The 133,010-nt window shown below is 45.0% G+C and overlaps 5 protein-coding genes across 7 annotated transcripts; 1 reads left to right on the top strand and 4 right to left on the bottom strand.

Moving 5' to 3' along the window:
• Positions 1-9,253: 9,253 nt before the first annotated feature.
• LOC129711529 (putative beta-lactamase-like 1) lies at positions 9,254-18,791 on the bottom strand. Its single transcript, XM_055659194.1, has 6 exons — positions 18,433-18,791; positions 17,300-17,403; positions 16,162-16,319; positions 13,502-13,740; positions 11,954-12,059; positions 9,254-10,540 (listed from the first exon to the last, which is right to left on the bottom strand). Exons 1-6 carry the CDS (start codon positions 18,635-18,637, stop codon positions 9,565-9,567), a joined length of 1,788 nt encoding a protein of 595 aa, XP_055515169.1. The 5' UTR covers positions 18,638-18,791; the 3' UTR covers positions 9,254-9,564.
• A 6,104-nt stretch (positions 18,792-24,895) lies between these two features.
• ube2j2 (ubiquitin-conjugating enzyme E2, J2 (UBC6 homolog, yeast)) lies at positions 24,896-49,389 on the bottom strand. Its single transcript, XM_055659190.1, has 7 exons — positions 49,177-49,389; positions 36,774-36,904; positions 34,108-34,148; positions 33,685-33,787; positions 29,661-29,799; positions 29,394-29,474; positions 24,896-26,892 (listed from the first exon to the last, which is right to left on the bottom strand). The coding sequence occupies exons 2-7, from the start codon at positions 36,902-36,904 to the stop codon at positions 26,614-26,616; spliced, it is 774 nt and encodes a 257-aa protein (XP_055515165.1). The 5' UTR covers positions 49,177-49,389; the 3' UTR covers positions 24,896-26,613.
• A 2,711-nt stretch (positions 49,390-52,100) lies between these two features.
• Positions 52,101-57,926, bottom strand: mrpl20 (mitochondrial ribosomal protein L20). Its single transcript, XM_055659192.1, has 4 exons — positions 57,713-57,926; positions 56,273-56,383; positions 55,500-55,577; positions 52,101-53,832 (listed from the first exon to the last, which is right to left on the bottom strand). Exons 1-4 carry the CDS (start codon positions 57,797-57,799, stop codon positions 53,659-53,661), a joined length of 450 nt encoding a protein of 149 aa, XP_055515167.1. The 5' UTR covers positions 57,800-57,926; the 3' UTR covers positions 52,101-53,658.
• Positions 57,927-58,730: 804 nt separating this feature from the next.
• On the bottom strand, positions 58,731-66,798 carry LOC129711525 (ankyrin repeat domain-containing protein 65-like). 3 transcript variants are annotated; one of them, XM_055659188.1, is made up of 5 exons: positions 66,268-66,798; positions 63,901-63,939; positions 62,141-62,356; positions 60,525-61,074; positions 58,731-59,354 (listed from the first exon to the last, which is right to left on the bottom strand). In XM_055659188.1, the coding sequence occupies exons 3-5, from the start codon at positions 62,317-62,319 to the stop codon at positions 58,947-58,949; spliced, it is 1,137 nt and encodes a 378-aa protein (XP_055515163.1). In that variant the 5' UTR covers positions 62,320-62,356; positions 63,901-63,939; positions 66,268-66,798; the 3' UTR covers positions 58,731-58,946. The 3 variants fall into 3 exon arrangements, with proteins under 3 accessions (XP_055515163.1, XP_055515162.1, XP_055515164.1); XM_055659187.1 differs by lacking the exon at positions 66,268-66,798 and adding an exon at positions 64,672-66,063; XM_055659189.1 differs by lacking the exon at positions 66,268-66,798 and adding an exon at positions 64,672-66,063 and having other exon boundaries at positions 62,141-62,342.
• A 15,447-nt stretch (positions 66,799-82,245) lies between these two features.
• On the top strand, positions 82,246-115,152 carry LOC129711527 (transmembrane protein 88). Its single transcript, XM_055659191.1, has 2 exons — positions 82,246-82,938; positions 112,678-115,152. Exons 1-2 carry the CDS (start codon positions 82,663-82,665, stop codon positions 112,948-112,950), a joined length of 549 nt encoding a protein of 182 aa, XP_055515166.1. The 5' UTR covers positions 82,246-82,662; the 3' UTR covers positions 112,951-115,152.
• Positions 115,153-133,010: the final 17,858 nt, after the last annotated feature.

The raw sequence follows: 133,010 nt of genomic DNA, 5'->3' as shown, positions 1-133,010 counted from the left end.
TTATTTTTACGCAAATTATGGTCATTAAACCGACTTTGAGATTAGATTTTTTTCCCTCGTCCGCCGGCTGCAGAATATAAAATAGCTAATATGTTTAAAAATGTACCTTGCATTTAAATTAATCCCAGTTAAATATGTTGCACAAAATGTAACAAAATCCTTCATAAAAATTGTCAACGTTTTAACAAATGTTTCACAATGTAACACGCAGCGTTACAAATAGCTCCACACATTTAGAACTATGAAGATTTTAAAATAATTTGGCTATTAAAATGGATTGATTTTAAGTTTTGATTATTAAAAATATTTAGTTATTAACATGAATCGGTTTTATATTTTGGTTATTAAAACGTTATTTTGTTATCAAAATTACTTTAAAAAATTCTGGTTATCACATTATTTGGTTGTTAACGTTTTAAAATTTTTTGTTATTAACAATTATTTTGCTGTGAACATTAATAGGTTTTAGATGTTGGTTATTACAAAGTAAATTGGTTTAAAAAAAACGTTATTACCGAAGTAATTTGGTTTTAAATTTAATTTATTTTGTAACATTATTTAGTTATTAAAAATATCAGGTTGTGTAAAATCATTTGGATTTAAAAAAATATTTGGTGAGATTAATTAAAATTTAATTTATTTTGTAACATTATTTAGTTATTAAAAATATCAGGTTGTGTAAAATCATTTGGATTTTAAAATTATTTGGTGAGATTTATTAGCAGTTGGATTGAGGCAGCAGGGAGCCTGGACAAGGTGGGGCCGAAATGTCACATGGACTGAGCTCTGGCAGGCATCAAGTTCCTGGTCCAGGCAGTGTATGATGTCCTGCCCAGCCCATCGAACCTCTTCATCTGGGGCAAAGCGGAATCTCCAGATTGCCCGCAATGCTCAGGCAAGGGGACGTTGGAACACATCCTGAGCTGTTGCCCAAAGGCTCTTGGGCAGGGCCGGTACACATGGCATCACGACCAGGTTCTCAAACCCATTGCAGAAGCCATCAGCATGGGAATCAGCCGCTGCAGACAAGAACGCCCCACCACCCAGATGATCACCTTCGTGAAGGTCGGAGTGCAGCTGCCAAGAACTGCAGCAGCTAGGAATCCGTCAGGAATCCTGGCGACTGCGCAGGACTGGCAGCTTTCCGTAGACCTGGTGAAACAGCTGAAGTTCCCACAGCACATTGCCACGACCACCCTGAGGCCAGATATTCTCCTGGTCTCAGAGGCGACCAAAAACATCGTCTTGTTGGAACTGACAGTGCCGTGGGAGGACCGTCTGGAGGAGGCCCACGAGAGGAAGATGGCCAAGTATGAAGAGCTGGTCATAGACTGCTGCAAGCAGGGCTGGAAGGCAAGGTGTATGCCCATTGAGGTTGGCTGCAGAGGTTTTGCAGGGCAATCGCTCTACAAAGCCTTGAATGCACTGGGCATCAACGGAGTGGCGAGGAGAAGGGCCATCAAGAACACCACAGAGGCAGCGGAGAAGACATCAAGATGGCTCTGGATCAGGAGAGGAGGTCCATGGGGAGGAGCAAATGCCACCTGAACACAAGTCGTGGTCTGATCAACCACGGCTGGGTCGCCTGGGTGAGGGTGTCTGATGTTGAAAGACCCGAAACACCCAATGACCCTAGGTTACATCACTGATGGTGTGTTCAGGAACATCTATCGATGTATTTGTATCAATTAAAATTTAATTTTTTTTTTTTTTAACATTATTTAGTTATTAAAAATATCAGGTTATGTAAAATCATTTGGATTTTAAAATTATTTGGTGAGATTTATTAAAATTATTTAAAAACCACAACTTGCTCTCGGTCATTTCTGCCTTGGTTCTACAGAGATTCATTCAGGTTCTTCACGGTGTTTGATAAACGTGGAACCTATTTAAAAGGCATCGATTTCATACTTAAAAGGCATTCTTTCATATTGCATTTTAATATAATCAAAATATGAAAAGCATGAGTTGGAACCTTTTATGAAAGGCCAAGTGCAGTGGAAGCTGAAGTATTTATAATATTGTGAAGTGTTGCAAAAACTGACACCGTGAAAGGGGAATTCAGCAAGCAACAGGAACTAGTCCCTTAACACACATGTGGAATTCCAGCCTAGTGTTGGCTACAGGAAATTGGGAGCAGCGGCAATGAGAACCCACGCGCGTGTGTGTGTGTGTGCGTGTGAGTGTGTGTGTGAAGCCACATGTGTCTGCTGCACGAAACCAGCTCTGTAGGGAATGCAAACTCAATTAGTGCTTGAAGCAAGCAAGTGTCATTGGCGAATTTAAAGATAGCGGAGTCAGGGGGATATGGGGAGAAGGCAGGAATTGTGGATGTTTTTAGAAGGAACTGCAGATGCTGGAACATCGAAGGTAGACAAAAGATGCTGGAGAAACTCAGCGGGTGCAGCAGCATCTCTGGAGCGAAGGAAATAGGCAACGTTTCGGGCCGAAACCCTTCTGGAGTTTCGGCCCGAAACGTTGCCTATTTCTTATAGTGGAGATTGTTCAACTCTTTGCATGGAGCGAAGGAAACGTTGCCTATTTCCTTCGCTCCATAGATGCTGCTGCACCCGCTGAGTTTCTCCAGCATTTTTGTCTACCTACTGATTGTGGATGATCAGCTGTGATCAACATTGAATGGCGGCACAGGCTCGAAGGGCCGGATGGCCTGCTCCTGCACCCATTGTCTATAAACCGGAGCTGTGACCTGGAGAAAACCCACCAGGTCACAGGGAGAACGTGCAAGCTCCACACAGACAGCACCCAAGGTCAGGATTGAACCGGGGACCGGGGTCTCTGGCGCGTGTGTGATCGCAGCTGTGCTTCCGTGTTAGTTTAAATGCATTAACTTGCAGCACCACTAACAGCAGGCTGGTAACGCAGGAACCCAGAACCTTTCCAAAATCAGTAGAGTTTAAACGGAACGCCTTTAAATTCTCGAGTGTCTTTGATTAGAATGGCCCTTCTCCCACTATCCCCGGGCAGGAAAAGATGAAATAAATTTGCAAGAATTATACTTTACAGAAGAGTCTGTTTTTATACACACCTAACGGCGTCCGTTTCAACAAAGCATAAATCAACACTCTTGAGTTTCACTGCCTGTAAAACCCAGCCATGAATTCTAGTGAGATTCGTAAAACGTCTTGTAAAAAATCTTTGATGATAGTTGGGGGAGGTGGTGGGGGCAGAATAAATATTTCCAAGTTCCTTCTCATGAAATAATTTTGCCACATTTCTAATTTCAGTTGAGTTTTTTTGTCACGTGTACCGAGGTACAGTGAAAAGCCGACCAAGATACTACATCTAAACTAGTCCCATTTGCCCCTAGCTCTCTCAACGATACCCGTACACATATCTTTTATATGCTGTTATATCATATCACCTGCATCAACTACCTCCTCAGGCAACACGTTCCATGTGCACCAATCTCTGGAGGAAACATTTGCCCCCCAGGTTCCTATTAAATCTCCCCCCCCCCCCCCCCCCTCCTTCTGGGTGGCACGGTGGCACAGTAGTAGAGTTGCTGCTTTACATCGCCAGAGAACCGAGTTCAATCCTGACTACGGGTGCTGTCTATACGGAGTTCGAACGTTTTCCCCAGAGAATGTATACTCTGGAATTTAGAAGGATGAGAGGGGTTCTTATTGAAACATATAAGATTATTAAGGGTTTGGACACGCTAGAGGCAGGAAACATGTACCCGATGTTGGGGGAGTCCAGAACCAGGGGCCACAGTTTAAGAATTTAAGTAGGCCCGTTTAAGTAGGCCATTTAGAACGGAGACGAGGAAACACAGAGAGTGGAGAGTCTGTGGAATTCACTGCCTCAGGGGGCGGTGGTGGCAGGTTCTCTGGATACTTTCAAGAGAGAGCTAGATAGGGCTCTTGAAGATAGCGGAGTCAGGGGATATGGGGAGAAGGCACTGATTGTGGATGATCGGCCATGATCACCCAACTCTGACCCCCACCCCTCCCCCTATCACTCGCCCTTTTCACTTCTCCGCCCATCTGTACATCAAACCCTCCTCACCCATGTATAGGAAGGAACTGCAGATGCTGGTTCACAACAAAGATAAACACAAAATGCTGGAGTAACTCAGCAGGACATTGCAGCATCTCTGGAGAGAAGGAATGGGTGATGTTTCAGGTGATCTGAAGAAAGGTCTTGACCCAAAACATCACCTATTTCTCCTCACCTGTATCCACCTATCACTTGCCCAGCTTTACCCGGCCCCCACCTTTCCATTCAGGCTTTTCTCCCCCCCCCCCCCCCCCCCCCCCCCATCCATTCCCACCACAGATGCTGCCCGACCCGCTGAGTTCCTCCCACACCTTGTGTTTTCCTAAGTGTGTTTATATAAAGGCGCGAGTCTAAGAATGATCCCACTGATTTAATGCCTGGTTTAATGAGGGTTTTATTAAAATAACACTCGCTTGTTTTCCCACCCAAGATGATGAGCTGGGGAACTATGTTGCCACCCAAGCATGTAGAGTCTATCCTAACATAATTAATGCATTTTTTTTTTTGCTGAAAAGTATTTAAATGCCAGGAATGATTGAGTGCAGGTTATTTTTTAAGAATATCCTGGATCGAGGGTTTAAAGAAGAGATTAAAATGAATCCAGCACAGATTGCTAATACTTTGTTACATAAGTACAATGGCAATCTGAAGGACATCTCTAATCTTAACATTTGATTTCCATTGCATAAGATGCTAAACATAGAACTAGTGTGTGCGATGTACATTCAATTGTGCACTTGCACACTCACTTGTACGTACATTCAATGTTGTTTGTGGAAAAGCACAAAGTGCTGGAAGAACCCAGTGGGTCAGGCAGCATCTGTGGAGGGAAAGGACAGGACAGGTGATGTTTCAGGTTGGGACCCTTCTTCAGAGATTGTAGGGGGGAGTTGGAAAAGATGGGGGTGGGGGGGAGGAGGATAAAACCTGGCAAGTGATAGATAAAGGAGGGGGGGGGGTGGGGTGCAAGAGGGAACTGCATGTGCTGGTTTAAACCGAAGATAGACACAAAATGCTGGAGTAACTCAGCGGGACGGGCAGCATCTGAAGAGGGGTCTCGGCCCGAAACGTCACCCATTCCCTCTCTCCAGAGACGCTGCCTGTCCCGCTGAGTTACTCTGGCATTTTGTGTCCCTCATTTGTGTAGCATACCCAAGATATGCAGAGAGTCACAGAGGGCTCCATTTTACACGCTAAGTTGCATTGTGTGTGGCACAAACTAAAGGTGGAGAGGAGACAAAAGAGATCAGGAGGGAGGAGGTGAGATGTGAGGCTGAAGGGAGGGATATCGGTGGAATGAGATGGAGAGGGAGGAGAGAGAGGGGAGATAATAGGGAATAGGGGGTTGGAGATGAGTGTAGGGAGGAGGGGAAGGGAGCAGGGTGAGTGGGTTGGGTTAGAATTGATGGGAGGGATGTGTGGGGCATGTTGGGGTTGGTTGGGGCCATGACTTGAAACTGGAGAGTTCAGTGTTCACCCTGTGCAGTTTAAACGGGTATCCTATACACTTGGTTTAATTCACAATAGACAATAGACAATAGGTGCAATAGTAGGCTATTCGGCCCTTCGAGCCAGCACTGCCATTCAATATGATCATGGCTGATCATCCCCAATCAGTACCCCGTTCCTGCCTTCTCCCCATATCCCCTGACTCCGCTATTTTTAAGAGCCATATCTAGCTCTCTCTTGAAAGCATCCAGAGAGCCGGCCTCCACTGCCGTCTGAGGCAGAGAATTCCACAGACTCACCACTCTCTGTGACAAAAAGTGTTTCCTCGTCTCCGTTCTAAATGGCTTAATCCTTTATTCTTAAACTGTGTGGCCCCTGGTTCTGGACTCCCCCAACACCAGGAACATGTTTCCTGCCTCTAGCGTGTCCAAGCCCTTAACAATTTTATATGTTTCAATGAGATCCCCTTCTCATCCTTCTAAACGCCAGAGTGTACAAGCCCAGCTGCTCCATTCTCTCAGCATACGACAGTCCCGCCATCCCGGGAATTAACCTTGTAAACCTACGCTGCACTCCCTCAATAGCAAGACTCCCACATCTCGAAGACGTTGCAGGCTTTAGGTCGATTGGCCCTGTGTAAATTGTCTCTGAAGTGCAGGGAGTGGGATAACATGGAACCAGTGTGGACGGGTGATCGATCGATGGTCAACACAGACCCTGTTGGGCTGAAGGGCCTGTTTCCCAGCTGGATCTTTCAATCCATTCTAAAGCTGGAGGGCTTGTGTTCTGGGGTCAGGCGTGGAGAAGGTGTGAGGGGCGGGGGGGGAGGGGGGGGGCTGGGGGGGGGGGGGGAGAAAGAGGAGGGTGTTGGGCTGAGGAGGTGATACCCGGTGTAGAGGGGCCGCCGACAACCAAGGGTGATCCAACTCACGGTGAGGGAGATATGAGTGCTTTTTGTAACTTTTGTGCCGGCACTTTTGTGCGATTTGTATGCAGATACATAGAGTTTCACAGCATCTGGAAGATAGGACGCAAAAAGCTGGAGTAACTCAGCGGGACAGGCAGCATCTCTGCAGAGAAGGCACAGTCTGAGTTTGAGTATTGGGTCTCGACCCAAAACATCTCTCCAGAGATGCTACCTGTCCCGCTGAGTTAATCCAGCATTTTGTGCCTATCTTGGGTTTAAACCAGCATCTGCAGTTCCTTCCTTACACATTTTGCTGCACTAGGTGCGTGGCAGTAAAATATCACCACCATCATCATCAAAGATAAAGATTGAATTAAACACAGACAGACACCAGCAAATATATCTATTTTCGATATTCTAGTACAGACACAAGGTAGAATGGGGAATTTTTAAACAAACACTGCCATCTACTGGCTAAAGAACATATAGGTGTACAGGCCACACACTCCATCATGCAGATCTCTAAATTACTACATTCAGATCCAGATTCAACTTTAATTGTCATTGTCAGTGTACAGTGCAGAGACAACGAAATGCAGTTAGCATCTCCCTGGAAGAACGACATAGAATATGATTACATGGTTGGTAAGAGGGAAATGTCACCCATTCCTTCTCTCCAGAGATGCTGCCTGTCCCGCTGAGTTACTCCAGCTTTTTGCATCTATCTTCTATACAAATGAATTTATTCGTTTCTGTTTAACCAGATCTTGAAATTCAAGAAAATATGGGGAAAACCATGACAGGATAGACACAAGGAATTGCAGGTGCTCGTTTACAACAACAAGAAAAATAAATAAAGTGCTGGAGTAACTCAGTGGGTCGGGCAACATCTCTGGAGGTCGTAGATAGTTAGTGTTCACGGGCAGGACTGTTCTTCAGACTCTTTGGAGTAACATAGAAACATAGAAAATAGGTGCAGGAGGAGGCCATTTGGCCCTTCGAGCCAGCACCGCCATTCATTGTGATCATGGCTGATCGTCCCCAATCAGTACCCCGTGCCAGCCTTCTCCCCATATCCCTTGATTCCAATAGCCCCTAGAGCTCTATCTAACTCTCTCTTAAATCCATTCGGTGATTTGGCCTCCACTGCCCTCTGTGGCAGGGAATTCCAAAAAATTCACAACTCACTGCGTGAAAACGTTTTTTCTCACCTCAGTCTTAAATGGCCTCCCCTTTATTCTAAGACTGCGGCCCCTGGTTCTGGTTCAAGCCCAGCCGCTCCATTCTCTCAGCATACGACAGTCCCGCCATCCCGGGAATTAAACCTACGCTGCACTCCCTCACTAGCAAGAGGTCTCAGTGTACTACTGCGATACACTTGTATTGTATCTGAGACGCTGGCCCAAGATGGATCTGAGTGCTGATGTATAAGCGATATGTAGCAATATTTGTAATAAACCATAAACAAAAATGAATTTGACTTTACACCACAGTACATGTGACATTACAGTAGAGTTTCAAAGTACATGCAGCTCCCAGGACATTCCGAGCAGCTAAACAAGGGGATCCTCCGGTGTGGAGCCATGTCAGGGTGCTAATGGAGATTCTGGATCAAATCGAAGGTAGACAAAAATGCCGGGGAAACTCAGCGGGTGGGGCAGCTTCTATGGAGCGAAGGAATGGGTGACGTTTCAGGTCGAGACTCTTGAAGGAATGGGTGACGTTTCAGGTCGAGACTCTTGAAGGAATGTGCGACGTTTTGGGTCGAGACCCTTCGGGTCTCGACCCGAAACGTCACCCATTCCTTCGCTCCATAGATGCTGCCTCACCCGCTGAGTTCCTCCAGCATTTTTGTCCACCTTTGACATTCCCATCACGTCTGCTTCTGAACAAGGATTCAATGGTCTATAGTTAAAACATACGGTTAAAGTAAGGTGTACACGGCAGTTTATATCAAGTGTTTTAGTTCACAAATGTTTGAAATTATATCACAAAGTCACACATTTAAACCGATGGAAAAACATGTTCTATTTCCCCCGATTGTGTTCGGTTGAGTTTATGGTCATGTGTGCCGAGGTTGCAACGAAAAGCATTTTAGACACAAAAAGCTGGAGTAACTCAGCGGGACAGGCAGAAAAATGGATGGGTGACGTTTTGGGTCGAGGCCCTTCTTCAGACTGAGGGTCGGGGAGGGGGGGGGGGGGAATTAGAGATATTGAAGGTTAAGGTGTGAAAATGACAGATCGAAAAAAGAAGGTGCTGAACAAGGAAATGTAGAATGGAACTCTTTGAATCACTTCCCTCTGGAAGACGACTCCGGATTGTCAAAGCTGCCACAGCCAGACATAAAAACAGTTTTTATCCACGAGTAGTTGCTCTACTCAACAGCCAAAATTCTGTAGCCTCCCTTTGATCTGGTATTTTGTTAGTTCGCATGCTTGATCAATGGTGTTTTATCATTAATGTTTTATTATTATTATTAATGCTTAGTGTTTTCTGAGTCATTCGTAACTGTCACTGTATGTCATGTTGTTACTTGTGGGCGGAGCATCAAGGCAAATTCCTTGTATGTGAATACTTGGCCAATTAACTTACTTACTTACTTACTTATTGGCTGAGGGGAAGGTGACAACGAGGCATACAAACAGTAAAATTAATCAGTGAAACTAGTCGGAGGACTAGGCATCTGCAGTCCCTCCCGACACGTTGGAATAACAATGAATACGTTTATCGGCCAACTATTCACATACAAGGAATTTACCTTGGTGCTCCACTCGCAAGTGACATGACATACAGCGACAATTAAGAACGTCACATAAAACATTAAACATTAATAATAAAACATTATCGATTAAACATGAGAATTAAATAAAATACCAGAGCAATGATAATGAAAAAGACTGATACTGTAGAAAAGGAATGGATGATGTTTCAGGAAGGGAAGACTCTTCTGAAGAAGGGTCTCGACCTGAAAAGTTACCTATTCCTTATTTCCCCCAGAGATAAGTTTTTCTGACCCGCTGAGTTACCCCAACTTGTTGTGTCTATCTCCAGTTAAAACCAGTGTCTGCAGTTCCTTCCCACACAAGTTTGACACTGTGTCTCGAGTTGGCGGCTGTTCATTCTGTAAATAAGGTGACTATACTTTTCCCAAAGTGCCTGTTGTTCTACAACTGTGCTGAAATCTCTCAGAACCTCGGCCTGCGGCTGATTCGGAGGATATTGTACGTGTTCAGACCCGGAGCGTCGAATCCAGTGGACAGGCCTTCACTGTCGAAGGGGAAAAAGTTAAACAGTTGCCCATCTTGAGCTTCCAGTGACACAGAGGCAGCGTTGAACTTCAGGACACAGGGGTATTCTTTCTCAAATACAATCTGAAAGACCCTCTCCTGTAGATAGCACAGCTTGATAGTCCTATACATCTCGGGTATCAGAGTCTCGATGTGCGGGCCAAACTGTTGCATGACCAACACTCCACTCTTTTCTTTCGTTATTTGGTAGAAGGTCAAGTTGGAGAAGGTGTAGTAACCGAGGTAGGGCAGGGAGGATGGGGGTGGATGTAGTAACCTGTGGCCCTGTCGGAAGGCAGACTCCATGGCTGGGATGAGGTGATTGTAAACGGCTGTGGTCAGGTCCACCTCCCGGGGGCGAGACCCCGCCATTAAGACGACAAAGCCCACCTTGAGGTGAGGGACGAGGGAGAAGGTGGCTGAGTAGCCGTCCAGGTCACCGTCCTTCTTCATCACGTCGTAGCCCATCTGCTCCGTGATCTCCCACGGGGTCCCCGTCTTGCTGGCGAAGTAATCCTCGGAGCAGCGGAGCAGCGGGGTCAGCATCACCTTCAGGGTCTCGGGCTGCAGGATGTCCTTGTTGCGGGCGGCCCCCAGCAGCACCATGCACAGCTTGGCCAGGTCGGCGGCGGTGGAGTACATCTGGCCCGAGGGCCGGTACCAGCCCAGGTCGTAGAGTTGAGCCGGTTTACCGCTGCTGTAGACGCCGACCGACAGCCGGGCACGCACCGATGCGGTGAACTCAAACCCCGTCTGCTCCATGCCTATCTTGGCCAAGATATTCTCCGTCACCCACTGCTGGAAGTCTAACCCGGCCACAGTGTTGGCCAGTACATGGGCCAGCAGGGAGAAGGCCAGATTACTGTAATGGCATCTAAAGGATACAGAGCTGAATCAATAGACAATAGACAATAGGTGCAGGAGTAGGCCATTCGGCCCTTCCAGCCAGCACCAATTTGTAATTGTAATTGTAATTGTAAATCTTTATTGTCATTTCCTGAGTATTCGCATACTCAGAGGAAACAAAAAAAAGTTTCTCAACCAGTGTCCATTCAGTTTTCGTTACAAAATAAATAGCAATTAAAATTAAAAATACATGTCATGAACAATTTAACCCTCAAGCATTGACAAGCATTACACCACCTCTTTGCCTCATAAGTGATAGAAGCAGAATTAGTCCATTTGGCCCATTGAGTCTACTATAGGCAATAGGCGCAGGAGTAGAGGCCATTCGGCCCTCCCAGCCAGCACCATCATTCAATGTGATCATGGCTGATCATGCCCAATCAGTACCCCGTTCCTGCCTTCTCCCCATATCCCCTGACTCCGCTATCTTTAAGAGCCCTATCTAGCTCTCTCTTGAAAGCATCCAGAGAACCGGCCTCCACCGCCCTGTGAGGCAGAGAATTCCACAGACTCACCACTCTCTGTGAGAAAAAGTGTTTCCTCGTCTCTGCTCTAAATGGCTTACTCCTTATTCTTAAACTGTGTGGCCCCTGGTTCTGGATTCCCCCAACATCGGGAACATGTTTCCTGCCTCTAGCGTGTCCAAGCCCTTAACAATCTTATACGTTTCAATGAGATCCCCTCTCATCCTTCTAAACTCCAGGGTGTACAAGCCCAGCTGCTCCATTCTCTCGGCATACGACAGTCCCGCCATCCTGGGAATTAGCCTTGTACCCTGTAACCATGTACTCTGCCAGCCAATCATGGCTGATCTATCTTTCCCAATCAATCCCATTCTCCTGCCTTCCCCCCATCGCCCTGATACTTTAGAACCAGCCCCCTCAGGCCCACCCACCAACGACCCCCCTATACTAACACACACTAGGGGCAATATAGAATATTGCAGAAACCAATTAACCTACAAACCTGCACGTCCTTTGGATGTGGGAAGAAACCGCAGCGTCTGGAGAAAACCCACATGGTCTCAGGGAGGACGTGCAAACTCTGTACAGACAGCGCCCGTAGTCAGGATCGAACCCGCTTCGCTGGCGCTGTGAGGCAGCAACTCGACTGCTGTAGTTTCTCCAGATGCTTTGATTTCCGCCCACAACCTAAAGACCTACAGGCTTGTGGGTCAATTGGCTTTGGTAAAATTTTAGACTGTCCCTAGTGTGTAGGTTAGTGCTAGTGAGCGTACGGGCACAGACTTGGTGGGCCAAAGGGCCTGTTTACGCACTGTATCTCCAAAGTCTAAAGTTTAGTCTCTCCATATTGTCATAAATCCTCCCCCCCCCCCCCCCCCCCCCCCGATTCCACCACTCACCTTGAGTGCCGAGCTCACCTTGTGCCGGGGTCTGCAATGAGTAAATCATCCTGGAGGAGTTTCAGGGCCATGTCCGTGCTTCCGTCCCACAGCAGACTTGTCGACCGCAGTCGTCTGGGTAAACCTACGGATCAGTTCAAACAACTCTTCAATAGTCTCTGCCACTTGCAACAGTCAGACACAGGTTGGGAACAAGAAGAAGGGTTTCGGCCCGAAACGTTGCCTATTTCCTTCGCTCCATAGATGCTGCTGCACCCGCTGAGTTTCTCCAGCTTTTTTGTGTAACCACAGATTGGGAACACCTCAACACCTCAAAGATTACTCGGGTAGGGTGATAGTGGAGGCGTGTGGTGCCATTGCCAGCATTGAACTTTTCTTCACCTTCCATCACATAGACTCCTCCACATTCCTCACTGTGGTGGATGTTGATGTTAAAATGTGTTTTGTGTGTTCTGTTGCTTTTGAATTGTACGGCTGACTTGGCAAATTAAATTCCTCCTGTGTTACAAAACATACTTGGCTAATAAAGTATTATTGTGATTGTGACTGCTTGCCTGGGGCATTGAATAAGTCAGGAAGTCAAGATGCAGCTCTGTAGGACTATAGGTCAGGCTGCATTTGGAGTCCTGCTTGCAGTTGTGGTCCAACCCATTTCAGGGAGGTTGTGGAGACTGTGGACAGGTTGCAGAGGAGGTTTACCAGAACACTTCCATGGAGAGACCGATGAAGACAAGTATACAATGCCACTTTCAGGGGGCTATGGAGTTGGAACGTTATGCAATGCAGCTTTTGTTCTGGGCAATGACAAATTAACATTCTAAAATTATTGTGTAGGAAGGAACTGCAGTTGCTGGTTTACACTGAAGATATTCGCAAAATGCTGTAAAAAAATATTACCAGGACAATATTTATTTAATGCATGGAGTAATACAGTGTGGAAACAGGCCCTTCGGCCCAACTCACCCACACCAGCCAACAATGTCCCATCTACCCTAGTCCCACTTGCCTGCGCTTGGTCCATAACCCGCCAAACCAGTCCTATCCATGTACCTGTCCAACTGTTTCTTAAACGATGGGATAGTCCCAGCCTCAACTACCTCCTCTGGCAGCTTGTTCCATACACCCACCACCCTTTATGTGAAAAGTTACCCCTCGGATTCCTATTAAATCTTTTCCCCTTCACCTTGAACCTATGTCCTCTGGTCCTCGATTCCCCTACTCTGGGTAAAAGACTCTGTGCATCTACCCGATCTATTCCTCTCATCATTTTGTATAACTCTATAAGATCTCCCCTCAACCTTTATGCTCTGTGGAATAGAGACCCAGCCTACTCAACCTCACACACTCTAGTCCTGCCAACATCCTCATAAATCTTTTCTGAACCCTTTCAAGCTCGACAATATCTTTCCTATAACATGGTGCCCAGAACTGAATACAATATTCTGAATGCAGTCTCACCAACGTCTTATACAACTGCAACATGACCTCCCAACTTCTATACTCAATACTCTGACTGATGAAGGGCAAAGTGCCAAAGTGTTTTGTTTGGATCGGTTTCTGTCTCACCTGATAGTTGACTCGCCATTCTTTTCAATGTCACGGACGCTGTTTTGGTAGCAGCCCCCCTTCTCTCTAGAAACACCAGCCCTTCTGCTTCGGATTTCTGTTCCGAGCTGCCCAGTGGGTTTTTAACAGTGAAGTTTTCCAAGTATTTTGTGAGTGGGTCGTCCAAAGATGCAACTTTCCCTTGCTCCCATAGTTTATACAGCATGATCGTCGGGAATATCTTGGAAATGCTTGCAATCCTGAAAAAAAAAAAAAATTAGATTAGGATTACCACAAAACTCAGTTTGGTGGGCTAAGGGGCTGTCCCACTTGGGTGACCTAATCCGCCAGTTCTGGCGAGTTTGCCCTCGACTCGTACTCGCAGCATGGTCCACACGAGGTGGTAGGAGGTCTTCATCACTCTCCTTCATGCTCGAGAGTGGTCTTCGTGTACTCGAGGCCTCACTTAGGTCGCAGAGTTTTTTTTCAATATGTTAAAAAATGCCCGCGAGTAAAAAAAGGTCAGCAAGGAAAAAACTGATACTTTTTTTACTCGTAGGTTTAGTCGTAGTAGGTCGCCATGTTAGTCGTAGGTAATCGAGGGTAGTCATAGATAGTCGTCATCATAGTCGAAGGGAGGTCGAAGGAGGTCGTCTCCACTCTCCACTATTCGGTGTCCAATTTACCCGAAGTTAGTCGTAGCTAGTTGAAGCTAGTCTTCAACATAGTCGAAGGAGGTCTTCAACATGTCATTTTTTCCAAACTCTTCTAAACTTGCCAATTAGGTCGCCCAAGTGGGACAGCCCCTTAAAGGTTAGGGTTAGAATTTAAAATTTGCCAGTGCAAAACAATTATTCTATTTGGAATCCGGGAAGAGTCGATGCGGGAATGTAGAGCAAAACACAGAGTGTTGGAGTAACTCAGTGGGTCCGTGTCTGTGGAGGGAATACAGACAATTATTTGGGTTGTGTTCCTTCTACAGAAATGATCCTATTCACACATTTTCTGTATGTGCAGGTCCTATGAATGTTTAGCCTGTTTCCACACCGTGTCCATAAACTAAATTCCATTACTGTAATTTCACTCTCTATAATCTGTGAGCGATGTCACATGAAAACCTTTCATTTTTCTACCCCTGCCACGTTTTGTGCTCGCACTGCGCCCGTGACCTCATTCCCTCTCGACAGTTTGGGGTGGCCCGGCGCTGGAGACCCGGGTTCAATCCTGACTACGGGTGCCGTCTGCATGGAGTTTGCACGTTCTCCCCGTGACCTGCGTGGGTTTTCGCTGGAAGCTCCGGTTTCCTCCAACACTCCAAAGACGTGCAGATTTGTCGGTCAATTGGCTTGGCATAATTGTAAATTGTCCCTAGTGTGTGTAGGACAGGGCTAGTATGCGGGGATCGCTGGTCGGCACGGACGCGGTGGGCCAAAGGGCCAGTTTCCGCGCTGTATCATAATACTAAGCTGCCTTTTCTTGTGTGCGTTGACTCATGACAACGAGCATGTTATTATTCCCATAATTAAAGCCATTTGCAGTGTTGTCATGTGACATCTATTACACTAAATGGTGAATCATTCTGTTTATTGTTGGCAGGCGAAGATTCCGCAATTAATCAAATGTTACAACCATCAGCAAAAGTTTTTATCAAGTCTAACTTGCATGAATGGTGGCTCAGTGGCGCAAGCAGGTAGTGCTGCTGCCTCACAGCGGCAGAGATCCAGGTTTGATCCTGACCTCATGTGCTGCCGGTGTGGAGTTTCCACGTCCTCCCCGTGACCGCATTAGATTCCGCCGGTTTCCTCCCACATCTCAAAGACGTGCGGGTTTGTAGGTCAATCTGGCTGTAAATTACCACCTTGTGTGTAGGGAATGGTTGCGAAAGTGGGATAAACATCGAACAATGTGAACGGGTGATCGATGGGCGGCATGGACTCGGTGGGCTGAAGGGCCTGTTTCCATGCTGCTTCTCTCACAATCACAGGCTGGTTGTGATACAGAAGAAGAAGACCATCGATGAAGAGGATGGCAATTCCATCATTCTACACAATGCTAAAGAAAGCAAAGGCTCAAGTTGATTATTGTCACGTGTACTGGGATACCGTGAAAAGCTTTGCTCTGCACACTAACCACGCATATAAAATAATACCATACATAAATACAATCAGGTCAAACTCAAGTACGATAGGTAAAGCAAAGGGGAAGATACAGAGTGCTGAATATCGTTTTTAAGAAGGAACTGCAGATGCTGGAAAATCGAAGGTAGACAAAAGTGCTGGAGAAACTCAGCGGGTGAGGCAACATCTATGGAGCGAAGGTACGTTGCCTATTTCCTTCGTTCCATAGATGCTGCCGCACCCGCTGAGTTTCTCCAGCACTTTTGGCTCCAACAGAATATAGTTCTCAGCTTTGTAGCGCACCAGTTCCAGCGACAAAGTCCAATGTCCACAATGGGGTAGAGGTGAATCAGACAGTGTCCTGGCTTATGGTGGGATCTCAATGGATCCACTTCAGCCAAACCTCTTGTAGTTTATGCAGTAACACATCTCACGTGGATATTTCACATGTTAAGTAAAGATGGGGAGTGGTTTAAGGAAACAATGTGGAATTAATATTGGGATTAATTATTGGAGAAAGCAAGACTGGTCCACAGTGTGGGAAAGCAGGCTTTGGGAAGTTACCTGTAGGCAGTATATTCGTTTGGTGGATGTGAATAATCATCGGAGATATTTCTTTTTCCAAAATTCCCAGTCCACAGCACGGTGTCATTGTAGACGACAATTGCGGAAATCGACGGCAGGCTCATTGGATGGATTTGGTGGCGTAAAAGGAATTCGATCTGTTTGACGACAAGAAACATTCAGCCAACTTTGTCAAGAAGATTCAAATCCGTAGAGAAACATTACTCATTTTCCCAAATAACTCCTGAGTGGATGAGTGGATTTTATCTTCAAAGACTGAGCATGTAGGTACTGGTCGCACCAAGTCCATAGAGAGACACACAAATGCCGGAGTAATTCAGAGAAGGAGTAGGTGACGTTTTGGGTTGAGACCCTTCCTTTATACTGGGGGGGGGGCAGAGACCAGGGGGTTCCATCCTGACCTCGGGTGTTGTCTGTGTGGAGTTCGCAAGTTCTCCCTGTGACTGTTTTCCCTCCCACAACCCAAAGATGTGGGGGTTCGTAGGTTAATTGGCCTCTGTAAAATTTCCCAGAGCGTTTTAGTTTTTAGTTTTGCTTTTGGAGACACGGAGTGGAAACAGGCCCTTCGGCCCACCGAGGCCATGCTGACCAATGGTCACTCTATCCTACACAACAGGAACAATTTACACAATCCAATGCATGTCCTTGGAAAGTGGGAGGAAGAAAGTTGAAGCTGTCGGATCAGCGACAGAAATGGTAGACGGGGTTTTAATCTGAGCACATGTGAGGTGTTGCATTTTGGGGGGGGGGGGGGGGGGGGGGGCAAATGCAAGGGGAAACGATACAACAGTGGCATGACCCTTAACAACATTAATAGGGGGGGGGGGGGGGGGGGGGGGGGAGAGAGGGAGAGAGGGGGAGAGAGAGAGAGGGGGTGAGAGTGAGGGAGAGAGAGGGGGAGAGAGAGGGGAGGAGAGGGGGAGAGAGAGGTGAGAGAGAGGGGGGAGAGAGGGGGAGAGGGGGGGGAGAGGGGGGGGGGGGGGGAGAGGGGGGGAGGGGGAGGGGAGAGGGGGAGGGAGAGACTAAGTTGTCAGGATTTACACTGAACAACAGCAATAAACACTAGCAGCTTTGACTCCGTTACTAGTGATAAATCCCAGCCAGTTTACTTACAAACCTTTTGCAAAGCTTCTGTCAGAATGGGAATGGGATGCACCAAGTGGACAGGTTTGGGATGTCTGGGACACATTTGGACTGGCTTCACCTCATTAGATGAAATATCTTTACCTGAAATAGAGAGGAAAAAAAAAAAACAGCATGGAGATTTAACTTCCAGACAATATGCATTAGGTTTTAAATTCCTAGAAAACATGATCTTTACTGACTGGCGTAGATAGTTCTTCCTTCCATTCAGTGCGCGATGCAGGGTGAGAGTGTTGTTAATAATTTGTGATTGATATACGTTTACCGAGATACAGTGGGAAGCTTTTCTTTGTGTGCTATCCAAGTCAAGTCTAATGGGATAAAACTGTACAGGGAAAGGTAGAGAGTGCGGAATATAGTTCTCAGCATTGTAGTGTCGCAGTTTCAGAGACAAAGTCCAAAGTCCGCAATGGGGTAAATTGGAAGGTACACCCCAGCTTATGGGAAGACTGTTCAGACATCTGATAACTTTTGTATCGACTGCCTGGCGGGAGCGGGGAGAAGAGGGAATGTCCGGGGTGCGAAAAGGTCCATGATAATGTTAGCGGGTTTCCTGCGGCAGCCTCAAGTGTAGGTGGAGTCAATGGTGGGTAGTGAGGACTGGGCTACACGCACTACTCCGCCATTTCTTGCAGTTTTGGGCAGAGCTGTTGGCAAAGTTGGTGGGATGAGAAACTAGCTGGTGAGCGGCAACGCTTCACTGGAAACTAGCAGCCCATTCAACACGGAACAGCACTAAACGGTTATACTAAACTTCACCCCCAAGTACAATACGTGACAGAACGGTGGTGCAGTGGTAGAGATGCTGCCTTACAGCACCAGAGACCCAGGTTCGATCCCGACTATGGGTACTGTCTGTACGGAGTTTATACGTTCTCCCCGTGACCGCGTGGGTTTTCTCCGGGTGCTCCGGTTCCCACTCTAAAGACGTACTCGTTTGTAGATCAATTGGCTTTGGTAAAAACTGTAAACTGTCTCTAATGTGTAGGATAGCACGAGTGTATGGGGATCGTTGGTCGGCATGGACTCGGTGGGCTGAAGGGCCTGTTTCCACGCTGTATCTCTAAACTAAACTAAAAAAGAGTTGCCAGACCTCCGCTCACTTACTAGTGGCTTGCTTCGGCAGTTGGTATTGCCACACAAAGCAGCAGGTCATGGCGATGGACACAATTATAAAGAACATCATTCCCAGATGAGGCCACTTCAAATCCATCACAAAACTTCTCTTCACACCTTTGCCATCAGAGCGCTGCTGAATAGAAAAACACAGGGTTGGTTTATTATCGTGGGGGTGGGAGATTGCAACCTTCATGTGGTCCGCCCTGTTTCGACAAATGCAATCAATCAAATAAGATCAAATAGAACAAGTTGTTCTACAACTTTAGGCTGTGCTCGCCATACGCAAGAAGTTTATATTGTGTCTCAGGTAAAGCGAAAGTTTTGTTTTGCATGCTATCCGAACAGAGACAAGAGACAATAGACAATAGACAATAGGTGCAGGAGTAGGCCATTTGGCCCTTCTAGCCAGCACCGCTGTTTTTCTGAGACAGCGTGAAGTGTAGATGGAGCCGAGGGTGGGGCGTCTGGTCTGTGTGATGGGCATCTACAACTCTCTGCAACTTCTTGTGGTCTTGGGTGAACTGTTCCCAAACCGATCTGCGATGCAACCCAACAATAAGCCAGTAACGGTAAACCTGTAGCAGTTTGTAAAAGACTCATTGGTGACAGAGTCACAGAGTTGCAACAGCATGAAACCATCCCTTCTGCCCAACTTGCCCACGCCGACCAACATGTCCCATCTACACTAGTCCCACCTGCCTGCATTTGGCCCATACCTCTCTAAACCTGTCCTATCCATGTATTCTGTCCAAATGTTTCTTAAACATTGCAATAGCCCCTGCCTCAATTCCCTCCTCTGGCAAATGTGTCTCCCCTGTCCCCTCCATGTTTTGATAGCGATTTCCGTGCCTACTCGCCGATGTAACGTAAGGGTTCGGATATACTGCCATGCTCCAAACAATGTTACACTTTGACAATTGTAATGCTTTTACCATGCTTGGAATGTCCAGTCACCCAGTAGCACCCACAAGGTGCTGGATCACCCCCTCACCCTCCAAGAAAAAGGCAAGATGCAGTAAATCAGGAAGTGCTTTGAAAATGTATTCCATAATATAAAGCTAGTGCGTGTACTACATTAAATAAAGTCCTCAGAATTCACTCACATCTTCCATCGTTTGGTTCTTATTCAAGTCAGTGCAAACACTTGTTGCATAACACTAATCTGGGCATCCCAAGATGGAGCCCGGCCAGGCAGGCGTGTTGTGTGTGTGTGTGTGTGTGTGTGTGTGTGTGTGTGTGTGTGTGTGTGTGTGTGTGTGTGTGTGTGTGTGTGTGCGTGTGTGTGTGTGTGTCAGTGTGCGTGTGCGTGTCAATGTGTGTGTGTGTGTGTGTGTGTGTGTGTGTGTGTGTGTGTGTGTGTGTGTGTGTGTGTGTGTGTGTGTGTGTGTGTGTGTGTGTCAGTGTGTGTGTGTGTGTGTGTGTGTGTGTGTGTGTGTGTGTGTGTGTGTCAGTGTGTGTGTGTGTGTGTGTGTGCGTGTGCGTGTGGGTGTCAGTCACAGAAGTTGATCTGCAATCACCTGTTACAATCGCTCCACTCTTGTAAATCTCTCCTCCTGCAGCAACATTTCTTATTCACGTTATTATGCTGAGAGAATGGAGCAGCTGGGCTTGTACACTCTGGAGTTTAGAAGGATGAGAGGGTATCTCATTGAAACATATTCGATTGTTAAGGGTTTGGACACGCTAGAGGCAGGAAACATGTCCCCTGATGTTTGGGGGAGTCCAGAACCAGGGGGGCCACAGTTTAAGAATAAGGAGTAAGCCATTTAGAACGGAGACGAGGAAACACTTTTTCTCTCAGACAGTTGTGACTCTGTGGAATTCTCTGCCTCAGAGGGAGGTGGATGCGGGTTTTCTGGATGTTTTCAAGAGAGAGCTAGATAGGGCTCTTAAAAATAGCGGAGTCAGGGGATATGGGGAGAAGGCAGGAACGGGGTACTGATTGGGGATGATCAGCCATGATCACATTGAATGTCGGTGCTGGCTCGAAGGGCCAAATGGCCTGCTCCTGCACCTATTGTCTATATTCCCTTTATCTGTACACTGTGACTGGATCAATATTAGTCATGCATTCTCTTCCGCTGACTGGTTAGCACGCAGCAGCTTTTCACTGTACCTCAAACTAAACTAAGCTGAATGGCCCTCCACGCCCCTGCATAGGAGTTGATAGCAGAATGCTAGACAATGTGTGTACATGACTCCCGAACACCAGGCATAACGCTGATACAAACAATCATTCATACGCCATCATTAACCAATTCTCAACCCGTCACCTATAATTCCTTCGAAATTCTACAGCTTAGTGATCCCAAAATGCAACCATATCTGCGCTGCTCAAAATCGAACGCTTTAATAAAAATGACAACCAGTGCCTAAACTCAGAGTATACACTCCGCGACTATTTTGCACATCATTGCCAACAGAAAACTCACCCAGTACCGTGCTTTTCTCAATGGTGACATAACGCAAAGACCTGGTCGATTAAGTGTCCACTTCAATGGTTAAATCACGGGATATTTGTTACGGAAGATTGTCTGTGCATTGGTTCTGACAGAATCGCATCATGGAGAATTAACAATGTGCTGGGTTCTGTTCTCTCGATTTCTTCTCGGCCTGACGTCATTAATCCATGGGTTTATGTCTTAAATCTACAAGTTGGAAGCAAAATCCTTAATCCTCCCATTTAATTCACTTTTGACAGAGTAGATATCTCTCGGGGGGTGGAACCAAACGCCAAAATACCAGTTTACCGTTAATCACGCCAATACTTCATTGTAAAGCCTGCCAAAATCGTGCGTTTTGGCTGTGACTCCTGTAATACAGGATATAAGCAGGCAAGAACACAGTATTCCCCAACCAACCATGATGCATAAATCTGTTGGCACACTACAATAACATCATCTTTTGAATATTAAAAATAATGATGCAACATTTGTCATTTGCTCGTGTTGTCGAGCTGGAATGGGGTGCAGAGAAGATTTACCAGGATGTTGCCAGGACTCGAGGGTCTGAGCTATAGGGAGAGGTTGAGCAGGCTAGGGCTATTCCTTGGGGCGCAGGCGGATGAGGGTGATCACTATCACGAGAGGAGTAGGTCAGGTAAACGCACAGAGTCTCTTGCCTGGAGTAGGAGAATCGAGAATAAGAGGACATAGGTTTAAGATGAGGGGGGAAAAATGTAAATAGGTGCAGGAAGAGGCCATTCGGCCCTTCGAGCCAGCACCGCCATTCATTGTGATCATGGCTGATCGTCCCCCATCAATAACCCGTGCCTGCCTTCTCCCCATATCCCTCGACTCCACTAGCCCCTAGAGCTCTATCTAACTCTCTCTTGAATCCATCCAGTGACTTGTCCTCCACTGCCCTCTGTGGCAGAGAATTCCATAAAATCACATATAGGAATAGACGTCACCTATTCCTTTGCTCCATAGATGCTGCCTCACCCGCTGAGTTTCTCCAGCATTTTTGTCTGCCATCAAACCTGTTAAACAGTGCACAAGAGGGACAGTCAGGTAGATATAGAATTAGATTTTTTCCTCTTGGGAGGAATGAGAGGGGATAGATTAGGGAGACACACAGTCTCTTGCCCAGAGTAGGGGAAATCGAGAACCAGAGGACATGGGTTTAAGGTGAAGGGGAAAGATTTGATAGGAATCTAAGGGGAAACATTTTCACACAAAGGGTGGTGGATGTATGGAACAAGCTGCCAAAGGGGGTAGTTGTGGCAGGGACTATTGCATTGTTTAAGAAACAATTAACAGGTACATGGATAGGACAGATTTAGAAGGATACTAGACCAAGTGCAGACCCGTTGGGTCTGCTCCCCCAATGGTGTGATCCCCCAACCCAATATTCCACCATGCACCCGTCTCCTCCAATGGAACTGAAGCCGTACTCAAAAGTAAGATTCCAGCACTGCCCTGCCTCTTTAAAAAAAAAATCCCTGCCTGCTGCAGCAGTGAAAAGTTCAGTGTTCCTGTCTTGCAACATTGTTTCGAAGTGTGTTGGAAGCTGAGGAAGGAGCAGCCGTCAACGAATCAAAAGGCAGGAAGGGATCCGTACTGCAGGCGGAAGATAGATAGAGATATATAGATAGAGATAGATAGATAGATAGATAGGTAGAGATAGATAGATAGAGATAGATATAGAGATAGATAGATAGATAGAGAGACAGACAGACAGACAGACAGACAGACAGACAGATGGGCCAAACACAGGCAGGTGGAATGAGTGTGGATGGGACATGTTGGCCGGTGTGTGCAAGTTGGATTGAAGGGCCTGTTTTCACGGTGTTCAACTCTTATGGATGTGTTCCTGTTTACAATATCTTGATAAAATGTCTGCCATGAAAGGGATTATTAAATGAAATACAAATTCATATTTGGAATTCTTTGCCTCAGAGTTTAGAAGGATGAGAGGGCGATGGATTGAAAGGTTCTCTGGATGCGATGTTGGGGGAGTCCAGAACCAAGACAGTTTAAAATAGGGGTCATTTAGAACGGAGAAAGGAAACACTTTTTCTCACGGAGTCTGTGGGATCTCTGCCTCAGAGGGTGGTGGAGGCAGGTTCTCAGGAGCTTTCAAGAGGAGTAGATGGGCTTAAAAATAACGGAGTCAGGGGCAATGAAGGCATTGACGGGGTACTGTGAGGATGATGGCAATGACCACATCGAATGGCAGTGCTGGCTCGAAGGGCCGAATGGCCTACTCCTGCACCTATTGTCTATTGATAGGGATTTTTTTAAAAATAACCTTCATATGTTCCAAAGCATTTAACAGCCGATGCATTATTTTTTCCATTGTACTTACTGTTATGTATACTGCACTTGGGAGTATTATGTTCGGCTATGCTATAGGAAAGATGCCATTAAGCTGGAAAAGGTGCGGAGAAGATTTACGAGAATATTGCCAGGACGCGAGGGCCTTGGCTGGCACTACTGAGGAAAAGGAAAAAAAAAATCACTCATCACACAGACATTGGCTCGAAGGGCCGAATGGCCTACTCCTGCACCTATTGTCTATTGATTATGTATACTGCACTTGGGAGTATTATGTTCGGCTATGCTATAGGAAAGATGCCATTAAGCTGGAAAAGGTGCGGAGAAGATTTACGAGAATATTGCCAGGACGCGAGGGCCTTGGCTGGCACTACTGAGGAAAAGGAAAAAAATCACTCATCACACAGACATTGCCTAGTTTAGCTCTTCAATTCTCTAGTAGCTCGTGTTCCAACACATTAGGCATTTTTTCTGAAACCATACATTTTGCTGTACTGATTCTGCAGCAACGACTCACTCCATGGATTTATTTTCTGTGCACTATGTATCCAGAATGCTGGGGCTTAACTTACAAATTTCTGGAGAACAGGAATAGGGTCAAGATCCTTCTTCAGACTGACGTTTCAGATCTCGACCAGAAATGTCACCTATTCCTTTTTCTCCCGAGATGCTGCATGACCCGCCGAGTTACTCCAGCTTTTTGTGTTTACTTTCCCCTGCCCATGGTCATTGCATAAAACAGCCCAGTACATGAACAGGCTCTCCGACACAGAATGTTTGTGTTGAACATGATGCCTGGTTAAACTGATCTCATCTGCCTGTCCATGATTCATATCCTTTCGTTCCCTGCATTTCCACATGCTCATCATATCTGCCTCCATCATATCTGCCTCCACCACCACCACCCCTGGCAACAAGTTCCAGCCCCTTGCACCCTGCATTAAAAAAATGCCACACACATTTCCATTAAACTCTCCTGCCACGCCCTCTAGTGGACATTTCAACCGTGGGAGAATAAGGTTCCGACTGTCTACCTTATCTACTGCATTACCTTGCATATGGTAAATGAGAGAGCTCTGAACACAAGACCTCAGGAAACATGACCGTTTCATTCCAAACCATTTAAGTTGCCCACCCTTACAAGCTGTAAGAAATGCAGCGAGGATTTACGAGGATATTGCCAGGATTCGAGAACCTGAGCTACATGGAGAGGGTTGGACAGGTTAGGACTTGGTCCCTCGGCGTGCAGGAGGATGAGGAATGATTTTATGGCGGTGTACAAAATCATGAGGGGGATTGGGTGAATGCAGAGACTTTTTCCCCAGGGTTGGTGAATCACGGATTGGAGGATATTGGTTTAATGTGAGAGAGACAAGTTTTAATAGGAATCTCACTCACTCAGAGGGTGGCGAGCATTTGGAATGAGATGGCCAAAGTAGTTGAGGCAGATACTATAGTAACATTTAAAAGACACTTGGACACGTACGTTGATTGGAAAGATTTAGATGGATATGGGCGAAATTGGACCAGGTTAGATGGGACATCTTGGTTGGGTCAAAGATCCCGTTTCTTTGCCGTATGACTATCTCTGCTCATAGCTTCTTGTCATTAGGCAGCGAGAGAGTACAACTGGAGTAAAATCCGGCATAAAAAGCGATGGGTCGCATTTCTAGTTTTGTGTGATAAAGAATTTATTGATTTTACAAACTGAAACACAGATCAGAACATAAACCTACCATATACTGAAGTCAACTTATTGTTTTTGAAGCTTTAAATAGATCTTTCCTGGCAAGGCTCGTTAATGGTTTCTAGATTATGTTATTTACATTGAGGTTTGTAGCTATAAAAGGAAAAAAAATCCACAAATTCACTTTAATAATCTTATGGATAAGGCAGAGAGGCCTTGCCACGTATAACTTATATGCTCAGTTCAATGAATTTGCATTGTTTTTCCATTGTTCCGCTTCAATAATTCCAAAATACAAAGTCACCAACACTTTCCCCGTTCCAGTGCAGCTTTCAAGAAACATTTACCAAAGACTTGACAAATATTTTGTACATTATAAGGTAGAACTTCATGACAAAAACATTTCCCTACTCGATACTTTCAGAATAAAACTGTGGACTTGACACACACAATAACACCAGTCTTGTCAGGAAATTAACGCAACTTCTGGAAGATTTTTAGGTTCTCTCTTCAATGCCATCGAATGATACCACTGATATTCTGCACATTTTATTGGTAGCCATTTATAATATCACTGCTGCAATTGTGCAAAACCTACTCAATACTGCAGTGGGTCGGGTATAACGACACCCAGGGATTTACTTGAATGTGACAAATCACACTACGTTTGTCAACCAAGCGAAAAATCTAATCTCTCTTGGCTGCTAGAGATGATAAATTAAAATTAGAAATCTCTAATGTTCACACTTCATGACAGTTGTGACATTAGGATAAGGTGTTGCCAAGATCGTCACATTGAACTAATAGGTTGCAATTAAGGATTTTTAATATGAAAATTTTGTGCAGGTTGGATATTTTGTGGAAAATTGTATTGCTCAATTTCAAAGATATTGTACTAAAGGCAAACAGAACCATCTTCCAGAAATAACAAAAATAATTGATAGTTGACTATTACAGTATCATTTTCAGCAACACAAGAGGGGCATTGAGCATTTTTAAAGAAATCTATTACAAAAAAAAAATGATTTCTCTTACTGTTTTGCCATAAAACTTAAAAAGCTGATAATTAGTTTGTAGGAATGTGCACAGGGCCGCAATCTCTTCGGCAGCCACTTATTTTTACACTGGACGACCATACTCACCTTTCCCATTTTACTAAAACAAAAAGTAACCATTTTAAAAATTGCTTCTTTAAGTTCATACCCAGTTTTATTTTGCTCAGCATTCACTTTTTCTATTTTATCTTTCCAGAAATGCTTCCTGTAGGGGGTCTAAATGCAACAGTAATATAAATACATTAAAAAGTCATTTATGCTGGGGTAGATATTTTTAATCATTGAAGTAAACAATTAAAATCTGAAAATGTCGCTGCAAAACATGCCCCCCCTTTTTTTTTTTAAGAAATAATGCTAGTTTCAGAATCATAATTAAGAGGCATAATATTGGTCACCCATTGTAAAGTACACATGACCAGCACAGTAAACCTGAACCTTCTGCATATTCTTCAACTATTTGCTAGCTCCGTTGATCCATTCACGAAAGAAAACCATCGGCTCTAGTTGGTCATGTTTTGCACACATACAAATGTAATTTTAATTACATCACTCCAGCGCAGTCTTTTTCTTTCCCCGTCCGCACAGCTTTCCCCAAAAGGAGTCAGATTTTGCTCGCAAGTCTTGCAGTTATTTGGTCTCATCGCCAGCTTTATTCTTGTGCTATGCTTCGTAACACGTATTTCACTGTGTAGGCAAACGCCGCAAAACCGACAATGACAAACAAGTTTGCTAACGCTCCTCCGAGGAGTCCATGGTTTCGGTTGGCCTGCTGGAGACCTTGGTGGTTGGCGGCCGGCAACACCGCGTGCCCGTTCAGTAGCGGCACCCCGTTCTGGTGCATTTCACCATCAGGGATAACATCCGGCAAAGGCAAAGCCTGGGCCCTGTTACTTAGTTCTTCTTGTGCCCGCTGCTTCTCTTTTATTTCCTGACGGAATGAGGACAAAACTAGCGTTATTACAATTTCTTGGACATCTCCTAGGATCTACTCATTGCATTCTGACCTCATGTGATCGCATACCAGAGAATTGTCAACCTAAAATTCTCTACAACCTTATTTAATACTAATAATAATACATTTTATTTATGGGCGCCTTTCAAGAGTCTCAAGGACACCATACAAAAATTTAGCAGGTAGAGGAAAAACATGTAAGGGGAATGAAATAAATAGTAGAGACATGACTAGTACACAAAGTAAAGACAGAATTCAATACAAAACACAATAATAAGGCAATTAATGCACAGATGAAAAGGGAGGGGGACGTGGGGGGCTAAGGATAGGCAGAGGTGAAGAGATGGGTCTTGAGGCGGGACTGGAAGATGGTGAGAGACACGGAATTGCGGATCAGTTGGGGGAGGGAGTTCCAGAGCCTGGGAGCTGCCCTGGAGAAGGCTCTGTCCCCTAAACTGCGGAGGTTGGACTTGTGGATGGAGAGGAGACTGGCAGAAGTGGATCTGAGGGACCGTGAGGGTTGGTAGGGGGAGAGGAGGTCAGTGAGATATGTGGGGGCCAGATGGTGGAGGGCTTTGTAGGCAAGGATCAGGATTTTGTAGGTGATCCGGTGGGAGATGGGAAGCCAGTGAAGTTGTTTGAGGACTGGAGTGATGTGATGCCAGGATTTGGTGTGGGTGATGAGTCGGGCGGCTGTGTTCTGGACCAGTTGGAGTCGGTTGATGTAGGTGGAGCTGATGCCAAGGAGAAGTGAGTGTAGAACTAATAGAAACTGTAGTTAACTGTAGAACACAAAGGGCTCGAGTAACCCGGGGGATCAGGCATCAGTTTTATGCTCAAGAAGGAACTGCAGATGCTGGAAAATCGAAGGTACACAAAAATGCTGGAGAAACGCAGCGGGTGCAGCAGCATCTATGGAGCGAAGGAAATAGGTAACGTTTCGGCCCGAAACGTTCCCTATTTCCTTCGCTCCATAGATGCTGCTGCACCCGCTGAGTTTCTCCAGCATTTTTGTGTACCATCAGCTTTATGCTGCTTGGCCCACTGAGTTACTCTGGCACTTGTGTCCTATGCAAGATTCCACCATCTGAAGTTCCCTGTGTCTACCCCGTAGTATTATTGTGGTGGAGTAATTTAAAGCAAAAGGCAAACTATTGATATGCTCAAACTGCACTCTATGTCTAGACTTAAGCGATAGGAACAGATTTGGCCATTTGTGCTCATCAAGTCCACTCCCCCAATCAATCATGGCTGATATATCTTTCCCTCTTAATTCCATTGTCCTGCCTTCTCCCATAACCCCTGACACTCGAACTAATCAAGGGACTGCTCAAAGTTTGAACATTTCAAAGTTGTAGATCCATTCATAAGCTGAGCATCATACATCTTTCATATTTGGAGTCAGCTTTAACCACATTTTAATACTTAGTGGGCTTGATTTCGTAGACAAACATTCTTCCATCAGCTGGCAATTATAAGTCACGGAAGACTCCAAGCCCCAGGGTCACAGAATGGCCTCAATATCCCTCTGTCAAAGTGAAAAAAATAGCTGTTGCTCATCCTCCAAGTGATAATCTTCCAGGCCCAGCCACCAGAACACCCAAAATACAGAGTTTACCAATATCTTATTACTACTTGTAATGTGCTCTATCCTTCTGGTCAACCTACGGTCTATCCACTGATTTACTGCAGTGTTTAACTTCAAGAATTGTTTCATAGACTAATAATAATTTTCATAATTCCTGTTCACTAGCTCCATTCCAACACCTTCTGATGTTTAAGTTTTGGTTTATAATCCGCATGTGTACTGAGGTAAGAGAAAAGCTTTGTTTTGCATGCTATCCAAACAGATCAGATGATACTATACACAAATACAATCATGTCAAACTCTAATACAAAACGTACAAGTGGAAAATAGAGTTATATTTCCACTGTTAAATTTTTCTGATCGACACAAGAGGAATAGATTGGGTAGAGGTACAGAGTCTCTTGCCCAGAGAAAGGGAATCAAGAACCAGAGGACATTGGTTTAAGGTGAGAGGGGTAAGATTTAATAGGAACCCGAAGGGTAACATTTTCACACAAAGTGTGGTCGGTGTATGGAACGAGCTGCCAGAGGAGGTAGTTGAGGCAGGGACTATCGCAATGTGTAAGGCACATTTAGACAGGTAGATAGATAGGACAGATTTAGAAGGATATGGGCCAAACTCAGGCAGGTGAGACTAGTGTAGGTGGGACATGTTGGCTGGTGTGGGTAAGTTGGGCCGAAGGCCTGTTTCCATGCTAAGTCTGTGATATAAAAAGCTTTGGCAATGAACTGGAGGATTCTACTACCATTCTTTCTCAGTTATAAAAGGTGATTTTTGCAGACAATATTTTGCCTACATTAATGCCAGCTTATTTTGATACATCTATTATACACTGGGAAATTGATATTGCGTTGATTGTTTCACCTGTAAATGTCTACAAATACCTACCTCCACTAGGTCTGGGAAAAGCTCACAAAACACTTTATCCTTTAGATTAAAGGCACTGCTTTGGGCAGCAAGTTGTCTTTTCTACAAAGAAGAAATCAAAATATTAATTCAAGGATCATTTATAAATTGCTGGAAGTCATTTTAAAACAACTATGTTATAAATTTAAGCACATCAGTTATAGGAATGCAATTTGCAAGGTCCACTACATCACTCAGTTCAATTGTCATTGAACCAACACAAAGGTAATGAGAATGAGCAGAACTCACTGTATATTCGGAGGTTTCGATGCTGCCCAATGTAGGGCCTTTCTCTACCATGAAACTAAGGAGACCCGTCAGGATTGTGGAGACAGACCAGGCTGGGTTCCAGGTATCTGGATGGAAATCAGTGATTGAAAGACATAACCTGAAAGGGAAAGTTGTTTGCTAAAATTCATTACGTTTCAACATGGATTCACGAAACCGCTCAGAGCACAACTGATAAACAGAAATGAAAACATAAAGCATTGCGTGGGCAATTCTTAATTATGTTTAGGGTATACTTTACTAACACACTAAAACATTTACTATCTTGAAATCCAAGTACTTTGCAACGGATGAAATGTCTTTTGTTTCACCCGAGCTGAGAGCTCACAGATAAAGCTCACAGAAGTAACGCAGATAAAGTTTGCAAAAGGCTCTAACAGGTCGGGAGAGGTTGATTAATAAGTTTTTTATGTATGTTTGTAATGTATACTTTGAATGTAATTTAAGATGTCCACACAAAGATAGATCTCTTGTGTTTTTGTTGCTGTTTATCAGTTTTGCTTTTCACTGTTTCTACCACAACTCATCAATTAAGGATTGCTCCGAAATTCTTAATCTCTACAATTTATAGCTATGTCGTTTAAAAAAAGATATATAATTCTTAGCATCTGCAGAGAAACGTAGAAAATTAGGTGTAGGAGCCCTTCGAGCCAGCACTGTCATTCAATATGATCATGGCTGATCATCGAATCAGTACCCCATTCCTGCTTTTTCGCCTTATCCCTTGATTCCTTTAGCCCTAAGAGCTCAATCTAACTCCGTTAGTTAATGTTTGAGAAGGAACTGCAGATGCTGGAAAGATCGAAGGTAGATCTTTGAGGCAGCATCTATGGATCGAAGGAATAGGTGATGTTTCGGGTCGAGACCCGAAACGTCACCTATTCCTTCGCTCCATAGATGCTGCCTCACCCGCTGAGTTTCTCCAGCATTTTTATCTACCTCTGTTAGTGCTTTGACAATGGGCAGGGAAAATTGAGTGGCACTTCAGCAGCTGCTTCTGACCAGGTAGATCAGGTGGGCCTGGTACAAAGTTCAGGAAGATTAGCTATAAAAGCTCACTTTCTCAATTAAGAAGGCATGCTGACTTTGGAAAGACTACAAGTCGGAAAATAAACTACATGGCATTTTAATGGATGTAATAGTACATTTTGTCCTGGAGAGGAATTCTTAACCTAAGACTTTCAGTTCCACCACCCTGTGTATGTATTAAGATTATTACACAGGGCACGTCTAAGAGAATTGGAAAGGTTTTCAAAATACGCCTTATCTGTGTTCCTTCTGAGAACTCAAATGAAACTAAAGTTATCTTATCCTTTGCAAAGTGCTCGGGTTTCAAGATGATAAATTTTTTAGTATGTTCGTAAAGTATACCTTACTTAACTATAATTTAGCGATGCCCACACGGTGATGGGTTTCTTGTGGTCTATACAAGGTATTGCTTCACAATGGGGCGAGTCCAGAATACAGTCTTAGAATAAAGGGGGGAGGTCATTTAAGACTGAGGAAGAAAAAAACTTTTTCACTCAGAGAGTTGTGAATTTGTGGAATTCCCTGCCACAGAGGGCAGTGGAGGCCAAGTCACTGGATGGATTTAAGAGAGAGTTAGATAGAGCTCGAGGGGCTAGTGTAGTCAAGGGATATGGGGAGAAGGCAAGCACGGGTTATTGATACGGGACGATCAGCCATGATCACAATGAATGGCGGTGCTGGCTCGAAGGGCCGAATGGCCTCCTCCTGCACCTATTTTCTATGTTTCTATGTTAATATTTTTAGAAAATCAAATGACTCAAAATAAATGAAAACTGTTGTTTGAAGGCATGGCACCATTAGAAGGGTTTCGGCCCGAAACGTTGCCTATTTCCTTCGAGTCTGAAGAAGGGTTTCGGCCCGAAACATTGCCTATTTCCTTCGCTCCATAGATGCTGCTGCACCCGCTGAGTTTCTCCAGCTTTTTTGTGTAACCATTAGACAGCAATCATTCCAGTAACAACCTATTTCAACAGATGTAAAAGAACTAGCAAGAAAACGTGCCTGAACGAACATGGGCAAAAGAGAATGCTCGGAAGCAGTGGCAAATCCACAGATTAAACTCCCAAGTAGCTGGCCAACAAACTTGGGAACTAAAAAGATATTACTCGACATACAATTGTGGAACAATCACCCACAGGGTATCCCCAATGACGCTTCGTTGGAAGAATGATATTATACCTAGGTTTTTAACTTTGCAATAAGAGAATTTCATTGCAAATTTATAACCGAAAACCTACAACTGTCTAATTTGTTCCATAATACTTGAGATACTTAAAAAAAATAATCTAGGTAAAAATAGCTATTTCTGTTCACATCAGAAATGAAAGAAACACATTGTTGATAAAGCAATTACAACATACAGAAAGTATTGTGCTTTAAATTATGGCAAATTCTAAACTTCTTGTTCACTCTTGAACTAGTCCATAGAATTGTTTGTAAAACAATCTCCGTTCCAACCTTTAAAATGTTTTATAAAGTGTATTATGCTCAAACAGCAAGACATCTGCGCTGCCAAGGCAAGTGCATGACAATTGAGGCTGGCCTCAGCTCAATCATGCCAATAGCATCTCGCAGACTTTTACGCCATTTTTCTATTTTGTTTTCCATATTCAAAATTTTCTCGCCCTACCCTTAAGAGGCTGTCCCACTGTACGAGCTAATTCAAGAGTTCTCCAGAGTTTAAAAAAAATCAAACTCGTGGTAAGCACGTATGTAATGGTACGTCGGAGCTCGGGACGTCTCTTAGCGGCTCGTAACGCAAACAACAGGTACTCAGGAAACGCGGTAGCTCGTGAAGATTTTTCAACATGTTGAAAAATGTCCACGAGAGCCCCGAGTACCTACGAGCGGCTATTACCGTAATTCTCCGAGTTCGAATCAGGGGAAACTCGGGAGAACTCTTGAATTAGCTCGTACAGTGGGACAGCCCCATTAGCTACCTTTCCACCATTCCATATGACAGTCACTAACCGAGGGCAAGATAATGAAACCAAGCCAGGGCTCTATCACTTTCCCTCAGAGTGCTCTCCCCTCCACAATCCTTTCCTCCCATCAGGATAGAGAACTAATCTACATTGTGAATGCCTCAAAGGCTTAAATGTTGTTTGCAAAGGACCATTTAGATTTAGGTCTATTGTCACATGTGCCAAGGTACAGTGAAAAGATTGGTTTGTATGCTATCCAAGCAGCTTAGATCGAGTATACAAGGATATAATCAGTTAAAACTCGAGCACAATAGATCGAGCAAAGGGGAAGATAGTGTGCCCAAGTTATAATTCTGACAAGTTCAAGCAATTTAGTTACAGTTGATAGCTTCAAAAATACGTCAGTCTGGTAGAACAAAGAACAGAAGACATCTAATTGCATTTCCAGTTAGTCTAGCAACTCGAATACAAGTTTATCCATAGAAATATACGATAAGATTCTTTTCACACAAATAATTAAATTTGATTCACAGAAAGTTAGGACTTGCCAATGAAGTGGCTTTCTGTGTTGAGCATTGGAAAAGAATCCAGAGAAAACTGGAGTTGTTAATACTGACATCTTTAATGGCTGATAACACGGGAAAACAAGTTTGGAAAGATGCTTTCAAGCCTTGAAATAAAATGATGCAGTTTTCTGGACATGCAGTAAAAAACATTAAAATACAATTATTTCCAGATTCAGTGGTTAAGTGATTGTTAATGTTCAATCTTAAACTTGGACCAATTTGGAAACATTGTGAACTGTTGCTTTTGGTGCCTTCTAGAGATTGGCAAAGAATTTCATAGGGCAAGAATCATTCATTTTATAAGAAATCATCAAATTTAGGCGCATTGAAATGTAAAAAACAACTGAAGTAGGATAGAACCAACAAAGTAACTAGTAACTCGTTTTGTGCATGATAAAACATATGTGTTTCTTCAAAGTTTTATACAACTAATGAAAACTTAAAGTCTTGTACAAAGCATCTTACCGTGTATTACATTTGAATCTTCCATTTGGTGTAATCATATAAATACTAGGCGGTTTGAATGGAAATTCTCTGGGGAAAACTAACTTCCCATGGTAAAGACCACCTATATTTGAACAGGAAACAACAGCATCACTAGTTGACCGAAATTTCATTTTCAGAATTTGTAGATACAGCAATGAAAACTTGAAATGAGGAAAAATTTTGCATGAGGAAAAATCCATTCTATAACCCCAGCATTTAGTTATTTACAAGAGCAGTTCCGGAAACGGAGGAATTCTGATACAAGATTAAAACTGGAGTGTCAGGGATGTTTCTCCAAGAGATAAAGTGAGGTTGAGTAGAGATATGATGGAGGTGTGCACCATCTTAACATGCCCCCATCATTAACAATCGTTCAGTATGTACAGGAATACTATCACATACCCTCATATGGTGTTTTCTCAGGACCTCGTACCACATAATGCCTAGTAAGAGAAGAGAATGATTATGAATACCATATATAACCATTATGAATTAACCCCTTCAATTTAGCACGATCACTGTCAAATCCAACTTACTAGAACAAGCAATCTGTACACAGTAAAATCCGAAGATAGACACAAAATGCTGGAGTAACTCAATAGGTCAGGCAGCATTTCTGGAGAAAAGGAGTAGGTGACGTTTCAGGTTGAGACCCTTCTCTACAGACGCTGCCCAACCCGCTGAGTTAGTTCAGTTTTATGTGCCTATCTTCGGTGTAAACCAGCATCTGCAGTTTCCTCCTGATAAAAGACAAAATTCGACTGGGTTTCCGTTTAAAAAGAAATTGGAGTTGTATTAAAAATGGTTCTACTCAAAGACAAAAAAAACCCCAGGAGAACCAGGAAATGTTACACCCAAACCCAATTTCTAGGAGCAAAGGCTATTGTACTTTTATTCCAGTAGAGGTCAGAGCACATTTAGATCTATTAAGTGCCTTAAAACTGTAATATCGAAAGACGACCACAAACGTACTATGTGGAAGGATGTCATGTTGTTGATGAAATTACACATTAACCAAGGGTATCACATTACATGGTCAAACTCTCACCTAGACTCCGATAACAGAATGGCTTTCGCAAGCCGCAAAGAGCGGGATTTACACAATGTTACAACACGACGCCGCAGTTTTTGTCCGTGTGATCAGTCAAGTGGACAACCAGTGATCAGGCCAGGCTACGTTTGATCAGAGAACAAAAAGATGAGTAATAGACTCAGTCACTGGATCGTGCTATCCAATGTCATGTTTGCACAGTGTGTACACAGGCACTTTAATCTTGTTGGTTAATTATACATGAACTATATTTACCCGTGCCACAGATATGTTAGTGGATTTTTATTTTATTAGATTTGTTGCAGGTAGCTAGAGCATCGCTTTAATTGCTAACGGAAAAGCAATTACCTCAAAATAACCATCCCTGTAGGATGAGGCCGCTCACCACTTAGGAGTTTTTTTTAACATCGAGGCTATTAGTTCATTGCAACCTTGCCTCCAAAATGGAATCCATTTAAGGTAGACAAAAATGCTGGAGAAACTCAGCGGGTGCAGCAGCATCTATGGAGCGAAGGAAATAGGCAACGTTTCGTCCCGAAACGTTGCCCATTTCCTTCGCTCCATAGATGCTGCTGCACCCGCTGAGTTTCTCCAGCATTTTTGTCTACCTCCGATTTTCCAGCATCTGCAGTTCCTTCTTAAAAACATTGAATCCATTTAAGTTACTCCCACTTCCAAATTCCAAGTCAATAGTTTTAATGGGTTAGACACAAAGTGCTGGGGGAACACAGCAGGTCAGGCAGCATCTCTGGAGAACAGGGAGGATAGCTGACGTTTCCACTCGGAATCTTTCTTCGGACATAAAGCATCACCGATTCCTTTTCTCCAGAGATACTGACTGACCCGCTGAATTACTCCAACATTTTGTTTCTCTCTTTGGTATAAACCAACATCTGCAGTTCCTTCCTACAGGTTTATAGGTTGCAGCTCTTTAAGCGGTTATCCAGGATATCTTTAAATTTGACAACGGTTCCTGCCTCCACCACCTTTTCTGGCACTGAAATTCAGATTTCCACTGCTCTTACGATTTTAAAAAAATCCAGTACTAATGTCGGTACATTTACTCTTTCTAGACGTCTCAATCGTATCCACACTGTATTCTCCCTTGCCACTCTTGCCACTTCTCCTGCCATGCAAGATTCTCAAATCTCCTCTTGCAACTTCTTTAGTGCCATCAAATGCTTCCTACAGCACTTACAGAAATGTTGCCGTGAGAAACTCCTGCAATGCCATCCTAGAGCAGGGTGATGAGGTAGAACGCCAACGCGTGGAGTATTGCGCCCAACCTGATTGACTGTTTTATTAGGGTTCCCTGAGGCTGCACAAATGTTGATGTGATGTCAAAGGCAGTTGAGCTCGCCTCATCTTTAGTGTGGGAGGAAACTGAAGATCTTGGAGAAAACCCACGCGGTCACGGGGAGAACGTACAAACCCCATACAGACAGCGCCCGTAGTTAAGATCGAACCCGGGTCTGCGGTGCTGCAAGGCACGTGTGTGGAGTTTGCGTGTTCTCTTTACAATCATGGGGGTTTCCTCCGGTTTCTTTCCACAAGCCAAAGACTTGCGGGTTTGTAGGTTAATTGGCCTCTGTAAATTGCCCCCTAGTGTGTAGGGAGATGGTATGACTGCAGAATAATGGAGAACTAGTGCCAACGGGTGTTCGATGGTTGTCCTGGACTGAGTGGGCCAACGGGCCTGTTTCTATGCTGTATCTATCAATTAATATTTGGGATTCAGCACTTTGCCAACATTTAGACTGCAGCTCTAATGCAAACTCCTAATGAAACCTAAACTGAACATTGCAAGCACGTAACTGGTAAGTGACACTGCAGAGATAACATGTAGTAATTTACTGATGATTGGGAGCCTAGTAAATTGGTTGCATCTTGTCTATTATTGAAAGGATATATATGGGCAATTCCCGCCCCACCCAAAGAATCTAGGCGATGCCAGCAGGCTAACATATACAATCTCACAAAATCAACTGGTCACTTGTCTTTTTGTAAACACACTCACCATTCAAGAATATTAGATGGGAGAGGTTCAGCACAGATATAAGGCACTGGGTCTTTCTTTATTCGAAGGTAGTCCTGCTTCAGTCTCTGGGTTGCTGTTGTTGGAGCTCGCTTGTTGCTGTTGCTGTTCATCTGGTTTGATAGAAAGAATGACAGATTTGAAATCAAGTCACTGAGAGCTGGTTAGAACTATGACAACAAGGTTACAAAGGGGATAAAACTCTTTGGCTATTTCTAACCCAAGGTTTATTGATTTATTATTGGTTTATTGAACTAATAACCAGATTACTGCTCCAGGAGTGCAGGGTCAAATCCCCCCATGACAACTGGGCATGGTTGAACAAAATGATGTAAGAAAACTAACAATTTTCCCAATGTCCTAATATCTATTAGAATCTCAGTGATGGATGTCTTATGGGGCTGTCCCACTTCCACGATTTGCTCGGCGACTGCCGGCACCCGTCATACTCACAGCAGATTGACAAAAATAGTCGCAGCAGGTCGCTGAAAAATTTCAAGTGACCATACAGACGCCCGTATGGTCGTGAGTAGTCGCCCAAACCGTTGTTCTGGTCGCCGCTGGATTTTCAACATGTTGAAAATTTTCGGCGACCTGCTGCGACTATGACAGGTGCCGGCAGTCGTCGAAAAACATTGCGTAAGTGGGGCAGGCCCATTAGTCTGACAAACCTATAGGTGATTCCAGAGCAATGAATGTGGTCGACTCGGAACTCTCTTTTGAGACAGTGCTGCAAGCACCAAACCAATGAAAGAATCTAGGACCAAGAAACTGTAGAATTAATACAATGTGTTACGAATATCAAATTATCTACATTCATAAAATTCAAACTAAACATTGTGAATTGGTGTTTATAGGTTTGTTTCTGATTTATAATGGTCCAGCGATGTGTTGCTTCCTGAAGCACCTCAATGCAGATTATACTCTGTAATGTCCATGCTCATTATTCCCACTTCAAATTCTACACTCGCAGTGCACGTAATCACAAAGCCTAGAACACAGAAGGAAACCATTTAGTTCATCCTGTCTGTCGTGGCTCCGGGACGAGCAATCCACGCTTGTACCTGTTTGCCCTCTCTTCAGAGTCCCCTCTCCCATCAGGCTAAAGGTATAGATGTTTGAAAACGCACACCTACAGATTCAGGGAGTTTCTTCCAAGCTGTTATCAGCAACTGAATCATCCTACCACAACTAGAGAGCAGTCCTGAACTACTATCTTCCTCGTTGGTGATCCTTGGACTATCTTTGACCAGACTTTACTTTGCACTAATTGTTATTCCCTTATCATGTATCTATACACTGTAAATGGCTTGAGTGTAATCATGTATTGTCTTTCTGCTGACTGGTTAGCATGCAACAAAAGCTTTTCACAAGTGACAATAAACTAAACTGAACTCAAAGAGTCATGTAAAAACTCATCAAGTTCCCTTTTCAATGTCACAATTGAAACGACCTTCACTGCCCCCCAGCCCTGGTAGTGGGTTCCAGGTACTAAATGCCAGATGGGTGTAAACAAGTTATTTTTCTCATGACAGCTCTGGTTTCTTTGCCAATTTCCTCAAACCTCTCTACCTTCTGCTTCTTGGCCCTTGCACCAACCCTATCTACAGTCTGCTCAATTTTATATACCCAATCTAATCACCTCTCAACTTCCTATTGTTCCCGAGCTAATTAGAGCTTCTCTAATTTATCCGCACAACCCCAAGGTCCCATGTTGCGGGAATCATTCAGATAAATCTCCTCAGCACCTTCTCAATGGCCTTCACATCTTCTCGAAAATGTGGTGCTCAGATAAAGACAACACCACAATTGAGGATAGTGCTGTTATGAAAAGTTCATCATGATTTTCTTCATTTATGCAGCCTTGGATCTTTTATACAATGTTTCAAAATTCATTTTACGCTCCAAATTCTGTGAGAATTTTGCTTTTCTCTTTGTCCTCGCGACTGAAATGTAACTTTAATTTTTTTTTCTGTGTTAAATTCAGCTTTCATGTTTACAGCCTCAAGGTTACGTTCTATCCCCAGTTTACTACCCTTCCAAGTCTGTTTCTGATTGTAAATTGTATTCCGCATATCTAAATCCACATCAGGAATATGGACAGAATAGGTTACAGGGGAAATGAGTGGGGGAATGGGATTGTGTAGGAAGGAACTGCAGATGCTGGTTTACACTGAAGATAGACACAAAATGCTGGAGTACCTCAGCAGGACAGACGGCATCTCGGGATAGAATGATTGAGAGATATTACGGGTCGAGTCTGAGGAAAGGTCTTGACCATAAACATAGAAAAATGGGTGCAGGAGGAGGCCATTCGGCCCTTCGAGGCAGCACCGCCATTCAATATGATTATGGCTGATCATCTAAAATCAGCAATTGTTCCTGCTTTTTTCCCCATATCCCTTGATGCCTGTTACTCGCTGAGTTACTCCAGCATTTTCTGTCTATCTTCGGGGGATTGGGATTGCTCAGTGAAATGGCCCAAAATTGCCTCTCTATGGCATAAGAAAACATGAAACATGGAATTTACATCATGGAATTAACCAGACTTGGTGGTTTTATGAAATGGAAATTGAGTTTCCATTTCATTAGCGAATTTATTAAGAATTCTTCAAACTTAACTAGCAAGGTGCTTGCGGTCAGTGTATTAAGATTTCCAAAAGATTGGCACATACGGTAATTGAAGGTAATTTCAGCGTAGATAAGGATGGGATGTCCCTATTTTCATTGTTCAAAATTGGGGGAAAAAACAGGGAGAACTAATTCCTTCTGCCAGTTAATTGCAGTTCATAAATACAGAGGATTTGAAGCGCTGATGATATCTTCATGAAACAAGTGGAGATCAGTGATGCATTCCTTCCTTTTGATGCAGTTAGTTTAAAATTCCTATCCCGAGGTATTATTCCTTAGGGTGCTGCTGGTTATACACAAAATTCACTTTTGCATTTCAGGCCCTCATTGTGTGAGCCACAATTAAAGCAACCAATGCCACCAGTATTCCAGAGACACATGTAACGGCAGATGTTGGCATCTTCAGCAAAGCACAAAGTGCTCGAGTAACTCAGCAGGTCAGGTAGCATCTGGGGAGGGAATGGCTGGGTGACATTTCAGGCTGGAGCCCACCTTCATGCTGAAGGGTCCCGACCTGAAACTTTGCCTATCTATAGTCTGCACAGATGCTGCCTGACCCACTTCAGCATTTTGTTTTGCGGCTGGTACTCCCACATCCCAGTGTGCTGGCACGTTAATTGGCTCCTGCAAATTAGCCCTTGCTATACACAAATGGCAAAAGATTCAACAGCAGGTGATGGAAATGAAAATAACTCTCATGACTGAACAGAAATAAGCAGGCGGAGAATTGGGACTGGTGCAATTGGTCTACTGGGAACCAACATGCACTAAACTTACTGGATGGGCAGCTTCCTCGCTCACAATAACCAAGGGGACAGATTTAATGGATGTTACAAGGTGATGGTAACAAAGAAGGAAGAAAGCACAAAAACTAGCAGCAGAATAGGAGGGGGCGATGAAGGTGTGCAGAAAAGTTCAAAACTGAATTTGTGACTAATTGGATAGTTCAGTTTAGAGAGACAGCATTAATACGGGCCCTTCAGCCCATCGGGTCCACGCTGACCATCAATCACCCGCTCACACTAGTTCTGTTATTCCACCTTTGCATCCAGCCCCTGCACACAGGGGACAATTAACCTACAAACCCGCATGTCTTTGGAATGTGGAGGACACCGGAGCACCTGAAAGGAACCCACACGGTCACATGAAGAGTGTGTAAACTCCACACAGACAGCTCCCGAGGACAGGATCAGACCTGGGTTTCTTGCACTGAAGCAGCAGCTTGGCCAGCTACGCCACTGCTCCACTTGCTTTGTTTGCTAATCAAGAACAAAAATTAAATGTGCATATTAGATCAACTTTTAGCTTCTCCAAATAACAATGAAGTCTCAAAATTCCAGTTGTTCTCTGAAGGCTATGGAGAACATGTTGCACATACAATGGGTGAGGCAATCCTGTAACAGCTCTTAATACTCGTGATTTCCGGCTTATTTGCCTAAGTGTGATAGGCAGACAGCTTCCCTCTGCAATGCATCCAAAATAATCTTTAAGATGCTCTCTGCACCCGGATGCTGAAAGTCACAATAGGTGAATCCCACTTCCCTAATAATTAGTTTACTATCCCAGTCATTATCCCGATGAAGTACAACAAATGCCCCAAGGTTCAAATGTAACAGCACTCCAAGTCTGCACATTGGACTCCTGCCCAATTCATTAACGTATTGCCTCTCAGCCCCAGGCATTCCAGCTACCCAGGTTTCCAAAAAGCTTTTCTGAATCTTTCTTGCAATTTATGAACGCGCCATTCTTGGTCACTAGATTTTAGTATTTGCCCTACATACAGTGGACAATGAGGCACCAAATAGCAACTTCCGGGTACAGCAGTTTCGACCCTTCTTCAATCTAAGCCAAACCTGCGAGCACCATTTATTTTCTCCTTATCCGCCTTTTCTACGTGTGGCATAATGCTGAATCATGTGAGACTTACGGAAAAATGCCTATTAATAATCCTGGCCAGACCTACATCTTCCCGATGCTATTAAGTGCGTCACACATAATTTGCTTCAAGTTTATTCTGCTCTCAACCAACTCATTTCTAAATGGCCATTAATTGTCCTCAGCTGACTTCAGACTCAGATGATAATTGCCGGGTTTGTCCTCCTCTCCCTTCTTGTACAGAGTTATTACAGTGGCTACCCTTCAATCCATTTGAATATCTAAGAAAGATTGGAAAATTGCAGTCAGCTATTGCCTCTCCAATTTCTTGTAGCAGCTTTGAGAATGTGCTTTTAGATACATTTCCCAACTTGAAATCTGCTGACAACTTTTCAGCAGTTATCCCAAAGCACAACCTACATCATCCTCGGGTATATCTACATTCATATTAGCACTTTTTAATAAACCTGACGCCAAATAATATGTTCATCCTGTAAATTTAAAATCAGCCACTTTGTTCTTCCTGTTTTTTTACTTTGTCAGTATGCCTTGCTCTTAACTGCTAACCTTTTCTACACGTTGTTTAAGAAGGAACTGCAGATGCTGGAAAATCGAAGGTGGACAAAAATGCTGGAGAAACTCAGCGGGTGCAGCAGCATCTATGGAGCGAAGGATATAGGCAACGTTTCGGCCCGAAACGTTGCCTATTTCTTTCGCTCCATAGATGCTGCTGCACCCGCTGCTAATAAATCCTACGATTTATTTCATAATAGATTCTCTTTCATTTATCCTACAGCTCATGTCATAGCGCGGAAACAGGCCCTTCGGCCCAATTTGCCCATACCAGCCAACATGTCCCAGCTGCACTAGTCCCACCTGCCTGCGTTTGGCCCATATCCCGGAAAACCGGTCCAACAGCTACATTGTTTTCATAAGATCATGTGATAGGAGCAGAATTAGGCCATTCGGCCCATCAAGTCTACGCCACCACACAAAAACACAATAAAAATGGAACACAAACATCCACCACAGCATTCATCACTGTGGTGGAAGACACAACATTTGGCCAGTCCTCCTCCATTTTCCCCCGTGGTCGGGACCTCAACCCTCCGCAGCCGCCGCTGTGGGAGTCCAGTTCCTTCCTACGCAGATCGAATAATGCCATACATAAATACAACCAAACCAAACTCAAGTATAAGGGACAGAGAGGGAGAGAGAGGGGAAGAGAGGGAAAGAGAAAAAAGCAGAAAAAGAGAGAGAGAGAGACATGCTGCTGTAAAGCTGGACCCCGCACACACCAAGACAAGTATTGTTTTTGTCCTCCCTTGCCAATAAAATCAAATTGCAGCTAAACAGAAGAGTCAGCCTTTTTCTGTTCAACTAGTCAGATGCTTGAACCTTTGAGTAAGAACTGCAGATGCTGGAAAAATCAAAGGATGACAAAAATTACAGAATTATGATCACTGTTCTCAAAATGCTCCGCCATTGAACCGTTTATTAAGTGGCCAGGCTCATTCCCCAGAACAAGGCCAACTATGACTCCTTCCCTGGTTGCACCATCTACATATTGCTTCAAAAAAATCCTGCTGGAAGCAGTTAAATTCTGAACCACCTAAGACACTGGCACTCGGTCAATATTGTGGGTTTTTTTTTTAATTGCCCACTGCCACTACGTTTCAAGCATATCCCCATGATCTGCATGAATATTTACTCCTGCATCTCCTGTTGGCTATCAGGATGCTTATAATCAACATTGGGTAGAGCCCTGGGGCAAATCCTTGTCTACGCTACAGAAGAAATCAGGAGTGCAGGCGTTCCCTGTAGCCACTCCCCACTCAAACAGCAATTCCCCAAGGAATTGTGTTTCGGTGGGGGGGAGAATCAGCAACAGCCAGGTTTGTGGCAGCATGTATGGCTCTGTGGCAGACGACACTAACATAGATGGGGATTCAATTGGTTAAATTGTAATGGGCGCAGACAGGCATTTCTGGGGCCTCAGATGAGATTCTTAAAAGATAATGTTGATACCAGGGAGAGAGTAGGCTCAGAGGGATAGAGGAGAGGATGGGATCAAATATAGAAGAGTCCAGCAGGGAGAGCAGACACCTGGGCAGATCAACTGGGCGTATCCATGGCCACATGGGGCCATAATGTTGCTGCAATCAGTGACATGGCTGAAGGTTGGGAGGAATGGCAAACAGTACCAGGTATAGAAGCTAGACATAAAATGCTGGAGAAAACTCAGCGGGTGAGGCAGCATCTTTGCAGAGAAGGAATTGGCGACGTTTCGGGTTGAGACCCTTCTCCCTTAAGCTGCACGCGTTAAGAGAGAAAGTAAAAGAGAGCATTGCAATGTGTAGGAGGCCATTGGTGCTATAATGAAGAAGGATATCACAGAAAGCTTTTAATACAAAGTCATGTGGGTAGAGCCTAGAAATAAAAGGCTATCACTTAGCTGAGGTAATTGTGCAGACATTGCAATCATCAGCAGGAAATAGAGGAGGTAATGTAGGAAATCACAGAGAAGCAATAGGAATTTAGTAGTATGGGATTTCCACTTCCTCAGTATTAACAGGGACTTCCTTGGTGCGAAAGGCTTGGAGACATTTTAAAATGCATGCATAACAGAATGTGGATAGTTTTACTGGAGAAGGAACAGTATTGGACCTAATGCTAGGGAATGAAGCCATGCAATTCAGTGAAGTGTTACAGGGTGAACGTTTTGGAGATAGTGACTATAACACCAAGTTTCAAAGTAGTAATGGACATATATTGTCCAAAAACAAAGACCCTGAAATGAAGAAGAAAAAATATAGTTTTTCAATGTTAATATGCTCCAGAATATTTCTGCTCCCCACCCCCAGTACTTGATGTCATTCTCTTTAGTGAACACAGATGAGTCTATACATATGAACATGTACAATGTCACAACAGCCTGGCCACAATATACTGGGAACAGCTAACGATGGGCAAATCCATATCTGGCAACAGCGATTTAAACGTGAAACAGTGAGAGTTCAAGGCCAGCATGCAGCCGCAAGGGTGAAAGATAAGGCAGGCAGGCACATCAAGAGAATCCCACATGTCAAAGGATGTCACGGGTCTGATTAAAAATAGCGTATTCCACGTAGATTGTTGAAAACACATGAGGTTCTTCTGGTAAAGAATGCACAGGGAATTTCATTTTTTTTAAATAGGACAAAAAAGGAACAACAACAACATATCACTAGCGGACAAGGTTAAACAAAATACAACTGCAATTAAAGTAATAATAAAAGTATGAAGATAACCAGGAAGTGAGTAGGGAGCAATGTGTAGGTGGACCTGAAGACCGTGGGTCGAGCTCAAATGAAAATTTGTGTGGGAAGGAACTGCAGATGCTGGTTTACACCAAAGATGGACACAAAATGCTGGAGTAACTCGGCGGGTCAGGCAGCATAGCTGGAAAAAAAGGAATAGATGATATTTTGGGGCGAGACTCTTCTACAATTTAATCTGTATTCACCATGGAGAATGCCATCAGTTTGGGGTGAAATTGCCCAAGACGTTGACTACAAGAGCATGGAGCAACTTTATAAAACTTTGGTTATGCTATGGAAACTGTGTGGTCACCACACCCAGGGAAGGATATGACTATACTGAAGAGGATACAGAGGTTTACCAGGATGTTGTTAGAATGGAATGTTACAATTATAAGGAGAGATATGAAAGACTGGGTTTGCATGTCTTGGAGCAGAGGAGGCTGAGGGGAGTGAGAAATCTTTCCCCCACAACATGGACAACTTAACCAGAGAGCATGGTTGTAAGGCAAGTGGCAAACAAGATAGAGGGGAATCAAGTCAAGTCAAGTCAAGTCAAGTTTATTTGTCACATACACATACGAGATGTGCAGTGAAATGAAAGTGGCAATGAAAGTGCCAAACAGAATCAGAGGGAAAATGCTGGTTACAAATGTGAAGCAATCTTTTTTTTTTGTGTGTTGAGTAATTTTACTGACATTTTATATGAAACTCTGGGTAATACCCAGTAAGAAGTAACAATGATAAAAATATCATTGTTCCGTTTCGGTACATATGACAATAAATCACTCTTCAACCTCATACAGAGTGCTGGAGTAACTCAGCTGGTCTGGAGAACATGGATAGGTGACAATTCTGAAGAAAACTGAGGAAGAATCCCAGCCGAAACGTGGGCTGTTCGTGATCGCCAGAGATGCTGCTTGACCCACTGAGTCACTCCAGAATTTTGTGTGCTTAAACCAGCACCTGCAGTTCCTCATTTCTACTCTTGACTCTCGGGTATAATATCTGGAGAATGGAGTCAGTTTACACTGTAGTTCCCTCTATTATTCCCCTATACCTCGCTTTTATCCCCATTATTGTATTCCCTTCCAGATGTTCCTCAACTTTGCAGGTTTTTTCACATGACTTGGCATTAAGCACAAGATGGGCATAAGAAAGTGCTCGGAGAAAATATTTCCAGAGAAATTTCAACATTTTTGTGAGTTTGCTAAAATGTCACTGGTCTTCTGGACAACCGATCCAAACAGAAAAGCAGCAACGCTTCCTCAACCATTCCAGAGAAACAAACTCAGAAGAGTGTGACAATGCAAAAATGTTTGCTACATTCAATGGGACAAAGTCAGATTTAGACGGTTTAGTTAATTTTCATCTTCAACACTGCTCTGGCGTATTAAATTGTCTGGCGTATTAAATACACGACAACCCTGGTCAAATCTCATTCTGGGATTTACACAAAAAATGCAGGAGATATTCATCTGGGCAAGCTGAAATGTAGTGCAGTCAGATGTGGAGTGTCCAAACAATCATTGCGCTTAACAATCCCTTCACATCTTGCAATAATTCTCCACTTCTGCAATATTTTTTTTAATTCCTTTAAGAAATTAAATAAGCCAAGATCAACCTGAAGCTTTTTCATCAGTAAATGCACCATTTTGCCCTCTTAGTTACTGCTCAATAACTTATTCTTCTTTGTAGCTCTCCCAAGCATGACATTTGTTTGCCCAAAGCTTGAGGACTAGTTTATATATATTTACCATTTCCTGTTCTCTTACAAACCAAACTACGTATTATGCTGAAGCAAGAATTTGCCCCAACCCCCCCCACCCCACTTCCTATCCAAAGCAGTTTGTAATCAGGACCAATCAGCTGATGTTGTGAAGTCTGTCGTTTGCCGTGGCACAATGTGTCTGAATTCAATGTCAATTGCTATTTACACAGAGATCCTGTGTGCTCTCAACGCACAGACAAAGAAGGTTCTGCATCACCGTGTGGGCGACACGGTGCAGGAGCTGCTGCTGTATAGTATCAGAAACCCAGGTTCCATCGTGACTACTGGTGCTGCCTGTACAGAGTTTGTAAGTTTTCCCCATGACCTGCATAGGTTTTCTCCAGGTACTCCCGTTTCCTCCCACACTCCAAAGAGGTACAGGTTTCCAGGTTAATTGGCTTTGTTAAAAAAAATTGTGTGTGCGCGCGTGTGTGTGTAGAATTGTGTTAGTGCGCGGGGATCACTGGTTGGCACGTACTCAGTGGGCTGAAGGGCCTGTTTCCGCGTTGTATCTCTAAATTAAATCAACTCAAGTGATCCTTCTCCATTTACAGATGTCACAGGCAAGTTGGGAATGTTACACACTGTTAGGGACATTTCTCCTTTCTCCACCTGGAAATGGAGTCACTCATACATCATGGAAATGGACTTTGGAGTCCACATCAACCGTCAAGCACCCATTTATACTAATTCTACAGTAATCCTATTTATCACTCCCTGCGTTACGTGATTCTGCCACCTCTCGCACACATTGGGGAATTCACAATCGTCTATTAACACAGTTGCCTACTATTCTTTGCACGTGTGGGTGGAAACTGGAGCACCCAGAGGAAAACGATGCAGTCACAGGGAAAATGTACAAAGTCTAAAGGCAGCACTGGTGATCAGGACTGAATCTGTATCGCTGAAGCTATGTTACAGCAGCTCTAATAGCTGCACCCCTGTATCACCCTAATCTCATGCCATGACGGCACGAAGCAGATTGTCGATTTCAGGTGTATACTGTTGAACAATGTAATAAGAGTCAAATGATTGCAACGCTGGGAATGTTGACCTGGTGCAGGTCATTGGCATGTTTATCCTGCCAACAGATTTGACAAGATTAGTGGTGTCTCTCCCATTGATGGCATCTCCCAGTGGCACAGCAGTAGAGTTACTGCCTTACAGCGCCAGAGACCCGAGTTTGACCCTGACTATGGGTGCTGTCTGTATGGAATTTGTACGTTCTCTCTGTGACCTAGGTGGATTTTGTCTGGGTACTCCCTTTTCCTCCCACACTCCTAAGGTGTGCAGATTTATAAGTTAATTAGCTTTGGTAAAATTGTAAAGTGCCGCTTAGTGTGAAGGATAGTGTCAGTGTACAGGGATCGCTGGTCTGTGAGTAATGCTTTTGTAATGAACTTGCAACAAAAAGGCACAGCATGCTGGAGTAATTCAGCAGGTCAGGCAACATCCCTGGAGAAAATGGATAGGTTACTTTTTCTTCAGAAGATGGTCGTACAGCACGAGAGCTCCCATCACACAGAGAGAGAGAGAGAGACATCCTCTTGGGCATCATTGAAGGTGGTTTTGCATTCACATATAGAAACAAAGAACTGCCATTGCTAGGAATTTACCACACAAAAAAAAAGACAGTGCTGGAATAACTCAGTGGAGCAGGCAACAAGTCTGAAGAAATGACCTGACCCCCCCGACACATCACCTATCTATCCATGTCCATAGAGGCTGCTGCACCCGCTGAGTTTCTCCAGCTTTTCTGTGTAACCTGTCTATCCATGTTGTTTAAGAAGGAACTGCAGATGCTGGAAAATCGAAGGTAGACAAAAATGCTGGAGAAACTCAGCGGGTGCGGCAGCATCTATGGAGCGAAGGAAATAGGCAACGTTTCCTTCGCTCCGTGCAAATAGTTGAACAATCTCCACTATAGGAAATAGGCAACGTTTCGGGCCGAAACCCGGAAGGGTTTCGGCCCGAAACGTTACCTATTTCCTTCGCTCCACATAGATGCTGCTGTACCAGCTGAGTTTCTCCAGCATTTCTGTGTACCTATCTACCCATGTTGTCCAGAGATGCTGCCTGACCCGCCGAGTTACTCCAGCACTCACTCTGTGTGTGTGTACTGTTCCAAGTGGCAGGTCATAGAAACATAGAAAATAGGTGCAGGAGTAGAGGCTATTCGGCCCTTCGAGCCTGCACCGCCATTCGCTGATCACCCAACTCAGTATCCTGTACCTGCCTTCTCTCCATACCCCCCTGATGCCCTTTAGCCACATCTAACTCCCTCTTAAATAGAGCCAATGAACCGGCCTCAACTACCTTCTGTGGCAGAGAGTTCCTGAGCTTATGATGCGTGGATGGAGACCGGCATGGGAATCCTGCCATCTGGTTGCTGCCAACACACCCGTCAGACGACAACAACAAAAGCATGTAGATGAGAAGTAGAAATGCAACATAGACCTCACCGCGGTGAGAAGAGCTGAGTGTGTGTTGGTTCTGCCCGGCCTTTGGTGCAAGGTTGGGATGGGGGGGGGGACCTGGTTCAGTCTTGTTGCTCCTGCCGGGCTCGCAGCCCTTGAGGGGGGGAGGAAGGAAGAGGCTTCACCGCCCCAACACTGGGCACCTTCCCCAGTCTCCGTTCACCCACGGCCCGGGCTCAAGGCCTCAACACTGGGCACCCACTCGCACCGGGACCAGGGCCCAGAGCCGCGGGGTCCCCGTCACCCACAGCCCCGTCACCCACAGCCCCAGAGCCCGGGGCCGCCGCAGCTTGAGCTCCGGGCCTACTCTCGTCTCAGGCCTCGGTATTTACCTCGACATCAAACCCCGCGGCAGCGCCTTCCGAGCGGGGGCCTCCGGATGGTGTCGGGGCAGCGGAGCCCAGGCCGCGGCTGGGGGTTGGGAGTTGTCGGTGGCCCAGCGCTCCCTCCCCCGGAGCGGGCGGACGGACGGGCGGACACTCGGAGCCGGGCGGCGGCGGCGGCGGCGGAACCCAGCGACTAATATGGCGGCGGCGGCGGCGTCGGAGCAGCAGCGAGTGCTCAAACCCCCCCTGCCGGCCGCGCCAACACCTGCAGCTCAGCGGCCCCCCCTGCCGGCCGCGCCCACACCTGCAGCTGCCGCTCAGCTCAGCGACCCCCCCTACCGGCCGCGCCCACACCTGCAGCTCAGTGACCCCCTCTACCGGCCGCGCCAACACCTGCAGCTCAGCGACCCCCCCTACCGGCCGCGCCCACACCTGCAGCTCAGCGGCCCCCCCTGCCGGCCGCGCCCACACCTGCAGCTGCCTCCATGCAGGGTCTTTCCACAACATCTGAAGAAGGGTACACAAAAAAGCTGGAGAAACTCAGCGGGTGCAGCAGCATCTATGGAGCGAAGGAAATAGGCAACGTTTCGGGCCGAAACTCAAAGGAAATAGGCAACGTTTCGGACCGAAACTCAATAGGCAACGTTTCGGGCCGAAACTAGAAATAGTCAACGTTTCGGGCCGAAACTCAAAGGAAATAGGCAACGTTTCGGGCCGAAACTCAAAGGAAATAGGCAACGTTTCGGGCCGAAACTCAAAGGAAATAGGCAACGTTTCGGGCCGAAACTCAAAGGAAATAGGCAACGTTTCGGGCCGAAACTCAAAGGAAATAGGTAACGTTTCGGGCCGAAACCCAGAAGGGTTTCGGTCCGAAACGTTGCCTATTTCCTTCGCTCCATAGATGCTGCTGCACCCGCTGAGTTTCTCCAGCACTTTTGTCGACCTTCGATTTTCCAGCATCTGCAGTTCCTTCTTAAAAACTCTCTGTTTCACTCATCCCTTCCCACCCAAACCACCCCCTCCCCAGCTACCTTCCTCTGCAACTGCAGAAGATACAACACCTGTCCCCATACCTCCTCCCTCGACTCAGTCCAGGGACCCTGACAGTCCATTCAGGTTAGGCCGAGGTTCACTTGCACCACCTCCAACCTCATCTACTGTATCCGTTGTTGCAGATGTGGACTCTTATAGGGTGATTTCACCAAATGTCAAATGAGCGTAGATCCCCCCCTCACGTGACCGAAAATTTTAACTGGAGGACATATGTCAGTTCGGTACATGTTAGTGAATGGGGAAACACGCACTTTCCCACCGGTTAAAAACATGGAAAACGGCCGATTTTTATGCTGAAATTTTCTGTGCTAGTCGGGGTGACCGTGAAGCATGGCGAGCTAAATTTTCAGGCCAAAAAAAAGATAGAAAGTAAGGTAATTACAAGAGGGAACTGAAGGTGGAAAACAGCGGAAGTGAACAGCTGACATTTGCCGTGGTGATTTAAAGATCCAAAATATTGGGAATTATCGCGTTTGCTCGCTGAATTTCATCAAAAGTAAGTTAATAATGTCTTACTTTTGATGAAATTCAGCGAGCAACCGCGATAATTCCCGATATTTTGGATCTTTAAATCACGGTCACCCCGACTAGCACAGAAATTTTCAGCTCAAAAATCGGCCGTTTTCCATGTTTTTAACGGGTGGGAAAGTGCGTATTTCCCCATTCACTAACATGTACCGAACTGACGTATGTCCTCCAGTTAAAATTTTCGGTCACGTGAGGGGGGATCTACGCTCATTTGACATTTGGTGAAATCACCCTATACAGCAGGCAGTGAGACCAAACGTAGACTGGGCGATCATTTCGCTGAACACCTTCGCTCAGTCCGCCTGGACCTACCTGATCTCCATGTTGCTAAACACTTTAACTCCCCCTCCCATTCACACACTGACCTTTCTGTCCAGAACCTCCACCATTGTCAGAGTGAGGCCAAATGCAAATTGGAGGAACAGCACCTCAGATTTTGCATGGGCATGTTACAACCCAGTGGCATGATAATTGATTTCTCTAACTTTCTTTAGAGAAGGTAGACAAAAGTGCTGGAGAAACTCAGCGGGTGCAGCAGCATCTGTGGAGCGAAGGAAATAGGCAACGTTTCGGCCCGAAACTTTACCTATTTCCTTTGAGTTTCGGCCCGAAACATTGCCTATTTCCTTTGAGTTTCGGCCCGAACCGTTGCCTATTTCCTTCGCTCCATAGATGCTGCTGCACCCGCTGAGTTTCTACAGCTTTTTTGTGTACCTTGCTTTCTCTTTCTCTCCATCCCTCCCCAACCTTAGTCATACTAGTTTCACTGTGGTCCTGGTGAGTTTCATTGTCGTTAACCCGTTTTCCCCTGGCCCACGGCCAAAAATGGACTGTTTCCTTCATCATCATCACTTTTTTTTGCATATCTTTCATTCATTTGTTCTATATCTCTCTATATCACCAACTATATTTCTCGTTTCCCCTTCCCCTGACTCTCAGTCTGAATTCTCTGCCTCAGAGGGCGGTTCTCTGGATACTTTCACGAGAGAGCTAGATAGGGATCTTACAAATAGCGGAGTCAGGGGATATGGGGAGGAGGCAGGAACGGGGTACTGATTGGGGATGATCAGCCATGATCACATTGAATGGCGGTGCTGGCTCCATGGGCCAAATGGCCTGCTCCTGCACCTATTGTCTATTGCTGAAGCAAAGCTCAGCATAACAGAAAACGAACGATTTGAGACGGCAAAGATTTGGGCTCTCCGACAGAGATTATTCCCTGGCTATTCCCACAACAGCTTGAAAAGCCTCCAGGGAAATGGTTAGTGCACCATCTATACATTATAGATACATCTATCATCGGAAACACATCATCATTATTAAACCACGCTGTCTAAGGATCGCTCAAATACTGAAAAAAAACAAAGTATTTATTGGGACAGCAATCAGTTACAGTGTGGCTTAGTAATCTGCAAACAATAGTGGAACAAAACATAGAGAAGAACATAGACAAGGTGACGATAGAAACTGGCCTCTCCTTCAGTCAGTAATGTATTATAGGGCATGTTGCCAGAAACTACAGGTCCCATTGGATCTATTTCCATAAGAGTGGAGACAATTATCTTCCCTTTTAAATGTAATGAAATATATTTAAGTACAAGATGGATACAAAATGCTGGAGCAACTCAGCGGGACAGGCAGCATCTCTGGATGGAGGAGATGGGTAATTTTTCGGGTTGAAAACCGTACCAAGGGTCTCAACCCAAAACGTCACCCATTCCTTCTCTCCAGAGATGCTGCCTGTCCTGCTGAGTTACTCCAGCATTTAGTGTTTATCTGCAATTCCTTCCTACTATGTTTGTCCAGTCAACCCTCGTATTCATGGACCTTTAGAAGGGATTTTGGTTGCAGAGGACAGAGTGACCACAAGGTGGCAGCAATGGGCAAGGACAACGCCACTGATTTGTAAAGAATGATGTGAGCTTCCTTCACTGTATTTTTTCCCTTTTCCAAAATACAAAGCAATCCATGATGGAAAATGTGAAATACAGGGAGTTGGCCTTATGCTCATACGCGATTGTAATCATGTACTGCCTTTCCGCTGGCTGGTTTCGACTCTTTTAAGTCGAGACTAAAAACTTATCTTTACTCTCAAGCCTTTCTTGACGTGTTCTGAGGGAGGGCTATATGTATGTATTTATATATGTACTTAATCTATGAACCAATGTTGTATAACGTTAGTACCTCAACCAATGTAAAGCACTTTGGTCAACGAGAGTTGTTTTTTAAATGTGCTATAGAAATAAAAGTGACTTGGTTAACACACAGCAAAAGCTTTTCACTGTACTCACTGTGACAATAGACTAAACTCAAACATAAAACTTTTAATATCTACGCTAGATAGCATCTGCATTTCCTTGCGTCCCTGTTTCAGTTCCAGAGACTCGGGTACAATTCTGATCTTGGGTGCACTGTGACTGAAGTACATGCAATTAAACTATGTTCACGTTTTATTCATTTAAAGTGTTATGTATTTAGTGTCCTTTCCTGTTTATTATGTCCTGTTTTTCGAATGCTGCCCTTTTTTTTACCTCTCTTTGCTCGGTTAGAGCGGACAATCGGCAACAACACACACCATCCCTCCTGCTCTATGATAACGTGGGTTTATCTGTGTTTTAAGTTTATCTGTGTTAAAATGAGATGGTCGAACTGAAGGGGGCACCAAACACAAATGAGCTCCAGCCAAAGGTTTCTCTGCGGTCCCACACATTTTACTGATTGAACCAACCTTGAAGAATTTCACACAATCATTGTGTGATTCACATAATCATTTTTTGTCAAAATGCACGCAGCATTGCCAGACATTTTTGGGACTGATTTGTAGAACATCTGTGGTGACTGTTTTGTAAAACTGTCAGTCACAAGGCAGATGAACATTATTCACAGTAGTTATCAGAGTTCATTCCATCAGTCACGGTGCACCATGCGTGAAAACACCCCCGTGGGTTCCCCGCCGTCGCCCAGCGCATCGCCGAAGCCTTCTTCCCGCCTTCGCTTTGCCAGTGCAGCCAGGGACTTGAACGTCTTCGGCTCGTACACGGACAGATCCGCCAGGACCTTGCGGTTTAGTTCCACTTGGCTCTGTCAAAATACAAAATGGAAGCTTTCATCGTCAAGACAGCTTGTGTCATTTTCAGAATTTCTATTGCCAACAGGTCGCAGGCGATAACCGTCCACACAGAGCTGGCCGAGCTCTCGAGTCGGCATACAATAGACAATAGGTGCAGGAGTAGGCCATTCGGCCCTTCGAGCCAGCACCGCCATTCAATGTGATCATGGCTGATCATTCCCAATCAGTACCCCGTTCCTGCCTTCTCCCCATATCCCCTGACTCCGCCATTTTTAAGAGCCCTATCTAGCTCTCTCTTGAAAGCATCCAGAGAACCTGCCTCCACCGCCCTCTGAGGCAGAGAATTCCACAGACTCACCACTCTCTGTGAGAAAAAGCGTTTCCTCGTCTCCGTTCTAAATGGCTTACTCCTTATTCTTAAACTGTGTGTGGCCCCTGGTTCTGGACTCCCCCAACATCGGGAACATGTTTCCTGCCTCGAGTGTGTCCAAGCCCTTAACAATCTTTGTCAGAGTGGAATGTGCGCCAAGCTTTGCCAAACTCCACATGCCTTGCAGTGACCCAGCTGTGGATGTCTCAGAACCAGGGCGGCCCAGACCCAAAATATCATCTGTTTATTTCTCTCCACAGATGCTGCCTGATCCGCTTAGTTCCTCCTGCATTTTGTTTGTTACTGAATATTCCAGCATCTGCCGCCTTGTGTCTCCGCAGCGGATCAATTACTTTATTCCCCGGTTGGTAGATATGTCTTTTCACTTCAATTTGTTTACAACAACATTCTAAAGCAGCAAACCCACGTGAAGCAGCAGTCTGATTGTTGAGCTCGTTCGTGTAGTCCTCCAACTTAGGTTAGAGATACATCATGGATACAGGCCCTTTGGCCCACCAAGTCCATGCTGACCGACAAACACCATGCACACTAATTCTATTCTATGCACGAGGGACAATTTATGGAGGCCAATTAACCTACAAACCTGTACGTCTTTGGAATGTGAGAGGCAACCGGAGCACCCGGAGAAAACCCACATGGTCAAAGGGCGAACGTGCAAACTCCGTACGGACAGCACCCGTAGTCAGGATCGAACCTGGCTCTCTGGCGCTGTAAGGCAGCAACTCTACCACTGCGCTGCCCCTAATTGGACTCGGTAAATTTCCCTGAGTGTGTAGGGATGAGAAAGTGGGATAACATAGAACTAGTGTGAATGAGTGATCGAGGGTCGGTATGGACTCAGTGGGCCAAACGACCTGTTGCAATGCTGCATCTCTAAACCAAGTCCCTTTGCCTGGAAAGATTATTAACAGCCACATTGTCAATGCATTTGCTGGGATTACAGGGCCAATATTTCCCCCCCATCTCCACTGTGGTGCAGCGGGCCTCTGGCGCTGTAAGGCAGCAACTCTACCGCTGTGCCACCGTGCGCCACCAGTTGTAGTCTCGGTGATATTTTATGCTCGCCCTGGCACAACCTGATTAAAGCAAGAGTTCAGAACCCATTCATGTTCTCAGCAGACTTCAGGCCCATCAGGTTCTGATTCAGAGGCAACTGTTTTGGTGCAGCTGAAACTAACGGGCAGATCATGAGAAGCTGCATAAAGCAGGTACACATTAAACACCTTGCTCTCTGACATTTGACCAAGGCCATCCATCCAGCAAAATATTTACACGCTGCGTCCTCACCTTAATCAAATTACAAATTAGCATCGGATACTTCAGCCCATGTTCACGGGTTGCTGCTGCTATTCTGCTTATCCACAGCTGAAAAACAAAATTCATCATTTTTTTTTATTCCCTCCCCAGCTACCTTACTAAATGAATCCATCCAGTACTTTGTGATTGTCTCAAGATTTCAGCACCTGCTTTTCCTGTGTATATATGTGTATTTGTAAATTTGTGTATATATAGTATACACACTGAACTTTTTTTTTCTCAATCGTTTATTATATTCTTTACAGTGTACTATGTTTACATATTCTGTTGTGTCACGGCAAGTAAGAATTTCATTGTTCTATCTGGGACACATGACAATAAAACACTCTTGACTCCCCTTGTGTCTCCCACCTGCTGCATGTTTCCACGGTAAGTTACGGCTTTTTGATTTCAAGATTCAAGATTCAAGAGAGTTTATTGTCATGTGTCCCTGATAGGACAATTAAATTCTTGCTTTGCTTCAGCACAACAGAACATAGTAGACATGACTACAGAACAGATCAGTGTGTCCATATACCATTATATAAATATATACACACATGAATAAATAAACTGATAAAGTGCAAATAAACAGGTAATGGGCTATTAATGTTCAGAGTTTTGTCCGAGCCAGGTTTAATAGCCTGATGGCTGTGGGGAAGTAGCTATTCCTGAACAGGTTCGCCCGCTCACTGCCAGTGCAGCTGGTTCCACTCCCATCCCGATAATCTCTGCTCACCACCCTGGGTGGTCAGAGTGCTTACCGTCCTCATGTTCCGCTTCTTGTGCTTCCTGGCCTTAGTGGAGTAGAGGAATGCTCGCCGCACGGCCCGCAGCGCCAGGCTGTAGCATCGGTTCTTGCGCCCCCGGAAATGCTGCAAAACCAAAGGAGAAACAGATGAGAATCGCCGAGCGGAGCGACGGTCGAGGACCGACCTTCATCACAGTTCATCGTAGGCGCTGACTTCCCCACTGACGATGGGTTTGGACACGCTAGAGGCAGAAAACATGCTCCCGATGTTGGGGGAGTCCAGAACTAGGGGTCACAGTTTAAGAATAAGGGGTAAGCCATTTAGAACGGAGATGAGGAAACACTTTTTCACACACAGAGTTGTGAGTCTGTGGAATTCTCTGCCTCAGAGGGCGTTGGAGGCCGGGTCTCTGGATACTTTCAAGGTAGAGCTAGATAGGGCTCTTAAAAATAGCGGAGTCAGGGGTTATGAGGAGAAAGCAGGAGCGGGGTACTGATTGGGGATGATCAACCATGATCACATTGAGTGGCTCGAAGCCAGCATCATCAAAGCCCCACACCTCTCTGGGTCATCAAAGATGACACTCTCACTACACTCCTGCCGTCGGGAAGGTGCAGCAGGAGGTTGGAAAACTGTGACCTCCATTTTCAAGGACAGCTTCTTCCCCACCACAATCAGGCTCTTGAACACTGCACAACTATGAACAGTGGCCTGTCTTTGGTTGCAATAAGTGCTTGGTTTATCTTATTACAATAGCATTGTGTCTATGAACGTATTGTATTCAGATTCAATTTTAATTGTCATTGTCAGTGTACAGTGAAATGTGTGTGTGTGTTATTGTATGTGTGTGTGTGTTATATGTATGTGTGTTATACGTGTGTGTGTGTGTGTTATATGTGTGTGTGTGTTATATGTGTGTGTGTGTTATATGTGTGTGTGTGTGTGTGTGTGTGTTATATATGTGTGTGTGTGTATGTGTGTTTGTGTGTGTGTGTGTATGTGTGTGTATGTGTGTGCGTGTGTGTTATATATGTGTGTGTTATATTTGTGTGTGTGTGTGTTGTGTTTGTGTTATGTGTGTGTTATGTGTGTTATATATACATGTGTTTGTTGTGTGTGTGTGTTGTGTGTGCGTACGGGTTGTGAAGCTGCAGCAAGTCGGTATTTCACTGTCCTTTGTGGGTCTACATGGCAACCCCACACTCATGACCGTGAGCATCATGCAGACCCTTCGGCCCACCGCGTTCATGCTGTCCCTGGGGATCCGAGCAGGAGATTTACCTATTAAACCCCATATTATCCCGCACAGTTGAAGGCTCTGTCTGCCGGGCCCGGCGGTGGCGGCAACGGCGGCTTCTCGACCCCCCCCACCCACCCCGCCGCCCCTGTGTTACCATCATCACCCCACCCCCAGGCCCCGGCCCCGGCCCCACCCCCAGGCCGCGGCCTTACCCGTGCGTGCTGCAGCACCTCCTGACCCCGCCAGTAACGGTCGGGCCCGCGGTTCCGGATCCAGCGGGAGAGCGTGAGGAAAACCATCGGCGGCCGCGGCGCTGCCCCAGTCCCAGTCCTCGGCCTCGGCCCCGCGTGTGAGGGAGCCCCGTCCGGCGGTGTCTCTGGGCGGCTCCCGTCCCCGTCCCTGTCCCTGTCCCTGTCCTTGGCTCCGGCCCCGTGGTGGCGCTGTCTCCAGCCAGGTGGTGGCGCTGTCTCCGGCCCCGTGGTGGCGCTGTCTCCGGCCAAGCGGTGGCGCTGTCTCCGGCCCCGTGGTGGCGCTGTCGCTGTCTCCGGCCAAGCGGTGGCGCTGTCTCCGGCCCCGTGGTGGCGCTGTCTCCGGCCAAGCGGTGGCGCTGTCTCCGGCCCCGTGGTGGCGCTGTCGCTGTCTCCGGCCCCGTGGTGGCGCTGTCTCCGGCCCCGTGGTGGCGCTGTCTCCGGCCCCGTGGTGGCGCTGTGGCCCCGGTGGTGGCGCTGTCTCCGGCCCCGTGGTGGCGCTGTCTCCGGCCCCGTGGTGGCGCTGTCTCCGGCCCCGTGGTGGCGCTGTCTCCGGCCCCGTGGTGGCGCTGTCTCCGGCCAGGTGGTGGCGCTGTCTCCGGCCAAGCGGTGGCGCTGTCACCGGCCAGGCGGTGGCGCTGTCTCCGGCCAGGCCGCTGGCTCCGGCGGTGGCGCTGTCTCCGGCCCCGTGGTGGCGCTGTCGCTGTCTCCGGCCAGGTGGTGGCGCTGTCTCCGGCCCCGTGGTGGCGCTGTCTCCGGCCAGGTGGCGGCGCTGTCTCCGGCGGTGTCAAGGGGCCGCCTGTCCGCACCTGCCACTCACCCCGTGGGCGGGGCCTGGGCGGTGGGGCAGAGCCGGCTGTGACCAGAGGGGGGCAGCAGTGAGGAGGAGCTGCCTGTTCACACTCGGATGCAAACACTAGCCACTGTACACACACACACACACCCATTCACAATCAATGAAGAGACTTTGCACAACTTTTGTTTTCTCTATTTAATTCCAAATAAAGTTTATTTGCGGGGCAAAAAAAAATTTTTTTTTTTAGGTTTTGTTCAAGATTTGCCCAAGGCCTGGATAGAGTGGGTGTGGGGAGGATGTTTCCACTAGTGGGACAGTCTAGGACCAGAGGGCACAGCCTTCTATTTTTCCAGCATCTGCAGTTCTTTCCTAAACAGAGTGAATTGTGTTTCTCAGGAAGGTTTATTTTTCTACCAGACAACATCCATCATGAAAGGCTCGTGTGGAAACGTTGTCGAGGGGCGTTTCATACCACTGGTTTGTGGCGTACATGTCGGCTCCTTTGTTCAGCAGTAATTGGATGGTCCGCTCGTGCCCCCTCTCGGCGGCGAGGTGGAGTGGGGTTTTCATCAGCCGGCCCCTCGCCTCTACGTCAGCCCCGCGGTTGATCAGATACTCCGCCACCTCCGCGTCGCCTCTCTCCGCTGCCCGGTGCAGCGCGGTCATGTTCAGGCCGTCTCTGGCGTCCACGCCGACCCCTCGCTGCGACAGAGCCTCCATGATGCCAAAGTGACCGATTGCCGCCGCAGCCTGAAGAGCGGACGCACTGTCAGTGTCCACCGCTCCGTGGGCGAGCAGGTCCATCACCACCTGTGGGCAGGGAAGCACGACATCAGGAGCATCTCTGCGTCAGGACCACTCGGGCTTTAATTCCCAAACAATGGCCCACAATGTCCGTGCCCAACATGATGATACCAAGTGCCCAACATGATGTAACTAAGTATTCAAGAAGGAACTGCAGATGCTGGAAAATCGAAGGTAGACAATAATTGCTGGAGAAACTCAGCGGGTGCAGCAGCATCTATGGAGCGAAGGAAATAGGAAATATTTCCTTTGCTCCATAGATGCTGCCGCACCCGCTGAGTTTCTCCAGCAATTTTTGTCTACCAGTTGTAATTAATCTCCATATCCCTCCATTCCCTGCCTATCCACGTGCCTATCTAAAAGCCTCTTAAATAGTAGGCATTTTATAGTAAATGCCTACTATGTTCCGTGTGCTGAAGCAAAGCAAGAATTTCATTGTCCTATACAGGGACACATGACAATAAACTCACTTGACTTGACCTGGCTTAAACGCCGCCATTACATCTGCTTCCACCACCAAACACCCAGGAGAAACTGTGGAAGTGCGAAGTTGCACGCGTCCACATTCAGGGACAGTTTCTTCCCAGCTGTTATCAGGCAACTGAACCATCCTCCCACAACCAGAGAGCAGTGCTAAACTACCATCTACCTCTTTGGTGACCCTCAGACTATCCTTGATCGGGCTTTACCTTGCACTAAACATAGAAACATAGAAAATAGGTGCAGGAGTAGGCCATTCGGCCCTTCGAGCCTGCACCGCCATTCAATATGATCATGGCTGATCATCCAACTCAGTGTCCTGTACCTGCCTTCTCTCCATACCCCCTGATCCCTTTAGCCACAAGGGCCACATCTAACTCCCTCTTAAATATAGCCAATGAACCGGCCTCAACTACTTTCTGTGGCAGAGAATTCCACAGATTCACCACTCTCTGTGTGAAAAATGTTTTTCTCATCTCGGTGCTAATGTTATTCCCTTATCATGGATCTAAACACTGTAAATGGCTCGATTTTAATCATATATGTCTTACATGACAATATATATATCTGCCAACTGGATAGCACGTAAAAGCTTTTCGTACCTCGGTTTATGTGACAATAAACTAAACTAAACGAGTACTGTCTGTGTCTCTCAGTGTGTTAGATGTTCCATTGGACTTCACTGCCCAGACTTACCTCCTCATAGCCATTGGCAGCAGCGATTGACAATGCTGTCCTTCCCACTGCATCTTCAGCATTGATGCACGTCCCGTTTTCCATCAGCAACTTAATGACTCCTCTGTTGCCAACCTCCGCAGCCAAGTGCAAGGGGGTCATGTCCCCCCAGGTGGTGCAATGAACGGAGACTCCTTTGGAGATGAAGAACTCGATGATATGCAACTGGTCGCTCACCACCGCCCAGTGCAGCGGGGTCCAGCAGTGGGTGTCGGACGCGTCGGGCCCCGCCCCGTGACTCAGCAGCTGCTGCACGGTCAACAGGTGCCCCCCTGCAGCGGCGCAGTGCAGCGGCGTCAGGCCGCATCTGGTGGATGCGCTGGTGGGCACCCCACGCCGCAGCAGGAGCACGGCAATCTGGGTGTGGCCGTTCCACGCGGCTCGGTGCAGGGGCGTCCATCCATGCTTGTCCGTGGCATCCGCCTGCGCCCCACGGTGCAGGAGAAACTTCACCAGCGCCTGGCAGCCGTTAAACGCTGCATAATGCAGTGGAGTGCAGCTGTATTCATCCCTGCAAGTGACAGGAGAACACTGCATAGAAACATAGAAAATAGGTGCAGGAGGAGGCCATTCGGCCCTTCGAGCCAGCACCGCCATTCATTGTGATCATGGCTGATCGTCCCCTATCAATAACCCATGCCTGCCTTCTCCCCATATCCCCTGACTCTACCAGCCCCTAAAGCTCTATCTAACTCTCTCTCAAATCCATCCAGCGACTTGGCCTCCACTGCCCTCTGTGGCAGGGAATTCCATAAATTCACAACTCTCTGGGTGAAAAAGTTTTTTTCACACCTCAGTCTTAAATGACCTCCCCTTTATTCTAAGACTGTGTGTGGCCCCTGGTTCTGGACTCGCCCAACATTGGGAACATTTTTCCTGCATCTAGCTTGTACAGTCCTTTTATAATCTTGTATGTTTCTATGAGAAATTCCCCTCATCCTTCTAAACCTAGTCTTTTCAATCTTTCCTCATATGACAGTCCCGCCATCCCAGGGATCAATCTCGTGAACCTAACGCTGCACTGCCTCAATTGCAACAATGTCCTTCCTCAAATTAGGAGACGCAATACTCTAGATGTAATTCACTGTGGAAAGAAGATGGAAGTGAAAACGGTAAGCTGATTGTGAAACCAAATGGTTGTGAGGAAGGGATTTGCCTTAACTTGTTATCTTTCATTTTGCATTCTTATGGGCCTGTCCCACTTACGCAACTTTTTCGGCGACTGCCGGCACCCGTCATAGGTCGTTGCAGGTCGCTGAAAATGTTCAACATGTTGAAAATTCAACGGCGGCCAGAAAGACGCTACGACTCTTTGGGCGACTGAGGAGACGACTCACGACCGTACAGGCGACATATATGATTACGCCCAGGTACGCCCAAAGGTGAAGCCTGTATGGTCGTGAGTAGTCGCCCAAAGAGTCGTACCTTGTTCTGGTCGCCGCTGGATTTTCAACATGTTGAAAATTTTTCTGCGACCTGCGACGACTTATCACGGGTGCCGGGAGTCGCCGAAAAAGTTGTGTAAGTGGGACAGGCCCATTAGTTGGCAGTGGTTTGTGCCAATACCAGTGCCTTACCTGGAATCGATGAGGGCACCGTGTTGCAGGTATGTCTTCACCAGGTGGGCGTTGCCACTAGAGGCTGCCTGATGGAGGTCGGTCCATCTGCCCACGACCTCCCCACCTCCAGCTTTCTGCTGCTCCTCACTCCGCTCCTCGTTGATATCCACCAGACTCCACCACAGGTCTGTGGTCATCCCCGACACCTCTCCACCGCTTCCTAAAGAAACAAAACTGAGACAACGAACCGTTTTGAGTGTTTTGCGGGGCACTTGTGTATAAAATGACGAGGGGCTCAAACAGGTTGTATGCACAGGGTATTTACCACAGCTCATGGGAGACCCCTTCCACCCCAGCAACGGACTGTTCCAGCTGCTACGGTCAGGCAAACACCTCCGTTGCCATGCTGTGAAAACGGAGAGGATGGGAAGGAGTTTCTTCCCAGAGGCCATTAGGACTGAAACTCCTAAGTAACTTTACTGTACCAATCTACTGTTGTATGGTGTCTTTTTAAAATTGCTGTTTTTTTCTTTTTTTTCCTCCCACAAATATGTAATATGTGAATATGTGATTCTGTTCCATTCTGTTTTGTAGGGGTGTTTTTGCACAATCCGCGAGAATTGCCACTTTTCATTTCACTGCACATCTCGTATGTGTATGTGACGAATAGGCTTGACTCAACCCAGGGTATGGGGAATTAAAGAAGGGTCTTAACCCAAAATGTCACCTATTCATTTTCTCCAGAGGTGCTGCCTGACTCGCTGAGTTACTCCATCACTTTGAGTCTATCTAGGGGAATCCAGGGCAAGGGGGGCTTGCGTTTGAGGCGAGTGGGTACTTTGGCTACTTTTTCGCTTGGTGGTAGGTGTATGGAACGAGCTACCAGAGGAGGTGGTTGAGGCAGGAACTATGGTGGTATTTGGAGGACACTTGGACAGGTACATGGATGGGAGGGATGTTGGCCGGGAAAACAATGAGTAATATTAATTGATCTATCATAAATATGAGGAAAACTTAAAGTCCATGTCAGTCACATTCAGCATGGTGAATAGCTACAATAAAGTGCTTGAGGCATCTTGGTCAGCATGGAGGAAATGGGCCGAAGGACCTGTTTCCATGCTATATGCCTCCATGACTAAATACAAGACTGCATGAAACCATTTCCAGGGGCATATACAAAGGAGATTTGTGGCAAGTAAATTGCAGAGTGACTTTTTTATTGGAAGGATCCATTATGTTTGCACCTTTTAAAATCTTTGGACGAATTCGAGGCAAATACACAGTACGACACAAAGGATGTGTGATATCTTGCAACCATGAAAGGTCTTTGTCAATTTAGAAATAGCCAGTCTTTAGAAAAATAATGAAAATTAAAAATGAAGCTACTGATGCTGGAAATGTTTACAGAGAGTTGGACTCCCATGAAGCCATTTGTTCAGTGATTTAGTGCAGTGGATGAGAAGATTGGAAGGTTAGATGCCACAGGACAGGAATTCCTGACTTGCGCCATGTCCAGAGGCCCAGAGAGTCCGCACGTTAGGTTGGACTGGAGGGGAACTCAGCATTGTAATCCGAGAGAGAAGATCGGGCTCCGACTCTTTGATGAAGTTCAAACACATAAGCCATCGAGTTCAACCCCATTTCCACAGACTGCTTTTTGTCTCAGTCTTGGCATGGTCCATGTTATTTGTCTCATCCGGTCCCGAACAGCAAGTGCGCTGAATTCTTTAAAACAAAAAGATCAAAGAATACGTTGAAACGTGGAGTGCGTTACTTACAGTCAGTCGATCTTTGGCTCCAGTTTGGTGCGAGTGGATCTGTTGGTTGGGAACACACACACACACGGCAAATGAGTTTCATCCGACCAAGGAAAAAAAGTAAGTCGTAAAAATGTGCAACAGATATTTAGTCTGAAGAAAGGGTCTCGACCCAAAACGTCGCCTATTCCTTCGCTCCATAGATTCTGCCTCACCCGCTGAGTTTCTCCAGATTTTTTTGTCTACATTTAAAGTACGCTTGATAAGTTTAAAACATAGAAACATAGAAAATAGGTGCAGGAGTAGGCCATTCGGCCCTTTGAGCCTGCACCGCCATTCAATATGATCATGGCTGATCATCCAACTCAGTATCCTGTACCTGCCTACTCTCCATACCCCCTGATCCCTTTAGCCACAAGGGTCACATCTAACTCCCTCTTAAATATAGCCAATGAACTGGCCTCAACTACTTTCTGTGGCAGAGATTCCACAGATTCACCACTCTCTGTGTGAAATGTTTTTTCCCCATCTCGGTCCAAAAAGATTTCTCACTTATCCTTAAACTGTGACCCCTTGTTCTGGACTTGCCCAACATCGGGAACAATCTTCTTGCGTCTAGCCTGTCCAACCCCTTAAGAATTTTGTACGTTTCTATAAGATCCCCCCGCAATCTTCTAAATTCTAGCGAGTACAAGCCAAGTCTATCCAGACTTTCTTCATATGAAGGTCCTGCCATCCCAGGAAAACGCCAGTTTAACATAAAGTCATGAGATGGATTTAAACTGGATGTACCTGAAGTTTATAGCAACAGCTCATTCCATTTCCATGATGCTCAGCCTATGCAATAAAGCACGGCCATCAGTGGAGTGCACACTGCCAGCACGAATGAATAAATAGTCCACTGTTTGAAGTGCTCTGTTGCCGTCTGAGAAACATTATTTGAGATGAACAATGGTCCTATTGTGTAGTCCCGTAATCACATCATCTCAACAAGTCGAAACTTGCTGAGGTTTTCTGTTAAATGATATCCTTCAATTATTGCACAAGTCTTTGATGGGAGGATTATGAGTTTACTGGAGTATATTAACCCTTTCAACATCCACCCATCGTCCAAATGGGGCAATCATTGTTGCTGTTGTATCTGCAAAAAACACTCATTGGAGAGCTCGCAGAGTAAAGTTTTAAAATCGTACGGTAAAGAAACATTGATTTACGCTTGCTTGCTCAAAATGTTGGGAGTGACTCTGGCTCATGTCTTTGGTAAAGTATTCCCTGTCACATTCTGTGGATTCTGAGTATGTTATCCCTTTGGGCTGGAGCCTGGCTACATGAGCCCACTCCCTGTGTATCGAGTAGCAGCTGAGTCAAGCTGTGTTATGGCGCCCTGCCTCGGTATTTATGCAGGTCAGGATGACTTGCTTCATGTTACCACATATGAATCATAGAATCAACGAGTCATTCAGCACATAAACAGCCCAAGCCGCCTACGCCGACCGACCATGGTGTCCCGTCTAAAACAAGTAAAGTAAGTGAAGTATCCTTTATTGTCATTCAGATTTTTCAGTCTGAACGAAATTTCATGCCTTAGAATAAAATAACGAAACACACACTTAACACGGTTTAACATCCACCACAGTGAGTCTACCAGGCACCTCCTCACTGTGATGGAAGGCAAAAGTCTTAAAGTCCTTGTCTCTTCCCTCTTTGTTCCCCCTCTGCGTTGAGGCGATCCAGGCTTCCGATGTTGTGACCCCGCCGTGTGATGGTTTAGTCCCGCGGCTGAATCAGAGCTCTGCGAACGGGCCGGTTCAAACTCCGTGGCCTGGGGCGGTCTCATTTAAACCTGACCCATTTGCCAGCATTTGGTCCATATTCCCTCTAAACCTTTCCGATCCACATACCTGTACAAATGTATTTTCAATGATGTTATTGTACTTGCCTCAATTACCTCCTCTGGCTGCTCGTTCCATATACCCATCACCATCTGTGTAAAAATGTTGTCCTTCATGTTCCTACTAAATGTTTTCCCTTTCACCTTAAACCTATGTCCACCACTTTCTGATTCCCCGACTCTGGGGAAAAAAGATTCCCTGCATTCACCCTGTCTATTCCCCTCATGATTTTATACACCTCTATAAAACACCTCTCAGCCGCCTGTGCTCCTATGAAGAGCCCTAGCCTGCTCAACTTCTCCCTGTACCTCGAGTCCTGGCAACATCCACCAGGTGGTGCTGCGATGGCAGCCTCGCCTACAGTCTGTCTGTCCCTTTCGTTTTTTTTTGTTATTTACAGTGTGTTTTTAAAGTTAATGTTCTCTGTTTTGTTTTACGTGGGGGGTGGACAGGGGGGGGGGGGGGGGGGGAAGAAACTTTTCTTTCAATCTCCTACCTTGCCAGAGTTGCGATTGTTTTCCGGATCGTATCTCCAGGTCGCTCTGCGGCCTAACATCGTGGAGCTGGAGGCCTTGTAAAAGCTGTAAAATCCCAGAGTTTTCCGCTTCAACAGCTGTCTAGATCATGAGACAAAGATATTAAGATCACGTAAGGAGAAAGGAGCATACCAGAATAGAGCTGTTGGGCCGAATGGCCAGATCTTCATTGGAAACAAGTCTTTTGATCCACCGAATAATGGAATGATATACGCTCATCCCATTATATTCTCCCACCAGCTGCTCATTAATGTACACACCAGGGTGGCCCAGTGGCTCAGCGGTAGAGTTGCTGCCTTACAGCGCCAGAGTCCCAGGTTCGATCCTGACTACGGGTGCTATCTGTACGGAGTTTGTGCGTTCTCCCTGTGACCTGCGTGGATTTTCTCATAGACGTTTGGTTTCCTCCCACACTCCAAAGACGTACAGGTTTGTAGGTTAATTGGCTTAGTGTCAGTGTAAATTGTCCCAAATGTTTGTAGGATCCTGACCATGGGTGCTGTCTGTACAGAGTTTGTAGCCATTCTCCCCGTCACCTGCGTGGGTTTTCTCCGGGTGCTCCGGTTTCCTCCCACATTCCAAAGACGTACAGGTTTGTAGGTTTTATTGGCTTGGGCGAAATTGTAAATTGCCCCTCGTAGAATAGTGTTAGTGTGTGGGGATCGCTGGTCGGCACAGACTCGGCGGGCCGAAGGGCCTGTTTCCGTGCTGTATCTTTCAATCAATCAAAGCAGAATAGTGCTGGTGACAAGCCAGAAACTGGAGTCATCCCACAGTGACAGATCCCCTCGCAGCCCAGCAGGGCAGTTGCTTTGAATCACATTTGTGCCACTCCCTTGATTCTTCCAAAATAATATCTCTCACGGGTGTTTAAGTTTATATATCCTGTTTGTATTAAGATAAAGCAGATACATTAAATCGTCACCAGCTGCCACCTTTTCTGCTCGTTTAAGGTTCCATTGCTACAAATATCCTGCAGTTTCTCTTATTTTGAATTGTTTAGATTAGTTTAAGCTTAAAGGTACAGCATGGGAACGGGCCCTTCGGCCCATCGAGTCCGTGCCGACCAGCGATTCCCCACACACTAACACTATCCTGCACATTTACAATTTTACCGAAGCCAATTAACCTACAAACCTGTACGTCTTTGGAGTGTGGGAGGAAACCGGAGCACCCGCATAAAACCCACACAGGTCACGGGGAGAACGTACAAACTCCGTACAGACAGCACCCGTAGTCAAGATCGAACCCGGGTCTCTGGCGCTGTGAGGCAGCAACTCAACCGCTGAGGCACCGAACGGCCTCTGTTAGATGATGGAATGAACCAATAGGATACTGTTCAGTGTTGAAGAAGGAACTGCAGATGCTGGAGAATCGAAGGTACACAAAAAAGCTGGAGAAACTCAGCGGGTGCAGCAGCATCTATGGAGCGAAGGAAATAGGCAACGTTTCGGGCCGAAACCCGGAAGGGTTTCGGCCCGAAACGTTACCTATTTCCTATAGTGGAGATTGTTCAACTCTTTGCATGGAGCGAAGGAAATAGGCAACGTTTCGGCCGTCTGAAGAAGGATACTGTTCAGGATCATACAAGTGTGCTGAAAAGCCATTTCTCTGTTATAATATTAATCGTTGATAGATACAGCATGGGAACATACTCTTCAGCCCACGCTGGCCGCCTATCACCCATTCACACCAGTTCTATGTTCTGCCACTTTCACATCCACTCCCTGCGTAGGAGAGGCAATTTTACAAAGGCCAATTGAACTTACAAACCGGCACGTCTTTGGGATGTGGGAGGAAACTGGAGCATCTGGAGAAAATTCACGCGATAACAAGGATCACGTGCAAACTCCACACAGACAGCACCGGAGATCAAGATCAAACCTGGGTCTCTGGAGGCAGCAGCTCTACCCGCTGTGCCACTGTGTCGCCTTGTCGACGTTGGCAAGAAGCAAGGTTCTGTTTTGTTGTCTTGATGTTTCCGTTCTGGCACTTGAGAATGATGACTCTGGTCCCTCGTAAGATCAAAGGATGGATGGTAGTGTGTTCGGTAAGGCAGGTTAATGTCAGAGCAACAGGGCTACCTCGTTATTCACAACCAGCTCTTTGCCATGGCACTGCATTCATCTCTGACTTGCATGAGGAATCGCAGGTTATTATTCTGTGGTATTTAGCGGGGCGATCTGTATCTGGAAAACTGTCATGTAACATGGGCCCAGAATATCATCCACAACCCTCATCATTAATGTAGCCTGGGACAAGGAATATCACTCTGCTTTCAAGCACAACTCCTCCTAGGTCAGAGATAAATAGCACGAGAATCAACAAAGTCTGCATCAAAGTCCATGGAAAATGTCCTTCTTGAGGCTGGGACAAGGTTAGCCTGAGGTCTTGTGTCTTCAGTAGCCACCATTACAGTTGTGAAGCAGGAACCCCAACTCCTCCTAGGGTCCCTGACAAAGGGTCTCGACCCGAAATATCACCCATCCCTTCTCTCCAGAGATGCTCTCTGTCCCGCTGCGTTACTCCAGCTTTTTGAGTCTATTACAGTTGTCAAGACTGGATCGCCCAATTCAACCAGAATTAACCTTTGTTGCCTCATAAGAATCATTGGGCCACTTGGTATCATCAGATGAGCAACTATAAGGTTTAGTTTAGTTTAGATTAGAGAAACAGCATGGAAATAGGCCCTTTGGCCCATGAAGACCACTTCGACCAGCGATCCCCGCACATTAGCAAACTCCTACACGCGCGAGGGACAATTTTACAATGACACCAAGCCAATGTTACCTACGCACCTGCACATCTTTGGAGTGTGGGAGGAAACCGAAGATCTCGGAGAAAACCCACTCAGATCACAGGGGAGAACATAAAAACTCCGTATAGACAGCACCCGTAGTCAGGATCGAACCCATGTCTCTTGTGCTGTAAGGCAGTAGCTCTACCACTGAGCCACTGTAGCAACCATCCTCACGGGGAGTGAAACACAAAGTGCTGGAGTTAGCGGGTCAGGCAGCATCTCTGGAGGACACGGATAGGCAATGTTCGGACTGATTGTAGTGGGTGGGGGGGAGGGGGGGGGGGGTGAGCTGGAAAAGAGATGGAGGCAGGACAAGCCTGCCAAGTGATAGGTGAATACAGGTGAGAGGGCGTTTGATGGGTGGAGTAAGTGACAAACGCTAGAAGTAAAAAGGATTGAAAATGTTTAAGAAGGAACTGCAGATGCTGGAAAAATCGAAGGCAGACAAAAATGCTGGAGAAACTCAGCGGGTGAGGCAGCATCTATGGAGCGAAGATATGGGTGACGTTTCGGGTCGAGACCCTTCTTGATGGTGGTGAAATGGGCCGAGGAATGGCAGATGGAGTTTAACCCTGATAAATGTGAGATCAGGCAATTTAAGGTGAGGGGATGGGAGATTGCAACCTTCACGTGGTCCGCCCTGTTTCGACGCATGCAATCAACCCGAACCTGTACAATCAAATAAGATCAAATAGAACAGGTTGTCCTGCAACTTTAGACTGTGCACGCCATACGCAAGGAGAAGAAAAGAGGGCAATTTGGGAGCACTAATGAGGGCGGAACAGACAATATAAATGGCAAGGGCTCGACCCGAAACGTCACCCATCCTTTGCTCCATAGATGCCGCCTCACCCGCTGAGTTTCTCCAGCATTTTTGTCCAACAAGGATACAAAAGGGTGTCAGATAAGGAGACGAGAGGCGGTGAAATGTGAAGCAGGTGGGAGATGGGTGGAAGGGATCTTTAGGAAAACCAGCCCACAGTCTGTATAATGCCAGAGGTTGGTGGGGAGACTTGCTAGAAGTATATAAAACGATGAGAGGCATAGATAGGAGAGACAGTCAGAATCTTTATCCCAGTGTGGAAATGACAAAGACTAGTGGGCATAGTCTAAAAGTGAGAGTGCTACGCTTAAAGGAAATATATGGGGCAAGTTTGTTTACCGAGTGGTGGGTGTCAAGAACACACAAGGCCCAGGGTGGTGGCAGAGGCAGATACAATAGTGGTGTTTAAGATGCTTTTAGATAGGCATGGTATGATAGGTCTATGATAAGTATACTATGTATACTATGATAAGTGCTGGAGAAACTCAGCGGGTGCAGCAGCATCTACGGAGCGAAGGAAATAGGCAACGTTTCGGGCCGAAACTCAAAGGAAATAGGCAACGTTTCGGGCCGAAACTGAAAGGAAATAGGTAACGTTTCGGGCCGAAACCCGGGTTTCGGCCCGAAACGTTGCCTATTTCCTTCGCTCCACATAGATGCTGCTGCACCTGCTGAGTTTCTCCAGCGCTTTTGTCTACCCTCGATTTTCCAGCATCTGCAGTTCCTTCTTAAACGGCATGGCATGATACTTGGAAGGTACACAAAAATGCTGGAGAAACTCAGCGGGTGCAGCAGCAGCATCTATGGAGCGAAGGAAATAGGCGACGTTTTCGGGCCGAAACCCTTCTTCAGACTTGAGGTCTGATACATCATTTGTCACTTTGTACCAAGATACAGTCAAATTCATTTCCGTATACAACTCAGCGCATAGATATGCATGGGTACAGTTGAGGCACGTAGATAATACAGGGAATGGAGGAATAGGGATCATTTGCGGGCGGATGAGACGAGTTTATTTTGGCACCATGTTCGGCACAGACATTGTGGGCTGAAGGGCCTGTACTGTTCTGTTCTGTGCTACTGCAGACAGCTGCAGCGCTGCTAAACGGCAGCAGGTGGGGCTGCTGTCCATTTAGCAACAGGAATTCCTGCTATAAAATGAAGAAAACAGCATGGGCTAGAAAGGTAAAAAACATTGGAAGAATTAACGCGCTGGAACTTTTCCCAGTTTGAACAAAATGCTGCTGATCTGATTCCACCGGTCAGACCGCATTTGTAGAGAGAGAAAGAGAGAGAGAGAGAGTAAAACAGGATTAATGTATCAGATCAGCAGTGTGTTGCTGGAACTGGGAAACATTTGAACACAAATGTTTTAAGTTGCAGAGAAGGTGGAGACTTGGAGAAAGTGCAGATGCTGGCATCTTCAGCTATTGATTGTGTTGCTCTGAGACTCGAATGGCCTCATGCTCATATAGCAGGAAACAGGCTGTTCAGCCCATCAAGTCCATGCCATCCAGCGGGCTACCCATCCACGCGTGGTCAAATCTTTGAGGGCACAGCATCCCTCCTCCCATCAGAACTGCCCCCTCCATCGACTCTTTTAAGCCAAGACTTAAAACTCATCTTTACTCTCAAGCCTTTCTTGACGTCCTTTGAGTGAGGGCTATATGTGTGTATTTATGTATGTACTTAATCTATGAACCGCTGTTGTATAACGTTAGTACCTCCACCAATGTAAAGCACTTTGGTCAATGAGGGTTGTTTTTTAAATGTGCTATAGAAATAAAAGTGACTTGACTTGACTTTCCGGACGTTTGCAGGCAACACACAAAGTAGACAAAGAGAATCAGGCGCCGACTAAGTTAAGGGCCTGTCCCATTTGGCGATTTTTTTCGGCGACTGCCGGCGTCATATCAGGGTGGCCGAAAGATTTTGACCATTTCAAAATCTAGCGTCGACACAAGAAATGTTGCGACATTTGAAAAAACACCGGGCATCAGTGCGCCATCACGCCACACCACGCCACGTCACGCGTGGTCACCGCCACGTCACACCGCTCCACGTCACGCATGGTCACCGCCACGTCACGCCGCGCCACGCGTGGTCACCGCCACGTCACGCCACGCCACGCCACGCGTGGTCACCGCCACATCACGCTACGCCACGCCACGCGTGGTCACCGCCACGTCACGCCGCACCACACGTGGTCACCGCCATTAGGGCATTAGTTATGTTGTGTCTGGGGTCTATTTGTGTGTAATGTATGGCTGCAGAAACGGCATTTCGTTTGGACCTCCAGGGGTCCAAATGACAATTAAATTGACTCTTGACTCTTGACGCCGCGCCACGCGTGGTCACCGCCACGTCACGCCGCAAATTTTTCGGTGACCTGATACGTCAGTCAATGATGTCAGCAGTCGCCGAAAAGAATCGGCAAGTGGGCAGGCCATTAGTTACTCATTAGGACACTAATAGGTACTTTTTGTAACTTTGTAGGCCCCAGATACATGCCGACTCATGGTGCACTTTGTGTATAATCATAAAACAAAGAACTTCATTGTGCCTAGGTACATTGACAATAAAGCATCTTTGACTTTGACCGTGACTTTCTCAAGGGAAATGTTTCCTGTCATCTACACATCTCAATCATGTTCCCGCTTGCGCTTCAGGGAAAAATACTCCCAGCCAATCCTTTTATACATTTAAAATCTAAATATACATATAAATGTACATTTAAAAATCATTGTCACAAAATGCTGGAGTAACTCAGCGGGACAGGCAGCATCTGTGGAGAGAAGGAATGGGTGATGTTTATCTACCCAAAACATCACCCATTCTCCAGAGATGCTACCTGACTCAAAGGTTTGAACCACATTTCGTTCCCTGCAGTCATAACAGCAAAAGAAAGGCAAAAACACACATTTAACAGCGTATCACACAAACATGCATCACAGTGAATCTCCAAACACCTCCTCACTGTGATGGAAGGCAAAAGTCTTATCTCTTCCCTGTTCTTCAGGCAGTCAAACTTGGGCGTCGAGGTGATTGAGGCTCTTGATGTTAAAGTCCCGGCGGGCGATGGTAAGTCCTGTGGCCGATTAAGCTCCCTTATCTCTCCCTCTTAACCCCATTCTCCTGCCTTCTCCCCATAACCCCTGACAGCATATCTGAAGAAAAGGAATGGGTGACGTTTCAGGTCGAAACACTTCTTCAGACAGTCAGGGGAGAGGGGAACGAGAGATATAGACAGTACTCAGGAGAAATGTCAGGAGCGACAACAATCAAGGACATGTGGGGCAGACAATGAGCCGTTGTTGGCCGTGGGATAGGTGATGAGTAAACAGACAGAGCAACTCAACAGGACAACTTTAGTAACATTGTCAGCGTCAGAAATGTGGCGAATCTTTGCGTGTAAAGAATTTCACTGTACATGTGCCAATGAAGTATCATTGAAGCACACATTCGACAGATGAATGTTGGACATGGAGGGAATGTCAGTGAAATGTTTCAAAGCTTCAGCTTGGAACTGCAACCATCCTGTTCACCTGATACAGAGGACTCAGGCTCTCCGTCAATGGGGATCTATTTCATTGGAAAACCTGGAGACATTCACGAGTGTGTGTTCCATCTTCATTAGTCGTGTCCAATGCAATCAGGCTAGGAAAACTGCTAATGTTAATCGTGCATGATTCCTTCACCTGCCATTCAGTGTGATGCACAACACGAATATGTACTTACAAAGCAAATCCATTGAACATTGTAGATCAGGTCAATAAATGGGACTAGCTTTTGGAGGAACAACACCTCATATTCCGCCTGGGCAGCTTGCATCCTGATGGCATGAACATTGAATTCTCCCAATTTTGCTAGCCCTGCTGTCTCTTCCCCTTCCTTAACCCTCGAGCTGTCTCCTCCCATCCCCCCGAACCCTCGGGCTCCTCCTCCTCCCTTTTTCCTTCTTTCTCCCCCTCACCCCCCCATCAGTCTGAAGAAGGGTTTCGGCCCGAAACGTCGCCTATTTCCTTCGCTCCATAGATGCTGCTGCGCCCGCTGAGTTTCTCCAGCAATTTTGTGTATCTTCGATCTGCAGTTCCTTCTTGAACACAATGGTACTAGCTTAGATGGGTCAACTTGGTTGGAAAGGAAAAGTTGAGCCGAAGGGCCTGTTTCGGAGCCGAATTACTCTGTGACCCTGCATAAAATTATAGTCAGCCCCCTTCTAACTTATAGAATAACTTCTCTTTTAATGAGACAATATGTCCCCATCTTCTCCAAAGAATGGTGATCACCCTTGGACCATCTCCCAATCGCCAATCACCCAACACCCCGGCGTCCACAAACCCTGTCAGCTCATCCTTCCTCTCCTTCGTCTTCATTAGGCCCCAAGCCTCCAGTTCTAAATTAATGTTTATTTTAAGTGGACCAGCATATGAAGCGACATTCTAGCCATAATATTAATCTAATCACAATTAATGCGTAGTTTGGGACAGTGTTGAGAACATGGATTGAATTCAGTCTGAAGATGGGTTTCGGCAGCATCTATGGAGCGAAGGAAATAGGTAACGTTTCGGGCCGAAACCCGGAAGGGTTTCGGCCCAAAACGTTGCCTATTTCCAATGTTGCCTCATTCCTTCGCTCCATAGATGCTGCCGCACCCGCTGAGTTTCTCCAGCACTTTAGTCTACCTTCAACTCCTACGGAGCAAGGGCGCAGTATTGGAAGTAAAGAAAAAGTGATTCCTATCGATCCAGCAAGGTAATCCCTCTCAGGAGTTACAAAACATTTCATAGCTTTCCGAAAGTACTTCTGAATGCAGAAGTCACTGTTGTAATGCGGTAGGCGAGGAGACCAATTAACACACAGCAAGTTCGAACACGCCTGTCTTCATAGTGTTGTATAGTTTCACCCGAGGATGATGCTACAGCTGGGAGACTACAGTTATGAAACTACTCAAAAAGGCAGCCAACATCAGCAAGGACCCACACCATCCTGGCCACGCACTCATCTCTCCGCTACCGTCCGGCACAAGGTACAGGAGCCTGAAATCTGTTACATCCAAGTTCAGGAACAGCTTCTTTCCCCACAGCCATCAGGCTATTAAACTCCCCAACAAACAGACTCGGAACTATGGTACACAAAATTGCGGGTGCAGCAGCATCTATGGAGCGAAGAAAATAGGCGACGTTTCGGGCCGAAACCCTTCTTCAGACTGATGGGGGGTGGGGAGGGGAGAAGGAAGGAAAAAGGGGAAGAGGAGGAGCCCGAGGGCAGGGGGATGGGAGGAGACAGCTCGAGGGTTAAAGAAGGGGAGGAGGCAGCAAGGGCTAGCAAAATTGGGTGAATTCAACATTCATGCCATCAGGATGCAAGCTGCCCAGGCGGAATATGAGGTGCTGTTCCTCCAATTTCCGGTGTTGCTCACTCTGGCAATGGAGGAGACCCAGGACAGAGAAGTCGGATTGGGAATGGGAGGGGGAGTTGAAGTGCTGAGCCACCGGGAGTTCAGGTAGGTTATTGCGGACTGAGCGGAGGTGTACTATATAGGTAGCGGAGGTAGACTCAGAACTATAACAGTCTATTGCACTTTATCTGCTTATTAATGTGTATATTGAACTGAACCGTTCTGTATTTTGTTGCTTACAATATTCTGTTGTGCTGCAGCAAGCAAGAATGTCATTGTCCTATCTGGGACACATGACAATAAACTCTCTTGACTTGACATGACTTGAGATGGAGACACAGGCAACTAAAGATGCTGAAATCTTGCACAACACACTAAGTGCTGGGGGGAGCTCAGCAGGGCAGGCAGCATCAGTGGACGAATTGGACAGGTGACGTTTGGGGTCAGGACCCTTCTTCAGACTGATAGGAGTAGGAGAGGGAATGCTGGAAAAGAGAAGTGGGGGGCGGGGCGAAGCTAGGTGGACATAGGAGGGGGGGGAAGTGTTTGAACAGCAGATGGGTGGTGTAAGTGACAAAGGTTAGATGTGAAAGGGAGACTCAGTGAAGTCAGATGAGGAGAGGAGAGGAGTGAAATGTAAAGCTGGAGGGAGGGATACGGGTGGAAGGAGACAGAGGGAAGGGGGCAGTGGGTGGATAAAATGGACATGGGGGACGCATGGATAGGAGATGAGTGTATGAAGTAGGGGAAACATAGAAAATAGGTGCAGGAGTAGGCCATTCGGCCCTTCGAGCCCGCACCGCCATTCAACATGATCATGGCTGATCATCCAACTCAGTATCCCGTACCTGCCTTCTCTCCATACCCCCTGATCCCCTTAGCCACAAGGGCCACGTCTAACTCCCTCTTAAATACAGCCAATGAACTGTGGCCTCAACTACCTTCTGTGGCAGAGAATTCCACAGATTCACCACTCTCTGTGTGAAAAAAATAATTTTCTCATCTCGGTCCTAAAAGACTTCCCTCTTATCTTTAAATTGTGATCCCTGGTTCTGGACTTCCCCAACGTCGGGAATAATCTTCCTGCATCTAGCCTGTCCAACCCCTTAAGGAGTAGGCAGACTGGGGTGGTGGTAGAAGGTGGGGGATGGGTGAGCATTGGTGGGGTGGGGGATGGGGAAGGAGGGGGGGGGGGGGGTGTTAGAGGAAGTATAACTTGATGTAATAGTGGCGTGGCACACAGTTGCTTTGCTAATAGGCAGCATAGAGTTTGCTGTTCAAGTCTAGTAATCCAGCAATAAGCAGATCAAATGTTCTGTTGCTGGATTCCTTGAATGCTGCCACATTAGTGCCCATTTGTGTGAACTATGAGGCTGCAGGAGGCACCCAGTACAGGAGAGACAATCAACTTCAGATCACAGCTGTTAATAAGTCGGGGGGGTCACGCACTTATGTTAATTGTTAGAAAGATTAAAGTGGAGATTGACAGATTCCCGATTTAGTACGGGTGTCAGGGGTTGTGGGGAGAAGGCAGGAGAAGATGGAAGAGGGAAAGATAGATCAGCCGTGATTGAATGACAAAGTAGACCTGATGGGCTGAATCTTGGACGAAAGTTGGACGATGGTTTTGGTTTGCTGGAGCCCAAGCTAGAGATGTGTGCTTCATGTAAATACATTCATACGTTATGGGAGCAAAATGAGGCCATTCAGTCCATCAAGAATTGGCTTGCGCTCATCTTTAATTTCTTATTTTATTATATAGTCTTTATAGTGATAGGAGCAGTATTAGGACATTCGGCCCATCAAGTCTAGTCCACCATTGAATCATGGTTGATCTATTTTTCCCTCTCAACCCCATTCTCCTAACTTCGCCCCATAACCCCTAATCAAGAATCTATCAATCTGTGTCATCTGCTGCAATGAATCCCACAGATTCACCACCCTCAACTAAAGAAATTCCTCCTCATCTCCTTTCTAAAGGTACGTCCTTTTATTCTGAGACCTTGACCTCTGGTCCTAGACTCGGCCATGAGCGGAAACATCCTCTCCACATCCACTTTATCTGGGCCTTTTACTATTCAGTAGTTTCAATGAGGTCCCCCATCATCCTCTAACCTGCTGTGAGTACAGGCTCAGCGCCATCAAACGCTCATGTGTTAACCCACTCATTCCTTGGGTCATTCTCGTAAATGGTTTAGAGGTGGTTGCACAAAGCAACAGGATCTTTGATACCAAATTAGGAGATCTTAACACATGTAACGTTCTGGGTGGATGTTTGAACTAAAATTTGAAAACCATGTTCTGTTGAAGTTAGAATAAAGCATCATAGATTATTTCATACAAGGAGCGAGCGTTTTCAAGGTTCCTTGCAGCAAAGAAGGAAGCCATTTCGTTCCGTCAGACGAACAATCCCACTTCCCGAAGATAGACACAAAATGGGGATACTGTGGATAGGGTGAGTTGCTTTAAATACCTGGGAGTCCACATCACTGAGGATCTGACATGGACATCACACGCAGCGCCTTTACCACCTGAGGCAGCTGAAGAAATTCAGAGTCTCTCTGAGGATCCTCCAGTGCTTCTACTCAGCGGCTGTGGAAAGCATCCTGTCCGGAAACATCGCAATCTGGTTTGGGAACTGCTCTGCCCGGGACAAGAAGGCTCTGCAGAGAGTAGTGGGAACTAACTAGCCCCCCTGCAGGAACTATACATCAGGAGGTGCAGATCCAGAGCCAGCAACATTATGGGGGACCCCTTCCCCCCCAGCAACAGACTGTTCCAGCTGCTACGGCCAGGCAAACGCCTCCACTGTCACGCTGTGAAAACAGAGAGGATGGGACGGAGTTTCTTCCCAAAGGTCATTAGGACTGTAAACTCTTATCTCACCAGGGGCTAACTTACTGTGTCAAACTTCTGTTGTGTTGTGTCTTTTTTAAATTGCTGGGTTTTTGTCTCACCAATATGTAATTACTGATTCTGTTCTATTCTGTTTTGTAGTTTTTTGCACATTCCGCAGGCAACGCCACTTTTCATTTCTCTGCACATCTCGTATGCGTATGTGACCAATAAACCTGACTTGACTTGAAAATGCTGGAGGAACTCAACGGGACAGGCTGCACCTCGGGAGTGGGTCCGCGACCTGAAACATCTCCCATTCCTTCTCTCCAGAGATGCTGCCTGTCCCGCTGAGTTACTCCAGCATTCTGTGTCGATCTTCGGTGTAAGCCAGCATCTATACGCAGTTCCTTCCCACACAATCCCACTCCCTGTAACTGGTTTCCTCCACATTCGCATCAACTCCCTCCCAGATTCTACCACTCACCCGCACAATCTTGACACTTTACCAGCCAATTAACCGACTGACTTGTACTTCTTGAATTTTCTCTGAATTTTTACTGTGACATTATTGTTACATTCACAACTTCTTGCCATTCTTGCCATAGAGGGAAGGGAGCACAGAGAAGATTCACCAGACTGATTCCTGCGATGGCAGGACTTTCATATGAAGAAAGACTGGATAGACTCGGCTTGTACTCGCTGGAATTTAGAAGATTGATTATAGAAACGTACAAAATTCTTAAGGGGTTGGACAGGCTAGATGCAGGAAGACTGTTCCCGATGTTGGGGAAGTCCAGAACAAGGGGTCACAGTTTAAGGATAAGGGGGAAGTCTTTTAGGAACGAGATGAGATTTTTTTTTTTCACACAGAGAGTGGTGAATCTGTGGAATTCTCTGCCACAGAAGGTAGTCGAGGCCAGTTCATTAGCTTTATTTAAGAGGGAGTTAGATGTGGCCCTTGTGGCTAAAGGGATCAGGGGGTATGGAGAGAAGGCAGGTACAGGATACTGAGTTGGATGATCAGCCATGATCATATTGAATGGCGGTGCAGGCTCGAAGGGCCGAATGGCCTACTCCTGCACCTATTTTCTACGTTTCTATGTTTCTAACTCTTCGCAATGCAGCATGATGCAGTGTTTATATTTTTCTGGAGATAAAGGAACCCATGGACAAGATGAGGAACCCATGGACAAGATGAACGAAAAAAAGCACAAGAAGAAATGAAAGATAAACAAACCATTGACAGTTACGAGTGTTGCTTGAGGGTATCGAAGACAAGAGGCCCCGGGGGCTGGAAGCTGGAAGGGAAATTACCGAGGCTGCTCCTTAGATGTACAAGCGCGTGGGTGAGACAGGGGAAATGTGCCGCACCACAGATGATTTACAGTAACGGTCTGCGTTATGTCTGCATTGGAGAGTGATTCATGCACGCTGGCAGGTCCAGCTACATCTGTAATGAACCATAAAGTATTCTCTGTCACATCTAAACACTTCTGCGTACTTCGGATTTATGCATTCAGTGTAATCAGTGCGTTTCTTTAATAAAACATCCTGTCGGTTAGAGACATTTAATAAAATTGTGCTCAAATGTTATTTATATTATTATTATTATTATTATTATTATTATTATTATTATTATTATTATATTAATTTGTTGTAAACATTAGCGACGCACTGGTGCTGGTTCCCGACGGGCACGGTGACGGACGCACCACACATCGCTGTCCACCGTGCAGCTGGCAAGCCCCTCTTTCGCCTCTACGCACGTGTCTTCCATCAACGTCTTCAGCATCGTCTCGGTCGGCCGTCCCGGGTCACGTCTTCCACGGGTGGGTTCCCACCGCGCAACCTTGTCTGCGGGCATTTCTGGGCGGCGGTGGCAGTGAGCAGCGAGCCTCGTCCTTCTCCACGTGATCTTCGCGGTCAGAGGTGGAATCTCCCCGTGGGGCTGGGCATTGGCGGTGTGGTCCCTCCAACTGACCTTTGGAACTTTTCTGGAGCATTCGGGTGTAGGTACCATGGACAGTGCTCACACCCCTACAATAATATGGTATCTACAGTTGCCTGGAAGAATCTCAGTTTGAGACCCTTAGACATCCGAGACGTCCAGGTTTTCCCCATGTTATTGAGGGCTTTCCGTGCGAGCGCTTTCCGGACCTTGATGTCATTCTCTGAGCTCTGCATCTTCGCTCGCAGGTACTTGAAGTCCTCCACTTTCTTGAGAGATGCGCCGCCACTGGTCTTGAGAGGCTGATGGTCACCAACGATGAACACCATGTACTCCGTCTTCTTGGCATTGAGGTGGAGGCCCACTTTCCCGCACTCCGTCTCCACCCTGCCCAGCAGCTCCTGTGCCTCCAGAATCTGGTCTGACCGCAGGTCGATGTCATCAGCGAAGTCGAGGTCTGACAGGTTGACTGGCCCGACTCTTCTCGAATACCTTGGGGTGATTGTGAAGCCGAGATCCTCATGTCCCTTGAGCGCCTGCCTCATGACCCCCACGAGGGGGTCTTACATCGAACACTTTGCCCTCGCCATCCGGGGTGACAACCCTGGCTGTGGTGCCCAAGCGCATATCCTCATTGGCTCTCAGGAGACGAGGAGGAATACCATAAGCCTTCAAAATCCTCATCATTTTACATCAATGAATCGAGTCAAATGCCATCTTGAAGTCTATGAAGGTTAGTACAGCCGGCAGGTTGTTATTCTTCACCTCCTCAATGATTCTTCGGAGGGGCAAGGATCTGTGTGACCATCTTCCTCTTCTCTCTGAAGCCGTTCTGGTTGTAACATGTAACATGGCTTCGGGACGATAGCAGCCCTGATCCGGTTGAGAAACAAGCGGTTGTAGACCTTGGCCAAGGCACGTGTCAGACTGAAGCCACGATAGTTGTCAGCCTTGTTCAGGCTCCCAGACTTGGGGACGGGGATGATGTTGGATTGTGACCACTGTGTTGGCTTGTGTTGCCACATTAGCACTGTGTTGCAGAACTTGAGCATGATGGCGTCGAGCTGGCAGTTTTTCAACACCTCTGGAGGGATGTTATCAGGGCCTGGACTCTTCCCTTGCTTCAGCCAGGTCTTCACTTCCCACAGCTCCTCCATGGTGAAGGGGCCGTCGTGAATCTGTACATCCATTTAGGACAGTCTCGATCTCCTCATCTTCTTCAGTGACAGCTGGAGGTGACCCATTGAAGTGGGTGAACCACGTGTTGATTCGGTCCCCTGGAGAGTTCCCGTTGATGTGACCCGACTTGGCCTTCTTCCTGCCACTGATCTCGTTCACGACCCGCCCCGCTATACCGCTTATACATGTGTGTGATTACGCATATATATAGTGCTTTGTCACCTTGTCGTGGTGGAGAAGCTTGTGTGGTCCTGAGATTCAGAGAGAGATGCCGTCTGGAGCTATTCTCTTAGTAGGGCCACCCATGGCGGTAAGGTCGAGGGGGAGGTCTCTGACAAAGAGCCAATCCAACCAAGACCTCAATGGTGGAACAGGCTGAGGACGATGGCTGACCTTAGTGGAGCTTCACAACGGCTGGGAAGGCGGATAAAGGCTGCAGCAGAAAAGGGTCTCTGGTCGTCTTGGACTCCATGCCACCCAGATCTGTCAAGGACTGTGGGGTGGCTGTCTGTGCACCAGTCCCCCCACGTTAAACAAAGTCATGCACTGGCATCCTCCAACCCTGGAGACACCCGTGGTCAGCCACGACCGAAGAGGGGGCCTAAGGAATATAGATTATATAGTGCTACATTGATAATTCTTTGCAATGCACCATTATGCAGCATTTACATTTATTACTGTACATACTTATATGTACACACAGTGATACATTTAAATGCTGCATAATACTGTATTGCAAAGTATTATTAATGTAATGTTAAGAACAATACACCTGTAACAATACTGTTATAATAAGAGGTTGAAGACACTTCATTGATTGCACTGCAATCATTGCAGCATTGTAGATTGTTGCAATTTAGTGTACAGTCAGTCTAAGGTATGCTTCCAGCTTGCGCACCTTATGTTAAATGCAGCTCGTACCTGGTGCCAGCTACTGCAGTCTGAGCTGAGCTCCTAATATCTCCAGTACGTACCCACTAATTCGGACGGTGCAGTTCCAGTGGATGGGGATGCAGCAGGAGTGGATTGGATGGAGTGAGGCGGGAACGACTGCAGCTCCAGCTCCAGCAGCTTATTAATCTCCACTAACTGGCTTAGTGTCAAAAGGCTGATAGAATCAGCTGCCGGTGGTGGATGCTGCTCAAGTGAGGCTTTGATCGCAGCAAGGTTCTGAAAGTGATTCATACCTATTGCAGGGCAGGGTGACATCAATGTGGGGAATAGCAGGATAACGGACAAGGAAACTACTTGTGCGGACAGCAGCTGAGCAAGCCCCTGCATCCCGAACGTTAAGCTGGGGGATCTGCAGCTCAATCAGTTTAACTGTGGAAAGCAGAGCAGAAGGAGAAATATCGGCAGCGGCGAAATGGCAGGGCAGGGAAATGAAGACTTTGATGTGGACAACGTGTCGGACACCGCCCGCATGCTCAACCATGTCCACCCGCCACCCTACAGCATCGATGACCAGCCCTGGACTCTGGAGGCACGCAGCATGTGTGAGTGCTGGGGCTGGGCACTGCTGGTCACTGCCTTTAACTTTGCACTGTTCCTCCTGAACCTCGCCCTCATGGGCACGGTGTTTTGCATCGTGCTGCTGCCCACTATCGTGGTGGTGTACTTTGGCTTTCAGTGCCACTCCAGGGTGAGTAGCCTTCAGCTCGTAAATATTAAATCTCTGCGTAGCTTTGGTGCTCATGGGTTTGCTGTGAAATTCTGATGGTGCATGGGACCTGAAAGGCCAAACTAAAAGTCAAAAGGTAGTGAAGGTTGTGCAAATCTTTGGAACCGGTAAAACAAAATAGGTGCTGTGTTTAACTGATAAATACTAACTGAAGGAACTGGAGCAATCTTAATTAGAAAATGTTCACGTCTTGTCAGGGTGATCCAGATTGAATTCTTTTCCGTCTCGGTCAGAATGGATTCGAGTGATTGATAACCTGCATGGTGATGAAGCTGCAATTTACATGCTTGTTAGACTTGATGAAACACAGAATGATGAGGAATAATCCTACGGAAAGTATTAAAATGGACCAGTGCTGGCTGCTGTGCAACCGAGCGCACTTCAGGACGTGTTCAGCTGCACCTAGTGCCCAGCCTGTGAATCACATTATAAACATATCGTTAACACTGTGAGTTAATGGATTTGGTAGGACATAGAAACATAGAAAATAGGTGCAGGAGTAGGCCATTCGGCCCTTCGAGCCAGCATCGCCATTCAATATGATCATGGCTGATCATCCAACTCAGTATCCTGTACCTGCCTTCTCTCCATACCCCCTGATCCCTTTAGCCACAAGGGCCACATCTAACTCCCTCTTAAATATAGCCAATGAACTGTGTGGCCTCAACTACTTTCTGTGGCAGAGAATTCCACAGATTCACCACTCTCTGTGTGAATTTTTTTTTTCTCATCTTGGTCCTAAAAGACCTCCCCCTTATCCATAAACTGTGACCCCTTGTTCTGGACTTCCCCAACATCGGGAACAATCTTCCTGTATCTAGCCTGTCCAACCACTTAAGAATTTTGTAAGTTTCTATAAGATCCCCCCTCAATCTTCTAAATTCTAGCGAGCACAAGCCAAGTCTATCCTGTCTTTCTTCATATGAAAGTCCTGCCATCCCAGGAATCAGTCTGGTGAACCTTCTCTGTACTGAACCCTTTATACCTGTGGTAATAACTTCCACTAAAAGTAAATTGTGTACATTCCCCAGGCAAGAAACTAAATCTTCCCCCTCGTAGAACATTGTTCTTGTTCACTTTTCATTCAGAAATATCTGAGAGTAACTGTGAATTTTTCTTTTTGAAATACAGTTTGGAAAAATATGTCTGACCGTGAAAATAACAATATCTAAAGGTACCTCGAATCATTCTGGTGTAATCCTCAGCAGGTCAGGCAGCATGTCTTGGAGAGAAAGACATCTCCGGTCAACAACCTTTCATCTGAAGCAGGTCCTGGCCCAAAACATCATCCGTCCACTCCCTCCCTCACAGATGCTGACTGACCTGCTGAGTTACTCCAACACTCTGTGTTTTCCTCAAGATTCCAGCATCTGTAGTTCCCTATGTTTCCAATCCTTCATCTGAACTTGGAAAGGGAGACGGTTTAGGTTCAACTGCATGGAAGATAAGACAAAAGAAAAATGTTCTTTGCATTCACTTTGTTCACCCCAGCCACCCCACCCCCTCCTTCTCTGCAGCTTAAAACGAACTTGTTGTTTCTCTTGTGTAGGAAGGAACTGCAGATGCTGGTTTACACCGCAGATAGACACAAAATGTTGGAGTAACTCAGCACTCATGCTGGGGTAACAGGCAGCATCTCTGGAGAGAAGGAATGGGTGATGTTTCGGGTAGAGACCCTTCTTCAGACCGATGCTGCCTGTTCCGCTGAGTTTGTTACCCCTTTTTCCCAGTTCTGTAGAAGCTTCTTCATGCTGAACCGTTAACGGTTTCTCTTTCCGCAGTTACAGTCTGACTTACCGAGTGTTTCTGCCACTTGCTCTTTTTATTTCAGATTTCTAACGTCTGCAGTTTTTTCTATATTTTCAAAGTCTTAGTTAAAAATTCTTTTCAGGATGTCCGGATTAAAGGCAAGCGGTGGAACAGGTGTGATAGCATTCATCATTGTAAATGTAACACAAGCTTTTCACTGTACCTCAGTTCAGGTGACAATAAATTGAAGGGGCAGTCAGTGAATACCCGTAGATAGACACAAAATGCCAGAGTTATGCCCCTGTCCCACTTAGGAAACCTGAACGGAAACCTCTGGAGACTTTGCGCCCCACCCAAGGTTTCAGTGCGGTTCTCTGGGAGGTTTTTGTCGGTCTCCCTACCTGCTTCCACTACCTGCAACCTCCGGCAACCACCTGCAACCTCCGAGAACTGCACGGAAACCTTGGGTGGGGCGCAAAGTCTCCAGGGGTTTCCGTTCAGGTTTCCTAAGTGGGACAGAGGCATACCTCAGCGGGACAGGCAGCATCTCTGGAGAGGCGGAATGGGTATGTTTCGGGTCGAGACCCTTCTTCAGACCGAATACCCATGTTTAATTGGTAAGGGGAATGTAGGTGACAGGCAGTTAACTTGTCTGCACAGTTTTGCTTTCCTGTGTCTCCATAATATTGGTACATGCAGAGATCTGATCTGTCGTCTCCCAATCAGTACAAAGCTGCCTGACAATTTATGAGAATAAACAGAAATGATTAGTAACTTTTAAACAGCTCTGCGCTGAAGGATTTATAAGTATCTCATTATGTGCAGTCGTTATACTGATTGGAACACAGCCATTAAAAAAAATTTTCACACGTGAAAATTTCACTCTGCAATATTTTTTAGTGATTCGTTCTGGAAATTAGATGAAAAGTGAAATTGATTTGTAAACAACAAATGAACACTCGAAGAATCCTAAAGTTTTATCACCTCTAAAACTGAAATAATGTCAGCGCAAATTCACAGAAGCACAGAATAGCAGCAGTGTGGAAGAGAGGACTGAGGGAAGGCATTTTAAACCCTCTTCCAACGAAAACGCATTTCTCTCTCCGTCTAACTCCTTGATGAGTTTCATCTTTCCAGTTTCCAACCTCCTTACAACCTGTTCTATCCCAGAACAAACCCCAGCATCTCCAGCCACCGTTCCAACCAGCTCCAGCACCATTCCATCACTTCTCCCCCCCCCCCATCCATGCACATAACAGACATCCCTCTTGTCTGGAATTTCATTGGCACCCACCAAGGTCAGATAAGGAGAGGAGGAACGTAATGTTAAAGCATTTACATTCTTACACTGCTTTACATTTCACTCCTCCACTTCTCTCCTCGTTTGACGACCTTTTATTTCCTTAACAACTCTAAACTTTGTCACTTACTCCACCCAAGTGCCAATCCAAACACAACTCACCTGTATCTACCTATCACTTGCCAAGCTTTGTCCCACTCCCTCGCTCTCTTCTCCAGCTTTCTCTCCCCCCCTTACTACAATCAACCTGAAGAAGGGTCCTGACCCAAAACATGGCCTGGCCATTCCCTCCGCAGGTGCTGAACCACCCGCTGATCTTCCACTCATTGTGTTTTGCTCAAGATTCCAGCATCTGCAGTTCCTCGTGTCTCCATGGTTCCACTGGGAATTTGACACCAGTAGAGGCTTTGTCATCCAGGTAGATGGGAGATGGGGGATTGCACTGGGATTACGTCCTGCCGCTGAACATTTTAGACTTGCAGTTGCATCCCTGGCGACTGACCATTTTCTGGACAGGGGCACAATCTGACACTCAGATGTCCAGTTAGTGGGCACTTGTATATCTGGTCAATCCATCATGTAGACAGCAGGAAGATATGGATGCACCAGCATGTCTATCAATGCTGAGGCCCGTGAACTCACTCTGCTATGGACTCCACGTGGCAGAATGCGGACCTGCTTCAACTCACTAATACTGGGAACCCTTTGATATCAATGTGTGCTCGGAGGCCAATAGACAATAGACAATAGACAATAGGTGCAGGAGTAGGCCATTTGGCCCTTCGAGCCAGTACTGCCATTCAATGTGATCATGGCTGATCATCCCCAATCAGTACCCCGTTCCTGCCTTCTCCCCATATCCCCTGACTCCGTTATCTTTAAGTGCCAGACACCATTTTCTACATCAGTTATTTGTTGCTTTGGATGTACAGTGAATATGGAAACAGGTGCTTCAGCCCAATTCATCCATGCCGACCAAGATGTCCCATCTGAGCTCATCTCGTTATTCCGTCTTTAGCCTGTTTCTCCAAACCAGACAGTATTTGCGAAAGGGGGAAGAATGAATATTTCTGCTCTGGCAATCTTAGAGCAGAACAAAGGATTTAGCATGGTTGATGAAAGGCCCAGTGTGGTGCAATGGAAACATTTCATACAGAAAATACCTAAAGAGTCCACTGACTGAAAGTGTGTTGGATGGGGTAATACTTTGAAGTTTAAAAAAACACAGTGCCTTAGAGAAAGGAGTGCCTGGGTTGGTGTACAAAGCAGAGACTTAAGGGGTGAATGGCCTCCTACTTGCTGTAATGATACTTTGACGCCATGATATCTACTCCATTGCTTTAAAGGTTTGGTGTCAATATGTACAGGGTGATGGGTATATGGAATAAGACATCATAGGAGGTGGCTGAAGTGGGAGCAGTGACATTTAGAGGACATTTGGACGGGTACATGGATGGGAAAAGTGTAGAGGGATATGGGCTAAATGTGAGCAAATGGGACTAGCTTGGATGGAGCACCTTGTTTGGCATGGGTGAATTTGGCCTGAAGCACCTGTTTCTGTGGTGTAAGCCTCTGGGACTCAATGTACACCCAAGGCAACAAAGATCTCATGGGTAACACAGCAAGGAGAGCTGCTGGAGGAACTCAAGGAGCATCTGCAGTTGTCAAGTTGGGTCCCAACCTTCATCTGGACTGAGTTCCTCTAGCACCCCTTCCACTTCTCGCTCCAGATTGCAGCATTTGCAGTCTCTAGTGCCTCCAAAGATCTTATGTTGTTATCTGTTCTCAACTTCTTGCTGTTCATTCCTGGCAGATTCCCACTTGCAGTTGTTCTTGCAGTACATTCTGTTCCGTGGAGTTTTTAATTGTCTTTATCTTCACTATTTGTCATTTTTATTGATACATTTTGAAAGGATATTAAGTGTCTGCACGATTTAGCTCAATGCATGCGGAATTTGCCAGTCTATAAGATGAGGAATTCATCTATCACGTCTGCTCCTTCTCAATGATAATTCCAGACTATGCTCTATTATGAAGTCATGGCACTTCGGATAATCTTCCCCAAAACTGACCACTAAGTATTCTTGCTATTGAGGGAGTGCAGCGTAGGTTTACAAGGTTAATTACCAGGATGGCGGGACTGTCATATGCTGAGAGAATGGAGCGGCTGGGCTTGTACACTCTGGAGTTTAAAAGAATGAGAGGGGATCTCATTGAAACATATAAGATTGTTAAGGGCTTGAACACGCTAGAGGCAGGAAACATGTTCCCGATGTTGAGGGAGTCTAGAACCAGTGTTAAAAATCTTTTGAAAATCATATGGTGTAGGGCCCTGACCCGAAACATCATCTATCCATTTCCCTCCATGGATGCTGCCTGACACAATGAGTTCCTCCAGCATTTAGAGTCATAGGGTCATACAGTGTGGAAACAACTTGCCCACACCAGCCAACATGTCCCAGCTGCACTCATCTCACCTGCCCACCTTGGCCCATACCCCTCCAAACCTGTCCTATCTATGTACCTGTCTAACTGTTTCTTCTTAAGTCTCTACCTCATCTAATACCTCCTGTGGTAGCTTGTTCCATACCCCCACTACCCTGTGTGTGAAAAGAATTACCCCTCAGATTCCTTTTAAATCTTTTCCCCTTCACCTTAAACCTTTGTCCTCTAGTCCTCGATTCATCTACTCTGGGCAAGAGACTCTGTGCATCTATCTACCTGTTCTATTCCTCTCATGATTTCATACACATTGTGTTTTGTTATAAATCTTTCTTGAATGGCTCAAATATTTCTTCAGAACGTGCTAATGCTGCTACCGTCTCATCCCCGACTGCCATTAATACAACTCATGTTTCTCATTATTTTTTATGCCCCGTTAGCCTTTTTAGTAATATCTTCATGTTCAATCAAAGTGCTAATGGGCTTGCACAATATCTCCCAATAATCCTTCGGCAGCTTGTGAACTTCACAAACTGCAGATCTGCAAAACAATGAACTGAAATCTTTAACAGATGTTTCATTTGGAACTGAATTACAGCCCAGACTCTGGAGCCAGTTTAAATGAGGCAGCCATCTCTCCCTCCAGGAGAAAGAAGTGGCACCTCGAATGACTACAAAGCAACGGAAGTAGTAAAGATCATTGGTCCCTGTTTCTGCCACCTGGTTATTTTTGCTTGCTGATTGATTCTGGGTTGTGACGCTTGCGAGGGCTTCTGGCCTGTGAGGATTGCAGCAGTTCCAACGCAAGCCTCGGTAATAGTCAAGACAGACACAAAAATACGGGGCTGTCCTATGCTGAGAGAATGGAGCAGCTGGGCTTGTACACTCTGGAGTTTAGAAGGATGACAGGGGATCTCATTGAAACATATAAGATTGTTAAGGACTTGGACACGCTAGAGGCAGGAAACATGTTCCCGACGGTTACACAAAAAAGCCGGAGAAACTCAGCGGGTGCAGCAGCATCTATGGAGCGAAGGAAATAGGCAACGTTCCTTGTGTAATTGTGTAACCCAGCTTTTTTGTGTAACCTTCGATTCTCCAGCATCTGCAGTTCCCTCTTAAACAACATGTTCCCGACGTTGGGGGAGTCCAGAACCAGGGGCCACACAGTTTAAGAATAGGAGTAAACCATTTAGAACGGAGAACGTTTTCTCACAGAGAGTGGTGAGTCTGTGGAATTCTCTGCCTCAGTGGAGGCAGGTTCTCTGGATGCTTTCAAGAGAGAGCTAGATAGGGCTCTTAAAAATAGCGTAGTCAGGGGATATGGGAGAAGGCAGGAACGGGGTGCTGATTGGGGATGATCAGCCATGATCACATTGAATGGCGGTGCTGGTTCGAAGGGCCAAATGGCCTACTCCTGCACCTATTGTCTATAAAATGCTAGTAACTCAGTGGGACAGGCAGCATCCCTGGAGAAAAGGAATGGGTGACGTTTTGGGTTGAGACCCATCTTCAGACTGAGAGTCTGTGGAGAGAGACATAGCGATATGGAAGGTCAAGGTGTGAAAACACAAATCAAAGGGGAAGTGGATCAAGGAAATCTAGAATCTCACATTGCTAGCTGAGGGGAAGGAGACAATGAGGCATGCAATCTAATATTTGATCAGGAGGACAATGAAACTAGTTGGAGAACTAGGATGGGGGAGGGACGGAGGGAGAATCATACGAGAGGCAAAGCAAGGGTTACTGTACTTGAAGTTAGAGAAATCAATATTTATACAGCTGGGTTGTGGACTGCCCCAGTGAAATATGAGGTGTTGTTCCTCCAATTTGTAATAGTCACACAGGCACAATATCTATGTGTTCTCACTTTCACACCGGTCTCTGTAGTAAATGGGTCAAAGTCAAAGCAGTATTTGAATAGTAGCTCAGGGTACAGAGTGCCGCACAGTGCAGGTAAGCAGCTTCATGCATTCTCAGTGCATCTGCAGCCATTCTTATAAAGAATGGAATGCTTTGTTGCGAGAAGACTGAGGCACAGACTATAACCTGGCCTGAAAAGGAATCCAAATAAAAATATGGACACAAAGTTCTGGAGTAACTCAGTGGGTCTGGCATCTGGCATCATCCCTGGAGAAAGAGGGATAAGAGGTGATATTTTGGGTTGGGACATTTCCCGACCCGAGATGTCACCCACCTACTTTCTCCAGAGATGCCGCCTGATCTGCTGAGTTACTCCAGGACTTTGTGTCTATCTTTGGTATAAGCCAACATTGGCAACACTGCACCGGATAAAAATATGAAAGGATATGGAGAAGAGATGAGAAATATGGGACTGCTAAATCTGCTGAATGTCCTGTTTTTTTAAAAAATTGTGAATGCTCCGATACATAACCATGGTTAACTGGATTTCTTGATAAATCCTCCCCGCGATGATTTGATTTTAAGTCTTTTTGGTGAATTCCAATGCATGGCTTCAAGTGATGGGCTCTGCAGTTACTTGAGGTGAAAGCTGCTCAAAGGAAGACACAAGAGGCTGCTGCTGCTGGAACCTTGAGCCGGTGGAACTCTGTGGGCCAGGCTGCCTCTGAGGAGGGTATTTTGGCAGTCTGTTTTTTTTTTTGCGGAGATTAAGAATCGTTGGTTTTCCAGCCCCACAACAGGGTTGCAACAGGAACTGCAGCTAGATTGGCCGCAAATAAAATGTATTTCATGCCGGTATCAAAAAGAGTACATTTAGCACATTGTCACTGTATTGTCACTTGCGGGCAGAGCACCAAGGCAAATTCCTTGTATGTGAATACTTGGCCAATAAACCTATTCATTCATAAACATTCATTCATCATTCATTCATGCATTCAATCATTCATGCATTCATGCATGCATTCACTCAGTCATCCATTCATTCATTCATTCATTCAATCATGCATTCATTCATCCATTCATTCATTCATTCATTCATTCATTCAATCAATCATTCATTCTTTCATTCATTCATTCATTCATTCATTCATTCATTCATTCATTCATTCATTCATTCAATCAGTCATTCATTCATTCATTCATTCATTCATGCATTCATTCATTCATCATTCATTCAATCATTCATACATTCAATCATTCATTCATTCATTCATCCATTAGAGTTTCATTTATTTGCCCAATTCACCCAGAAACTCTTAAAATTCTGCCTTTAGTTCTTGTATCTTCAAAATGAACAGGCTTTCAAAGATATTTGCAAAGAGAGAAAAGATGAAAACCATCACCACCAATTGTACAGAGAGGATATTAGTCAAGAATTAAGTGCTAAATTGTCATATGTACCAACTATTACTTACTTACCGTCTATTCTGCCTCCTGGCATGTAGGGCAGCAACTCCATTGAAGTTGATTCCTTCAGTTGCTGTTTCCGTAACAGATGTGTTGTACAAGACAGGGTTTGTTAGCCCTAGTGCTCAACCTCCAACCTGGAGGACCAGTGGATCGCTCATCGTCTTGCCTCTACCCTTCGACCTGTCCAGCATGGGAGACCCTAACAGGAGACGAATCTCCCGCTGGCATCGCTCTAGGGGTCACTGAGACACACACGCTCCCCGACCACAACAAGGTTGCAATCCAACGGCGGGATGTGTATCGACTATGGAACAATAAAATTCTTATTTGCAGCAGCAATACAGATACAAACACATAATATATATTATGCAACAATTTAATCAATTAATAACCACCATAATAGTGCAATTAAAAACACACATGTCCTTAGTGCATGCAAAGACAATCCATATTAGCAGGCAACAAAAGCTTTTCACTGTACCTCGGTACATGTGACAATAAACTAAACTAAATTATATTTCATAGTTGAGGTTAGTGTTGTGCAGTGTTCAAGAGCCTGATGGTTGTTGGGAGGAAGCTAATCTTCAACCTGGTGGTCATGGTTTTCACCCTGCTGTATCTTCACCCTTAACTATCTGTCTTACTGCCAGTCACACTGTTCTCAGTCTGTGTGCATGAGTCAAAGAGGAACGTGTTATCAGTGGGATGAAGCACTTGCAATGTGAGTGAGTGACACTGAATGCTGGGCAGACGCAGTAAGTGGTTCCATTACGGTGGCAGGTTCAGTTAGCTTCGGAGGTAACACCCATCACAATCAATTTTCGCAGAAACCCTTTTCTTCCTGAAGTGGAATCATCAAAGGTGCTGATTTATTTCAACTGGATGCAGCTGTTTCCCTCCACTCGGGGCACGGAAAATCAGTACTGACAAGCGTTCCCCCCGGCAACCGCGGGGCCACACCAATCAACGTGTGAAAGGCAGTGTACGTGACGAACTGAAACTATGTTTGTGCAACCGAATCAAGGATTAGTCACAACCCTGGCCACCCGCTCTTCTCCCCTCTCCCATCGGGCAAAAGGAATAGAAGTGTGAAAACACACACACACCTCCAGATTCGGGGACAGTTTCTTCCCAGCTGTTATCAGGCAACTGAATCACCCTACCACAACTGTCTACCTCTACCTCGTTGGTGACCCTCACACTATCTTTGATCGGAGTTTACCTTGCACTAAACATTATTCCCTTATCATGTATCTCTGCACTGTAAATTACTCGATTGTAACCATGCATTGTCTTTCCGCTGACTGGTTTGTATGCAACAAAAGCTTTTCACTGTACATGTGTCAATGAACTAAATTGAGCTGTACGTCATGGGGATTAACAAACGAGACCATGTCTGCTGGGGGGGTAATGCCATGCAGGGTGGGGATGAAAGTCCAGCCCAAGGTCAAACATTGAGGAAACTCAGACATATGGGTTTCCCAAATATCCGCAGAATTAATTGGAACTCTTTTTAAGGAGGATTCATTCCCACAGGCAAGCTGGCTGACTGGGACAGTGGGAATTTTAGTTTAGTTTAGAGATATATAGCGCGGAAACAGGCCCTTCGGCCCACCGAGTCCACGCCGACTAGCGATCCCCGCACACTAACGCTATCCTACACACACTAGGGACAATTTACAATTTTACCAAAGCCAATTTTAACCTGCAAACCTGTACGTCTTTAGAGGGTGGGAGGAAACCGGAGCACCCTGAGAAAACCCATGCGCTCACAGGGAGAATATACAGACAGCACCTGTAGTCGGGATCAAACCCGGGCCTCTGGCGCTGTAAGGTAGCAACTCAACCGTTGCGCCACTGTACCACCCTGATGGCATTAGGGAGATGAGACGCTGATTATTGTAGGGGTCTGATCATGGTGATAAAGGGCAGGGAGGTCGGAGAAGAGATCATGCTTGGGAAGGCTTGGTTATTAATAGTGGGTGGATCTGATCATGGCTCTTGGTGGATTCCAATCTAATGAAACATTTATCTCGAGAACATAGCTGATCCCTGTATTAACTTCACCCAAAGATGATTACCAGCATGGTCCGTTCTGGGTGAAGTCAACTTTGCATCTCGTAACAGTGAAGAAACATGCACTCAATGACCCAGTTCAGCAAGAACAAGGAGCTGGTTGTTGATCTCTGGAAAGAAAAGCCATGAACCTGTGTTCATGGACGGGATAGCGGCGGAGAGAGTCAACAGCTTCAGGTTCCTGGGCGTGCATACCTCTGAAGATCTATCCTGGGCTCAGCACATTGATGCAACCACATAGAAAGCTCATCAACGCCTCTAACGTCCATAGAAGATTAAGTAGATTTGATGTCACCAAATACACGATCGAACTTCTACAGGTGTATGGCAACGTATTTACTGGTTGTCTCACGATAGCCCAAACACCTAGAAAGGAAGGAGTGGTCAACATTGCCCGGTCCATCACGGGCAATCACCTCCCCACCATCAAAGGGATCTACAGGAGGTACTACCTCCAAAAGGCAGTTAATATCTCAAAGACCCAATCCATTGTGGCCACACTCACATCTCGCTGTTACCATCGGGTGAAGGTACAGAGCCTGAAAACGATGACCTCCACGTTCAAGAACAGCTTTTTTTCTCAACATCCATCAGGCTCTTGAACACAGCACAACACGAACAACAAGCCTCTGCAACCTTGGTAAATATGTCCTTTGCTTACGGACCTTGGTCTGCACTATTATAGTCTGGTTCATCAGTTTAACTGATTATTAATTGATTGCATTAATGATTATTGTATATTTATTTGCACGAATTGGCCTGTAAACCGGCAGCAAGTAAGAATTTCATTTCTTTAACAATGAAATCATCTTGGCTAAATTTTGTGTGTGGCACTACTGTTAACTTCAATTAAATTAGACAATAGACAATAGGTGCAGGAGTAGGCCATTCAGCCCTTCGAGCCAGCACCTCCATTCAATGTGATCATGGCTGATCACCCCCAATCAGTATCCCGTTCCTGCCTTCTCCCCATATCCCCTGACTCTGCTATTTTTAAGAGCCCTGTCTAGCTCTCTCTTGAAAGCATCCAAAGAACCGGCCTCCACCGCCCTCTGAGGCAGAGAATTCCACAGACTCACCACTCTCTATGTGAAAAAGTGTTTCCTCGTCTCCGTTCTAAATGGCTTACCACTTATTCTTAAACTGTGGCCCCTGATTCTGGACTCCCACAACATCGGGAACATGTTTCCTGCCTCTAGCGTGTCCAGACCTTTAATAATCTTATATGTTTCAATAAGATCTCCTCTCATCCTTCTAAATTCCAGGACAGGCGGCATCTCTGGAGAAAAGGAATAGGTGAGGGTACAGAGCGAGACCCCTCTTCAGACCCGTAATGTGACCTATTCCTTTTCTCCAGAGATGCTGCAGAAACTTCATGCCTTCTCGTGGCCTATCAATAGCTGTTAATAATACATGTGTTTATGTTCAGAGGTGGAGCTGCTGTCGGGTTAAAGTATTGATTTCTGCTGTTTACTATTTGTAGACGTGCTTGCGGCATTGATTAATGAAGCTGAACACCGATTACCTCTGACTGTGTGTGTGGGAGCAAATCCATATTTACTGCTGCAGAAATGTTACATCTATCTGTGGAAATGTCACGAAATGCTGTTGGAAATCAGGACTGAGAGCAGCTGCATTGCGAACCTTCATTTTGTAGCCTATTGTATTGTATTGCATTCAAATTTATTGTCATTGTCTCAATTTGAGACAACGAAATGAATTTCCCTTACAGGCAGTATCATGAAAAAAAAAATCACCAAAAAATAAATAAATAATAAATAAATAATAAAACATATTAAAAATAAAATTGAAATTGAATTAAAAAAAAAGCACAAACACAGAAAGTCCACGACACAACATAACATAAATGGCACCAAGGTGAGGATGGCACCATAGTCCAGCCAGCCTCCCCTCCGTGTTCATCCGTGGTCGGGGAAAGCCTAGTGCCTTTCACGTGGATTCTTTCCGACGGCAACCCTTTGGTGAATTGGCCACAATTCATTACCCAGGCAGAGGTTATTCAGTCATAGATGCAAGCGTAGCTACCCCCCCCAAAAATATTTAAGAAGGAACTGCAGATGCTGGAACAATCGAAGGTAGACAAAAATGCTGGGGAAACTCAGCGGGTGAGGCAGCATCTATGGAGCGAAGGAATAGGTGACGTTTCCTTCGCTCCATGCAAAGAGTTGAACAATCTCCACTATAGGAAATAGGCAACGTTTCGGGCCGAAACCCTTCCGGGTTTCGGCCCGAAACGTTGCCTATTTCCTTCGCTCCAGAGATGCTGCTGCACCCGGTGAGTTTCCCCAGCATCTTTTGTCTACCTTCGATGTTCCAGCATCTGCAGTTCCTTCTTAAACATCCACAATCTGCCTTCTCCCCATATCCCCCTGACCCCGCTATCTTTAAATTCGCCAGTGACACTTGCTTGCTTCAAGCACTAATTGAGTTTGCATTCCCTACAGAGCTGGTTTCGTGCAGCAGACACATGTGGCTTCACACACACACACACATACACACACATACACACACACACGCACACACACACATACACACACACACACACACACGCACACACATACACACACACACACACACACACACACACACACACACACACACACACACACACACACACACACACACACACACACACACACACACACACACACACACACACACACACACACATACACACACACACACATACACACACGCACACACACACACATACACACACACACACACACACACGCACACACACAAACGTCACCTATTCCTTCTGAAGAAGGGTCTCGAACTCGAAACGAAAAGGGTCACCTATTCCTTCGTCCCATAGATGCTCAGCGGGTGCAGCAGCATCTCTGGAGCGAAGGAAATAGGCAACGTTTCGGGCCGAAACCCTTCCGGGTTTCGGCTCGAAACGTTGCCTATTTCCTATAGTGGAGATTGTTCAACTCTTTGCATGGAGCGAAGGAAACGTCACCTATTCCTTCGTCCCATAGATGCTGCCTCACCCACTGAGTTTCCCCAGCATTTTTGTCAACCCCCAAAAATAAATGAGTGCTGACGAAGGTTCAGGGATATTAACTGTCTCTGTCTCTCCCTCCACCTGCACTGTCTGACCTGCTGCCTATTGCAGTCATTTGGGGTTTTATCTCACATTTCCAGCACCTGCAGAATATTGCTTTTGGACAATTTGAATCATGCGTTTGTTATAAATTGAGATTTCTCCTCCTATGTATCGTACGTCAAAAGACACAAAGTGCTGGAGTAACTCAGCGGGTCAGGCAGCCACTCTCTCAAGAGAGAGAGAGAGAGAGAGCATGGATAGTTGACGTTTTTGTGTCGGCTTCCTACATTCCTTCACAACTTACACCTCTTCAATCCTTTTGTCTCACACGTTTCTTTTCATCTCTGTCCTTTCTCCAAACACTTGCCTATCAAACCTCCCCCCCCCCCCCCCCCCCCCCCTTCACCTCTATCCGCCTATTATGCCAGAAGATAGACACAAAATACTGGAGTAACTCAGCAGGACAGGCAGCATCTCTGGAGATGAGGAATAGTTGGGGTTTCGGGTCGAGACTCTTCTTCAGACCTACTTGCCAGGCTTTGTGCTGCTCCCCCTCGCTTTCAGCTTTATTCCCCCCCCCCCCCCCCCCCCACCACAATCAGTCAGAAGAAATGTCCCGACCCAAAACGTCACCTATCCGTGTTCTCAGACTTGCTGCCTGACCCCCTGAGTTACTGCAGCACCTTATGTCTTTAATAAACCAGCATCTGTTGTTATTCCACTCCCTCACCCAATTCCCACACATTAGGGGGAATTTTACAGAAGCCAATTCAACCTAAAACTCCGCATGCCTTCCGGATGTGGGACGGAACGTAGAGGAAACCCACGAGGCTACAGGAAAAACATGCAAACTCCACACAAGCAGCACCCAATGTCAGGATCATACCCGGGTCTTTGGTGCTGTGAGCAGCAGCTGATTCAGCTGAGCTACTGTGCCACAGGGTCAGAGGGACGACCTCTGTTAGAAGTATTAAATAAGAAAAGCGACCATTGAATTATTTGAATTTTGAGATGGGGTTTTAGTTACTGATGCTGACAGGTTTCGAGGAACGGGAATACAATTTGGGCTGGATAACTAGTCTATAAAATCTCTAGACAATGTCGGCAAAACCTCTGATTCATCCTTTGGCAAGTCTGCGCTGGGATGTATGTCTCAAGACGTTATAAGAGTAACTGTCTGAAGGAGCAAAAGCGCAATGCAATAAAGGATTAGACTGGCAGTAATGACTAATATACTTTAGATTCTATCTCAGTCGAGGAGATTCTGCAAAATGAAACTGTAATCGATCGGCACTCAGCCCTGCCTCAAAAACGCAGTTTGATCGACAATTGGTTGTCATTTTCTGTCAGGGCGTTATGAGATTCATAAACTTACATCCAGCCTTCGAGCTAGTCAAATTTGGATGCAAATTTACATAAAATATTAAGAAGAAAAACTAATTGAGTGGTGTAATGGAAAGGAACTGATCATGAAATTGGTGAAAAAGGAAGTGAATGAGCAGCAGAGAGGGAAATGATGGATCGGTTTCATTTTGTGCCATTTCACTGCAAAACATTAACTTTAAAATCCTATTACTTCTCATGTGCAGCAAATCGCTATAGCACTCTCAGCACAAAGACTTATAGTACATAAACAATAGTAGTTGCTGAATGATTCTGGTATTTCCCCAGAGGAATACAGAATTAGGATTAGAGTCAGAGGTGAGGCATTGATTGATGGATCAGCCCAGACTTGGCTCATTGAATATTCTCTGCTATTCCCTTCATCTCCTCGTTTAATATCTCGATGTGGCTTTTGATCAGTTTAATTTTGCTGAAATATAGTTAGTAGAGTTCACAGTTCCAGCAGGCTGGCTTCGATCGGTCTGTGTGGTGTTTGTACCTTCTACGTGTGACCGTGTGCATTTCCTCCTGCTGCTCCAGTTTCTTCCCACAACACAAAAATGGGCACACAAGGAACTGCAGAAGCTGGAATCTTGAGCAAAACACAAAGTGCTGGAGGAACTCCGTGGGTCAGCGCGAACTCAGTGCGGCACGGTGGTGCAGCGGTACGGCGCCAGAGACCCGGGTTCGATCCTGACTACGGGTGCTTGTCTGTACGGAGTTTGTACGTTCTCCCTGAGACCTGCGTGGGTTTTCGCTGGGTGCTCCGGTTATCTCCCACCTTCCCAATACACACAGGGTTGTAGGTTAATTGGCTTGGTATAATTGTAAATTGTCCCTATTGTGTGTAAGATAGTATTAGTGTACGGGGATTGTTGGTCGGCGCGGACTCGGTGGGCCGAAGGGGCTATTTCTGTATTTCAAAGCTAAACTAAACTTTATGTGTTGCGCAAAAATGTGCAGGTTGGTATGTTAATTGACCACCGTATTTCGACCCTGTTAGATACGTGAGCAGTAGAACGTGCGAAGAGTTGGTGGGAATGAGTGCAGAGTAGAATTAGGTTGACGGAGGATTAGTGCACATGGGAGCTTGATGTTTGGCATGGATTTAGTGGGCCAAAGGCGCTATGACCTTTATGAGTGTCTTTGCACTTATTATTCAGTCATTGTTCCTCAGTAGCTAAATAACAGACATATTATGTGAACAATAACTTCCTTTCACTGATCTGCACCCACAGTCCGCTGATTTTAACACCATGGCAGCCATTGTATTTCTCCGCGCACGTTATTCTATGTCGATGCCTCACACTTCAAGACCACTGAATTGCCATTCATGAGATCTCAAGGGTCACGTTGATAAGGCTGTAAAATGCAAATAAAAGCTGGAGAGATAGAATTAAAACACAAAACCGATTATGTTCAATGTTTAGAACTTTGATTAAACCACATTTAAAATGGCATGTGGTTTTATGTATAAAAGAATGTCGGTTAGAACGGAAATGTCAAAGTCCAGAGGGTATGGTTTAGTTTAGTTTAGAGGCCCACTGAGTCATGGAAACAGGTCCTTCGGCCCTCTGAGTCCGCACCAACCAGCGATCCCTGCACATTAACACCATCCTACACACACTTGGGACCTTTTACATTTATACCAGGCCAATTAATCTACAAACTTGTACGTCTTTGGAGTGTGGGAGGAAACCGAAGATTTTGGAGAAAACCCACTCGTTGGTCATGGGGAGAACATCCATACTCTGTACAGACAGCACCCGTATTCGGGATCAAACCCGGGTCCCTGGGGCTGTAAGCGCTGTAAGGCAGCAACTCTGGCGCTGCGCCGCCGTGCTAAACGGTATTGCATCGCTTTAAGTTTTTTTTACACAGGGAATGGTGGGTGTTGGAATGCACTGTCTGGGGCGGTGATGGAGGCAGACACGTCAGAGGCTTTTGGATGGGCACATGGATGTGCAGGAAGTGGCAGGATATGAATCATGTGCAGGCAGAGGTGATTAGCATGGATATCGTGGGCTGAAGGGCCTGTTCCTGTGTTGTACTGTTCTATGTTCAAATAAAGGTGCAGGAAAAATGCAACGCCGTTTCGCAGAATGATACCAGAACTGACAGATTGAATCTATCAGGAACTTGTGAAAGTGCTGATAATCGGGAGACCATCATAATTATGAAAGGGTGTAACTAGTCAGATCTGGATTGGCAGTTCTTAGAATAAGCGAGTTCGGTATTCTGAAAAACGCAAGGAATCATGGGATTTGTCAAAGGTCATTTGCGATAAACGTTCTCGGCAACTGACGGGACACCGGCCCGGAGCAGTGGCGGCCCCAGGCTGACAGCCGGCACGGTCCCGCCATCCCGGGAATTAACCTTGTAACGGGAAGAATACAATGGGATTAGTATATATGGATGGCTGATAGTCAGTGTGGAGATGGGGCTGGAAGCCATGTTTCTATGGTGTATTACATCTTGACACACAAGAATGTATCAATTAGATTAATTGGTTGCAAAATCACAGCAGCATGAAAACTAAACTGATTGCACTGTCCGGGTGTGATGGTGCTAATAATACTGTGTGGATCCTCATTATCTTAGTGTGCGGCCCGGATTTATTTAGTTGGTGCTTTCCCATGTCCCAGCTGATGTTCAGGAATACCATGCAGTAGGTCAGGAGGAAACGCCCTGCGGAGAATTAGCAAAATGGCAGATTTTGAACAGCACAGTAAGTAGTATATCCTGCACGGACAGAGGTTTATAAGGTCGTCTGAGAACTTTAACAAATCTCCAAACTTAACTGTGATGGGGATTTCAGAACCGTTGAGTCACTGAATCTTCTTCTTCTTCTTGTGTATGGCGTGCACAGCTTAAAGTTGTAGGACAACTTGTTCTATTTGATCTTATTTGATTGTGCACGCCGGGTTGATTGCATTCGTCGAAACAGGGCGGACCACGTGAAGGTTGCAATCTCCCACCCCAGTCACTGAATTAAACACTGTCAGAGATGTATGGTATTCATTCACCATGTGAGCTCAGCTTGCATTTTCTATGTTCTAGAAGGTTCTACGATAGCTACTTCCCGTCAACCATCAGGCTCTTGAACACTGCACAAAACTAACATCAACTACCAACTTCTATGGACTGGCTTTGGTTGCATGAAAGGCTTTTGGTGTTTGCACTAACATTACAATTTCTCATTTCAAAGTTCAAAGTTCAAAGTAAACTTTATTGTCAATTCAAATTAATTGGATTGAAATTGCGTTCCCCCATACTCCAAATGTGAAAGTAATATTTATAACACAGACAGACAATACACCAATAAGAGAGACAATATACATTATTTAAAATATTCACAGTGTGCCAGACTGTAGTAACATTTTGAGGTATGTTATTAAGGTGCAATAATAAAGGTGCAATATAGAAAAGTGCGAATAGCGTACTGCAGACATTGAGTTAAAGTTAAATGTTCATGGAATTTCCTTGAATGTGTTGAGTAGTCTGATGGTTTATTGAACTTGTTAGAATGATTATATTTATCTGTGTGTATTTCATTTGCAGGCTTGCCAAGCTGTTGCAAGTAAAAATAATAGAAGGTAGACAAAAGTGCTGGAGAAACTCAGCGGGTGCGGCAGCATCTATGGATCGAAGTAAATAGGCAACGTTGGAAATAGGCAACGTTTCGGGTCGAAACCCGGAAGGGTTTCGGGCCGAAACGTTGCCTATTTCCTTCGCTCCATAGATGCTGCCTCACCCGCCGAGTTTCACCAGCACTTTTGTCTACCCTCGATTTTCCAGCATCTGCAGTTCCTTCTTAAACAAGTAAAATAATGGTGTTATTTTGTCATCAGTACATATGGCACTTAAAACACTCAAGACTCTTGGCATCAGTCAATAAGTTTGATAATAATGTGTAGGAAGGAATTGCAGGTGCTGGTTTAAACCAAAGGTAGACACAAAAAGCTGAAGTAACTCAGCGGGATAGGCAGCATCCCTGGGGAGAAGGAATAGGCGACGATTCAGGTCGAGACCCTTCTGCAGCCTATAACATAGAAACATAGAAATTAGGTGCAGGAGTAGGCCATTCGGCCCTTCGAGCCTGCACCGCCATTCAATATGATCATGGCTGATCATCCAACTCAGTATCCCGTACCTGCCTTCTCTCTATACCCCCTGATCCCCTTAGCCACAAGGGCCACATCTAACTCCCTTTTAAATATAGCCAATGAACTGGCCTCAACTACCCTCTGTGGCAGAGAGTTCCAGAGATTCACCACTCTCTGTGTGAAAAAAGTTCTTCTCATCTCGTTTTTTAAAGGATTTTCCCCCTTATCCTTAAGCTGTGACCCCTTGTCCTGGACTTCCCTAACATCGGGAACAATCTTCCTGCATCTAGCCTGTCCAACCCCTTAAGAATTTTGTAAGTTTCTATAAGATCCCCTCTCAATCTTCTAAATTCTAGAGAGTATAAACCAAGTCTATCCAGTCTTTCTTCATAAGACAGTCCTGACATCCCAGGAATCAGTCTGGTGAACCTATAGAAGGGTCTCAACCCAAAACGTCACCCATTCCTTCTCTGCAGTGATGCTGCCTGTCCCGCTGAGATGCTCCAGCTTTTTGTGTCTATCTTAAGTTTGATAATAATGGTTACCCGTTTATTATCTCCGTTTTCTTACCTCCAGAAACAAAAGTTGAGAATGCTATTATTAAACATACAGACGATTATTTGCTTATGAATAATCTTTGCATCATAATTAATTGTCAATTTTCCTCCTTCAAGGCAAATGACCGTTTGTAGAATATAATGCACGTTCACAAACCTGTTCCTCATCACAAGCAATGATCACATGTGTACGGTTTTCTGAAAGAAGATTTGGGTTTTGATTGGTAACCATACTTCTCTCCTCTCCTTGTCATCTCTAACCTTTGTCTCCTACTCCACCCATCTGCCAATCAAAACCCCCTCACCTGCAGTGGCGGACTGGCCAGGGTGTCAGCTTGCCCGATGGCAAGTGGGCCCCCTATATCAAGTGGGCCCCTGATGAAGTGGGCCCCCTTTGTCTCCTGGCAACCAATATTTTTAGACCCAGTCCGCCACTGCTCACCTGTATCCACCTATCACTTGCCAGGTTTTGTCCTGCCCTCATCTCCGTTTTCCAGCCTTCTTTTCTCAACTCCATTCCGTCTGGAAGAAGGTTCCCGACCCAAAATGTTGTCTGTACATTCCCTCCTCAGATGTCCAACACATCGCTTTTTTGCTCTCGATTTTCCTCTCCTAAGACCAGTGATTAATATTCAGCTTTCTGCCGCTACACTTGCTAAGATCAATCAACCTGGGACAGCTCAGTGGAGCAGCTCGTAGAGTTGCTGCCTCACAGTTCAATCCTGAACTCTGGTGCTGTCTGAGTGGAGTTTGCATGTTCTCAATGTGACTGCATGGGTTTCCCCCGGGTCCTCTAATTTTCCTATCGCATCCCAAAGATATCTGATGGGCAGGTTAAAGGGCTGCAGCAAATTGTGCCTACTGTGTAGGTGAGTGGTAGAACCTGGGTTTGGACAGGGATAAGCAGGGAATGAAATGGGATTGGTAAACATGGGTGCTTAATGGCATATGAAAATAACACTGTTGATTCTTGAATAAGGGGAGCTGATATAAACAGAAGAAATATAGGTTTGGGGACATAACAAAAGCTAAACACATCCCACCATGAAACAGAGTGTTTGTTACAGTACATGGATGGAACTAAGTGTAAACTCCCTCATTCACACTGTGTTGGAGGCAGGGAATGAAATAAGCAGAAAAAAGGAATTTCAAATGAATAACCTTAAAATGAAATTGGACGCCAATTGTTAAAGTGTTTCTAATTTGCTGCTTGAATGATTCCAAATAGCCTGGACGCTTCAAGCAGTTTTTTTTAAAGAAAGCTGCTGATAGATTGTCAGGCACTACCAACCAATAGTCTGACATCTTCCTTATCAGCAATCGTTACATAGAACTGACTCCAATGGGCGTTCAAATAAGCATCTAGCTGGCTTTCATTCAACAATGGGGGTAGTGCGGAAAATTTAAAGAAAAACACTTGTATTTATATGGCACAATCAGCAGAATGTCCAAATTTAGTTATTGTTGTAATTTAGGAAACACAGTGGTCAATTTATGCATCCACAAAGCTTCTATAAGAATAATCTGCTTCTCATTTACGTTGATTGCGGGATAAACGTGACCAGGGTATTAAGCAGTGTTCTGTTACAAATTTACCTCCACATAATCCCCAATTTGAAGCTTGTTCCCTTTATTCCATCAATAGGAATTAGATCAAAATCTCAGTCATGGCGTTGATCTGGAATAAAGCCTGTGCCTAGATTTTGTGCAAATCAATAGTTCAAAGCAAAAGGATTATGACTGAGATCTTTAATTAAAAAATGATGTATATTGGAAATATCCAAAGTCATTTTATCTCCGCATGTACAGCCGATATAGTACATCTATACTGCGCTGTGGTAAAGAGATCCTATTTTCATCTGAACATCTTGCCCCCTCAGCCACAATGTCTCCATCACATGTGTAGGAACTGCTGACGCTGGTTTGAATCGAACGTAGACACAAAATGCTGGAGTAACTCAGCGGGTCAGGCAGCATCTCTGGAGAACATGGATTGCAGGAGAGGGGGGGGGGGGGGGGGGAAAGCTGGAACAGAGCAGGGGCATGATACAGCATGGGCAGTAATTGGCGGACATGGGCTGGGAGCATTTTTAGAGAGGCAGATTGTTGAGCAAAGGCCAGGAGTGGAAAGACAGATGTAAGCCCAAAAGAGATGAAGAGTTTAGTGCAGTTTAATTTAGAGATACCGCGTGGAAACAGGCCCTTTGGCCCATCGAGTCCGCGCCGACCAGCGATCCCCGCATACTAGCTCTATCCTACAACAGTGGGGACAATTTATCACTTGACCAAGGCCAATTAACCCACAAACCAGCACGTCTTTGTAGTGGGGAAAGAAACCGGGGCACCATGAGAAAACCCACACGGTCACAGGGAGAACGTACAAACTCCGTGCAGACAGCACCTGTAGTCGGGATTGAACCGGGGTCTCTGGCGCTGTGAGGCAGTGACTCTGCTGCTCCACCATTGTGCTGCCGCTGCCAATTGTGAAACTCGAGGGTAGAACATTTGCAAAGTGTGTGGCCACTGGATGGGGGGGGGGGGGGGGGGGGGGGGGGGGGGGGTCAGGAGAAATCGGTGCAAAGTCAGTCAGGGTTCAGGGAAAGGGCTGGGCTTTTTGGGGAGGGACTGGAGGGGGACGGGGGCTGTTGGTGGACGTTACCAAAATCTTGTGCATTCAATGTCCATATTGTTGGTTTTACCAGAACGATGCCTGACTTAGTGGGTTTCAGTTATCAGGAGAGGTTGGGCAAACTTGGATTGGTTTCTCTGCAGCACCTTAGGCTGAGGAGAGACCTGATAGAAGTTTATGACGGACATAGATAGGTTAGACAGTCAGAACCTATTTACCAGGGTGGAAATCTCAAAGACTAAAGGGCATAGCTTTAAGGTGAGGGGGGCAACATTTAAGAGATTCAAGATTTAAGATTCAAGAGAGATTATTGCCATGTATCCCTGATAGGACAATTAAATTCTTGCTTTGCTTCAGCACAACAGAACATAGTAGGCATTGACTCCAAAACATATCAACGTGTCCATATACCATTATATTAAAGGAGATGCTTGGGGCAGGTTTTTTGTATATAGAGAATGATGGGTAGCTGGAACCAACTGCCGGAGATGTTGACAGAGGCAGATGCGACAATGGCATTTAAGAGGCTTTTGGATGGGCACCTAGATATGCAGGGAATGGAGGCTTATGTATTATGTGCAAGCAGAGGAGATTAGTTTAACTTGGCTTTATGTTCGGAGCTGATGTTGTGTGCCTAAGGGCGTGTTCCTGTGCTGTATTGTTGATTGTTCTGTAAATGCCACACGACACAGCTATGAGCTATTGAATCAATAACTCACAAAGCTGTTCATTCAGGAAGTTATTTTGTTCAATGTTCTGCATTATTTTCCTGGTCACATACGATACTGGAAAGCTCTAAAGGTAATAGTGTGTAACAGTACACACAGCTGTGGCTTTAGCCGTCTGCAGATGCAGCAATGTCTCTGTAGTCTGGTTATGTGCGGTCAGTGGCACTGAGGTGAGACTATGAAGCATCATCACCTCCCCACGACCACCCCCTTCCCCACCCACATGCCTCCTTGGGCTGCTTGTCATCAACCTCAGTGCTATGCGCTTTGTTACAAACACCATCCGAAAGGGCGAGAGGAATCATACTTCAGCCAGTTGATTATGACCTGTCTTGCCTCCACCATCTGGCCTGGCAGCACGTTCCACCCACAACTCTATGAGTGAAGGACGTACAGCACATCTCATTTAAACTTAGCCCCTCTTAACATTAGGGCGTCATGGTGGCATACCAGTAGAGCTACTCATTTCCACGCCAGAGACCCGCGTTCAATCTACTGTTTAAGAAGGAACTGCAGATGGTGGAAAATCGAAGGAAGACAAAAAATGCTGGAGAAACTCAGCGGGTGCAGCAGCATCTATGTGGAGCGAAGGAAATAGGCAACGTTTCGCGTCTGAAGAAGCGTTTCGACCCGAAACGTTGCCTATTTCCTTCGCTCCATAGATGCTGCTCCACCCGCTGAGTTTCTCCGGCATTTTTGTCTTCCTTCAATCTACTGTTGCTGACTGTACAGAGTTTGTATGTTCTTCCCATGATCTGCGTGGGTTTTCTCAGAGATCTTCGGTTTCATTCCACACTACAAAGACGTACAGATTTGTAGGTTCATTGGCTTGGTATGAACGTAAATTGTCCCTAATGTGTGTAGGGTAGTGTTAATGCATGAGGATCACTGGACAGTGCGGACCCGGTGGGCCGAAGGGCCTGTTTCCGCACTGTATTTCTCAACCAAACATTGCAGCTAAAACTAAACAAAAATTAAAAAAAAAAAAAAAAAAACTTTAAAAGCATAGCCAACGCCAAGTTTGCGTGACCTTCTGTTGTTGCTCGGAGCTTGTTTAAGAGTATGCGTTGGGGGGGGAAATGTAATGTCTCTTTCTGTCCACACTGCGGCACCTAACATTGAGGATCAGCTACATGGGCATAACTTCAACTTAAAAGCAAGGGATTTATATAAAAAATAATTCATAGTTATGGACATAAAGATAGACACAAAATGCTGGTCTCGACCCGAAACGTCACCCACTCCTTCTCTCCAGAGATGCTGCTGCCTGTCCCGCTGAGTTACTCCAGCATTTTGTGTCTATCTTTGGTTTAAACCAGCATCTGCAGTTCCCTCATAAACAGTTATGGACATGCTGTATTACAAGGCAAATCATTAAAAAGATTTCTATAGCCAAACAACCTGCCTATTCCTCTCAAATAACAAACTTAAATATATAAACTTAAACAAGATGAGTAAGAGGAGGCCATTTGAAGCAACTCTTCAGCGCAATCCCTTTATTACCGCTAGTTGTAGACCCCCAGAAACAGAATCATCTTCTCAGCATCTGATTGTGAAAATATATCACAACCTGTTCCCTGATACTGCATACAGAACTGGTTTGTGTTGGGAATATCAAACAGTACAGAGCTTTTTGAAGGGTAATAAAAGCCATTGAATTGGCATCCAACTTTGCACTAATCCCCATACATTTTGGACGTAGAGCATTTGATTATGAAGCAGGCTTTTTGAGAATTTCAACTGCTGCTTTGTGATTTGCTCCAATCCCAACGATCTCAGCTTCAAGTGGACACAAAAAGCTGGAGTAACGCAACATCTCTGGAGAGAAGGAATAAGTGACGTCTCAAATCGAGACCCTTCTTCAGACTCAGTTCTCAGTTACATTATGTATTAAGCCAGTTTTTTAAAAACAAACTAGGCCTTGAGGGTGGTTCTTACAGCTCAAGATTTCAAAGACAAATTATGAGGTTGGATTACCTGTTACTGCATCAAACCCTTCATTCAATGTTATAATTTGAAACACATAAGATTGTTAAGGGCTTGGACACTCTAGAGGCAGGAAACATGTTCCCGATGTTGGGGGAATCCAGAACCAGGGGCCACAGTTTAAGAATAAGGAGTAAGCCATTTGGCGACGAGGAAACACTTTTTCTCACTGAGAGTGGTGAGTCTGTGGAATTCTCTGCCTCTGAGGGCGGTGGAGGCAGGTTCTCTGGATGCTTTCAAGAGAGAGATAGATAGGGCTCTTAAAAATAGCGGACTCAGGGGATATGGGGGGGGAGAGTCTAGGACCAAAGGTCATAGCCCCAGAATTAAAGGATGTTCCTTTTAGAAGGAGACAAGGAGGAATTTCTTTCGTCAGAGGGTAATGAATCTGTGGAATTCATCGCCAAAGAAAGCTGTGGAGGGCAAGTCAATGGGTATTTTTAAGGACGATAGACAGATTATTGATTATTGATGTCAGGGGTTATGGAGAGAAGGCAAGAGAACGGGGTTAAGAGGGAAAGACAGATCAGCCATGAATGAATGGCGGAGTAGACTTGATAGGCCGACTGGCCTAAATCTGCTCCTATCACTTATGAACGTATGAATTTAGGAGGATGTCATTCTTTCATTGAGTCATACAGCGCGAAAATCTACAACAGCTGCTTATATGTATGTGGTTTTAATTTTACCATTTTAACCAGTGAGACTCTAAATATGTTTAAGAAAGAACTACAGATGCTGGAAAAATCGGTAGACAAAAATGCTGGAGAAACTCAGCGGGTGAGGCAGCATCTATGGAGCGAAGGAATAGGTGACGTTTCGGGTCGAGACCCGAAACGTCACCTATTCCTTCGCTCCATAGATGCTGCCTCACCTGCTGAGTTTCTCCAGCATTTCTGTCTGCACTCTAAATATGTTTTGTCATTAAGAGCACAGTACATAATGCAACTCAATATTGCTGCTGTAAATTCCCAAAGTTTTGAAACCTTGATCATTCGAAACTTTTATTGCCTGAAATCCTTTCCCTCAATAAAGTGTATTGGCTTAGTGATTCCCAAGACTATATGTAACACATCCAATACATTATGAGTCTTGTGCAATCCCCTCAGCCTCCTTCCTCATTATTTAGTGTGCTGTCAACCTGGTATGATTACAACTCAGTGCTATCTCCTTGGACATATTTCTACATTAAAGGTCTTAATAATTAAAAAAAAAATAGAAGAGGAAGATTTTACAAATCGATACGTACAATCGATGTTATTTTTCGAAAGACATTTGAAACTCCCTTGTATTGTTGGGGAAGAAATTACATTGAGATAGAAACATAGAAACATAGAAATTAGGTGCAGGAGTAGGCCATTCGGCCCTTCGAGCCTGCACCGCCATTCAATATGATCATGGCTGATCATCCAACTCACAGTATCCCGTACCTGCCTTCTCTCCATACCCCTGATCCCCTTAGCCACAAGGGCCACATCTAACTCCCTCTTAAATATAGCCAATGAACTGGCCTCAACTACCCTCTGTGGCAGAGAGTTCCAGAGATTCACCACTCTCTGTGTGAAAAAAGTTCTTCTCATCTCGGTTTTTAAAGGATTTCCCCTTTATCCTTAAGCTGTGACCCCTTGTCCTGGACTTCCCTAACATCGGGAACAATCTTCCTGCATCTAGCCTGTCCAACCCCTTAAGAATTTTGTAAGTTTCTATAAGATCCCCTCTCAATCTTCTAAATTCTAGAGAGTATAAACCAAGTCTACCCAGTCTTTCTTCATAAGACAGTCCTGACATCCCAGGAATCAGTCTGGTGAACCGTCTCTGCACTCCCTCTATAGAGATAGAGAGGGTTTCAAAAGCTGCATCTAAGCAGCCCAAAGAAGCAAGTAACGAGGCTGAGGGGGAAATTATTCGAAATATTATTATTAAAGTGTTCGCTCGTGTGTCAGGCGACGCGTAGCTCGCCGTTGGCTTCCGTTGTCATTCAACGTGTTGGCAGAATTGGTCACCCGATTGGACGCGTCACAGAGTGCATCGTGTCGCGGTTTCCGGGGATCGCCACGGGGAGGCTTCTGTCATGATCCCCTCATTAAATTATATTTGTTAATGATTATTAATGATTAAAATATCAAATTAAAAATGAGGACGTTCAATTGACAATGTTTTAGAAACATAGAAAATAGGTGCAGGAGGAGGCCATTCGGCCCTTCGAGCCAGCACCGCCATTCATAGTGATCATGGCTGATCATCCCCTGTCAATAACCCGTGCCTGCCTTCTCCCCATATCCCTTGACTCCACTAGCCCCTAGAGCTCTATCTAACTCTCCCTTAAATCCACCCAGTGACTTGGCCTCCACTGCCCTCTGTGGCAGGGAATTCCATAAATTCACAGCTCTCTGGGTAAAAAAGTGTTTTCTCACCTCAGTCTTAAATGACCTCCCCTTTATTCTAAGACTGTGTGGCCCCTGGTTCTGGACTCGCCCCACATTGGAACATTTTTCTCCAGCATTTTCTGTCTACTTTTAAGTTTTTAGTTACATTACTTTGCCAACTGCTCTCTGGTCTTATTCCCAATTGACTGATCTACATGTATGAAGCAGACTGCCGAGATCAACAAAAGACAATTTTGTTGTCTTCGTAGAAACACTGAGCTGAATAAATGTGCTTCTCACTTATTATTAATGTGTGAAGTGTTTGTTTGTTTGTTTGTATTCTGTGGCAGCTGTCAGCAGTAAGCAGGTCAGATTCCAACTCATGTATCTTATCAATGCAATCTGCTTTCAGACTCCACAATCCCGTTGTACACTCTTTGCATTCGGATAAATCTATACCGACTGAATGTATGATCAAATGAATAGGAATGTGATGCTGCAAGATAAAATAATGTTGAGAATGGTAGACGGCATTTTTCACCAGTTCAGCCAAACGGTCCAGAACGTGTCGATCACAGACAGCGTTAGATGTGGCTAATGTATTCGAGATTTATTCAGATTGGCGGTCACCTTCTCTGAATTATTCACACATTCATTACGCATGAGAAATGCGCAGAAGGGAGATAAAAGTCAATTTCAGAGCTTGGTCCGAGGATCCTGTGGTCAACTCTCAGAGGCTTTTGAACTTCAAAGTTAGCACGTCAGTACAACGATTAATTTGGAAGGACTTATTGCAAAGGGGGGTAGCGGATTGAAATGGAGAAGTTGTGCCACAACTATATAGGGTTTTAGTGAAGTCACATCTGGAGTATACCATTCAATTTTGCTCTTTTAAAAACACAAGAGTTAAACCCCTGTCCCACGGTACGAGTTCATTCCAAGAGTTCTCCCAAGTTTGCCCTGATTCGAACTCGGAGATTTACGGTAATGGCCGCTCGTCGGTACTCGGGGCTCTCGTGAACATTTTTCATCATGTTGAAAAATCTTCACGAGTCTTCCCGTGCTTACTTGCCGTTAGCGAGTCTTCCCGGGTACCTGCCGTCAGCGCTAAGAGACGTCCCCGAGCTCTGACGTACCGGCTACGTTCATTCTCCGTGCTTACCACGAGTTTGATTTTTTTTAAACTCCGGCGAGCTCTTGGAATGAAGGGAGGGGAATAGAAGCTAGGGATTTGCTTCCAAAAAAGTAATTAATACTGATAAATAACTGAACAAAATACAAAGTGCTGGAGTAACTCAGGTCAGGCAGCATCTGCAAAGGGCAACGATGGGCGACTTTAATCTGAAGACGGGTTGGGGCTCAAAATGTTGCTTGTCCATTCCCCCAACAGTTGCTGGCTCACCCGCTAAGTTACTCCAGCACTCTGCGTGTGGTCAAGATTTGCGGGTGGCAGTCGCGCAGTTGGTAGAACAGATACCTCACAGCGGCAAAGACACGATTTTGATTCTGAACTCGGGTACTGTCTACGTGGAGTTAGCATGTTCTCTCTGTGATTGTGAGGGTTTCCTTTGGTTGCTCCGGTTTACTCCCATACCCCAAATAGGCGCAGGACTGTAGGTGGGCCGAAGGGCCTGTTTCCATTTGGTATCTCTAAATTAAACAAATTAAAATTCTACCATCTGCAGTTCTTCAAGTCTCCGTTGAAAAATAATTGGCTGTTTAGACATAATGTACTGACTGGCTGCTTCATGGTCCACTGTTCCCATCTGTTACTTCGATGAGCACAAAATGTGTTTAAAAATGTTTGATAGAATGTCAAATATCAATCAATAATATTCACTGGGAATGAACATTATTCTTCATCTGTTGCAATAAAATGCTTAAAAAATCCATTTGTACAACAAAGACTATACAAGTGGCATTACCATTATCTATGTGAGTTGGAGTAACTTTTCTTATATTTAATCTGCAGGTTATACATTCGGATGCATACTACTGTAAAACTGTCCTGGATGATAACAGCTCCTCTGCACTCATCATTCTTGGCTTTGTCCTTATGTCTCCACTTATTGTGATTGCCATGGTGACCTACTGCGGAGTGGCACGTCGTCTGCGCCTCTTCTTGTGCTTTGCTCCCTACTCCCGAGCAGTCTACAAGGGGATGAAGTGGACTGGGTATGGCAACCCCAGCTTCTGCTGCTGCAGTGGAAAGGAGTGGGACAGCAGTTTGAAGGCTTGGGTCTGATAGTGTTTTAAATGAATGTATCACGGGCTGCAACTGCTTTCTATAATAGTCTTGTGTTCTGTCCTCTGTCTCTTGCATTGTGAAGTAATTTACAGTAACATTTTAATATATAAACTCCAAAGTTATTGCTAGAAATCTGCACCAGGACTCTTCTTTAAAGGAAGAGACAGATTAATATTTTGGGGGGATTATTTTCTTAATTCTAGTGTATGAAATAGGAATATATTTACTCCAATCTCCTTGAATGGGATTAGTAACTTTATGCATTTTGAATTATCTTTGCTGCTTTGCCTTTCTCTATTCTATTGGATGGGTTGCATGTCCATTTGCCTTTATCACAGTAATAAAGTAATGAAACCTTCCCAACTCTGGTGGTGCTACAGTACTCCTTGTAGTGAGAGACTTTGATTACAGTGTGCCATGACTATGTAGACAGCTTAAAAAATGTCCATGCTATTGAGGGAGTACAGCGTAGGTTAATTCCCGGGATGGCGTGACTGTCATGTGCTGAGAGAATGGAGCGGCTGAGCTTGTACACTCTGAAGTTTAGAAGGATGAGAGGGCATCTTATTGAAACATATAAGATTGTTAAGGGTTAGGAAACATGTTCCCGATGTTGGGGGAGTCCAGATCCAGGGGCCACAGTTTAAAAATAAGGGGTAAGCCATTTAGAACGGAGACGAGGAAACACTTTTTCTCACAGAGAGGCGTGAGTCTGTTGAATTCTCTGCCTCAGAGGGCGGTGGAGGCCGGTTCTCTGGATACTTTCAAGATAGGGCTAGATAGGGTTCTTAAAGATAGCGGAGTCAGGGGATATGGGGAGAAGGCAGGAACGGGGTACTGATTGGGGATGATCAGCCATGATCACATTGAATGGCGGTGCTGGCTCGAAGGGCTGAATGGCCAACTCCTGCACCTATTGTCTATTGTCTAACACATTATAGATGTTGCATATAGATATGTCTCATGCAGGTACAGAGTGCCAGCATTATCCCACAGCTAAATGTGGACAAAGGAAATTACAATGGAAATATAAAAATAAGGAGGAATGGAACATCTGAACATCGTGGTCCAGTTTTCCAGCTGCCATTTCATCACACTGCATCTACACACGCCATATACAGCAACATGGGCAATAGAGCTCATCATGAGGATTAGATGCTGAGATTTTTTAAGGCAGTGATCGATAGATTCTTGATTAGTACAGGTGTCAGGGGTTATGGGACGAGGCAGGAGAATGGGGTTGAGAGGGAGAGATAGGTCAGTCATGATTGAATGGCAGAGTGGACTTGATGGGTCGAATGGCCTCATTCTGCTCCTAGAACTTATGGAATTATGAACTTAGAAACTCTTTAGATGAAGGAGTAAAGGAAAACAAAAGCAAAAACACGCAACGAACTAGGCATTTCCAGCTTTATTTGTCCAGCTTCTTAATCCACACTCACAATTTCTTCGTCCTAATGAGCTGGCCTTGACTCTACCCAGCACATCAATTTATCATCCTGAATTCAGCATTCTCAGAGCTCCAATACGTGCTTTTGTTTTGCTTTTGCAGTACCCAGAATTGTACTAAAGCAGCAGCACAACTGAACGCATTTTTTTAAAATTCTGCCAGAACTGTTCCATTCGCTGTTTACAAGATTGCCAAAGGGGGGAATGCTCTGGCAAACATTTCCTGCATTTATTGTAAAGGGAAATAATCAGATACAAAGAGAATGACCCTGCACACTATAATCTGGGCCAATGACCTCAATAACAATATTAAAGTTTAGAGCCTGCTTTTAAACCAGCACACGTACCAGGACAGATAGAGTCATAGAGTCTTAAAGCATGGAAACAGGCCCTTCGGCCCAGCTTGTCCACACTGGCCAACATGTCCCATCTACACTAGTCCCAACTGCCTGAATTTAGAGGCCCATATTCCTCTCAACCTGTCCTATCCAAATACCTGTCTAAATGTGCAGCACACCTGTGCAGCCATCACCTCATTTACTGCCTGGCGGCTGAAGAGAAGGAGACACATTTTGAGGAGCAAATGACTAAAAATAATTAATTTTTGTGATGAAAGATTACTATCTTCAATTTTTTTGGGTGCAGATTATTTTAAAATAAGTATTTTTAAACCCAGTGTGTAAACGCTGTTTCCAATTCACAGCCTGTACATGCGTGGGTGAACCATGGTAAAGATACATTACGGGGGGGGGGGGGGGGTGGGGGGGGGGGGGGGGGGGGGGGGGGGGGGGGTTGGGGGGGGGGGGGGGGGGGGGGGGGGGGGGGGGGGGGGGGGGGGGGGGGGGGGGGGGGGGGGGGGGGGGGGGGGGGGGGGGGGGGGGGGGGGGGGGGGGGGGGGGGGGGGGGGGGGGGGGGGAGAAATATATTTCCTTTCACTCTCTCGATGTCTTTATGCTATAATCAGTACCAAAGTGGAAAGGCCAAATCGCGAAGAGATGCAGTAATAGATTCATTTCTTGCTCGGTCTAAATGATGGCGATGTTTGCCGGTAAAGACCTTGAATATCATCATCTGATCTTTGACAACATTGCGGCATCAGCATGACTCACCCTGGGTGAGATGAGTGCACTTTCATTTACGGTCAGAATGTTGTGGGTTGAGTCACATTCCAGAGGACTGAGCATTAGCTTCACAACGAGCACTTTACTGATGAGAGAGTGCCACGTTTGTTTTTTTTGAATGGGGCATTAGTTGAGTTTAGTTTAGTTTTGCGTTGTTCGGTTTAGTTTATTGTCGCTTGTACCGAGATACAAAGAAAAGTTTTTGTTGCGTGCTAGCCAGTCAGCGGAAAGATAATACACGACTTCAATCGAGGCGTCCACAAGTGTACAGATTCACGACAAAGGGAATAACGTGAATCACGTTTAGTGCAGGATGAAGCCAGTATAGTCCAATCAAAGATAGTCCGAGGGTCTCCAATGAGGTAGATAGTAGTTCAGGACTGCTCTCTAGTTGTGGTAGGATGGTTCAGTTGCCTGATAACAGCTGGGAAGAAATTAGGAATATTAGCTGGGAATATTAAAGTACATCTCCTCTGCTCCCCCAAGTGAATATAATAGATTTGTTAGCACAATGCCCCGAAAACATGAAAAATCCTATTTAATGCAAAAGCAAATACTGCCATTGTCAAAAATGTGAAATAATTACAGAAGTTGGAAAATGCTCAACCGGTCAGTCAGGATCTGTGGAGAGAGAAAGAGAGCTAATGTTTCGTTAATGACCTGATTGGCCAAGTAAATATACATTTTCATGTACCAGTTCTTAGCAAATAGAGAAATGAAAATTACATATGGTGTTTGATGCTCATTTGGTAAATTATTATATAAAATGCAAGATGTATATTATTCAGCTGAAATATTTTGGCATAAATAATTATTCATATGATAACCTTAACCCTTTGTTCACGTCTGCGTTCAGTTTGTCAATGTAATATACAAAGGTTAAAACTGCAAATTGTTAAAAACATGAATATAAAATGTAAAAGGAATAAATGTGGTTGTATGCAGAAATCCAGAGAATGGCACATCCTTCACTCCAATTTGTAGGAAGTTGAAACTGATTATTATTATTATTATGAAGAAGGGTCACGACCCAAAATAAGTCTGAAGAAGGGTCTCGACCCGAAATGTCACCCATGCCTTCTCTCCAGAGATGCTGCCTGTCATGCTGGGCTACTCCAGCATTTTGTGTCTACATTCGATTTAAACCAGCATCTGCAGTTCTTTCCTATACATTATTATGTTTTGCCAGCCATAAATGCAATGAGCCATATATATTCCAATTCTGACTACTGCCATTAAAAAGGTTTTGAGTCTGTTGAACCATTAGCACAGATAAAATATAATGGCCATTATCAATGCGACTACATTAGAGCAATAGTCATAACATTTTTCAAAGCAGGAACGTTATCTTTGCTATACAAACATCTATTATTGATGAAGCTATAATGTAGCAGTCGACATTCTTCAATGCTGGAATGATGTTATAATGAATGCTGGGACCAGCTTTTTACAGGACTGAGAGCTTAATTGTTCCCATATCAACATAATTGGGACATTTGTCAGTATTGTAGTTATTATAGACCTTCAACGATGTCTACCAGTCCCACATATCATAAAATAAAGGCTCATAGATGGTAGTGTTATAACAGTGAGACTTATCAGCATTAGAAGATGGGTTTCAGCAGATGATGTAAAACAAAATAATATACACAAAGTGCCTCAGTGGGTCAGGCAACATCTGTGGAGGGAATGGATAGGCAACATTTTGGGTCCGGACACTTCTTCAGACTGATTGTGGTCAGGCAGAAGGAAGCTGGAAAAGAGAGGTGGGGGTGGCACAAGGATAGTGTGAGTGTATGGGGGTTGCTGGTCAGCACGGTCTCCAAGGGCCCAAGGGCCTGTTTCCGCAGTGTATCTCTAAACTAAACTAAAAATTGTGGCACCATTCTCCCCATCCACCATCCACCACTGACTAGATTACGGTGTAAGCGCACAAACAGTGCCTTGCCATTTGTATTCTGTCATTACTTACGTTCCTTGAATGTGCAAGTAGACTGAAGGAACAAACTTCATGGGTCCAATGGTCCTCACTTTATCTCGCAGAAAATATGGGCCAAGTAAATCAATGAAAGATTTAGCCTTTATGCAACCACTCAAAAGATCTTTTTTTTTTGTCTCAATGTCAGTCTTCAGTGCAGTCCCAGTCTGAGTGGGAATGCAGTTGTGACAGACCAACTGTGTTCAATCAATGCAGAAAATGGAACACACTGAGTGAGGCAAAGAGAGGAACAGATCTCACATGGCCGTTTCTTCCCTTCTCCATCACCTACACATGTCACGGTGCCCCAGCAAAATGCTTGTTTAGAACCCGGGTTTCCCTCTCTGGAGTTTTAAGTTCTATGATCTCTAGTTTTTGACATTACCACACACTCCAAAGAAAGGGTTAATTGGCTTGATAAAAATGTAAAATTGTCCAAGTTGGCGATATGCAGAGTACTGCCCTGCCGACTACAACATTCAGAAGGTTCAGAAGGTATGAATTGCTTGTTGTCATTTATTGAGCATCTGACCTGGGCTGAATCTGACTGCTTTTAGATATTTCAGGTTAGCACCAGGCATGAGGCTCTGGGAACAGAAAACCTTCCAAACTCCCTAAACTTCAAGGTTTTGCACAGCCACAGTGATTTATAGAGCTGGCTGTTGATCTTTGAAAGTAGAACTCACCAGGGAAAACTAGAACCCTGAGCACGACCAACAAAAGTGTTATTAGGAATGTCACGAAATGTCTGTTCATCATCTGGCGGATGGATCCCCATTCATGAAAAATGATCCAAATGTGTTGATAATGCAGGTTAGATGAGAATTATGAGACATTGAGATATTGGGATCCAACCACTGGATGATGAACTGAGATTTTGTGACCTTGCCCAATCTCAGCCCCATTCCACTCTCTACATCACAACTCAACAATTAACGATAGACACAAAGTGCTGGAGGAACAGACGGGTCTGAAGGAGGGTCTCGACCCGAAACATCACCAGTTCCTTCCTACACAACTCAACGATCTGCTGACTAGGTAACCTTGAAGCCAATGAATGGCATGAATCGAATATCATGTTTACGTGATGATGGAAGATGCGACCGTGTGCGATTCGGTGCATGTGATAAATTGAGCAGGCAGAAATAAACGGTGAAACCTCACTGAAGAAAGGGTTTCCGTTGTGCTCGATGACAGCATAACCAAGGCAAATTTAAATGGCGCAGGTGAGTAAGAAAACATTTTAATCAAGTCACTAATTAAGTCCTATAAAGAAACCAACTTTTTCTTGAAGCACAAGGGAAGTTAAACATACTTGTAACCTTCATAGAATTGAAATGAAGATAAAGAGAGCCACGGTGTATGTAGTCACAGAATTACACAGCCCATTTACCATCCCATTTTAGCAGGGCCTTAACAGCATTATAGGCCCCAGGGTAAAGCAGTGCACTGGGGCCCCTATACTTCCAGTTTTTTTATGCCGGATCAAATATGCCGTCATGTACTTGCGATGTTCTTCTCCGTTTTCGTGTTCTACAATAATATTCCACAACACATAGATTAGCACGGGGCCCCTATGCTTGTGGGACCCCGGGCAACTGCCCAGCGTGCCCATGCGTTAAGACGGCCCTGCATTTTAGACTATTCTGAGTAAATATTAAAATTGGAACATTTTTTTAAATTCAGTTCCGGGATTTTGCTGGTAAGGCCAGCATTTATGCCCACATCTAATTGCCCATTAACAGGCACTAACGGATCACTCGAGTCCATGGCTTAAGATATACACACAGCGCCGTTGGATGGGGAGTTCCCCTAGTCAGACACTGCAATGTGAAGAATCAGAGATATACTGTACCTTCAAATTAAGATAGCATGGGATGTAACAAACTTGCAGCTTGCAGAATCTCCATAATTTTCGGGTGGTTCTTCAGGGATGAGGATGACTTGTTTCCACACTGTTGATTTGTCCAAGGTTAGAATCAGTTTGAGGGGGATCCACAGACTCTGGCACAGCCTGCAACAGGTAGAACTCACATGGACTGCACGTTGAGCCCTGTACACTGTACACAGAACACAGAACAGTCCAGCACAGGAACAGGCCCTTAGGCCCACAATGTATGTATCAAATTTGAGGCCAATCGCCTCTGCATGTATATGATCCATATCCCTGCATATCCATGTGCCTATCTGAAAGTCTCTTAAATGCCACTATGATATCTGCTTCCACTGCCACTTCCTACAGCACCCACCATTCTCTGTGTAAAAAACTGCCCCATATATCTTGTTTAAACTTTCCCTCTCTGACCTTAAAGCTATCCCTCTAGTCTTTGACATTACCACCCTGAAAAAAAGGTTCTGACTATCTACTGCAAATTATGATATGCCTCTCATAACGTTTTATACTTCCATCAGGTCTCCCCTCAACCTTCAAACCCAAGTTTGTCCAACCTCTCCTTATAGCTAAACCCTGGAACGAGCTGCCAGAAGTGACAGAGGGAGGACAATTACAATGTTTAAAAGACATTTGGATAAAGTACGTGAATGTGAATGGTTTACAGGAGTGCAGATCAACACTTGAAATTGTGACACTCAGGTAGACAACTTGGTTGGCATGGATGAATTGGGTCGACATGCCTTTCTTCAAGCTGTATATAATGTTATGTCTCTATGTCAAATCATCACAAATCACTTCAGTACTTGAATCTTGAAATGTGGGACCCATGGAACCTGACACAATCAAGCCCAAAATTGCCACCAATTCGATCATCGAACCTACACAGAACATGAGACCGAGCCAGCGGCTAGGCCCAACATTAACAACACGCACCACATCAACAAATCAAAATACTGAACCCGTGCAGAGAGCAGCTGTACTAATCAAACTTTGCATTCATCTCAGCCTGCTGAATGGAGATTAGCAAGATAAAAGCAGCTATGTCGTATGAGTTGAGAAACGAGCTGAGGGGAATTGAAAAGAATATAGAGATATTTTTAAGCAATCAGCATGGTTCGTAAGCAGTGCCAACTAATTTTGTGTTGTGAAGAGTCTTTCTGCTTCTGCACAATACCTAATCTATGAATAGATCTTACTAGCCACATGCCCATGTGTGGATTTGAAGACTGTGACATTTTGAGATGAAAGAAGAAAATGCTTAACACCCAAAATATTCGACAGTAATTGGAAGTTAAACTTGGCTGAAAACTTGCAAATCACATCACCAAAAAGGGGCAGAAATATCTACCGATGGAGATTATCATCTAACGTTATACAATGAGAAAGATTTTTAAGAAAAGATTCAAGGTATACCAGAGTACATAATTCCTCAGTATTTTTACAAAATATTACATTTATGTATTTTTTTTAATGCATGCTGTAACAAAATATTATATGTCAATGTACATCATCTGAAATGTTTTAATCTATGTTGTCACAATTTATTCATATTTTTTGCCCATTTTCTCCATTCTAACTTCTTTAAATTTGCCCTTCTCTAATTGCACCCTTCTGTCTGAGATGGCACTACTGATCATGTTTGAATTTCCTAGTTCCTTAGCATTCCCAAAGTAATGTTACCGGAGCAGTATGGAAAGATGATAGGAGAATGCTCTGCCTCAGAGGCCAGAATGGCCTACTCCTGCACCTATTGTCTATTGTCTATTGAGAGACCCCATTCCCAAAACGGTGTTATGACCAGTATAATTATCTGCACCAACAGTAGAGTGATCCAAGGTTACACAAAAAAGCTGGAGAAACTCAGCGGGTGCAGCAGCATCTATGGAGCGAAGGAAATAGGCAACGTTTCGGGCCGAAACCCTTCTTCAGACTGATCGGGGGCGGGGGTGGGTAGGGACCCCTTCATTCTCAGGCTGGGGATGGGAGGAGACCAGGGGGCTGAGGAAGGGGAGGAGACAGCAAGGACTAACAAAATTGGGAGAAATGTTCAGCTTTTCCCACGTCTCCCCAAACGGAAACTCTGTCTCCTCCAATTTCCGGTGCTCATCGCTGTGGCCAAAAACCAGGACAGAGAGTCCCCGGAGTTAAGGGAGTTGAAGTGCTGAGCCACCGGGAGGTCAGCTTGAGATCCATATCAGGCTCAGATTCACTATTCAGGCCATTACTCAGTTTTTCAAGATAGGGAGCTACAGGACAATAGAGCATTGAAAGATACTGCAAGGCATACTTTAAACATCAGGGTTCCCCAGCTCTAGGGGATTGTTGCTGGAATGCATTTGGTTCTATAGACATTGATATTGCACAAAGATTATTGCCCGATCTCCTGACAAAAATTTCAAGTATTTAGTTGCACAGCTCATGGCTTTTCTATGGCATGTGCTGCAGGACATAAGGAATAGGAATAAAAAGATACAAGGCGGCTCGAGTAGATCATAAACAATGTGAACTTATTTTAATAAAACGGAACTGCAGACGCTGGTTTATATCAAAGATAGACACAAAGGATGTTCCTCTAGGGTGGAGATGAGGAGGAATTTCTTTAGTCAGAGGGTGGTGCATCTGTGGAATTCATTGCCACAGAAGGCTGTGGAGGCCAATTCAATGCATATTTTTAAGGCAGAGAGATAGGTTCTTGACTAGTGCGGGTGTCAGGGTTATGGGGAGAAGGCGGGATAATGGAGTTAGGAGGGAGAGATAGATCAGCCATGATTGAATGGCAGAGTAGATTAGATGGGCCGAATAGCCTAATCCTACTCCTATCACTTATGACCATGAAAATGCTGGAGTAACTCAGCGGGTCAGGCAGCATCTCTGGAGAAAATGGATAGGTGACGTTTCGGGTCGGGACCCTTCTTCAAATTGGCCTCGTTGAGTATCAATCCCCATAATGCCATCAGTCTTCACCATCAGTCTCTACTGGTAAATTTAAAATCATGCCTTGTTTAGTTATTGCACCTACAGGGTCACTATATCTTACTCTGCAATCTCTTTAACACACCTTATAATCCACAAGTTTGAGCTTTAGTGTCATCCTTGTCACCTTCTTGACACCTTCATTAAACAATTATTTTGATTAAAACCTATACCCAAACATTTTGACCACCACAGGATACTCTGCTAATTCTTATACACTTCTGTTCTCTCTCAATCCTCCCTTTTTCCTTCACCTTTACCTCATCCCCAAGTCTCCTCTTGATCTGTTCTATTCTAACTCTTTAACTCATCTATTTTGCCTGCTTGTGAAGTGCTGTAGAATGCTTCGCTTTATTAACTGAAACTTATCCTTTCAGTATTTAATTGCGAAACTCCCCCAACTCTCGTTATAACAAAGGTTTTCTGGGATGGGTTCTCAATTTTCACTTTCAAATGGGTTAAGCTTGCCTCATTCTGCTCATTATGGAGAATGAATTGCCAGATTTTCTGCGGTTGACAAGTTTTTCACCAGAGATAAAAAGCTCTTTAAGTTTACTCAGTACAAATTGCTTGTATTTAAGCTGCTCTTTGATGTCTAAAATGAGCAGCTAAACACATAAAATGATTTTATGAATTGCACATTTAAAAATGCCACTTTTAAATGACAGCAGTTACTAACTCACAGTTCAAAAAATAAAATATTTATTCTGTGATAAATACAGAGACGTTTTGTGATCTGGCCACAGTTTAAGAATAAGGAGTAAGCCATTTAGAACGGAGACGAGGAAACACCTTTTTCTCACAGGGAGTGGTGAGTCTGTGGAATTCTGGGTGGAGGCCGGTTCTCTGGATGTTTTCAAGAGAGAGCTAGATAGGGCTCTTAAAAATAGAGGAGTCACGGGATATGGGGAGAAGGCAGGAACGGGGTACTGATTGGGGATGATCAGCCATTTTAACTTTATTTCAACCTTTCAACCCCATTCTCCTGCCTTCTCCCCATTACCCCCGACACCACTACTGATCTATCTCCGCCTTAAAATATATCCGTTGACTTGGCCTCCACAGCCGTGTGTGGCAATGAATCCCACAGATTCACCACCCTCTGATTAACATTGAATGGCGGTGCTGGCTCGAAGGGCCGAATGGCCTACTCCTGCACCTATTGTCTATTGACTGATAAAAAATAAGCTCTAGGCCGAATGTTGGGAACGGGCAAAGATGAGTAATCGAAGTTGGAACCTTAAGGCGAGGTGGTTATGGAATATGTGTTAGCATGCAGCAAACAGGGGCAGGTGCCCAGAGCAGAGATGATGAAGAAGGGTCTGAAAGACCGGTTGTGAGGTTATGGACATGCCCCATCGCCATCCATAATAACCGAAGAAGATACAACAGCTTCACTAATTATTGGTAGCTTATCTGGATCATAAGTTCATACTGTAAGTTCCAGGAGCAGAATTAGGCCATTCGTCCCATCTAGTCTACTCCGCCATTCAATCATGGCTGGTCTATGTTTCCCTTTCAACCCCATTCTCCTGCCTTCTCCCCATTACCCCCGACACCTCTACTGATCTATCTCCGCCTTAAAAAATATCCGTTGACTTGGCCTCCACAGCCATGTGTGGCAATGAATCCCACAGATTCACCACCCTCTGATTAAAGGAGTTTCCCCAGCATTTATGTCTACCAAAGATCATAAGCGTTCAGTTATGTGAGGTACTAAAGCATAACTCTAAGGGTGCCATTATTTGTTATAAAGTAAATATGCCAAACAGATTGTGTATGCAGTGAAATTCTCAAGTTAAAAAACAGTCCTCACCCCATTTCTTCTTTTGTCTATATGACATTGTGCACCTTAATCATAGTGCAAGTACATATTTTCAGTCTGGTAATTCATTTTAAAAAAGTATTTAGACTATAAAGGGATTGCCAGGAAAGTTGCAGAATTGATATTTCTTCTGGCTAGGTTTCTAGAACTGGGAGTCAGTCTCAAAATAATGAATCAATTATGAGGACAGAGGCCAAATTAGGAATTATAAAGTCATAGCGTCATAGAGTCTTGGAAACAAGCCCTTCGGCCCAATTTGCCCACACCGGCCAACCTGCTCCATCTACACTAGTCCCACCTGCCAGAATTTGGCCCATTTCCCTCTAATCCTGTCCTATCCAAGTCCTTGTTCAAATGTTTCTTAAACATTGCAATAGTACCTGCCTCAATGACCTCCTCCAGCAGCTTGTTCCATTCACGTGCCACCCTCTGCGTGAAAAAGTTACCACTCAGGTTCCTATTAAATCTCCCCCCCCCCCCCCCCTCACCTGAAACCTGCATCCTCTGGTTCTCGATTCCCCTATTCCAGGCAAGAGTCTGTGTGTCTACCCGATCTATTCCTCTCATGATTTTATCCACCTCTATAAGATTACCTCTCATCTTCCTACGCTCCAAGAAGTAGAGTAAGGGAGAGGTTCTCTGGTAAAAGATCTGCCATGATCTCACTGATTGGTGGGGCAGGTAAAAGGGGCTAGGTGGCCAGTTTCGATTTATATATTACATGTCCTTATGTTCAGACTTGAATAGACTTAAATACCTGTACAACCATTCGAGTGAAACAAAATGTAACTAACTTAAGTGGATGAATTGCAATTCATTTGATTGATAATTTTAATAACGGCAGCTCTTATAATAGCACATTCTTTAATAATAGCATATTTTTTTATCCATTGAGAGGATTTGAATAATGTTCAGTGGTCTTAAGGAGAATGTGCCATGAATTACGACTGTTTCATTGTTAAACTTGTCCAAACTTTTATCAAAAATATATATTTTCTCTTATAACATACAAGACTACTCAATCCACTGAGATGCAGTTGGCTGCGGCAGCAGTCTCATAAGTTCCACCCCTAGCTTATTTTCCGTCACTACAAGCAATTTTTCTGTGACCCGCTTACATGGGGTGAGCCTTTCAGTCGTGAATTAACTGACCAAGCCGAACATCTTTGGGAGGCTGGAGGAAACCGGAGAAGCCAGGTGAAGTGCCAGGTGAATATGCAAACTCCATCAAATGCAACCTGAAGTCAGAACTGAAGAAAGGTCCTGACCTGCAATGTCGCTTGTCCATTCCCTCCCCTGGTGTTGCCTGACTTGCTGAGTTTGCGTTTTTCCCTCAAGATTCCAGCATCTCCAACCACTCGTGTCTTGACTGTGCGCCACTCTGCCGTTCTATTAAGAATTGGCGACAACTGCAACCAGAGATACACAAATGAATCGATGGTACCACTATCCAACCCACTGGGAGCATTATCAACAACCGACAAAGACAATGGTGCTTTAATATGTTTCCATATTCAAAGGAGCATTGCCCCCGCAGTGTTACCAGCCAACTAAATGCCAAATGCTTTCTAATTGCCGCCTGGGTCACCTACCATAAAGGATCTAAATGTGATCTTTGTACTATTAACTGGAAAGTAAAGTTCTGGCAATTTGTATTTTAGAGCAAAAACATTCCAGAGTAGTATATCTAAATGTCAGTTCTCCTGCTGTGATATGTCCCCTTCAGTCTGTCACAAACATCCACTTCATAGTGTCTTGATTCCAGCCACCCACTGCTTGACCCCTGAACCAGTGAAAGCCAGAGTGTCTCCACAGCCGATAGTTCTCTAATTGCCATGAAGTTCTACCCTCACTTACACAATCATTTGCTTCTCAACAATTTTTGGGAACGGTTTCAAAGGAAGAAGTCACAGGCTGTGACATGAATGCTTATCAAAGTTTTTAATTTTCAAGGTTTTTTTGTTCCCGACATGGACATATAACAGAGTACAGTACAGCACAGGAACAATGCTGCATTAAAACTGAACTTAGTACAGTGTAGCACAAGTAGACAAAATATGCTGGAGAAACTCAACGGGTGAGGAGTCATCTATGGAGAAAAGGAGCAGGCGACATCTGATCAGTCTGAAGAAGGGTCTCGACCCGAAACATCACCTACTCCTTTTCTCCGTAGAAGTAGTCCTCGATAATCATCTTCTGCATCGTGTAATAGAGACAAACAAAATAGCACAACATATTCCAGAAACTGCAAGATCTGTATCGAGTATGTGATAAAAATCATACTGTCAAATCTCCACCCTGTCTAAAGTTATAAAGAACAACTGGCATGAGAGAGAAATGTGGAACTGACAGATATAAATTTTTCATATTCAAATAATTGTACTTATACAAATGCATTAATACAGGCATGACAAATGATATGCATCACTAAAGATCGTATTTTCAACTCTTTATCAATGAGCAGCAAAGTCCACATCTAAGTCGACTGGAATGGAATAATGTGGCTACACTCACCAGCTGACACCAAGGTTGTCCTCATTCCAACCTATTGCCAATATCTCAATCGGTGCTCTCCTCTAAAAATGCACAGCATCAGTCTCTAAATGTGTCATTGGATATCGATGCTTCATCAGCATCATTGTCTCTCTGCTATCTCTCCACTGTCTGGAGAAAGAGAATTACTTGGATATATCAAAGGGAAAAGGGGTAAGCTAGTGGCGAGGAGAAAGATAATAAAACATTAAAAAAGAAAATGATGAAAACTTTCATGTGGGGGGGGTCAGGTGGCACGTGCAGCGGGAGAGATGGTTTTTGTTTCAAATCAGTGGTTTTTCATCAACATTGTATAAATTTAGAACTGGTTGTTGATAAGAAGTAGAGAGAGGGAGAGGAGAAGTGATAAGCAGGAAAGATTACATGATGTAAAGGGGTGAATGAAGATGTTAATGGGACAAGTAAAGAAAAATAAAGAATATCTTAAAGGATTGTGCATGGGAGAAGCAGGATATTTATCTGAGGTAACTTTTGGAAAATAATATGGATGCTAGGCATCAAACAGAAATGCAAATAGACAATGGTGGTAATGGTGATTATCTACATATGATGAACTGATTGGGAGAGTCCACAAAGTTATAAATATGTTAGGATAAAATAAAATTACACACTTACATATTCTGTTCATGGTAAATCAAAAAGAGCTTCTACTTTGTGCAGGAAGTAAGGTGTGCAGAGTTGGTTATTAGAATATATTTGATGAATTTAGTCCTTCACTTATTATGACCTCTCTGCCAACCATTTTGTACAAACATGGCATGATCCGCACAGAAGACAAAGTCAATAAAAATCCTATCTGGATTCACTCACAGTTAGCAGGTGGGGTATCACGGAAATTGGTGCAGGGGTGAAGTCAGAGCCATGGAAATATTTGCCAGTTGTTCTACCTGCATCTTGTCCTGACAAGATCTGACAACGGAATGCTCTGTCCCACTTCCGAAGACTTGCACTACTACAGACTTGGGTTATTTTCTAACTACATTTTTACACTAATGTCTTGTTTTTTGTTCCTCTCTCTTTTAGAATTTTTTCTTGTATAATTTGTACAGGAGCCTGAAATCTGTAACATCTAAGTTCAGGAACAGCTTCTTCCCCACAGCCATCAGGCTATTATACACAACACCAAATAAGCTCTGAGCTCTGAACTGCAAAAGTCTATATTATTATTGCACTATATTTTTTATTTATTGAACTTTTTCTAATTTTTCTCTTCCCCGGTTATGTTCTATGTTTACAAATTCACGTATTCCGTTGTTGCTGCAGCAAGTACGAATTTCATTGTCCCATCCGGGACATATGACAATAAAACACTCTTGACTCTTGACTTTTGTGTGTTGACTTTTGACTGAGCCTGGGAGCCTGATTGTAAGTAAGTAAAGTAAGTAAGTAAGTAAGTAAAGTAAGTAAAGTAAGTAAGTAATTTTTATTTATATAGCACTTTTAAATCAAATCACGTTGAAGCCAAAGTGCTTTACAGAGAAGAAATCAGATAACAATATAATCAATATACAGGTACATCCATATAAAATAAAAAAATAAAAAAGACACAACACACTATAGAATTTAACATGAACGTCCCCCCACAGCAGAATCAACACTTCCCATTGTGAGGGAAGGCACTATAAAGTCTAGTCCTCCTCCTCTTAGTTCACCTGAGGTCGGGGCCTATTTGAGGCCTCCACGTTTGCCGCAACGGCAGCCCGATGTTACAGGCCCTCTCGCCAGATGTTGGAGATCCGGCGTCAGGAGAACATTCTTCAGCGGCATTGGAGTATCTGAAACAGTCATCGGAGTATCTGGAACTGTGCTGCTGCAAGTAAGATTTTCATTGCATCTTTGCCCGAACGTGCTTGTGCATATGACAATCACCTCGACTTGACTTGACTTCAATGCACAACCCTTACAATGTGGTGCAGACTGATTTTGAGCACAGACTAACTGTAATTGGCACTAGCTCAGAAACATGAACGTTTGATGGTTGACTGGTGTTTGTTTTTGCATGCAATCAATGAAGAATCCTGTTAGTAAAGATTGACCATTGAAATCATTACCATCAGTATGCAGCACAAATCTGATAGCAGCCTCCAAGACCTGAATAACTAACTTAGCTATGTGAATGGAACGTCACCTGCAAGTTGATGGTGAGTGGGTCGTGGCATTTTTATACTTCACAGCTCTGTAATATTTTTGATGTAAATGTTGAAAACTCGTGCCAAACTCTGAATAACTGGCTCTCAATCAACCATCAATTATTCATGTTACTGCGGCTGTAGTAATCGTTGCACAGTTGTCTACTAATTCAGGCTGCTGTTTGCAAACATTTAAAAATCATACCTCTGTAAAGTGGGCAACAGATACAAGTGAGCTGCGGCTCAAAGAATACATCTCCCCTATTTATCTATAGCTGTTCTCCAATTGTACACCAATGGCACCTTTGTTCAATGGAAGTGTCTTGATACTGCCCAGAGCAGGCAGGTTAGCATTCATCCAACGATTTGTTATATAGAAAGAACAGTATGATAGAAATCTATTCCCCAGAATCAGCTGCAAAGTTCTGGTTAAATATCCAACTCCATCCAAATCTTTCTCAATTATACATAAATGGAGGAAAGAATTTCCAAGGTTGATAAATTATTGTTTATTTCCTGTATTCTGTAAGTGGACTGTGCGTGATAAGGATGTTAATAGCACTTGGTGTTTTATGCAGTTTTAAAAGAAGATTCAAAACTAATATAGAAGTGAATTTTTGTTCTACTTGCCCCTCCTGCACCTTCTCTGTTGATAACTAATGAGCTTTTATTCTTTCCCAATTCTAACGAAAGCTTTGGACCTGGAACATCAGCCCCGTTTCTCTGCAGTTTCCTCTTACTGCTTCACTGTGATATGTCCTCAAAGTATGTCTACTTTAAAGTTCTCCTCTTCTCTCCGAAAAGTGTTCCATGAGACCCTCTGACCCTCAGTAATGCCCATGGTTACTGCTGCTCCCCTGTTCTTTGACAATGTTCTTACCCGGACTCGAACTGGCTAAAGAAGGGTCCCGATCCAAAACGTCATCTGTTGATTCCCTCCACAGTTGGTACCTGACCTGCTGAATTCTTCCAACACTTTGTTTTTTGCCCAAGATTCCTACATCTTCAGTTCCTTGTGTGTCTACGAAAGAGTGCAAACTTGCTTTGAGCTGTCGAGAAGGTGGGGCTGGGGGGTGGATTGGGCAGGACAAAGACAACATCTCCAATGAGGTGAGATCAAATGAGTTAATGTGGCAGTCAGTAGCAGATTATACATCTTTGTATTGTGTATTGCTAATGTCAGGAATAGTGAGACACAGCCAGCAGGCCAAGCGATACTGACGGAGAGAGAAACATTGAACCAAAATCACTGATGGATGACTTGTAGAATGGTAACTTCTGACAGACAGAAAGTAAGGGCGAGCTGCCGGCATGTCCCATAGTCCCACTGTTATTCCTGCACTTTCATTTCACTGCACATCTTGTATGTGTTTGGGACAAATAATGTTGACTTGACGATCAACTCATGAAATGGGCAAAGAAGCAGAATTTGGTTTTAATTGCCAAATTAGCCCATTTGGTCTCAACCTATTGGAGATATTCCCCTTGTTTCACTTAACCCTTGCCCATCTTCCCTGCAATTAAAAAATAGCTTCTTTTCCCTTTACTCATTCTGATTATGGTATTTGCATCTTAAACATAACTGTCTCTCTTCCCATGGATGCCTTCTTCCCTGCTGGCTGTCTCCAGCATTTTCTTATTTCTAATCTGCAGTTTATTTTATTTTCATTGAATGATCAGACTTGCTTGCCCAGTAACCAAACGCAGGACTTTTATAGCCATGATGATCAACATACATATTGTTCAGTCCACCTCTGGTGTGAGTGATGCTGCCAGGTTTGCTCCTGCACCCCATGAAATTCTAATATTTGTTGGGTTATTGTTCAATATTGATTGCAGAAATTAATTTCCATTATCTTTAATCAATCAGGAGGAAGTTCAAATATTGTGAAGCTGCTTATATGCCTGTGGCGGCTCCACGGGGTCCTAGTGCCCCACTTTTAATTTTGATTTTATATCCGACCAACCTCTGATTCAGAGGCAAGGCAGTCTGCATTAAAACAAAATTCACGTTCAGTTTATTCTTTAAGAGGAAAGAAAACTCCTGCACTATTGTAGCTCAATACTTGGTTGGTCAGTTCCTTCTGGTCTACCACCTTTTGATGAATCAGGGTTGCAGTCCTTTGGATTAATTCCTTGTTCAGTGAAAATGTTTTTACAACAATCAATAATGGTGATGAATGAACCATGCAAATGTCAGCCAATAATTTCATCCTAATAAATTAAATGCTAAAGAATGATGACTGAGAATAATTAATTTTCAAAACTCTGCCTCAATAAGGGAGACCATTAAATTGATTAAATTTACAATAGAGATGAACTATATAAATTACCAAAAGTTTAAGTTACTCGTTAACATGACGTTACTCAAAGCAAAAAATGAAATTAACTTAGATTTTTAACTTATCATTGCATAAATTAATTTGACTGAATGTTTGACTCATATCCATTACTCTCAGAGCTCGTCAGGTGGCTAAGAAATTGTTTACCGGACAAATTGCTGAATTGAAAAGTTAATGATCCATGAATAATTACTTCACCTCAACTTCCTTATTATCTCAAATAAATTGAACTGAATAAACAGGTGTTGAATGAAGAACAGGTGACAAGTATGGTCAATAACATCTCACCCGATGACTTTTCATATCTCCCTTAACCTCCTCTGCTACTTGGTTATTCTCCACAGCTTTCTGACATGTTGCCTCAAAATGTGCTCATTTCTATTACTGATCCGATATCTAATATATTCCTCATGTTGAAACAGACCATCAAAGCAGGTGGGAAGAATATCTGAATACAACGAATTTGGTGATCTGTAAAAAGGCAGCCAGTATCATCAAACATCCACGCCATCCTGGCCACGCTCTCATTTCCCTCCTACCATCAAGAAAAAAACATAGATACTGAAGAACATGACCATGTTCAAACTGTACACAACACTAATCTCAACTAGGTAAGTAAGTAAGTTTATTGGCCAAGAATTCACATACAAGGAATTTGCCTTGGTGCTCCGCCCACAAGTAACAACATGACATACTATGAACTATGGACTGTCTTTGGTTGCACAAAGGACGTTAGGTTTAGTTTTTATACATTGGTGTTGGGATTATAATTTAATTGTTTATTCTATATATTTTATGTGTATTATGTAGGTATGTTACAAAACCTACCTGAATCGTCATTAGGAATCTGCCCTCAGCCATGTCGGCGATTTTGGCGCTGTTTGGAGGGGGCGGGTTTTAAACGCGATTTTTACTAGGCTGTACTAATCGCACATGTTCAGCCTAGTAAATCATTAACGAAAAATCGCTGCAAGACCCGGTCGCAAAAGGTATTATTAGTTTTATAGGCCTCGATAATATAGTTCTAATAGTTTTAAAATTACTCTCTGATTCCGCAACCTCTCGCAGCCCCAGGATTTTATAAAGCAAACAATTAAAGGTATGTACCTTATTTTTACATTAAATGGGGCATATATATAACCCTATATATCAAGTTATCTATAGCGAGTGGTTCATTTTGGGCTTTTTATATCCCGCAGTATTTTTCTCGGCATTTGAGGGCACTAATCCAGCGCTATGTCAACGTTCTAAACCAGCGAAAAACATGAACCCACTAGAAAGCCGATTTAAATGGGCATTTATTTACAGCAATTGAACACTAAATTACTAATTTGGCCTATAAATTAATGTAAATTAGATATAAAAATCAGTATATTGTGAATTATTTGTGAATAATCTTTGGACACTTAGGCTATTTAAAAATGTTAATCTTTCCCTAAGAAAATGGGCGTTTGACTATCCAAGATCACAGCTTTTTTGTAATGTCCATTGAAAATCAATAGGGAACAAGATGCTAATTTCCGAGTATGAAAATGGTCATAACTTTTTTAATACTTGAGATATGAAAGTGAATTTGGTGTCAAATTAAACTTATTGTTATGCTTTATCTGATGGGATAAATTGCAGACTTGATTTTTTAAATCTCAAAATTTTGTAACATTGCTATATTATGTTTACAGGCCTGTAAAGCTGCTGCAAGAAGGATTTCATTGTTCATTTGTCGGCAATTGAATATTGTCGACTTCTGTGCTCTCCATTTATTAATTGTCCAATATCCTAGCTGCGGGTTGGGG

The sequence above is a fragment of the Leucoraja erinacea genome, chromosome 30 (genome assembly GCF_028641065.1).
Source record: "Leucoraja erinacea ecotype New England chromosome 30, Leri_hhj_1, whole genome shotgun sequence".
Lineage (NCBI taxonomy): Eukaryota > Metazoa > Chordata > Chondrichthyes > Rajiformes > Rajidae > Leucoraja > Leucoraja erinaceus.
This window is presented reverse-complemented; position numbering and strand designations above follow the sequence as displayed.

What these genes read in the sequence shown, in the direction of transcription:
- LOC129711527 (XM_055659191.1), top strand. Translation starts at nt 82,663, where the DNA reads ATGGCAGGGCAGGGAAATGAAGACTTTGATGTGGACAACGTGTCGGAC. An exon ending in GCTTTCAGTGCCACTCCAGG is followed by an intron (nt 82,939 to 112,677) that starts GTGAGTAGCCTT and finishes TTTAATCTGCAG; the next exon opens with GTTATACATTCGGATGCATA.
- LOC129711525 (XM_055659188.1), bottom strand. Translation starts at nt 62,319, where the DNA reads ATGACCACAGACCTGTGGTGGAGTCTGGTGGATATCAACGAGGAGCGG. An exon ending in GGTGCCCTCATCGATTCCAG is followed by an intron (nt 61,075 to 62,140) that starts GTAAGGCACTGG and finishes TGTCACTTGCAG; the next exon opens with GGATGAATACAGCTGCACTC. An exon ending in CTGCCAATGGCTATGAGGAG is followed by an intron (nt 59,355 to 60,524) that starts GTAAGTCTGGGC and finishes CCCTGCCCACAG; the next exon opens with GTGGTGATGGACCTGCTCGC.
- ube2j2 (XM_055659190.1), bottom strand. Translation starts at nt 36,904, where the DNA reads ATGAACAGCAACAGCAACAAGCGAGCTCCAACAACAGCAACCCAGAGA. An exon ending in TCGAAACCTCCGAATATACA is followed by an intron (nt 29,475 to 29,660) that starts GTGAGTTCTGCT and finishes TCTTCTTTGTAG; the next exon opens with AAAAGACAACTTGCTGCCCA. An exon ending in TTTTCCCAGACCTAGTGGAG is followed by an intron (nt 26,893 to 29,393) that starts GTAGGTATTTGT and finishes TCATTCCGTCAG; the next exon opens with GAAATAAAAGAGAAGCAGCG.
- LOC129711529 (XM_055659194.1), bottom strand. Translation starts at nt 18,637, where the DNA reads ATGAAGGTTGCAATCTCCCACCCCCACGATAATAAACCAACCCTGTGT. An exon ending in ACTGCCGAAGCAAGCCACTA is followed by an intron (nt 17,404 to 18,432) that starts GTAAGTGAGCGG and finishes TTTCAGGTAAAG; the next exon opens with ATATTTCATCTAATGAGGTG. An exon ending in AATGGCGAGTCAACTATCAG is followed by an intron (nt 12,060 to 13,501) that starts GTGAGACAGAAA and finishes ACTGATCCGTAG; the next exon opens with GTTTACCCAGACGACTGCGG.
- mrpl20 (XM_055659192.1), bottom strand. Translation starts at nt 57,799, where the DNA reads ATGGTTTTCCTCACGCTCTCCCGCTGGATCCGGAACCGCGGGCCCGAC. An exon ending in AGGTGCTGCAGCACGCACGG is followed by an intron (nt 56,384 to 57,712) that starts GTAAGGCCGCGG and finishes TTGGTTTTGCAG; the next exon opens with CATTTCCGGGGGCGCAAGAA. An exon ending in AGAAGCGGAACATGAGGACG is followed by an intron (nt 55,578 to 56,272) that starts GTAAGCACTCTG and finishes TTTGTTTTTCAG; the next exon opens with CTGTGGATAAGCAGAATAGC.